Below are 144,179 nucleotides of genomic sequence, written 5' to 3'. Positions count from 1 at the left end.
ATTTTTTAGCTTATTGTTTGTTGCTGTCATTTAGATCTTCATTTCTTTTATGTTCGGTTTGAGGGACAGAGAGAAGATGAAGTTTGATGGGTAAGGATGAAGGAAAGATCTGTGAGACATTGAAGGAGGGGAAACGTCATTCAAATATAATATATACATTTTGTGCTCATAAAAATAAAAAAGACATTCTAAAAATATAATTCAAGTCAACTTAGCTAGTTATAGACATGAATCCAGGGCATGTTTGTGTTCTCTCTCTCTCTCTCTCTCTCTCTCTCTCTCTCTCTCTCTCTCTCTCTCTCTCTCTCTGTGTGTGTGTGTGTGTGTGTGTTACTATGGAATGAGGATACTCACTTACACATATATATGTTGATATCAGAGGTGAATGTCTGTTATCTCCTCATTTTAGTTTTGGAGAGTGTCTCTCATTGAACTTTTATTTACAGTTTTCAAAGGCTAGCTACTATCTTTGAAGACACAGCTTACTGCTGTGTCTGCTTCTTCTCCCAGTGTTGAGGTTACAGACACATGTCACCACTCTGAGCTGTTACATGGGTGACACTGTTTCCACTGAACCATTCCTCTGTGTCTGGCGTTATGTATGTTATTTAATAAAGCTCCATAGTATGATATATGTGTGAGTTTATAAAAAAGACCAAGTTTGGGGTTGGGGATTTAGCTCAGTGGTAGAGCGCTTGCCTAGCAAGCGCAAGGCCCTGGGTTCTGTCCTCAGCTCCAAAAAAAAAAAGAAAAAGAAAAAACACCAAGTTTAAAACAAAAATACAAGCTCGCAATCTTTGTAAATGTAATTTATATTTACTGAAACACTGGAGAATAACTCTTAAATATCTATAGGTATTAAAATACCAAATGCCTATGAAAGTGCCTATCTTTGTATCTAATAAGTCACTGGCACACTGGTGGGCATTTTTAAATTAATTAAAAAGTTCTTGGAATGACTTAGTGCAAGATATGTCCCTAAAAGTAAATTTCAACTGATCAAAATAGAATCAGAAAGAAAATACATCTGGAAACAATTTGATTTTCACACCTGACAACACCTGATAAATCTCTAGACACAACACGGCCACAGATCTGGGAATAATGAGTACACAGTAAGGGATCACCAGACTATTGGGAAGGAATACATTATGGAAAGTTGGCAGAACCAGTATTTAATTACTCTTTAAAATGTCTTAGTAACAGAACAGAGCCGGAAGTATATAATTACACAGACACAAATTCTTACAGTTTCTACATTTGTATGATGAATAGAGGTATCTTTAATAATGCTATCATTTGCCAAACCATGAATTTCATGGTGTTGTCATGATGTTCTTTTTTGTTTTCTGCTGATTGTGTCACATAAGACAAAACAAAAAAAATAGTTATGCAGCCTTCATGGTAGTTTGAGGTTGGCATTTATATAATAAGTATATTTTCAGACCTTTAATAAAATAACATGTTAGAAACATCTGCAAGGAGATGGTGTTTATTAGGCATGATTTCCCTATGTGGACAATGATGCCTTATTAGATATGCCTTTTCACTGTGAAAATGGCTATTAGGTATGGGAGAAGCCTTTAGTGATAACTTCAGCTAACAGACAGGAAAATTGTTATCTTTCAAGTGCTGTGAAAAGTGGCTCTCACTGGCTGTCAAGACCATCCATCCCCTCAAGTGGCATCAGCTAAAGTGCTAAAGGGATGGGCCAGGAGCTATCATTCTTCCATCTCAACTAACCGACTCAGCACTCAGAAAACATTATACCTTAAGGCTATTAAAATATTGATATAATTGAATTGTCAAGATATAATTGATAAAAGTAAGGGCTGATTTTTAAAAGTCAGTATCTTTATGCCTTCCCAGACTGGTGTTTCAGAACTCACAGTAGTGATGTCCTGGGACTCCACTGGGTGATAATTAGAATGAGGAAGATATTTTCTATGTTGCTTTTTCTCATTATCAGAGAGAAGGAACAGCATGTCCACACTTCTACAGACAGCCATATTGTTACCTTATGAAAACAGAAACATGTGGAAGAATGTGGATAGAATCCAAGTTTATCTACTTGTTTTTATAAAACACATTTTAACTTATTTTACTGAAATTTCAATAGAATATATCTAAACATGAAAGGTATCTATTAAAAATGAGCTGAGAGCTTTGAAGCTTAAATATTCTCTTATTTTAATTCTAGATCTTGGGGAAAACTTTGAAAAGTTATAATAAAATGTGATCTATAATCTCTCATCAAATTTTATGATTTGTACCTCATCTGTTATAAACACTATAAGGTTTTGATCATAGAAAATGAGTACATAAATTAATATTTTTATGACATATCCTAGATATGTTTTAATATTATTTTACTTTTGAGAAATTATATATGTATGTGATTAAAAAATCTATACGCCACTTCCCAACACTGTATCTTCTCATAACTCCCTCCTACATGAAGACCCAGTTACATTATTCCTCAGCATATATCCAAAAATGCTCCACAATTTCACCAGGACATGCTCCACTATGAGCCTTATTCATCACAAACTGGGAGCAGCCCAGATGTCCCAAAGTTGAAGAATAGATACAGAAAATATGGTTCATTTACACAATGGAATACTATTCAGCTATTACAAACAAGGACATCATGAACTTTGCAGGCAAATGGATAGAACAAAAAATATCATCATCTTGAGTGAGGTAACACTGACCCAAAAGAATATGCATGGTATGTGGATTGATAAATTGATATTACAATTACAGAATATCCACAATAATCCCACAGACCCTAAGAAATTAAACAAGAAGGAAGGCCTAAGTGAAGAAGCTTAAATCCTAACTAGAAGGGGGAACAAATAATCATGGAAGACAGGGGAAGGAGAGATCTGGTGGGAGAAGGAAGAGTGAGGGGAATGAGAGCAGGATCATTTATGGGGGGAGACGGGAGAGAGAGACTCAGGGGACAGGAGAATGAATGGAAATATACAACTACTGGAGTTGGGGGGTGGATGGAACCTCTAGAAAGTTCCAGAGACCTGGGATGGGAAAGACTCCAGGAACTCAATCTTAGCTGAAATGCCCAACCATGGAGATAGGGAACCTGAAAAGAGCAAATTGGGGCCACCAATTCACCTACCTTTCAACCCAAAATTGCTCCTGTCTAAACAGGGACAAAAATGGAGCTGATACTGACCAGTATCAGGCCCATCTTGGGATTTATCCCATGGAAGGACACCAGTTCCTGACACTATTACCTATGCTATGTTGTACTTGCCTACAGGAGCCTAGCATGGCTGTCCTCTGAGAGGCTCTACCAAGCAGCTAACTCAGACATATACAGATACTCACAGCACAGCCAAGCATTGCATGGAGGTCAAGGAACCCTGTGAAAGAGTTAGGGGAAAGATTGAAGGAACTAAAGGAGATGGTAACCCCAAAGGAAGACCAACAGTGTCAAATAACCTGGATCTCTGGGAGCTCCCAGTGACTGAACCACCAACCGAAGAGCATACATGAACTGGTCCAAGGCTCCCTGTTCATATGTAGCAGAGGACTCTGTGTGACCTCAGTGGGAGAAGATGCACCTAACCCTGTAGAGACTTGATACTCCAGCGTGGGGGGATACAGGAGGGAGCGCCTTCTCAGAGGCAAAGGAGATTGGGGGAAGAACTCTGAGATGGGGGTCGGAGGCAACATTTGGGATGTAAATAAATAAAATAATTAGTGAAAACAGTAATAAAAGTAACCATGATTTGTTTTTCTGTGTACCTACAATGTGCTAACAATAAATATCAGTTGTTTTTATTGAATGCTGAGTTAGGGCATAATACATGACAAAGACACATACTTTATAAAAGATTCCTATAATTCAAAGAAGACTCCAAGCTTATTCATTTTTAAATATCGTTTTTGAGCTCCTTTACAAATCCAAGGCTCAGAACACTATTCTCACACTAAAGCAGTTAGTTTAAAGCAACCATCCAAAGTTTTAATATCTCTTTACAAAAGCATTTGTTATTTTTTCTTAATTTCTCAGGTTTTGGAGTATTCAAAGCCATTCATGGTGTCCCATACCTGTAATCCAAGCACAAGGGAGGCTCCTTACAAATTCATAGCCTAAGCCTCACAGTGAGTTCGAACCAACTTCATATATAGAAAGACCTTGTCCTAAGATTAGCTGTTTAATTGCTAACACACCTGGTTAGTTAACAAATAAATTGTGCCCTTATACCAAACTGTCTTCATTGAGCCACCACTCCTGGGGATAGATGAAAATTTTTGCCAAGTCCAAGGGTCCTTCCATTCCACATGATCAAATGTACTCATTTGAACTTAATAAAATGAAATAAATCTAGGTTAGATTGTAGACTTGCATTGGTCAGTAAAATACACTGAATAGATGAATGTCTCTTGACTGCTAAGTGGGAGCAAGTTTCAACTGCATGGAGAATATAAGTGAAGAACATCTCTGCTGGGGACTGTCTCAGACAGCAGGGTTTCCTGGTGCTAGTGAAATTCGAAAGATGAGGAGTTGGACTCCTTATTGTCACATCCAACGAACAGAGCTGTGTGCCAAGCAGCCAAAGGTGAGAGCGCTCCTAGTGCACAAAGCTGAGGCTTTGGAACTCCATGCTTTCAGAAGTGCTTTCCGACACCGTGGGGGACCATCTCCACAGTCACACTGAGGGTGAACTCAGATAGAAACTTATTCTGTATGAAATGTACCTCAACCACAGGAGTTTAACACAGCCCCATCTCTCTCTCTCTCTCTCTCTCTCTCTCTCTCTCTCTCTCTCTCTCTCTCTCTCTCTCTGTCCTCATACCACATGACTTTCTCTCAGTATAAATATAACCTGCTCGTGTGCTGGCGCTGACCTGGAAACTGCACTGGTTCTAGGGACTGATTCAGAAACTGTCTCTCCTGCTCACTTAAACTCTGCTCAATTTAATGCATAAGGTATTTCATTGAATAAGGTGATTTGCAGACAATTTACTCAATCATCCCATGTGGATTTTTAAGAAGATTTAGTTCTTATCAGTGCCTAGTTGAATGGAAATTATTTTCAACCAAGAATGTATTTGATAAAACCACATGTGCAGTTTTAAATGTGCTGGACCAATCTCACCACACACACTCGTGGGAATCCTGATAAATATAGGGACTACATAATGTAAGGCTACATATGCTGATCATGACTATGAAAGTCAGGCATTTTTAGGGGCAAAATTAGATCATCCAGCAAGTGCTACCTAAGTGCCTGGGGTAAATCTTCACTGATACGCATTACATGCAAAGATCTATTCAGGAGGACAGATGACATCACAGAAGGTTCCTATTTCTCAAGAACTGAAGTCCTCCAGTGCATTCTTTAAGTATCTCATGTTCTGCTCATTGATGAGCTGCGCTTAGAGGGTATAAAATTTGAGTTTGAAAGGAGTCAATTGGGAGCCATGCTGCTTCCATGATACTATCAAGAAGGCCAAGCTCCTGCTTGGGCAATTGATGTTTTGTAATTTCCCCAGATAGTACCATAAAATTCTTACTGTTGTATTTATATCAAAATAGAAGAAACAGCCGAGTTCTGTTAATGGAAAGTGCTGTGAATGACCAGGGACTTATGCATGTGCAATCTTGGTTCCCAAATAGAATAACATTCAGAGCTTACTACTTAGAAGACGCCAACGTGAAAGCTCGCTCGCCCTCCCCATATCCCCCTCTTGATAGGGTATGGTGACAGCTCTACTGGCCCCATTTCCTTCTGCTTCACTGGGAAATCACTTCAGAAGCCTCAGAGTCCTCAACACCACAGTGTGTTCTGTTGTTTTCTCATCTTATAATATACACTTATGCTCTAGACTTCACTTTTGTTTTCTTTCTGCCTGAGATTTACTTCCTCCTATGCAAATGCTGCTCCCCTCCTCAGAGATGTTTTCTCTGGTGCCCTATTTACAGGAGCAGTCACTATTACTCACTACAACCTTAATTTGGTTATTTTTCAGGATATTCACACAGCATGACATTTTTATCAAGTGTGTAGATTATGTTTTCTCTTTCTCCCTGGTAAATTTCATGAGAGTAGCAAGTTTTTTCATTGTGACGCTCATTTTATCCCCAATATCTAAAACTGTAACATATAAAGAGGTGCTTAAGACTTAGTAAATGAATGAATATCACTGTGGTTTAGATGTTTTCCTCTGGTCAGGAAGCTTACGTCCAACCTGTCTATCCCAATGACACGCTACACTTCGAGAAACTGCAGCAAGGTCATCTTGAGTCAATAAAAAATTCCCGACAGTGTGTTTCACTGGAGAAGAAAGTAACTACTGGTTGCCAGGATAAATACCTCAAGTGATCTCAGATAGAGGTGCTCATTTTATGAGATTTCTCAAACAAAAGAGAATCCCACAAATGCATATTTATTCCTAGATAACATCTCAGTAATGAGGAAATCAAGAACATAATATGTGCATCGCAATATTAGGGATGCTTATTAAAACAAAAGCATAAATTACCATCCTTCTTGCCTGGGGTTGAACTGATAGTATCAAAAGAAGGAAAAATAAAGATGGCTTTTGCTTTGTGCATTTGCTTGCTTTGTTTTGTATGTCTTATTGTACAGTCTTCTGATTAAATTTTTAACCAATAATGTATTTACGGAAATAAAGAAGAAAAGTACAAACATCGAGGGCTATGAAAGTTTTATGAATACTGCAAATGAAATACAACCCACACTTTATTTTCCCAATGATTTATAAGGACTCTCCAATTATTTGGCAACTGAAATTAGATCGTGCAATGCAAGCGATTATAAAGAGGGAATTCTTTATTGTTTTTGCTGCCTTTATACAATAAAAGCTGCTCCTTCAGAGAAACTCAGCCGAACAATATCTTTAGCAGATGCCAGGGGTCAGTATTATATTTTATACCACTTGCTTTCTCTGATAAATGATGATAGGGATTAGATAGCCCTCTTCACCAATGCACTGCAAGAGAGGAGGCAGTTCTATCTACTTCACAGGAAGACATGAGAGTTATCATTTAAATGAATTAGAACAATAAACCAGAGCAAAGGGACTTGGGCTGCAATGTCATTATTTTCACTTTTATATCCAGCAGGTCATCTCGATGCACTCCTTTGATAAACACTGAGATGTGCATTAGTCACAAGACAAATCAATGCGACAAAAATATACTTGAATATCTCATAAAGAAGCACTGTGGAAGAGATAAAGAGGTCAGAGAAGAGGCTCCTAGATCTTAATCCTCCAGAAGCTGGAAATTGATTACAAGACACAGATGAAAGGCACAAGCCTATTTAAGTGACTAATACACAGGCCCGAAGATTAACGGTACAGATCCCTTGCTCCAAGTCAGAGCAACCAGAGAAGACTGACTTTAAGGATCAGATCTTCTGAGCGAGATGAGTAAGGAAAAGAAGTTAGGTCATCAAGCAAACAAGAATCCAACTAAACAGAAACATTGTGCATGTAGAGATGGCGTCAGATAGGAAGGAACTGTTGGAGAACATGCTTAACTGTGTGATGTATCTAAGAAGTTTCTCACCTATAGTATTTATGCAATTTAACTTCATTGTTAATAAGGTGTATTATGATAATACATTTACTCTGAAGTACATTTAAGAATAAAGCAAGAATTGTGAAAATATGTCATTAAATTAATTCTTAGTGAAATATTAAGTATTTTGTTCTGAGGCTGACAATAATTGACATTTGCGAGATAAATCTGAATAAAGTGTGTGTGTGTGTGTGTGTGTTTATGTGTGTGTGTGTGTGTCAGTATTTATTGCTTATGCCTTTGTGAATGCCAAAATGTAATGACAGTTAACAATGTAAAATGTTAACAAAGTGAAAAATGTTCACTTGTCTTTAAATTCTTACAAGCTAAGTAAATATGTTAGTGTACTAGAACTTTCATTTTGTATATGAAGTTATAAAAGTACTTCATAGTTTCTTATGAAATAAAAGAATGAATTTGAGACAGACTATACAGTATGGCTTCATCAAATAATAAAAGATCATGCAAAATGTCAGTAAATTCTTTGTACTGTGAGAAGGTCTCACCCCATGCAATCTATTAAACCCGATAGCAACACAAAACATTTGGCCATTAGTGCTCCCTAAATTACCCAAAAGGGCAAAATCTTGCCCTAAAATCCCAATCCAAATCACCAAAGTTAGTATTGCTGCCACAGAGAATACCTTTCATTTTAAAAAAAAGGAGTTTTAAAGTTAGTTTTAAAGTTTAAATCTCATCTTTATTCATAATGTATACATTATTGATGATCAGTATAGTAACAATTCTGGTGGGATGGATTAGAGATGTAAAATTGAAAATAGTAACAGGATGATATAAGGGAAAGCAAAAGTATGAGAAAATATACAGAGGTTGGATGATTCAATACAGAAAGTGAAGGCCAGGGAACCAGACAGGTGCTATTTTTGTTTTGCCACTTCTGTCTTTTTTTTTATCAGTCTTCTTTTTTTTGTTGTTTTTATTGTTTTGTTTTGTTTTTTATCTGTAAATCACCACTGGCTTTTATGGTTCCCGATTTCATAGTGATAACCACACTTTAGGCAGTTTTTCACTTATTACATCTTTAATTAAAGTAATGGAATGAATATGGTGGCCTGGACAGTGCCGTGTTGGGTGATACTTAATGGAATCTGGCAGATCCTGATATCACCCCCACTGTAACATGCAAGGCACCTGCCTCAGTTATGAATTCTCATTCCATTCCACCCACTGCCCCTGAAATCCCATAGGATGCTGCTCTAACAGATGTGTCCTAGGAATACCTGAAACCCGAAGCAATGGTTTACTTAAACACAGTACAGTCAACCTATTTCCCTCTTGATTAATAGTCAGAGTTTAGAGTAAGGATCATGTTGAAGAGGCAAAGGCAATAGAAAATAACCAGAAGAAGTAAAGGGTCATAGAACAATGAGGAAATAATAGGATTATTTATTGTAACACACAAGCTATATTGAAGTGGGCAATGTTTTGGAGTTCATGGGAGTATTTATAAATGAAAATTTTAATTAAAAGCTAATGAATTGTTTCAGTAAGTTTGCAAAGAAAAACAAGCCTTTTAAAGATTATGTCTCTAGGAACTGATTCAATTCTATATATATAGTAAGGATTTTCTTTTTGTTACATTTATGTGAAGGTCTCTTTTTATATTGTAAACATATTAGTTGTAATAGTTCTGGATAAACAAATGCTAACCCCTGAGAGAATCACACCACATAATATTTTGTATTTCATTATGTTATATATGCTTCTTACCTTAGCTGGAAACTATCATCATTAGTCCTTGTTGCTAATTACTTTTGGTTCTTATCTCTTCTTGGAAAGTATGGTGAATGCGGAGAATATTTAGGCATAATAGTGGCTGTACACAGTAGCCTGCAAATTGTAGTAGCACATAGCTTTGCTAGGCCAAGGTTTTGTTAGCAACATCAATTCCTCTGAGCTTTATTCTCCTTTCAGAAATTCTCCCAAAAGAGAGGTGGAGAACTTTAGGAATAGATTTTGTAAAATTGATTTAATACAAATAAAGTCTTGCTTCTGAATTGTATGGCTCAATTCTATTGTATTAGGTCTTTAAAGGTCTTATTTTTTAAAGGAAAACTTATATTCACAAGTGATGGGGATAAGATATTACAGATACCTACAGAGTAGGAACTAAGCACAGTACATTTCCTAGAAGTTCAAGAGTATTAAATGAAAATGGTATAAATTAAACAGTAAAGCATTGGATTATATTTTCCATAGTAATAAGAAGAAAGAAGATCTTCACATTTAGAACTTCACAATCAGTACAATTTGTTTTTCTAATAGAATCATCAGTAATGTATACCTTTAAGTTGGCAGGCTAGACTCAGAATTTTAGCGCATATAAGATAATAAATGAAAAAAATATATAATTGATATATATATTCTGATACTTCTGGTCTTCTACAGACCCTAACCCAGTAATTACTGTTTCTGTTTTCAATGTTCCTTTATTTTTATTTTATTTAAAAAATAGATTTTTTAAAAAATAAATAATAAATCCTGATTATAATTTTCCCTCACTCCCTTGCACCCAGTTTCCTCACATCTTCCCTCCTATCACATCCTTTCTGTGTCTCATTTAAAACAGATAGGCTACTAAGAGAAAAATAATAAAATATCATAGGATAAAGCATAAAAGAGCACATTAGAATAGGACAGAGCAAGCGAACAGAAAGAAAAGAGCCCAAGAAAAGATACACAAAGCAGACATAGACACAGAGACCCACTTTTTCACACACTCAGGAAACCCTTTGTAGACTAAAGGACTTCTGGCTGGGTTGATGTTTATGTTTTTCCCTTGGCAGAAAACAGAGTACCTTCCTGTACCAAACAATGCTAGCAGGTAGGGGTAAAAGGTCTATGTAGGCACCAGCTTGACTTCCCCATGTTCAGTGAGTTGTGCGGTGCTGTCTTCAGCAAATCTGCCTTGCTGTGATTTGTAGAGAGCAACCTATAGTCTTGGCAGCAATCTGTGTCACTTGGGTGCTCTCATAGGACCCCTTTGGCCTACAACTCAGTTAGATATAGCCCAATCCCAGCTTCCTTTGATGACAAGAGATCGCCGTTGTGGCTTTGTCTCTCCCATTATTTGGTGATCTCATTTAAATACTGCAAAAGTAACCTTTATTCATTCACCTGATGGAATTGCTGTCTCAAAGACTTGCTTCTGAAATATGCTTACCCTTTCCAGATCTTTCTGAATGCTGGCTGGCTGGTTCAACTCAGCTATTCTGGCCCAAACTCTTCCCCCCACCCCCAGCTGACTGATTCTAAATTACTTGTCTCAGCTTCTCACTAAAGTTCTCTGCTTGTTCTCAAATAAACTCTAGCAATCTGTTCTAATCTTCTGGTTTCTTCTTATTTGCTGGCTTGTTCTGTCTTCACCTGTGTCTAGCTTGTTCTCTTTCAAATCTGTCTGGAAAACTTCCCCTGCAGAAAACTGCCTCTGAACTCCAGGAATTGAACTGCCATGAACTCTTCTCCACTCCCTCTCAGTTCACTGCCTCAACCAGACTCAACAGAACTCAGAGACCTGCGTGCCTCTGTCTGAGGAGTGCTGAGATAAAACACATGTACCACTAAGCCTGGACCTAAGCTTCTCTTTACCTGAAACTTGCTGTATTCCAGGCTGGCTTTGAACTCAGAAATCTTCTTACCTCTATTCCTGGGACTAAAGGTGTGTCTGTATTTCAGCTAGATCACAAAGACCAAAAAGGTCTTTGGGTGTGCTCTCTTGCCAGAGAAGCCATGTTGCTGAATTAAAATCAATGCACAAAATAGTCTTTATGTAATTATATATTTTAGCAACCTTCTACTGCATTAATCTTTAATAGGACCCTTCAAATGGCCCTTAATTTTAGTTCCCTCTTCCCATATCTTCTCTTCTGTCTTCTTCTCCCCTATCCCTCTGCGCTTGACCCTTCTGTTCAGTCTCCCCAACCCACCCTTAACTATCTTCTACATTAACCTTTCCTAGGGTGATCCATCCCCACTTCCCACAACCCAGTTCCTTATTCTATAACTAACCTCTGTGGTTCTACAGAGAAAGTTGTTTATCATTGACTTCACACTGCTATCCACATATAAGTGAATATACAACATGTTTGTCTTTATGAGTTACTAGTTTATTACAAGAGTAATATGAGTGATATCTCAGTTTATTTATCCTTTGTCTAGCCAATGGCATCAAGTAGAGAAGTACCTAAACACAGCATAATTTTCTTTGCTAGCTCTAGGACTTGGCCCATCTTATCAAGCATTAAAAGGATTGGTTAAGTACACTTTTACTAATAAAAAATCTATATATTTAATCATTGACCAATAAGATAAAGTCTTACAGCTAGTTGTTTCTCTTTTTTCCTATTTTAATTCCAATAATGTTACTACAAAAATATAATTCCAATAAGGGTATTTTACCCTATTCCCCTAATTGCCTATTCTCCAATTAGCTTTATGTTTGTCTCATGCTAGAAAAAGTTGTTAAGAGAGCATGAATAGCCTGATGTACAGAGATCAGTAACTTTACCTCAGTAACTTTGCTACTTCAGTCTCTAAGTTTCATCATACAGCATGTTATGTGATTCTTTACATTGATTTCGATATCGCCTATTAATATAAAACAATGGGATAATCATGTATATCTTTTTTTTTCTGTAATTCCTTCTCTTACACTAGCTTTCTCTCAGACGATTTTGAGTGGACAAGTAATTGAAGGCTCTAAAGTAGGCCATGACACTTTTCTAGTCTGTTTGCACTCAGCACTGCTGACTGAACGACGCAGCTGTCAGTTTACTCCTAAGCTAAGTTTTGTCTGACTGTGCTTTATGAGACGTCCTCTGGATAGCATCAAACTCTTCAGGGCACAAATAAATATCTCTGAGAATTCTGAATCGCTTAAATTACAACCTGCTGTGAGGGGACATTTTCTGGATGAGCAATGTTATCAGACATCTATGAATCAATCTGTCTCCTTTTGTGTGAGAGCATTCTTTTAGATACTAGACATTTGTATCTTTTATTATTCATTACCTCTTCCATTTGTGACCTACTCAGAATTTCACTGAATACCACTTGTTTTTCTCAGGCCTGAGTTGCAATCATAAAAGTAGAAAAGATAATGAGAAAACAAGTTCCAAATAAAAAGTTTATGAGTGAACTCAAGGATCATATGGGGTATATGATATCCTCACATACTATAAAAAAAGTCAACTAGGTTAAGGATTACACAGGGGGCAGTCTTGTCTAGTCACTGCATTGGTTTACAAAGCATTAACTGGGCCTTGTCAAGTAAGAAAATAATAGGTAAGTTTTATGATAGAACTAAGTTAGAAGATATAAGTACTGTTGGGTCCTTCATTTGGGAGAAGTTTGATCTTAAAACTCATTATCATTAAATACTGTATCCTATTCAAGGTACAAGAACAGCAGAAAGTAGGGGTTAGAACAAGACTTACCTTCTGTGGATATAGAAAGCTTCAGAAACTAGAGAACTATAAATCCACTGTGTCTTCCTTTCAAGTAGGGTGACCTGAATTGCTCATCTAGAATTAAAATAATTACAAACACAAAGAACCAATGAGCAGCCTAGGCACAGGCAGATCATTTGGGATGGAAAAGCCTGTGCTCAGAACTGGATAAGAGAATAAAGCATTAGAATTTCATTCAAATTTGACTACGGGAAGAGGTAAGATATTCCCTGAGCACTAATGTAAAGTCAAGGAAATGATTCTTAATGATTTTCTGCAATAGTCAGAGAAGGGAGCCCAGCCTAATTCTTATCAGAGAGACTACATCCAACAACTGATGAGAACGGATGCAGATGAAGAGACTCACAGCCTAACATTATGCAGATCTCAAGAGAATCCTGAGAAAGAGGAGGAGAAAGGATTGTAGAAGACAGAGGGATCAGGACACTAAAAGAATAACAGCCCACAGAATCAACTAAGAAGGGATAATAGGGGGACACAGAGACTGAAACAACAATCAGAGAGCTTTTCTGGCTATGAGCTGGGTCCTTTGCAATAAATGACAATGTTGATTTTATTTCCTCAGAGGGAAGAAAGAGATGAGAGCTATACTCAAGTTTTGTAAACAGAGCTTGGGATGAACCAGAGTTTCTATCTAACTATTCCTAGGCCTAGGCCTGGAAGCTTTTAGCCTCAATACAATTTAATCTTCTGTAAGCCAGACCTTGAAGGCTTCAGCTTCCAGCCACCATCTACTAAACTAGGAATGAAATGTTTCAGCCTTTGATACCTACAGATGAATAAACCCACCCTTTCTAACACTTTCTGAACTCTGGCTCTCTGGTTCAACTCAGCTGTACTGGCTCAAACTCCTCTCCAACCTGACTGATACAAATTGCCTTCTCTCTGCTTATGACTGAAATATGCTGCTTGGATGACTGCCTATGAACTTCATGAACTGAATTGCCCTGACCTCAACTACTCTGCTCTGAACTGAGCACAGCTACTCTCAACTGAACTGAGCACAAATGGATTGAATTCACTTGACTCTCTCCCTTGCAGCTGCTTAAGTAGCGACTAATTCCTGTCTGTTCTCATGACAGTTGGGCAAATCCCATTCCTGACTCATTCTGTCAGATTTTTCTCTGATTCATCATATTGTCTGCCCTTCAATTAGATATAGTTTGTAAATATAGGTGTATCCTAAAGGTGTGTCTATATTCCAACCAGAGGGATTAAAGGTGTGTGGCTTATCTTGTTCCAACTGGATCATATCTTTGGACATGATCCCTTTCCAGAGCTGCCATGCTGCTAGATTAACATTTCTCTATACTCTTCATATATGCTCTGGTTACATAGTTTTACATTAATATGGGACTCCTGACATTGGGTGTGGGACTGTCTCTGACTCTTTTGCCTGCTCTTCGAACCTTGCCCTTCTACTTAGATGCCTTGATATGAGCTTATGTGCTTAGTTTAATTGTAACCTTTTAGTCCATATTTCATTGATGACCTCAGGAGTCATCCTGCTCTCTTCTGAAGGGGAAATGAGGAAGGCAGAGTGTTGGGGTCTGAGAGTCACTCCACAAATCACAGGAACACTAATCTCAGTAAGACAGGTGTGGTTTGTTGAAAGCACAGATCAGGGATACAGCTCCGAATTATCTGAGCTATGACAACACACACACACACACACACACACACACACACACACACACACAAACACACACACCACAAGCCACAGTGAGCTCATATGCAGGTGTAGGAAGTGTTGCCTCGGGCTGGGGATGGGGAGTCAGTTCTGACTCAAGCCATTTTAGACACAACAGTAGTTCTTTTTGACTTTAACTTGATGGGTCATGCTTACAGCTTTGTGGAACTTTTTTAAAATTAGCAAAACTCATAAGAACACAACAGGGTATGTGATCAGCATGACCTTGCTCTGATTCAAGTTATTTTTCTGTGTCAGTGACTGACAGGCATTGTACAGCAACAACATGCAATAGCTGGCAGACATGAAACAAAATAGGTACAGCTATTCTAGAGGAGGAAGACAAAACACGGAGTGGATCTGGAGGAAAGGGGAGGTGGAGGGAAAGGGAGTGGGAAGCATGGAAAGAGGGGAAACTGATGTCAGGATTAATATAGGAGAGAAGAATTAATTTATACATAAATAAATAAAAGCAACTAAATTAATAAATAAAACTAGAAAACAATTTATGCTTTTTGTTAAAGAATTGATTGTATTTTAAAAGGTGAGTTATAACTATAAAGTTATCTTTCCTATTATATGCTTATAGCTATTTTCTTATAGTTTGTAGAAAGTATATGAGTATAAGGGAATGAAAACTGAGCTTGGTAACAAGGTAACAAGATAAAAAGATAAACACAGTTAAGTATACCATTTTGAAAGGGTGGGTTTTACTTCAGGCAGGAGGAAGTGCTGAAATTGTTTTAATAGAGGACTCTAATAATCAGATTTGTGCGAAGAAAGAATCATTGGGTATAACTATAATATAAAGGCATTAGAAATGTATCTTGCAATTGAATTGAAGAATGGCAGGATTTCGACAGTGAGAGTATGAACTGAGACAGAGAGAACAATGTATTTAGTATAGAAAAGAATATTAAAAGGTTTTACCTATAATAGGACGGGTGATGAGGATGAAGAGAGAGGATACTTGGTGAGATCAAATTGAGATGAAAAGAGATAATGTAGATCCCCAGTAGGAAGACATCAGTAATGAAGCAAAATAAATGAAATATTAGTAGACCTAGGACTACTAAATAATCCACACCATCAATGTGACCTCTACTGCACATGTTAAGTCATGCATATATGTGCTACAAGATTGTGGTTACTTAAGGTACAAATGTGTGACATGAAAATAAGACCAAGGAAAAAGACGCTGAGGAATATTTGCTTTGTCTTATGGAATATTAGTCTCAGGAGCACATATTCTTGTCTGAATGCTGAGTGAAAAAACAAACATAGGTAGAACACAAGTTTTCTGGGAATGAAAGCCAAGCTACACTTTTGAAGCTGGCAAGGATGCAGAAGAACTAGGAAAAGGTAGAAAAGCTTCCCTTTATAATTGGCTGTTCTCTAGAAATAATAAAATGTGTAGCCGATGCAATATTGAATAAAATAAAATTAGTTTATCCACTAAGAAATTTGCCATATCATCTAAAATTATAATCCCCCCAAATTAATCATCAGTTATTTTTATACAGAACCACATTATACTGTCTTGATTTTTTATTTTCTTTCTAGTATATTAAATAAGCAAGCAAGCTCATAAATTCACATAGCAAAATTAACATCTATAACTATTTTGAAGGATGCTTTTAAGTGACAATATTATATATTTATTCTTCAAAAAATATAGATATAGGTTTGAAATCTTTGATCATAAAAAATGCTTCACAAAGGAGAGAATTTAATTGAAATAGTATATATTATATTATGATAAAATTTGTATATTAGTTCGTCAGCTTCTGCCTATTCTTCATGTCCACTTTACTAACGAGAAACAAGGACAGTTAAATGTAAAGTAACAGAACCTCTGCAGTAAGTCAAGCGATATGAACAATAAGCCCGATAATTGATAAATGGAACTTATGATATTAAAATATTTGGGTAACAGAAAGAACCTCACCTTTTGACTGAAGAGTCAAAAGTAGAACGAGAAAAATATCATTACCCGATATATCTGAAAGAGGATTAGTATACACATTATACATGATGTGTTTATATAAAGATAAAAAGAGGGGGATTATGTTCTATAGAGGTGTGGTTAGGTGTGGGGGAAGGGGGTGCCTCTGTGGGTTCATGTTGAGACATCCCTTCCCCCTGAAGGACCAGCCACATGATGGTATAGTATAAAATAGAGTTTATTCAGGGCATGGGGAGGGGAGTAAATAGGTAGTAGAGGCAGAGAAAGGGAGAGGGGCGGGAAGTAAGGGAGGGGAGGGAAGGGGAGGGAAGGGAGGGGAGGGGAGGAAGGAAGGGAGGGAGGGGAGGAGGAGGAAGGAGAGGGAGGGGGGGGAGGGAAAGGGAGGGGAAGGGAAGGGAAGGGAAAGGAAGGGAAGGGAAGGGAAGGAAGGAAGGGAAGGGGAAGGGAAGGGAAGGTGAGGGATGTAAAAGAGTAGAGGCCAGCCCAGAGCATATCAAGAGAGAGAGAGAGAGGAAGGTAATGGGGAGAGAATGGACAAAGGGTGAAGAGGGTAAGAGCAAGAGAGCAAGAGAGCAAGAGAGTGAGGAGAGGGCAAGCAGATCCTTTCATAGTGTCAGGCATACCAGGCTGTTGCCAGGTAACTATGGGGCGGGGCATACCTGGCTGTTGCCAGGTAACTGTGGAGGTGGAGTTTAGACAGAATGCTAATAATACAAAGCCTCAAAAAATTAGTATCTACATTATACTCAGACTCAAAAACTGTTTTTAATAGACTTAGAAATGTAGAAATGTATTGGTTTTGGTCAACACAGGGTATTTCACACTCATCTCAAGAGCCCTGTGAGTCAGAGCAGCACACTTGGGTGTGGAACAGGCCCAGCACACCTAACTAGTATGGTCCATAAAGGTATGGGCGGTCAGACTACGGAGGAACCAGTGAAGGCAGAGGTGTGGGCATTACATCTGGCTTGGCCTCATTCAGTTCCAGATCTTAGTTTGCACATTGGACGCCAAGAGACTGAGGACTGCAGAACTTACGAAAACAAAGTCCTTACGAATGCCTATAACATTTTATTAGGAAAAGAGTATACTTGAAAAACAGGATATGGCATTAAATAGAGAGTTCTCAGAAAAAGCAATACAAATGGCTGAGATAGAGCTTTTTAAAAAATATTAATGTTTTTAGCCATCAGGAAATAGGGGGAAACACTACTTTGAGATTTCATTTTACCCTATTCAGAATGACTGATTTTAAGAGCGACATGCAAATGCTGGCGTGGATGTGGGCAACGGAAGACCCTTATTCTCTGTTGGTGAGAGTGCAGGCTCAGGTAGCCACTGTGAAGATCGTTGTGGATATGTCGGTGATAGGTACATGTTAATATCCAGCTTTATTCCTCCTGGGCACATAGCCAACGGCATTTATATCCTACTAAAAGATGCTTGCTCATTCTTGTATATGGATGATCTATTCCAAATACCTAAGAAATAGAAAAAGCCTAGATTCTATCAGCTGCAGAATGTATAATGAAAATATTGTACCAGTTTGCAATCCCAACAACAATGGAACAATTGAGGAGTGTTCTTTCTCCACATCGTTGCCAACATGTGCTGTCACCTGAGTTTTTGATCTTAGCCATTCTGCTTGGAATAAGGTGGAATCTCAGGGTCATTTTGGTTTGTGTTTCCCTGATCACTAAGGGCTTTGAACATTTCTTTACGCGCTTCTCCCCCATTTGAGATTCCTCTGTTGTGAATTCTCTGTTTAGTTCAATACCCCATATTTTGATTAGGTTGTTTGGTTCTTTTTGATGGTTAATTTCTTGAGTTCTTTATATATTGCAGATATTAGCCCTCTATCAGATATGGAGTTAGTGAAAAAATTTCCTAATCTGTAGGTTGCCAATTTGTCCTATTAACTATGTCCTTTGCCTTACAGAAGCTTTCCAGTTTCATGAGATCCCATTTATCAAAGGGATTATTCTTAATGTTAGAGCATGAGCTATTGAAGTTCTGTTAAGAAAATTTCCCAATATGCCAACGAGTTCGAGATTCTTTCCCAATTTTTCTTCTATTAGATTGAGCGTATCTGGTTTTATGGTGAGGTTCTTGATCCACTTGAACTTGAGCTATATGCAAAGTGACAAATATGTATCTATTTTCATTTTCTACATACAGACTGCTAGTTAGATCAGCACCATTTATTGAAAATGCTTTTTCTATTTTCCATTCAATATTTTTGGCTTCTTTGTCAAAGATCAAGTGTGTGTAAGTGTGTGGTTTTATTTTTGAGTCTTCAATTCTATTCCATTGATCAACCACCTGTCTGACTGTACCAATACCATGGAAACAGATCTACCTGAAGACCCAGCTATAACAACTCTTGGGCATATACTCAAAACATGCTCCACCATGCCACAGGGACACCTGTTCCACTAAGTCCATAGTGGCCTTATCTGTGATAACCAGGAGCTGAAACAACCCAGATGTCCCACATTGAAAAAAATGAATACAGAAAATGTGATTCATTTATACAGTGTAATACTACGTAGCTTTTAAAAATGAAGACATCAGGAGATTTGCAAACAAATGGATGGAACTAGACTCTATCCTCCTGAGTGAGGTAACTTAGACCCAAAAGGACATGCATGGTATGTTCTCACTAATAAGTGAATCTTGGCCAACAAAGTACAGAACACCTAGGATACAACCCACAGAACTCAAGGAAGTTAACAAACCGAAGAACCCAAGTGAGGATGCCTCAATCCCACTTGGGAAGGAGACGAAAGCAGTCACATGGTGCATAGGGAGGGAGGCACCTGGGTGGAAGACAGGACAGGGAAAGGAAGGGGGAACTTGATCCCGGGTTGGGAGGACAGGACTGAAGCCCTGACAGCTAGCAGAAAGAATAGGAATAGGTAACCTTGGGAGGTAGGAGGTGGGAGGACCCTCTATAATGTACCAGAAACCTGGGAGGTTTCTCTCAGGACTCAAAGGGAGGGGCCTTGGAGGAAGTGCTCTACAGTGGGAAGGGGTAACTGGTAGAGTCCATCTCAAGTGAAGAAACATGACATCAGGTGGAGGGATGAGGTTGCCATTCCACAGCCAAAAGCTCTGTCATGGAATTGGACCTGTCTGAAGAAACCGCAGGGACTAAAATGGAGGAGAGCATGAAGGAGATCCAGTGACAGGACTAAATTGGGATCCAGCTCAAGGGGACACCCTTGGCCCTGACAGTATTACTGATGCTGTGGTGCGTTTGCAGACAGGAGCCTAGCATGGCTACACTCAGAGAGGCACAATAATCAGCTGACAGAGTCAGATGCAGATACTTTCACTCACCCAATAAGCAGAAGCTGGGGACCCCTGTGGCTGAGTTCAGGAAAAGCTGGAAGAAGCTGAGGAGGAGGCTGACCCCAAGGGAAGACCAGCAGTCTCAACTAACCTGGACCACCGAGACCTCTCACACACTGAGCCACCAACCAGGCAGCTCTCACCAGCTGATATGAGGCCTTCAATGTATATACAGCAGAGAACTGCCTGGTCTGGCCTCAGTAAGAGAAGATGCACCCAACCCTCAAGAGACATGAGGCCCCAGGAAGTAGGGAAGCCTGGTAGGGTGGGGAAGGTATCCTCTTGGAGACCTGGGGCAGGGAGGAGGTATGGGATAGGGAGTGGTCAGGAGAAGGCAGATGAAGTCTGGACTGTAAAAAAAAGGATTCAAGGATAAAAATAAATAAATTAAAAATAAAAATTTTAAAAAATGTTGATGCTACAGAAAAAATAAAATATTGTATATTTGCACAATAAAAAATAATTCAGCTGTTAAAAATGGAATTATGGAATTTATAGGCAAAAGGATATAAATGGAAATAATCTTTCTTAGTAAGTTAACTGAGACCCAAAATTAAAACACTGCCTGTTTTCTCATATAAGGACCCTGGCTTTGAAATATATAATAGATATTTACGTAAAAATAGCTGTAGATACACACACACACACACACACACACACACACACACATATACATACGCATGCATACATACATACATACATACATACATACATACATACACACACATAGAGGTCAGGAAACTAGTAAGGGGCCATGAAGAGAGGATTGTGAGGAAGAATAGATATAGTCTTACAGTAATATACAGGAAGAGAGGGAAAGCAGCATGATGGAATAAGAAGGGTCATCTGTGGAGAGTAGGAAGGTAGAATGGAAGGAGTATGCAGTTGGTGATACCTAACACAAAAATTCTTTAAAAGAGTCATATACAAACCTACTGTTATAGAAGCTTCTTTGAATATATGCATATATAGAGTTTTAATGAGGTTACCCTATAATGGAGGCATATCTCCCTAATATTATAAGCTATCAAAAATGTCCTCAATGGCTAGCTTTCAGAGTGCTGCAAAGTACACATGCCGTGAAAGAAAGGCAATGATCATTCTTACCAGCTCTGAATCCTAGCACCAAAATAATGCCTGTCAAAGCAAGATATGCCTACTTGTGTATTAGTAGCCAGAATGTCATGGGGGGCAATCAACTACTTTCTGATTGGATTTAAGAACCACTCCACAAGATGGAAACATGCCTGGTTACATTAATGGGGCCAGAAACCTGTGACTATGTATGTCATAGACTTCAGAAGAGTATCCACTGCTACTATTGTTTACTATAAGTTTAAACTTGCTCCTAATGAACTATCATTACACTCACAGATCAGTGCTTTTTTATGTAATAGATGAAAAAATAAAGCAGGGATCTTGGTCAACATGTATAGAATAAGCATTCTTCTCAGTCCTAAATAGGACATCTGCACTAGACACGCAGAGCCATAGAGAATTAGGGATGGTAGTCGAAGAGCAAATGCAAATAAAGTAAGAACCTGATACAGTGAGAGTACAATTAGATGTGCATGTGAGTTTACAGTGGTTGTAACATGTGCAAGACCTGAATCAAGCTCAAGCACAACAAAATCTGGCATGGAAGAGGGAGGTTATCATAAAGTTCTGACTTTACCCGGAAGCCATCACAATCAGTCACTGCTAGGAGAGGAAGAGTTAGTTTTCTTTAAGGGAGTGGAACTGCTGAGATAACCAGGCTAAAGGGGATGTCCCCACACTTAGGAGCAAATGAAATTTGGAGATATGGAGATGCAGACAGATCTTAGAGGATATATGGGAAGGAGATTGGGATGAATGTGATCAAAATATATAAAATTTTCAAATAATAATTTTAATGAATAAATGATGCTTAATTTCAATAATACTTAACATGCATTATTTGATAAATTCTGTTTTCAAACATTTGAATATAATTTTATTCTATAAAATTCAAAGTGTTCAATTTCATAATGTCATCATTATTTCATATTCATATATACATACATATACGAGTTTTTAATTAGTACCAGAAATATTCTAAGACCTTATTATCCAATGATTTGGAACATGGGCATAATGTAAACGTTTATTTAAAATGCAGATTTTCAGGCTCCATCCTGGACCAGCTAAGCTAGAATATTCACAGTATCAGGAGTATTGCATAATGTCATATGACACTTAAAGTTAAGAATACACTAATAAACAAAAATATTTAGTATTTATAAAAATATGTACTAACAATATAAAAACAAGTAAGGAAAGACAACAGAGTCTTTTATGGTTCTTTCTATTGATTCTTAGTAAACTCATAACAACTAAATTTACAATGTTCTTGCACTGTTTCATACTAATATACAAGTTACTTTGACCTTGACATAGAGTTTGCATTATTCTGTTTCAAAACATTGGGTACAGATTTCTGAAGCTACCAGCCAGTTGTTGGTGTTTCACTTTAAATTAAAATTTGAAATTACATCATGGTAAATGTTCAACTTTCCCTTTAACACTCAATATTTCTATAGCTTAATACATTTATTCGGAAAGCAGCTGAGCAGAGGAATGAGATTTGGTGTGAATAATAATCTGTCTCAGTGTACCACACATTATTTAAACTTGCACAGCATTCAGTTTGAACAAGCATAGCCAAACAACATCTCTATTCTTCCAACTCAACTCTACAGGACTCTGCAATTTTAATAGTAAAAAATGATTCTTGATAAAAAATATTTAAGAATTGTATCATTTGTTCTTGTGTTTTGCTGGAGAGCAATATCAAGATCTCAGTGGCTTATAGTAGCAAATATATAATCTTCCTCAGGTACAGATCTAGTTTGGCTCAGCTAGAGTTGTCTAAACTTTAAGGTTTCCTCTTGGGTTCAGGTCTCCTCCATCTGTTTTCGATTGGAACACAGGTTGAAATAGTTACTGTAAAATGGTATTTTAATTATGAGTAACACGAACACAGAGATATAAATGGAAGGAAGGGAATGCTTCCTAAAGCATCAACTGACAATGTGTACACTGCTTTCCCATCCACAGCCAATCCCCATAATAAATCTCTTCATATAGCAATATCTGATATGTGACTCTATTCCAAGGGAGATATGAAAACATGTCTACTCACCTCAGAGGGGGAAAAAAACCTAAAACCTAAGGGCAGACCAAAATATGGATACCACCTAAGTCTACTTTTATGAATCAATTAGTTTTCTTTGTGTTTATTTGAAGGGATATGGATGAGAGGTTACTCATAGGAGCAGAAATGACACAAAGACAGTTGTATTACGATGTCTACCCAGTATACAAGATAGCACATGGAAGCCAGAAGCCTGGAGCACACTGAGCATCCAACAAGATAACTTTGCAGTGTCTCAGTTGGGTTGACCCTTTTCTGGGCAGCTTTAAAGGTCTCTGCTTCTAGCAGGCTTTCAACAGGTCTGGACCACTTCTAGACAATTCAGCTTCTCTTTTCTGTGTAGGCTGAGTTCAGGGAACCTGGTTTGTGAGTTGGCAAAAGGAATGGAGGAGCTGAGGGGGATTGCAACTCTATAGGAAGAGCAACATCAGCTGGTCGGACAATCCAGGGAACAGACCATCAACAAAGAACTGCACAAGGAGGGATCCATGGCTCCAGATACACAGGTAGCAAAGGATGTCCTTGTCTGACATCAGTGGGAGGGGATGCCCTTGGTCCTGTGGAATTATGATGCCCAAGGGTAGGGGGATGCTCGAGGGGTGGGGCAGAAGAGGGTGGGTGGGTGGAGAAGCACCCTCATACAGTCAAAGGGAAAGGAGGAGAGGGAGGTTGTGGGATGGGGGTTTTGTGGATGGGTAACCAGGAAGTGGGATATCATTTGAGATGTAAATGAATGGAATGATTAATAATAAAAAATGTGTCTTTCAGCACTTTTTACTGCTTATATGTGTCAGAGAAGGAGGGACCTAATGAATCTGTTCAATTTCAGGGACTCTCTGAAGCTAGTTGAGCTTTTTGCTTGTTTGTTTTTTTGTTTTTATTTTGTTTTATTTGTTTTCACTTAAGCCTAAAGAGCTTCGTTACAAGATTAATAGTTAATGTCCACTTAGATCCACTTAGAGTAACCTCTTATTTCACTTCACTCTCCTAAGGGGCATCCCTCTAAGATCAAAGCTCTTAACTTGCAAGAAATTGCTACACAATGATCTGTCTCTCTGAAAATTTCCCACTGATATTGTCTCATTAAAGAACGATAACTAATACAGCATCTTTGTGAAAAAATAAAGGATATTATTCAACATTGGAAAAGATATAAGCAATAGTAGTAGGCCTACAGTTTAGCCATTTTTATTAGCACTCCAGGATATGCCATATACTTGGTTATATTGAAAATGAATTTGTGTGTTGTGATTGGATCCTTCAGTGTCCTCCAGAAGTCCATTTACTGAAGTTCTGGTGACTAGTAGGGCAGATACTGATCAATGCTAGGACTATTAAAAGATGGGATCTAGTGAGGAAATGATAAGCCACTGGGCACAGACTCTTGAAATGTATATCTCACACTTTTTCTATTTCTCACCTCTATCCATCTCTGTCTTTGGTTCTCTCATATCTGGATCTAACAATGTCTCCCTCATCTGCTTCTGTCTATATCTCATCTATTATTTTCTTCCCAGACCGCTAAGAATTAAATAGTCTTATTCCACTGCCTGCCCTCTGTACTGAACCCATCAGACACAAATAAAACCATGAATGGAAACCTCTGAAATCATGCAAAATAACTTGTATCCCCTTTAACTGATTGCCTTAGAAATTTCGTGATAGCGTGGGCAACATTTAGTAACATAATGTATGTGTCCACTAATCCATGCCTCATTCTCTAGATGCCTTTGGAGTAAACATAATTCTGTAGTAATCTCTCTTCTATTTTCCCAAATACATACCTAATGAAAATAAACCCATTTTGGGTCCGATTTCTATGATTAGTTGTTTCTTAGATAGTAGTGATTGAACCCAGAAATATTCTGACTGGAGTTTAAAAGTGTTAATGGAAATTTTCATAGCAACCTATGATCAAAGTCTAATGAAAGTCATACAGAGAGAGAGAGAGAGAGAGAGAGAGAGAGAGAGAGAGAGAGAGAGAGAGTAACAGATGTAAAGAAACAGAGGCAGAAGAGAGAGAGAGGAGGCAGACAGACAGACAGTAACAGATGTAAAGAAACAGGCAGAGGAGAGAGAGGAGGCAGACAGACAGACAGACAGACAGACAGACAGACAGACACACACACACACACACACACACACACACCCCTATTCTGGTTTCTTCATGAAAAGAAAATCTCAAAAGTCTTGGGCTACACCATAAGAGCAGTATATTTAACAGTGTAGTTCTCACCTATTGGTGTTTTAGTTAATTGTGGAGAAAAAATTGAGGAAAATTTTGCTGTTGGTAGCAGTTTAAGGAATAAGTGGGTTTTTTTTTTAAGTCGGTGAATTGAACTAAATAGGTATCTGCACCGTTTCTTACATTTGGTAGGCATATTTTTAGTCCATTTCTCTTAAGGGCTTGTTCAACTTGAAAATTCATGTGCCCCAAGGGATTTTTAATCATAAAATACCTATCCATAACTTAATATTTTTAAATTGCTGGTGGTTTTCAATCCTCTTAATGTTCATTTAATTCCCAGTTTTAGATACTCCAAATTATGACACTTGCTCATGTTTTAAGAACTACTACATAGACTTGGGATATTGCATACAAGACAAGCCTTTAACTCAAAGAAATCTCAGGATAAAAATCTATTTAAACTTATATTGGTGTAATGTAATGAAAAAAGGTATTTCTAATGTTTAAACCTCAAAATCTTTAAGATATTGCATGCAATTATTTGCAGAAACCAATGCTTAGGGGAATATTCGTGCCAGAATATTACTTTTATAAGGCTCATATAATTACATTTTTACAGCATCAGGTCCAATAAGTTTTAATTTTTAATACGACAGAAATATCCAAGTATGCTTTACAGCAGACTCTTTAAATTGAGGATACATTCCAAGAGGAGCCTTGAGCTCTATCACTGTATTGTCTCAGAAACAATTACAACTTACAAACTTTTCAAATATTTATGTTAGGAAGGCTAAGTTCATGGAATACACTTTTTACTTAGCCATCTTTATCCTATGTTAGAATAGATTTTGTGATTTGGCTTAAACTGGCTTTGTATCCTAGACAGTATACAAAATATTCTATATAAGCAGAAGAGGAACTTATTAAACAAATAGTTATATTGTGTGCCACAAGGACAAATGTGCTCAGTGCCTTGTACTTGTTATCCAAAAGGCTTCCTCTGGAAGCCGTTGGGAGTAGATGCAGAGACCCACAGCCAGATGTTATCCACAGAGTCTACATTGGAGATTTCCAAGAAGTCCTTGGAGCTCAGGAAAACTTGAAAAAGAGGGAGAGGAAAAATTATAGAAGTCAAAAAAGGGTGGAGAATACCAAGACAGTATGGCCAACTGAATCAACTAAGCAGGGATCATATGGGCTCACAGAGACTGAGTCAGAAAGCCTGGCATCTACAAGAGTCTGTACTAGGTCTTCTGGGTACACATTATAGCACTTAGCTTGGGTTTTGTGGGACTCTGAAGAGCGGGAGAGGTGTCTCTGACTCTATTGACTGCTCTTGGGACTGTCTTCCTTCTTTTTTTTTTTTTTTCTTTTTTTCGGAGCTGGGGACCGAACCCAGGGCCTTGCGCTTGCTAGGCAAGTGCTCTACCGCTGAGCTAAATCCCCAACCCTGACTGTCTTCCTTCTGTTGGGATGTCTTGTCCAGCCTTATTGACGAGGGCTTTTGCCTCCTCTTACTGTACCCTGTTTTATTGCTTTTGGAGAGACTATCCTTAGAAATCAACACCACTGAAGAACAATTTATATTACATAACACTTTTTTTTAAATTGAGCAAGATAAGATTGTGTGATGTTTATAACTTGATTTATCCTTGAAATTCTCACACCCACTTCATTAAAGTGTCAGGTCTTCACCATCTAGTCTATGGCAAAGAAGAAACAGCTTAATTTCTTCCTCATTTGAATAGGTGCAAATCAGATATTCATTTTCTAGTGTATATAAAATCTGATATCTTAAAAAAGCATGTCTGTGATTTGTAAATTAAATATTCAAGTTTGATATTTTTGGAAGATTTTTCTAGGCCCAAGTCTGCAATTTATATCAAACCTAATAAAACATGGAAATGAATCAAATATGAATACATGTTTATAATTTCACTTATTCAGTCAATGCAGGGTCGACATTCCAAAACACAACATAATGTAATTTTGCAAGTAAATAGATGATAAATTTGATATTTACTCAAATGAGAATTAGATCAAACTTCTTTAATGAATTTATGAAGCTCATTTTAATTATATTGCACTTGCAGACAGATTTTGATCATGAATAATTATTTTTCCTAGAGTCAGCTTCTGATTAGCCAACTTTTCTTTCTAACTAAAATCTCACCTTTCTAAAAGGAAAAACTTTATTAAATGGGTTTTTACTTAGGTATATTACCATCATTATTCTGCTAATAACATTACATATATTATCTGATTTCACACATAGATAACCCCTGAGGATAAGGTTTCATCTATTAAGAGTTCATGATTAGTCCTTATTGACACAATATTGGCATCAATCTTATTACTTCTCTTATTACACACACATACTTTTGAACACTGATATTATACCATTAAAAATGTCCTATGATATTCAAAGCCACACTCAGGAGACTAGTTGGCCAATATATAAATTCATTCTTTATGTCTTAACATTCATTTTCAGTGTGTGATTAAATCACAATGTTTAGAACATATTATAGATGACCATAACTTCATATTCCATATTTATCAAACAACAAATAATAAATAATGCCATTTGAATGTAACCATCCTGTTGTCAGCTTTCAAAAATTTAGAAGTGTCATTGATAGCATGTCAGGAATCTGTTTGGCTTAATCCTGAAGATTTAAAATGTTACCTGCCTCCTGACTTGAGTCAATGCATCTTTACTTAACAGGAATCTGATCTAACAGTTGTTATTCCTTAAGCTTTAGTGTTCTTTCAGAAACAACCTTTTGAGTAACTTGGATGGGAATTGGTATGTAGATATGTAAGTTGATGAATTACTGTGTTTAATTTATACTGCTGATATATGTGCTTCAGACCTTTCATTAGACATCCCACTGGTGGCCATGTCACTGCCAAAACCCACCTGATACTTACATTTATATACTCAGTGAATTGAAGAAAGCTAAGCCAAGGAACCAGCCTGCACAGGAGAACTGGAAGCAAGCATGTTGTCATTCCTTATCACATTTATTTAGTGTAAAAGCAGTTGCTACTCCTATCCAGGAAATTTCACCAATGAAACCTACCTTTGCAACAAATGGCTTGACTGAGTTTTGTTTTCAATTTCTCCCAATAAAATTTAGCCACATTTTATCACCCAGTTATTTTGTTTTTATCATGATGATTCTCATCAAAAATCCATGTTCATGCAGTCTATGTAAGTTTTTTGAAGGGCTATGAGCTAAAATTTGCATTGAAGAGACCAAAATAAATTTGGATATTACTTAAACTTAATTAGATATTGTTTCTTAATTTTCATTTTAATAAAGGTAGTAATCAAACCCACTGCAATAAAATAACTATAGACCTAGCATGCCTAGACTTCACTTACAATTAATGAATTGAATAATGCCAATTTTTGCTGTGTATAGAACTATATTTTAAGACAGAAATTAAAGATTATGAGTTCTATCTTCTTACAGAGAAGAGATTAATAAAACAAAACCAAAACTATAAACCAATAAATAATGAAATAAATAAATAAAAGGAAAAAACAACATATCTAAGAGCTGGTTCTTTGAGAAGGTATGGAACTAGAAAATATACATACTATAGGAATATAGGAAATATTTTTAAACAAAAGAATTTTTAAATTACAAATGCTAACTGCATTATTCGAATGGAAATCTTTGAAACTTCATATTAAAAAGGCATTTGATTTTGTAGCTTCTTTCCATTTGTCAACTATCCTGAGGCATTATTTATATCAGCCTCAGAATTGTGTGATAAAAGCAACATAATGCTAGTTAGTCAAATTCTCCTGTGATGAGAAATGTCAGTGAACCTGAACAAATCCCTCAGGACCATTCAGGGGATATCAGTCCCTGGAATCCCTCATCACGGTCACTTTCTCTTCCGTACTACTGCACACACATCTATAGGTACAAATTCATTCTGCAAGGCCTCACTGACAACAAGGAAATTAATAACAAATCCATTTTAGGAAGATGGAAATTTCTGAAACGTTTAAGCAAATAATCATGTATTTTTAAAACAAACATTTTAAGCATTAAATGAAAATTTCTCCATGCCTCTCACCTTACATATATAACTACCCATAATTGGAGGATGCAATTTGCCAAAAAATATAGTGCCTCACCTGGCCTCACTGCTATAAACTTGAACTTTATGTGATGCTGTCTTTGAAGCAAGCTCTAACTCATCATGCTTAAATAAATTCTGTGGAAATTCATAGACAGATGGGGCTCTGGTTCTTCAGCTTTATAAAAATCCAATTTAGAATTGATTTAATCCACTTGATTTGGACTTTTTCAAAACTTGGGTAATGGTCTTTTTAAACTTTAGAGATGTGGGAACTAAGATCTGTAGGCAGCTACTGTCTCCTGAAAGCTAAGTGTGTGTGATAAATGTGCATATAAACTGTTTTTTCTCTAAATAAGGTACCTCTTTCAGTCAATTTATAAATCACTCTAAGTACATTTGCACTACCGTTCCTCAAAAGATTTATGAGCAGTCAATGGCTGCTTTCACCAATAAGAAAACATTTAAAAAGTACACTTCCCTCTCCTTCACCCTAAAAACATACAAAAAGAATCTCAGGATGGAACCTTACTCCAACACAGATACACAAATATCAAACCTAGATGATTGTCTCAAAAGTTCTTGAAGCAGAATCTAATTTGCTATTGAAGGGACCCTAGGGGCTTTTATCAGCCTTACAGCCATCACCTCAGGTCATGATTAGGCCAAGTACCAGCTTCCTGCCTCAGGTCAAGGCTAGGCCAAGTTCTATTCTCCACCCACAGTTCTCAGGAAGAGCAGGACATTCTTGAAAAACCGCAGAATGTACTGACTGATCATCACCTGACCCTCTGGTCCCAGATAGAGTTAGAATGCATGTCAAATTCTTCCTAGTCAATAGATTCAAAGGTCAATATGCTTAACCAATAAATTTAAACTGTAACCTTGCTGGTGTAACCTGTACCCCTAAAAGTATAAAAACTGCTTGTTAAAGCCATTTGGGGTCACCTTCTTGTCACTCATCACAAGAAGCTGATTGAGGGTGGACCCCAACATGCCAGAAAAATAAACTTCTTGCATTTGCATCAAACTCCATTCTTGTCTCACTTGTGGGGGAAGGGGTCTCTTGATAGTTAAAGACTCACTTCAAAGGGGGTTGGGGATTTGGCTCAGTGGTAGAGCGCTTGCCTAGGAAGTGCAAGGCCCTGGGTTCGGTCCCCAGCTCCGAAAAAAAGAATTTAAAAAAAAAAAAAAGACTCACTTCAAGCCTTACACATATGTTATAAAACTGCCAGAAACAATCTGTTTTGAAGGACATTATTGAGTATATGATAATATAGAATTGCTGTAAGAAAATTATAAACTCTTAGTGATCCTGGAGGCTACCAAAACTATGCTTTTCATTATTCTATTTTTAATGAATGATACATATTTATGGACACAAAGATTATGTATACAGTGCCCTCCCATCCCAAATACTTTCATGCATCTTGGAATACAATCAGTATACAAAAATGTATCATATGCTATTCTATAATGTAGCTTTATAAGTTATAAACAAGGGTATGTCAACCATACCACAGAGCCAGCTTCGGTAGCTTACGTTTTGCTTAAATTGCCTCAAAATCTGTACAATGTGACACTATCCTGATGTTATACAACAGATGAGAGATGATTCTTTACCCATGTGTATGCTTTATGTATGTGATTCTGCATCAGTATTTGTCTTGTCAGGGACTGTCCTATTCACATGTGTTAGTTGATGTCTATATGCTGGTAAGGGTTGGCACAAGTTAAGTTGAGGCCTGTAATTGGACAGTAAAAAGTGAGGCAGGAACAAAGTTTTTGTAAAGCAGGAGAAAAGAGGAGAAAGAGAGAGGAACCAAGACGGAGGCAGAGAAGGACAACCCAGATTCATGTGCCCTTAAATGGCCACAGGTAGTTATGAATATTTCTTAAGGGATGGATTTTTATAGGTCGGTTTATCTTATTTAGGTGGGCAAATTATATCATTATCAATTAGTGTATGGATGTTTTGTGGATTAAGAATTTAGCATGTAAATCTGATTGTTAAATTACAAACATCTGCAGTTTTGATTTTACCAGGTTACAGGAATGTGAGCAGAGTTCGTGACAGAGAGCCAGCCCAGAGAGGGCATCCATGGTATGCAGCTAGCAACAGGAGTGGAGAGACCGACAGGGACAGAGAATAGCTGGGGGTAGCTTGGCATGGTGCTGGCTGCCACTGAGATGAATATACCCCGCTAATGCCAGGTGGCCCAATGGTGCCAGCAAGCAAGGCCCAGAGAACACATTAATATGTACAGCAACAGGTAGTGTCCAACATGGGGCTCAAACCCACGACCCTGAGATTAAGAGTCTCATGCTTTACCGACTGAGCTTGGGAGTTGATTCTATAACCACAGCCGGAGGGGGGGTGGGGGGCAGATGCTGGGAATGTAAACAGAACATCTACAGGGAGCTGCAAGAGGGTAGAGGCTAGGGATTGGAACCAGGGGTTGGTTGCTGGGAACGTGAGCGGAGTCCTCAGCAGAGAGCCAGCCAGGAGAGGGCAGCCATGGTATGGGGACAGAGGCAGAGAGACCATCGGGGACAAAAGAATAGCTGGAGGTAGCGTGGCATGGTGCCACCGGCTGCCACCGCTGAAATGAATGTACCTGGCCAATGCCATGTGACCCTATGGTGCCAGCAAGCGAGGGTATGAGGGAATTTTTAAAATTCACAGCAACACACATGGATATCTTTAATAACAGAAAATGTTAAAGACAATCTAATTAGTGCATTACTTAGGGATCTGTTCTGTAAGAATAACTGTTCTCAGGTCTAGGGAGCTAAAAGTGCTTCAGGAATAATTTGACAATCCTCCTGTTGGAACATGGTCAAAAGAATGACACATGGTGAACAATGCCTTGGGGAACTCTAGGAGAGGCTTTTGTGCTTCCCCATATATAATCTATAGAGTTAGAGTGCTTTCTGTGCAATTGTGTTTTAATTGCTGTTATGAGAAAGTTCTGGGAAAGGGCTGCTCTGTAAATATATATTATGTTTTTAGTGGCATATATTTACATGTTTTTCTGATCATGTGTTTTTTATTATGCTTTTCTAGACTCAGTTTTACTTGGATCACTGCTTCCTTTGTTCAAGTACACTGAAACTGAAGACAGGTGGTCAACAGCATTAGACTGTAGCTTGCCCCATTCTTTCAGGTCCTCAGGCCCAGTAGACAAAAATCTGCATAGATTGGTCAAAAAGGCAACAGCTTCCTTCATGTGAAAAAGAAGAAAGAAAAAAAAACCCTAAAGTTTGATTTGCCCTATTTTCCCATAAATACTTGTGAACCCATCTACCAGTATAGAATACAGGAATATAGAATACAGAACAGGACTTTAGCTAGATTTTTACCTGTTGGTTCATTGTTCAATTATGGTAGAATGATGTTAGTTATCTATGAAATTTATTCAAGGTTCCTTACGTTGTAGGACATTTTCAGGAGTGGCATAATCAAGTAACTGTTTACCCCAGACAGGGCTAAACAAATATTTACACTCAAACCTGTCTTTGTGGGCCAAAGAGTGTTTTGGAGTTACTTACATTAGCATGAATGACCTAAAAGCAACTGTATCATCAAATAAACCACCACAGCATGGGTGATAATTCAGGAGAGGAGCATAACTATGGCTCTCTCCACAGCTCTACAGCTGGGGTCTACTCTCCAGAGCGACCGTTTACTGATTTATAACCTGTGTCCCTGCCAATTCTGTGAGCTCTGTAAGTTGGTGTGTTTGTGTTGTATGATACCCCTTCTGTCCAGGAAGGAAAGTTTCGATGCAGAGGCTATACAACACACACAGAGAGGGGTGGAGAGAGAGAGAGAGAGAGAGAGAGAGAGAGAGAGAGAGAGAGAGAGAGAGAGAGAGAACACAAATGCTTCCATGGACCAAACTGCAAGATCTGAACTTAGAAGACATCTCTCTATTTTAATCATTTTAAATCCTCTATTTAAAATGCCGAATCTTATTTTCATATTCCACCTCTCCTGTGTGTTTTGCAACACTGAAAATAGACATGTTTGCTTGCTATACTGATTTTGATTTCAAGAAGACTGGAATAAATCTTTATCCTGGCTGAACTGGAATACGAGAACATGTTTTTCTGTCTCTAATTCTACCAGAGTATTTTCCAAGTAAGGCTCACTCATGCTCACCAGAACATTGCTAGGTCCATGGGCCTTCATTTAATGCCTCAGAAACACTAGATTAATTCAACTGAAAGTAAGATCCTTGTGTCTGTAATCTAAATCTGGAAGCTTCTTTCACCTCACTGCTTAATCCTAAAATCCTGTCTCCTGTTTGCTTGGTGTGTTCGCTAGTCCGTCCAATTTTGTTGGAGGCCAGATCACTCTGCATTCCATTTTAACTTCCACTGAAGTAAATGGCGAGGCTCCAAAGCTTCATCCGCTGCAATGGCAGGCTTGGCTTAAGATTAAAAACGGCTTCAAGCCTTCACTTACCCATTTGTTCTGCACACACTTTAGGTCCTACTAAGTTCATGATGGCAGTACAGCTATCTTGGTGGCACTTTTACTTCCCGGTTCTTTTCTCTGCCTCACATAAGCTTTAGAGTAATACTGAATAAGCACTTAGTAGAAGCCAAGTTTTCTCTTCGTGCTTTTTAATGTACGTATTGTTTGCATACTGTGTAACCTAACACAGAACTCTCCTAAATATTCACCGCATTCTTTCCGTGGGTGAATGCTGACTGACTTCCTCGAATTTCCTTACTTAGACTTAATTACCACAGCCCTGTAGGAATTAATAACTTTCTAGAGTACTAACTAAGGATATAGTTTGTAGTCTTAGGATGAATAAAAAATGCATATTTTTAAATTCTAACTTTAAAGTGAAATTATTTACCTTTGATGATTCTGGTATACTTGCATAATTCTCTATCTTAGCTGTACACCAGGCATTCTCAAATGACCGTAGATGTGGCAAACATGTCACTTCTCTTTCTGGTGTGTTAATAGCACCTCATCCAGAAAAAAGACTGTTGTTGCATAGTACCAAGAAACAAAAGTTTAAGAAAATAGTAGAACCAATCATATGGGATTCATAACCGAAAGAAATGAGTAGAAATTCATAGCACAAAGAAAGGAATAGAAGTTAATAGGTGTCATTTTATAACAAAGATAATATAAAATAATAGGCATATGTTTTGAAGATATATGGCATTTTATTTTTACTAGACAAATTTTCAGAGGAGAGAGTCAATTCAGCTCCTAATTCTCAGGCTTTTGTTCCTTCAATTTCCATTAAATAGTCATGATAGAGAAGAGAAATTTTAGATTATTTCCTATTTTACTTATGGCAAAAAAATATTTTCTTATTGCAGATTTGGTCAGCCATTCTTCATGCTCTAATAATTTCAAAAATGGCTAGTATTTTAGACTGACCAAGTGGATCATAGTGTCGTTTGGACTTTTTTCTTGGGTAACAGGCTGTCAGCCAGCTGGCTCTCTGAGGCCTGATTTCAAGGTCTTCTGATCAGCAGGGGAAATCCATCCTCACATGTTGCCACCAGTTCTGCCTTCCCATCTGGAATTATCCACAGATACTGTATTTCATCATGCATCAAGTGCTGCAAGATATGAAACCTCAGCACATATATAAACAGAAAGCCTCCCTGGAAATAAATTTAACCATATCTTCATTCAAACTACTTCAGTTTCAGTTTTTCTCAAAGATCTACATGAAAGAAAGGATGGAAACTAAACATCCCCGTTTTGGTTTGGCAAATCTTACCAAATAAAAGCTGTATTGAATCCTTTTGCCCGGCCTCTGTAGCATATCCTATCCACGTGAATCACCACAATCAGCCATGTGAGGTTCTCAACTTGCTTAGAATGGTTTGCTTCTGTATCCACTCCTCATGGAGAAGAACTTTCTGGACACTCAGAGGCAGCTTGATAAGACTGGTCACACTACTGCAGAATGGGAAATGAGCTTATCTCTTATTGCCCCAAAGACCATTTTTCTTTCTTTTTCGACACTTATTTTCTTTGAATTTTTCTTTTTCCAGGAATCCCTTTTAAAAACATGTATATATATATTTAATTTAAAGAGCACCCACAGTTTTAGTCAAGTTAAGATTTAATTGTCAAGAAAATTGTCTCAGCAGATTCCCTGCCCAGCCAGAGACCAGTGCACCTTGGCAACATCAGAACCCAGTTTTCCCACCACAGCAAGACCTGGATACCCAAATACACCTATAAAGCAAAATTCAGATCTAAATTCTCTTTTCATGAAGATGATAGGGGACTTTAAGAAGGACATTAAAAAAAAAAAACTCCCTTAAAGAAATACAGGAGAACACAACTAAACAAGTAGAAGCCCTTGAGCAGAAACACAAAAATCCCTTTAAAAAATACAGAACACAATCAAACAGGAGAAGGAATTGAGCAAAACAATCCAGAATCTAAAAATGGAAATAGAAACATTAAAGAAAACACAAAGGAAGACAACCCTGGAGATGGAAAACCTAGGAAAGAGAACAGGAGTCACAGATACAAGGATCACCAACAGAATACAAGAGATAGAAGACAGAATCTCAGCAGTAGAAGATACCATAGAAGACATCGACATGACAGTCAAGGAAAATACAAAAAGCAAAAAGCTCCTATCTCAAAACATTCAAGAAATCCAGAACAAAATGAAAAGACCAAATCTGAGAATGCTAGGTATAGAAGAGAGTGAAGATTCTCAACTCAAAGGGTCAGCAAGCATCATCAATAAAATTATAAAAGAAAACTTCCCTAACCTAAAAAAAGAAACGCCCATATACATACATGAAGCCTAGAGAACACCAAACAGATGGGACCAGAAAAGAAATTCCTCTTCTCACATAATAATTAAAACACCAAATGCACGGAACAAGAAAAGAATTTGAAAGCAATAAGAGAAAAAAGTCAAGTAACATATAAAGGCAAACCAATCGGAATTACACTAGATTTCATAACAGAGACTCTAAAAGCCATATGATCCTAGTTATATGTCATACAGACCCTAAGAGAGCACAAATACCAGCCCAATATATTATACCAAGCAAAACTCCCAATTACAATAGATGGAGAAATCAAGGCATTCAAAGGCAAAACCAAATTTAAACAATATCTTTCCAGTAATCCAGCCCTACAGAGGATAATAGAAGGAAAAGTACAAAACAAGGTGTGAAACCACACTCAGGAAAAAGCAAGAAACTAATCTTTTTACAACAAATCCAAAAGAAAAGAAACACAGAAACACAACCCCACCTCTAACAACAAAAATAATAGGAAACAATTGATCCCTAATATCTCTCAACATCAATGAACTCAATTACCCAATAAGAAGACCTAGGCTAACAGACTGTATACATAAACAGGATCCAACATTTCGCTGCATACAGGAAACACACCTCAGTAACAAAGACACACATAACTTCAAAGTAAAAGGCTGCGGAAAATTTTTCTAATAAAATAGTCCCAAGAAACAAGCTGGAGTAGCCATTCTAATATCCAACAATATAAACTTTCAACCAAAAGTTATCAAAACTTTTGATATCTTTTGATAGGGAAGAACACTACATACTCATCAAAGGAATAATCTGCCGAGATGAACTCTCAACTCTGAATATTCCCTAAGCGCAAGGGTAAACATATTTGTAAAAGAAATGTTACTTATTTACATTTCAGAATGAGAAAAAAAGATATTGCCAAGCTCTTGACTAGTTAGTAAACTGCATCTTACAAAATCAAGATGCATATCTGTTTAGAGTAAAGTCTTTTAAATTGGCATTTTATAAGCAATTTATAAGCATTTTATATTTTTATAAGCAGCAGCCATCTTAAATTTATTTTAGTACATTTAATATATATACTATGTTTATCAGTACCTATAAATGTACAATGTATGTCTAAACTTTGCATACTATACAAAGTTTACAAGATAAAAAGATGTAAATTTAATACATGCAAAGTGACCAATAAAAACTGTTTTATACAATATGCCTTATAATTGAAAAAAAAAAATAAAGTACCCAAAAAAAAAAAAAAAAAGAGAAATGTTACTGACACACAAAGCACATACTGAGCCTCACACAGTAATAGTAGAAGATGTCAAGACCCCACTCTCAACAATGGACAGCTCATGGAAACAGAAACTAAACAGAGACACAGTGAAACTAAAAGAAGTTGTAAACCAAATGGATTTAATAAATATCTACAGAACAATTTACCCTAAATCAAAAGAATATTCCTTTTACTCAGCACCTCATGTTACCGTCTCAAAATTTGACCATATACTCTGACACAAAACAACAGAAGTGAGAACACTGAATTAATCCCACATATTCTATCAGACCACTACAGAATAAGGCTGGTCTTAAATAGCAGCAAAAACAACAGAAAGCCCAGAGACACATGGAAGCTGAACAACACTGTACTTAATGATAACTTGGTCAGGGAAAAAATAATGAAAGAAATAAAAGACATTTTAGAACTCAATGAAAATGAAGGTACAACTTACGGAACACAATGAAAGCAATGCTAATAGGAAAACTAATAGCCCTGAGTGTCTCCAAAAAGAAACTGGAGTGATCATACACTAGTAGCTTAACAGCTCATCTGAATGCTCTAGAACAAAAAGAAGCAAATACACTCATGAGGAGTAGACAGCAGGAAATAATCAAACTCAGGCCTGAAATCAACCAAGTAGAAACAAAAAGAACTATACAAAGAATCAGCAAAACTAGGAGCTGGTTCTTTGAGAAAATCAACAGGACAGATAAACCCTTAGCCAGACTAACCAGAAGACACAGAGACAGTATTCAAATTAACAGAAATCAGGAACAAAAAGGGAACCATAACAACAGAAACTGAGGAAATTTAAAAAATAATCATATCCTACTACAAAAGTCTATATTCAACAAAACTGGAAAACCTGGATAAAGTAGATGATTTTCTAGATAGATACCAGGTACCAAAGTTAAATCAGGATCAGATAAGATAAACATTCTAAACAGCCTCATAACTTCCAATCAAATAGAAGCAGTCATTAGAAGTCTCCCAACCAAAAAGAACCCAGGGCAAGATGATTTTAGTGCAGAACTCTATCACAACTTCAAAGAAGATCTAATTCCAATACTTCTCAAAATGTTCCATAAAATAGAAACAGAAGGAATAATATCTCATTCTTTCTATGAAGCCACAGTTACACTGATACTTAAACCACAAAGGGACCCGTTAAAGAAAGAGGACTGCAGACCAGTTTCCCTTATGTATATGAATGCAAAAATTACACAGCAAAATTCTTGCAAACAGAATCTAAGAACACATCAAAACTATCATCCAACATAATCAAATAGACTTCATCGCAGGAATGCAGGGATGGTTCAAAGTACAGAAATCCATCAATGTAATCCACTATATAAACAAACTCAAAGAAAAAGTATATGATTATTTCACTAGATGCTAAAAAAGCCTTTGGTGAAATACAACACCTGTTCAAGCTCAAAGTATTGGAGATATAGGAATTCAAGGCTCACAGATACAGCAAACCAATAGCCAACATCGAACTAAATAGAGAAAAATTTAAAGCAGTCCCATTAAAATCCGGGACAAGGCTGCCGACTCTCTCCTGACCTATTCAATACAGTACTTGAAGTTTTGGCCAGAGCAATTAGACAACAAAAGGAAATCAAAAGGATAAAAATTGGGAGGGCGGATGTCAAGATATATCTATTTGCAGATGATGAGATGGTATACATAAGCAAACCCAAAAGTTCTACCAGAGATCTCCTAGAGCTGATAAACAACTTCTGCAAAATGGCTGGATATAAAATGAACTCTAACAAATCAGTAGCCTTCCACTACTCAAAGGATTAAAGGGCCGAGAAAGAAATTAAAAAACAACATTCTTTACAATAGTAACAAACAATATAAAATATCTTGGTGTGACTCTAAACCAGCCAGTGAAAGAACTGTATGAAAAGAACTTCAAATCCCTGAAGAAAGAAATCAAAGAAGACCTCAAAGATGGAAAGATCCTCCATGCTCGTGGCTTGGCAAGAATTAATATAGAAAAATGGCCATCTTACCAAAAGCAATCTACAAACTCAATGAAATCCCCATTAAAATTCCAACTCAACTTTTCATAAAGTTAGAAAGAGCAATTCTCAAATTCATTTGGAATAACAAAACAAACAAAACAAACAAACACACAAACAAAAAACAGAATAGTGAAAACTATTCTCAACAATAAAGAACTTCTGGAGGAATCGCCATTCCTGACGTCAAGCTATACTATAGAGAAACAGTTATTTTTTTTTAAAAAAAAAAATGCATGATATTGGTACAGAAACAGGCAAGTAGATAATAGAACAGAATTATAGATCCAGAAATGAACCCACATATCTATGATCACTTGATCTTTGACAAAGAAGCTAAAACCATCCAGTGGAATAAGGAGAGCATTTTTAACAAACGGCGCTGATTCACTGGCAGTCTGAATGTAGACGAATGCAAATTGACCCATTCTTATCATCCTGTACAAAGCTCAAGTCTAAGTGAACCAAGGACATTTACATAAAACCAGATATGCTGAATCTAAAAGAAAAAGAAATCAGGAAGAGCTTTGGATACTTGGGAACAGAGAAAACTTACTGAACAGAACACTAATGGCTTATGTTCTTGACAAATGAGACCTCGTAAAATTGCAAAGCTTCTTTCTGTAAGGCAAAGGGCATGGTCAATAGGACAAAATGGCAACTCACAGACTGGGGAAAGATCTTTACTAACCCTACTTCCGATAGAGTGCTAATATCCAAAATATACAAAGAACTCAAGAAATTAGACTCCAGAGAACCAAACAACCCTTTAAAAATGGAGTTCAGAGCTAAACAGAGAATTCTCAACTGAGGAATATCAAATGGCTGAGAAGCACTTAAGGATATGTTCAACATTCTAAGTCATCAGAGAAATGTGAATCAAAAAAACCCTGAGATTCTACCTCACACCAGTCAGAATGGCTAAGATCAAAAATTCAGGTGACATTAGAGGGTGGCAAGGATGTGGAGAAAGGTTAACACTCCTCTGTTGTGGTTTGCCCTGGAGTTATCTGTATTTTTATGCTAATTCCACTGCGGCAAGGACAGCTGCCCTGCCAGTACTCAGGAATCAGGTGACTTCACCAGAACCTTCTCGCCTTTGAATTTGTAAAGTACAAAGTAAAGGGGCAGGTACAGGATAGAAGGAGGCCTGTCATTGGAGGAGAAGGAAGGATGGGCGGGAGAGAAGTTTGAAGGAGGAGGAGGAGACAAGGAGAGAGAGGAGGAGACAGAAGAGAGAGGAGGAGACAGGAGAGAAAGAGGGTGAGGAGCCATGGTAGGTGATGTTAATATTCTGCTTTATGTATTTACAGGTTGTTATTAATGTTCTCAAGGGATGGATAGTACCGGGCTTTGTATGTTTAAGTGGACAATTATGTCTTACCAATTGGATCTAAGATTATTGTGTTGTGTGTTCTTTTATGTGAGGATTTGAGTGTAGGAAAGTGTGCGGCTGGGCTGTGTTTCCGCCAAGATATCTAGCAGATATCTTTGGGCACCGCTGTGTGGACCTAGTGGGATAAAAGTCAGCTTTACTCATTTATTTCTATATTTTTACAACAACACTCCTCCACTGTTGGTGGGATTGCAAACTGGTACAACCACTCTGGAAATCAGTCTGGAGTTTCCTCAGAAAATTGAACCTGAGGATCCAGCTATACTACTCCTAGCTATACCCAAAAGATGTTCCAACATATAACAGGGACACATGCTCCACTATGTTCACAGCAGCCTTATTGATAATATCCAGAAGCTGGAAAGAACCCAGATGTCCCTCAACAGAGGAATGGATACAGAAAATGTGGTACTTTTATACAATGGAGTATCACTCTGATATTAATAAGAATGACATCATGAAATTCTTAGGCAAATGGATGGAACTAGAAAGTATCATCCTGAGTGAGGTAACACAGTCACAAAAGAACACACATAGTATTTACTCAGTGATAAGTGGATATTAGGTAAAATGCTCAGAATACCCATGATAAAATGTACAGACCATATGAAGGTAATGACAGAGGATGAACAAAGTGTGTGCCTTAGTCCTACTTAGAAGGTGAAACAAAATAATCATGGGAGGTTGAGGGTGAGATGGACTTGGGAGGAAGAAAGTAAGGGAAGAGGAAAAAAGGGGGAGCAGGATTAGGTGTGGCATGAGACAGGTAAGATTTACAGAGGTCAGGAAATTGAACGTGGTGTGCAGCAATGGGGATAGAGAAATGGGGGTAGCTACCTGAAAGTTCCAGATGCCAGAAAAGCAAGATGCTGCTAGGACCCAAGAAGGATGACATTGGCTGAAATCCCCAACAGAGGGGAGAGAGGACCTGTGGAGACCACAGCCAGAAAGGTTAGGCACAGCTTCTGATTAAGGGATGGAACACCCACCCTTCACAAAAATTGAACCCAGAATTGCTCCTATCTAAAGGAAATACAGGGAGAAAAGTGGGGCAGAAACTGAAGGAAAGGCCATCCAGAGACTGCCCCACCTAGGGATCAGGGGCAACACCATAGGAAGAACAATATCAACCAACCAGAACCCCCAGAGCTCCCAGGGACTAAACCACCAACCAAAAATACACTTGGAGGGAACCGTGGCTCCAGCTGCATATGTAGCAGAGGATGGCCTTGTGTGGCATCAATGGGAGGGGAAATCCTGTGTCCTATGAAGGCTTGATGCTCCAGTGTAGGGGAATGTTAGGGAAGTGGGGCAGGATTGGGTGGGTGGGTGGAGAGCATCTTCCTGGAGACAGGGGGAGAGAGATGGATTGGAGGGGTTTTGGAGGGGAAACACAGAATTGGGGATAACATTTGAAATATAATGTAAATAAAGAAAATAAGCAAGAAGTGTGTGTGTGTGTGTATGTATGTATGTGTATGTGTGTATGTGTGTATGTGTATACGTGTTTACATGTATTTGTGTGTATATATGTATATGTGTATATATGTATATATTATGTATATGTGTATATATGTATAAATGTATACATGCACACATATATACATGCACTCATATATAAATATAAGAAGAGCATTGTTTCAATTTAGGTGTACATATATATGTGTATTGAACAAAATAATATTTTGATTAAAATATATTTTATACAGCAATCAAATTAAAATAATTAGGATAAATATCAGCCTATTTGGAAAGGATAATAGAATTTAAGATATACTCCCTTGACTACTTTCCAATATACATTACACTACATCTCCAGAACTTTTGTTATTGAAATATTGAAATATCTTTTATTATTGAAAAGTTATTTTACTTGAACTAATATCCCCTATTCCCATTTCCCTACCCCTGCATTGGCATGTATCATTTTTTCTGTTGACTTTTATGTCATGTGAGTAAATTAGAATGAGATTATATTCAGTATTTTCATGTGTTTAACTGATTTATTTCATAGAATCTCCCTAGCAATCACTGTAGTGTTGGAAAAATGATGAGATGGACTTCTTATTTCACTTAGGCTGTTTTACATGTCTTGATTGTAGATGCTGCAAAGAAGTGTTCTGGCTTCTCTTGATGTCTATGCTCTTTAGAAGTCTTCATCTCATCGACAATACGCTAGCCCTATGCTCTGCACAAATCCTCAGTATCCTAGCAAACTCCGGAATGTGTTGGGTGCTTTACAATGTTTTTCAACATCTCTGCTTCAATGGTGCATGACAGTTTACACTAAAATTCTCCCGTTGTTGAATCCTATTGCTTAACTTTGAACCTCACTCCAGCATTGACTGTGTGCACTGAACAAATTACACGCTATGCACATTGGATTCCTCCCATAGGAGATGGATATAATAATAACAAATTTATCTCATGGTTAATGTGAAAGTGAGTTAGTAATAAATAGCGCCTGGTACAAAGTAAATGTTCTGTGCATTTTCAAAGTTATTAAGCAAAGATGTGCCCTCTGTAGGTAACTGATATGTACTATGAAGTCACCTATGTCCTTTGCAGATTAAATCTCTTGCAATTTCCAAAGAAAATTAGATGAGAAATATATTACTCAGATTTTAAGGATGTGGGAGCTGATGATCAGAGTAATTAAAAAATAAAGGAGTGAAAGGAAGAATGTAGATATGAATCATAAGGGAGATAACAACCATAATAATATGGCAATTTATATACTTCTTTTCCATAATGTACACATAGGTATGAAAAGACAGTATTTACTTTCTCCATTTTGAGGCCTCTGCAACGTTTCCTTTGGATTTGAACACCTCCTCCTTTAGGACTATATTTCTTGGTACCAGAAGATACCATCAAAGTTTCCTGAGTAGAGAAACAGCAAACAACTCTCTGGCACCTATGAATCACATCAATGACCAGCAAGGTACTGTAACCCTGATGGTGCAGTAGAGTTACACATGCCCTATGGTAACCAACAGCTATTTACCTTGTCATAAGACCTCTGAACAAGAAGGAGACCATGCCTCCTAATGGTAACCTAGCCAACTACTCAGGGATAGTGAAGACAAGGGTAATGAAGATCTTCCAACCACTACTTGACTAAACAGAGATCCTCCCTAACAGCAATCCAAACGTTTGTCCTCATGCCACACACAAGTGTAGTACTCAGACCTTATCGTTAAGACTTTGCTTTGTAATAGATAGAGGTGACTACAGAAAACCACACCCAATCACAATGCAGCGTTGTGGATCCCAATTCCAATGACCTACAAAGTATTCTCACATCTAAAGTTCAAGGAACACTGTGGAGAGATTATAAGGTTCAGAAGAATCTCGCCAACATGACTGTGCAAATGTGATTGAACAAGGAAAACACCAATAGACATGCCACAGAGGGATGGGGAAAGGTCCACAAAACTTCAGCCCAATGCAGAGAACTACGAAAGTAAAAAATGCTGAGAATGAAAAACAAATCTTCCCAAGGAAAGGGTATATTAGTGGGTTACCTAATACCACATGGTCAGCGGTGAAAACATCCATAAGAGAAACACTATTCAGACTGAGAATATTTAGAGATATAAGTATACTATGGTGGTTTGAGTATGCTTGGCCCAGGGTGTGGTACTATTAGGTATGGAGGAAATGTGTCAATGTGGAGGTAAGTTTTTAAGATAATTTCCTACTAGCAGCCTGGAAGCCAGTGTTTTCCTGATTCATTCAGAACAAGATTTTAGACCTCTTAGCTCATTCTCCAGCACCAAGCCTGCCTGAATGCTACCATGCTTCCCTCCTTGGTGATAATGACTGAACCTCTGAACCTGTAAGCCAGCCCCAATTTTATAAGAGTTGTTTGGTGATGGTGTCTTTCACAGCAATGGAAACCTGACTAAGACTACATACATATACATACACATACATATACATACTTACATGTAATAATAATTAATAAAAAGAGGCTATGATTTTGAAAGGCAGTAAGAAAGGTTTAGAAGGATGAAAGGGAATTTAGAATGGTTCTAATTATACCCTAAAAGGTAAAATACTAACAAATAATAATAGTAAATACTACTGGAGCCTAGCTATTATTTCAACACATACACGCAGTACCAGGGATCTCCCTAGGTTAATTAACTTTTCACTCATTGTCATTTCCATTTATGTCCTTCAAGCTCCTCTCTGTCTTAGATCTTCATAAACTAGAAAAACATATATATAAAATGATTTTCACATTAACCATTGAACAGAGATATCATTCTTCTTCATTTTCCTTGTTAACAAGTTAATACTTGGAAAACAAGTCCCAGCACAGAAGTAAACAGTGTGCTGTTGTTTTAAAGAAAACCTCAACTTTTTGATTTAACTGGTGAAGACTCAAAAAGGCAGAGAATGTACCTATCTGACCTTCCTCCTCAGTCGATGTCCTAAAAGGAAAAAGGCTTTCCTTCTCTGTGCTGTCCCACAAACCCCTCAAACTAAATGTCCCTTCTTTCTACTTCCAGTGGTACTTTCTATCTGCCCACCTGTCTCCCTTACTTTCTGGTTTTTTTTTCCTATGTTTACTTCCTGTTAACTGGTTGCCTGCTCTGCCTTTTGACCTATGGTTGACTTTATTTAATCCTGTGCACAAGAAACAGAACGCTCTTGGATCAAAGGTTTGTGCTAGGACTAGAAATGTTTTTTGTTTGTTTGTTTGTTTGTTTCAGTAAATAACACAGTCTTGGGGTTCACAGTATGATCAAGTATCCTTCAACATGTTCCAATGACAAGACTTGAACCAAGTGTTTCAATCACAACCCAACACTCTGTACTACATCATGTAAGGCCTGAAAAGGCATAGCTCAGATGAACAGTGTTCTCCTCTTTCCTTAGCTTGAACAACCTGACTTTCCTTGGAGACTGTCTCTATCTTCCCTGAGCAGTGAAGTGTTTCCAAAGGCAAGCAATTCCCTTCTGTTAAGTCAAGCAAAGGAAATGATCTACTCGGTATTTTCATTGACATGCCCTCAGATGATTTTCATTGCTGCCCATAGCCTCATCCATCACAATTTTTAAAAGCTGTCATTTGTGAATCATTGAAAAATCTCACTCCTTTGTGCAAGAATGATTACCTAGTTCCTTTACCTGCATACATTCCTGGTTTAACAGCCAATATACCTTGTCAGAAGCTGTAGTTACTGCCTGTATCAGGTATACCTATGTCTCATTTGCAGAATTATTACATATATAAAGACATATATATAAAATTAGCAAAGTTATATTTCTAATAAAATTATTTAAATTACAAGAGGCATGTGATGAAATTCATGTTAGATTATTAAGAGATTGTCTTTAGACTCTAAAGATAGTATATATCTCTATTTTGTACCAGAAATTCTATTTTAAGTAAATATTAAATCCTATTTTTAGGCAATAACATACATTATATTAATTGAAATCTTCCAATATTATACTCCCATATTTTTCTTTCAATAAAAGTAAATTGGAAAAGCACTATTTAACTTATCGGTAATTTCTTTCTTTTTCTTATCATCATAATAACTAAGTATCTACAATATTCAGTGATGTATTTTCTGTCTTATGCCAAGTCAACTAAAATTTAATTATCTGGTTAGTGATTGAAATTTGAAACAATATGTGTGTTGCAAAAATCAATAAAAATTATAATTTTCTCTCATTTCTGTCATAGTAGATATATACATATGACATTAAAGAAATATCACAAAATGAGAATGTATGATGACAGCTGACCAAAGAGAAATGATTGAATTTCTTCCACTTAGATAGATTTAATTTTAAAATTCTTTCAAGAATTCCTATTCCAAATGGCATGTACTTCTTTAAGTTTTTTTTAGCTAATTTTGTACATGATGTTTAGATTTGTTTCTTTTTTATGCAAAGCAAAAATAATGACTAAGGAACTAATTCAAAGAGAAGATCCCTGGATGAAGTAACCGCACATTCACGTCCAGCAATGCTTTTTTTTTTTTTTTGGCAAAACTTCTCTGATACTATTAGCATTGTGTATTAAGAGATCAGAAACTATCTAGAATCTTTGCCTCAAGCCCAGTTTTCTTTATTCAATTAACCTTTCCATCTCCCATGAAAGTACAGATATCCATGAGTTGAATAATAAAATAGAATAAATATCAAATGCTATTACGCAAAATGTGTGGCATCTTAAATTGGACTGAAAATAAGTGTTCTGTAATCTGCTCTGATAGAGTTGGCTAATCAAACACCAAATATTTACATACCCATCCACTTGAAGCTTAGCCAGCATTGCACACATTGTTTTCTCTCACAGACAGACTGGAAAGTGCTGAAGCTACTCAGCCTTTTTCTTCACCTGGAAATTCTCAGTGAAGGAAAACATGACTGCCACTCTAGCTCTACTAAGGCCTGTTGTTTGCATTTATTGTCAAAGGAAACTAAGCCCAGAGAGTAGCAAATCTACAATAGTCATGACAATAAAATAAGATCACTCAGGAACTAGTCACATTTAGGAAAGGTGCAATTCCTAGCAGTAAAGGCATGGACAGTTAGTTATCTGAATGCAGAAAACTTTAATCTAGCTAGAAATACTTTCTCTAGGCAGTCCTCTCTGGGTAACTCTTGCAGACCAAAGACTAGTCTTTCATTTACATATCAATTCTGGGACTCCTTCTGCCTGGGGCTGACCTTAAGCTCAGGACTTCTCTGCCTTTGTAAGAATAAAGAATAAACTTACCTGGGTGGGATCTTTCCCCGTGATCACCACTCCCTAAAACTCCTTCTATCCTTCCTCAATATCTTTGTGTCAAGCTGGCTCATAGTGCAGCTGCCTCTGTTCTTTTAGGTGTGTGAAGCCCCTCATATAATTCATATTGCATTCTCATGTTTGCATAGTTGAGGAATTATATATTCTTGAACTGGTATTTTCAGAGTTCTTTCCCAAGCCTTAGGGGCTGTCCTGAAGGTCACAGTTTACCATTTTGCTGAGACACAGACACACCCTTGGCTCCCAGACTCCTGCTGTTTCAGATTATCATGGAGTCATTGACCTTGGCAAAGAGGACATTCTCCCAAAGGAGGACCGTAAAGTAAATTATGTACATTATACAAACACGCTGCAGGTCCCCAGCAACCATCAGCATTCAGGAAGGCCCACATCCTTCGGGCTCTGCTCCAGATGTGGGAATCCATGTCAAGCAATCCCTTCTAGGTGAGGTAAGAGTCAGCATTTAAATTAGAAAGTGTGTTTGTCTCTCATGTTCCTTCTTGTTGACTTTAGGTGAATTTTTAAGTAGGAAGACACTCAAATGCATAGTTATGTCTTTAGCAACTATTTTATTTTGATAAATGACACGGCTATTTGTACCTTAAAATATATGCAACACAATATTCGAAATATTTGACAAACCCTCATGATAAAGGCATAAAATAATCAAATAACAAGAGTTCTTTTTTTTTTCCCAGGTTTATTTAATACCCACTGTTCTGTTTTCTACTCTCTAGGTGTAGTTTCAACGAACTGCCATAAACTGACCAATAACTCTAATTAAATGTTAATTTAATAAGACTCATATATATCCCTCGCCATTTATGAACATTGCATTTTCCCTATGTAAGGAATTCACTTTCCTCTGAACAAATAAACCACATATGCTAAAACCTGAGTCCATTTCCAGCCCTTTCATATGACTTCTAAAGAGAAATGATTTCAACTTTTTTTCTAAAATTTCCTAACATAGTCATCATTCTCAATGTTGTTTATAAATAAAATTTGTAATTTATAAATAAAATTTGTAGTTTACAAATAAAATTACATTATTGAGAAAAACGGCAGAAGATACGCCTGAGTTTAAGGGCTATGCCTAGACGAGCTGGTTATAAAACAGGAAGCTTTCTCCACATAAATGTCGGACGTCTGCAGGCCTGATCGCCAACGTAAAGATTGAATCTCAGTACGCATTTGCATTGATTCTGCTCTAAGGTTTGGTCTCTGTGGCTCTTGGCATTTGATGATAGAAAGAGGAAAGTGGGAATATGTTAAAGATCTAGGCAACACTCACTTGGGTGCTTGAAATGAAAGCGCAGTAATGTTCTTGTCTATAGAAGCGCCATCCAAGTTAAGATTCCACAGAGAAAAAACATATACATGTTTAAAGTATGCTTTGAAATGTTTTGAAAACATTTTAAAAGTATTATTTAATTATATCATTTCTCCCATTCGTTGCCTCCCTCCAAGTCTTCCCGTAACACCTACCTGTTGACCTTCAAATAATAGCCTCTTTTATTTCATCGATTGTTATAACATGCATATATGTATCATGTTGCCTATTCCTAAATATGACCTGTTCAGTCCTAAGGTGTTTGTTTGTTTTCAGGGCTGTTCACTTGTCACTGACCACTACCTAGTATGTGCTCCTCTGAGGAAGACCACCTCTCTCACACCCAGATTTTCTCAGTCATGGTTCTTTCTGTGGTAATGAGCCCTCTTGGGCTTTTTCTGATTCTGTGTGGCTTGTTCTTTGGTGTTGTCGCTGTTTGGCTCCCATTGTGGCTGTCGTGTCACTGAGACTTCACGTGTGTAGCTTCTGATACGAATCAAAACCGATAAAAGCTCTAAACTGCAGGCTGAGGGTTAAAATGTTGCTGTTTCCCACATGGAAAACCTTCAGTAGCATGTTCTGGGATGAAAAATGGAAATGAATTATTTATCTGACCTTAGCTTAAATGGAGAAAATCAAATGCAATTTATCTATTTTCTAATTCCCCAGGTGTTTTATTAAAATATTGCTTCTATTTTAGTCTTGAATAATTAATGGATACTCCTCTCCAACCTCTGTTGGCCCTCTAACATGCTTTACAAAGATACTGTTGACAGGTCGTTTATAGTATTCTCTCAGAGATCAGAGATGTGAACTACATAGGTCTGTAGACTTCCTCAGTAGTCAAAATATTTCCCTTAGGAAAATATCTAATTCAAGAAATAATTAAATATGTATACATACAGGAAGACTATACAAACTCTCTCTCTCTCTCTTTCTCTCTCTCTCACACACACACTCACACGCACACACACATAAATTAAATAAATGTGTAAAAAAAACAAAAGCAATTCATAGAAAAAGAATGGAAATCAGGACATTAAAAACCTTTACTTTTCAGTTTATGTAAAACATGTTTACTGTCATAGAGTCATGATTTAAAATCTAATGTATATAATACCACAATATCAGATTTTATAATAAATAGAAGAGAGGGCTGTGGTCATTTTTAATGTTCATTAAAATTGAAACAATACAGGACAAAGAAGTGGAGGTTCCTGGCTAACCTCTAAATAAATGCTGCCATGAGAAATGAGTTAAACAACAAATATTTCTACCACTTATCATTTGCCTAACTTGGACAAGCTCATTCCCTCCGTGAAGCCATTAGCCTCTGCCCAAACATGCCCATATTTATAAATGGGCTGAAAAGATGAGGTGGCAATTCAGTCAATAACCTTTGACACAAATTCAGACAAATCTTGTGCTCCTCACAATGACAAATTACTCGAGAAAATTAGGTGTCGCAAGCACCACAACATGAGGATGATTGATCATTTGATTCTTGTAAGTCTGCTTTGCATTAGAGTAACAGCCTCCTTTGGACACAGATAGTACTCTCGGGAAAGGAAGGTCGGGTTCTCTCTGAAAGCAGCAGATGAATTCTTATAGGATAACAGAAGTCATGACTCTTTTTACCTAGGGAAAATGCTCCTATTTAGCTGGTACCTATTTAAATGCTCTCCTGAAGTGTCAGTGGAGAAAAAGATCACAGTTTTAAACATCACACTGCCACGTCTAAATGAGCCAACCAAAGTCAACGTGTTCCCCTAGCCCAATCTTTTAAAGCAAGCTTGACTGAGAAACGTTCCTTTGACTTTTATATATTTTACTGACCTGACGATTTTAAATCTTCTTATATTGTAGATATGTAACAAAAAATGTTATATGCTAGATTTAAATGTTGTGCAAAAACAGAAAAATAGTTTATAAGCTAAATTACACTAGAAAATTAAGTTTATTTGAAATTCAAGTAAGGAAGTGAAAGCAGACATTAATTATTTCAGACAAAAGTAACTACAAAATCGTCCTTTTGGAGTTTCTCCAATTTATTATTTGTTTGGTTTTACGTAAATACTTTCAAGTGCCAAATTTCTTATCAAATTAGTCATTCATGAAATGATTTTTTTTTCCATTTTGTACTGTAGAGGATTTTGTATTGCTGTTTTCTCTAAATAAAGGTCCCCAAAGTGAAGTAAACCAGCACATTGGCAGGTTTGATGTTACCTGTCCATGTACACTGGAAAAGAAGAGAAGGAACAGAGTGCAGAGAAAAGTCTACAAGTTCCTTTTTGCTGAGGGTTTCCTGGAAGTCCGTATGAGAACAGTGCTGGGAGAACAGAAGGTATGGAAAAACAGCAGTTCTGCAATGCATTTGCCAAGATGCTGGATGTTGGACAGGACAGAGAAGACCTTCCAGAAGTGTCACAGAGGTGAGCACCAAGTCATGAAAGAAAATCTCTTTCAGTAAAAAGTTAAGACATAATCGTTGTCATGTATGACAACTCTTAACAAAAAGAATGAGTTCATTATTGCAATCTTTCAAAGATGCAGAGGGATTTAGATTTAGATATCCTACGTATTACTAGGATACATAGAGTCATTTTTGGCACTTGACTATCTCCATCAGATTCGGCAGGTTGGTGGCCATACTGTTCTGACAGGATGGTAATAGCAGGTGCTAATGGAAACATCTGTTCCCTTAGGCACTTAGTTCTCACTTTGCAATATAGTCAAAATCAAAATGGATGTTTTATTATGAAAGTAGACACATATAGTAACATTGAAGCTTTAAGATGGGTTAGATCAAGGAGGAGACGTGGGATGATGTGTATTGTGGCCTCCAGCCTAAAGTCTGATACTTACCCACTTCACTGTCTCTTGGTCTTAATCACCAGGGAAACCTTGGGTATCATAACCCTACATTAGCAAATGATTCTTTTTGTCTATATATACAAGTGATATACCAAAGGATCATATTAGAGGTATAAAAATCATTATATTTCAAAAATAATTGATCAAGAAAGTCTTAAGAAAAATTCTCATAGGCTATAAAAATATTTACTCATAAAAACTAAACATAGATATTTTTCTATTATACAAAGTTCTTGTAAATGAGTCACCCAGAAGATTATTAAGATATATGTTCATAATTACAATCTAGTTAGCTAGTGACCATTATTGACATCTTTTTATCTAATTCCTATTATCACACATAACTACAAGAATAGGCAAAATTGATATTTCATATAATCCTAGAGATGAATGGTAGGAAATTCTGAACCTGAAGGTTTACATCTTAAACCAAGAATGGATATCAAAATTAAAATATTAAATAAAATAATAAATGTAAAGAAAATGTTATAGGTTTAGATATACAAGAATTGCAATCATTTAAAAATAATGCCCTGCTGGATAAATATTGGCAATTTTGTAAAACAAACAATAGAGGCCTGGGAAGATAGTTCAGTCAGTAAAGCACAAAGACCTGAGTTAAAGTCTCAGAATCCAACCTCCAGAACACATGGGGAAAAATTCAAGCATTTATAGCAAGCTTTTGTAATCCCAGTGCTACACAGGGAAGGTGGAGATCAACAGATCCCTGCACTTTCTGGGCAACCAATGTAGTATTCCTGGTGGTTTCCAGTCAAATGACTCCTTGATTAAAAATGAGATAGATAACACCTGAGTGTTTTCCTGTAACCTGCATGCTACAAATGTGTGTGCTTGCTACACACATACACACACACACATACACACACACACACACATACACACACACACACACACACACACACATGCACACAAACATGCACACGCACACGCACACACACAGAGGCACGCATACATATGCAAGTGCATATACACAGTGGGGAAAGTAATTGAGATTTTTTTTTTTAAAGAGACAGTCTGGAAATATCCATGTAATACCCAGGTGTTTTTCTCTTAAACCTTTCTGAAAGAAAGTATTAGATTATTTATTAAGGGAAGAAAACACAATTTTCCAAGTCAAAGAAAATGAGATGGGAGATGTCTAATATTTTAGATCCAAAGTAGACATTATGTGATAACTGACTAGTTAGACATGTAAAGGATGATGAATTATTAAATATCCAAGAAACATGTAGACTTACATTTGAAAAGGACAGAGTTTTCATATATTCATCAGAATAGGGCACAAAAGTTTGTCTCACAGCAGGAAACTGATGGAAAAATAGTATAAAGCTTATTAGTCACTATAGTGTCTATATAATGTCATCAAAAATGTTTGAAAATCCATGGCTACTTTAACTAGAGTGAATTATAGTAATATATAAAGCTATCCAGTTCTCATCTTGTCAACTAGGACATCCCTCTTTGTGGCTAAGTAAGACTAGTCATACCCCTGAGTCCTTGAAGTTAAGAAAGTATCCTTCTTGATAGCTTCATCTAAGCAAACTTTCATGTACTCCTAGGGTCCTTCTGCAGAAAGAATTTTGAAAAAGATGGTCCAGCTATAGTTGTGCAGTCCTTTGGTGATTTGAGGTGATTCGGCCTTGCCACCAATGCTATCTCTGAAATGTCACAGAAGCAGAAGAATCAACAATGACTCATTCCTAACTTCTTTATCCACAAAGTCTTAGCGGTTGAAAAATCAAATGTTAAATGGGGCTGCAGAGGTGGCTCTGTGCTTAAAAGTACAGGCTATCTTTGCAGAGGAACCAAGTTCATTTCCCAGTACCCACCTAAGGTACAGCCACCTTTAAGTCAACCTTCAGAGGGCCTGCTGGCTTATCTGGGTTCTAAGGACACCCACATTTACATGTAAACACGTGCACGTGTGTACACACATACATACACAGACACGCACACACATAGACACACACACACACACACACACACACACACACACACACACCAAAATCTCTTTTAAAATATGCAGATTATCAACTTCCAAAGACATAAAATTAAAATGAAATCACTAAGACAATTTCCAAATTAAATATATTTGGAATATATTTAACATATATATAACATATATATATATATAACATATATATAATAACATATATTTAGCATATATATAATAACAGTCCAATATATATTCAACATATAGATGAACACATGCTTCAATATCAGTAGATAATTAATAACGTTAAAAACAAAACAAGATCTCCCAAATAGTCAGAGAAAATACAAAATATCCGGAAAACGCTTTTATGTAAATGATACTGAATCAAAATAACAAAATAAATAAAACTGTCTTGCCTAAAAGGCTGAGAGTCGGGTATGCTTCTTACTCTATTCTAGGATTAGGAAATTCATTCATTTCTCTTAGTTCAGAAGTCATGGATCCCTAATATCACTGGACATGTATGTTGGTGGGAGTGTTTGGGCTGTGGGAGCACCACAAGGAATGTGAGAGCCTATAAATCCATCTGAGGGGATTGACAGGAGGCAAGGAATGGAATTCAAAGCCACGGCTCTTTTTATAGTTGCTGACTATGCGTTTGTGATGACAGAGCCTGCTGCGTTAAGTATCTCTCCGAGACGACACCTCCCAAGATCTCTGTTCAGGGGATTAATGTTTCAGCATGGTCTTCACACATCATAGTCACGTGTTACTAATTAGGAGTTGTCATTAACCAGCCGCTGTTGCCACACAGCTTCTGCAGATGAGGAATCTGGCAATGATGGAGGAGGACTCTTCTGACTTATTGCAGGGATAACTAAAGCTTCAGTCACCTCAAGGATCCGGCGGTGGGTGGAAGAGAAGCCTCTTGCCTCATTCTTGGGATGCCTGTCTGGATTTTAGTCCTTACTACTGTAACCTGGAGAAATCAATTTCTTCAATTTTGTCCCTCTTAAAACACAGTCGCAATTGTCGCAGCTGATTGCTAGCCAAGAGAAAGAACAGCTGAAACCATCAGAAGTCAGTTTTTGTTTAGTGTCAGGAATACTATTGCACCTTTTTGCCATATTGCATCCACTAGAAATTAATAATGAGATCCGACCCACTTTTCAGGAGGCAGCAACACCATAAACATTCCAAGAGGTCAGGATTAGTTAGAGTTTTTTCAGGGGCTGCATTCTTGTAGTTAGAATGCATATAATTTGGCAGCGTTTTACAATACAGAGGCAGTAAGTACATCTACAGTAGCATTTTATAGCCAAATCAAATCTATTCTATGTGAACACAGAATAGTAATATTTTCATTCTTCCAAAGTATCAAAATTTCTCTTATATTTATCTTTCCTCTGAGTAGTGATGGATGTATCAAACATTCATATCCTCTATATACAAAGCAAACTTAAAGGCAAGTTTGAGGGTTCTTTGTCTCATAATGTTTTGTCAGGGCTGTGTTTTTTCCCTTACAGGCCCAGTGCATGTATATATTATGATTTCTGTTTTTATGGTTTGCATCTTTTATATATATATATATATATATATATATATATATATATATATATATAGAGAGAGAGAGAGAGAGAGAGAGAGAGAGAACTTTTTTGTTTGTTTGGGTCTTTTCTTTTGTCTGTTTTATCCTATTCTAGTTTTAAACTATTAAACTAGTTGTTTCAAACCATTCTAGTTTGCTTGTTTTATCTCATAATTTTATCATCATCATCAATCATAATAAACCTGCTTGTGTCCTAATGAGAGAGATAAACAGGTGTGAATTCAGGTGGATGGGGAGGTGAAGTTTAGTTGAAGGAGGGAATAAATTTTATCTTCAATTAAAATAAATAAATACATAAAAAAATCATTTATGACATGGGACAACTGCTCTGAGTTTCCATGGTACCATTGCAAAGCCTGGTGGAGCCCAACACTAACTGAGCAAGAAGAAGTCACGTAAGCGTCAGCACCCATGTCACTGCTTCCTAATTCTGGACGTAGCATCATCAACAACCTCTCCATTCTTCCACTGCCTCCCTACTATGATAACTACAGCTTAAACTGTGAGCTGGGTAAGCCCTCCTCCCTTAACTGATTGATGCCAGTTATGTCTGGAAAGTACCTACTGTAGTCATCCCAACTCTACAGCTTCTCCTCATGGCACCTAAAAGGAATGCTACATCCTGAAGATTAGCTTCTTATTCTGCCTGATTCTCACTCACCCTCTCATCACTGTTGCTTTCTATGATCACTATTGAATAACCTTCCCAAATCCTAATTTTCTTGTCTATATCCCCAGGCACCCAGTACAACCATGGGTACCAGGCACATTGAGGAAGCAGAATCTAAAATTAAGTCTGGATCTAGATCCACCAGCTGTGTGACCTGGACCCAAACTGCCTTTTCTGGATGGTAACTTGAGTACTTACAACTGGCACATTATAGCATTGAAGGTTTTCATGTTAATTGATTGTCAAGAGGGATGAGAAATCAATGGAAGAAAATTCAGTAGCAGATACACTATCTCAGATGTCAGAAGTCTTGGAGAAATTTAAGTTAAAGAAATAATGGAATATAATGACAAATTCTTATGCTATTGATATGATACATTGAAGACTGACTGATGAAAAGGGGGGATTCTATACTTTTTTATTTCAGAGTCCAAAAATTATAAAAATATTCTGTAGCATTAGTTATCTGTAAGAAAAACAGAGGTCCAGAGAAAGCACACCTCTCAACTCAGACTATTGTGTAAAACTGAAATTAGGACTCAGATTTAGAAAAGTTGAAACTCTGTGACTTTGGATAGAAGTGTCAGAGGAAGGAATGATGAACCCTGATATATGTGAGTATCCTAAAATGACTACACATTCCAAGCTGGTCCACTTCTCTCTATTAAAAGCCACTACTCGGGTTTTTAGTTGATAGAGACGTCCTCTCCATATGGAATCTCAAACCCTCTGCCTGGAATTTTGTTATTCATTTTCTGTTTTCCAATTAACTATGAAGGGCAACACATAAAGTAACCCACCACATCACATACTCCGGTAAGACTTGACCTACTAGAAAAAGCATACCATGTCTGGAAAAGAACAATAGGTTTTCCTTAAGGAAGTGATCACTGGTGGGTTTTCATACTCCAGTCGATCACAATACCCCTAGGAGTCTGTGGTAAACACTAACTGAACTATCTGGATTTTTTTAAAAAAAGACATGAAATTAGAAAGCACGTATACTGATGGTTGTCTGAGGGGAGTGGAGCAGAGATGTGGGAGATTGACTTAATCAAAATACAATGAATAAAATACACACAATGAAAGGAATCTGAGAAAACAGAATAATGTACATTAGGCACAAAACTAGACACTAATAAGAGCATTCTTCCCTGTTGTGAAAAAAAATATTTCTGAAGAGAAAAGTCAAGCTAGGTTTCTGAAAGGGTCAGTTCAGTAAATGTATAAAATAGCTCATTTAAACCTCATATAATGACTGATAATTTGATAACCTACTCTGTTGCAAATGTAGGACAGTGCCACTTGAGATGGGCCTAAAATAAAATAGGTCATAGACTATCCCAGTACACCTTGTCTTTAAAAGAAGATGGGAGCTAACACAGAACTACATAATATATAATATAGTATATATTATATTTCAATAGTGCTTAAATTTACACTCAGACTTGAAAATATTTGTAAATAAAGTGAAGTTCTGTGAGAAGCACGTGAATGTATTATGAGCCCAAAGACATATGTTCACATGTCAATGCCTACCAAATGGCCAAGTATACTCAGTGGTCTAGCCAGCTGCCTTCTTGTATCATTCATCTCTTGTCCTTGGACATTCCACTCGCTTAGCAATAGATTATTGACCCAGATAGTCTTGATGACAGGGCTAAGATTTACAGTTGGGCTGAAGTGCAAAGGACTCTTAGTCACTCAGACTAATCTATTTACTAGTAAATCAAAAAATGTAGTTTTTGTTTAAACCACTCGAATTTGGTGACAGGTTATTTTCACAGGATTCCCTACCCTAAAGGGGCAGCTGTTCATCTTGATAGTATAAAAACTCAGGCTAAATATGCATTTGCCTCTCTTTTTTCTAGGACCCCGGCCTTGCTCCCGTGATCATACATTAGGGCAGCCATGAAATCTTGATCTTCACCTTGCACATGATATACAAACTGAAAAATTATGTCAATAAAGACACACTCATTGATTCAATCCCTGAAGGTTTCACAGCAAAACAAGTGATGAACATTGGGAAATTGTAGGGTAACAGTTATAAAAACCTGGAAATGATCCTTAGGCAGCTGTCCTAAGGTGCTGTCCTTTCAGAATGGAGCCAAATAAAATCCTCAAAGGAGAAAGTTTCTTCAGGAACACAAAAAAGACACAAAGAGTACATATAATATGCCTAGTGTTTATGATAAAATATTATTGGGAAGATAGGCTACAAATTATGTATTTGTTATATAAAATGGATAGACAACATTTATTAAATGTCTTGGCAATTAATACATTGGCACTAATAATTCTTTACACAAATGTGTTACAATTACTTTACATTTATAAACTGCCTTTCTCTTGGTAGATTTGGTAAGTTTACCCCAGTAAGTGTTTTTCTATATTACTTCCATTTTACTGTAATCCAGCAAATTTGGAATTCACTTTATTTTTCTTGTTTTGGAGCATAATTAACATTTCTTAGTGCTAAAGGTATCTATTAGCCTTGGTCACGTTCCAAAATAGAAGGATGGTTTTTCCAGATGATGGGAAGTAATTCCTTTTCCATTTCTATTTTTCATTCTTCCTGAAATATAGTCACATTGCTTTTATAGTGAAAATGAGTTAGAAAAGATAAGAGCACACCCACTCAGTAGATATTCATTTTCAAGTGAAACAGAAGTCAGAAAAATTGCCATTGAAGATCCTTGGGTTTTATTTTCAAGATACCAGGTTAAATCTCATACAGCAGGAAATTGAATCCTCAGCCTAAATTGTCCACCCAATTTTAAGTAAGCATGTCATTTCCCTCCTTGATCTAGTTTGTAGGAATTACTGTGTTTAACAACTTAGATATCTATGCTTTTAGAGGTGACTAAAGTAATCCTTACCTAGTATTTTAGTTCTTGTGTGACAAATATACCTTTAGAATGGAAGAAAAATATCTTTTCAAGGACAAGAGGGAAATAGTGTCCTGATAAAAATGTCACATCTGTCATTAGCATTGGTAACTTTTAGGTCTTTTCCCTCTTTTATATAAAGTGCATTGAGGACATTTTAAATATAAAAGAAAATTTAAAGAGATGGTTTTAAAGTCTCTGTGTAAGTAGCCTCATTCCAACTAATAGAGAAGATTGAGAAATACAAGAATGAAACTGAAGATATACAGTATTGGTGGACCTCATCCCTCCCACTCCAAAACTACAGATGAATTGCAAAGAAAGTGTTGCAAGTCCAGGCAAGAGATTCCATTTAGCCATGAAGCATAAAATGGTGCCATTAGAAAAATAGATAAAACTAGATTTGATGATATTAAACAAAATAAGCCTAGCTTTGAAAATAAGCCTAGCTTTGAACAATCTAGAATCCAGGAATATAGATAGATAGATAGATAGATAGATAGATAGATAGATAGATAGATAGATAGATAGATAGACAGATAGATAGATATAAATGATAGATAGATAGTGCATGTGTATGTGTTTGCATATTATGTTTTTGTGTATATGGAGAATGTATTATGTTTCTGATAATATTAGTAAATTAAGTGATCGGTAAAAATAAATATCAATCCAATGTTATCCATGAATTACATGGTAAAATCAAAAAGTTAAAGCATTTTCCTTCCAGATACTAAGGACTTAAGGATAATAAAAACCAACAATGTAATGCTATCTTGTGAGACTCATTTAAGTGACACAAGTCGGGAAAAATCGTGATTGTCCACTAACTGATCAATTATCTTGTTTTTTATCTTCACTAATAGAATCCATAGATTGGGAAGGAGTTTTGTGTTGATAGAAGATATCTAGCTTTTAAGGTGTTTAAGAGAAAAGTTTTGATATAAATATAGTGTTTTAGAAGGTACTAACTGATTCAAAAGAAAATTAAACTTGAGAGTCACATTTGAAAGGTGGCTTGATTAGGGCGCAGTCCTCAACCGTGATCACAGATGTTTCCTTTTGAAGTGGAAGCCGCTTAGTACAGAAATTCATAACTGGTCAAAGTGTAGAGAAACAAGTGCCTGTGGGTTGCTAATTCCCAAATGGGACCTCTTTATCATATATTGTCCCTCTAAGACTTAGGTAACATCTTGCCTTTCTGTTACTTCTTAGAAAACAAACAGGCATATAAAAGAAAAGAATAAATTAATTATAATAAGATAAAACTAAGTAAACACATTGGAAAAGAACAAAAGAAACAAAAGGAAAAGAGCCCAAGAATGCGTACGAGAAATGACTACAGACAGATAAAGAGACACACTTCTTCTCACACTCAGGAATTCCATTAAAACACTAAACTAGAATCCATATGTATGATATATATGTATATGTGTATGTATGGATATATGTTGTATATGAATATGTATACATATAGGTATAAGTATATGATGTATGTGTATAAGAATATGTATGTATATATGTATAGGAATAGGTATATGATGTATATGTATATGACATATATGCATGTATATATATTTGTGCATGTGTGTATATGTGTATGTCTATGTCTATGATGTATGAGGGTATGAGGTATATGTATGTATATGGTGTATGACATATGGTGTATGTGTGTGTATATGTGTATGATGTATATGTGTGTATGTGTGTGTGAATATGTATGTGTATATGTAAAATGGATTCCATAGGGTTAGAAAATCACATGAAAGTAAAGAAGAAAAAGATAAAACAAAAAAGTCTGACACTCCATTATGAGCCACTGAGTTAGTTTTCTGTTGACTATACACTGCTGGGCATGCAACCTATACTTAAAAGTAGTTTCTTTCCCCCAGTGAGTCTCTCTTATAGAAAACTAAACTTTCATTTGCAAAATTTCAAGTGGTTTTCAATTGTAGATTGCTTCTGGTTTGGGGACAAGATAAATGTCTGCTTCTTTCAGATCTAGGACCCCATCTTCTGTAGACCTGCACAGCAGGCTCTGTGCATCTTTCCTCAGGTTTGTGAATTCATATGTATGTCAGTCCTGTTATGTTCAGACAGCCTTGTTTCCTAGATGTGTTCCAGCTCCACTGGCTTTTACAGCCTTTCCACTTCCACATACACCAGACTCCCTGAGCCCTGAGAGAGGGATTTGATGGGGACATCCCACTTAGGGCTGAGAGTTCCTAGGTCTCTCACTCTGGGCAGAATGTCTGCCGGTGGGTCTATGTATTTTTTCCCTTTTGCTCCAGGAGGGAGCTTCATTAAGGATGACTAGGCAAGGCACTGATCTATGAGTCTACCCAAATGTTATTAAGAAGCATTTTACTGCTAATCTCCTTCAGTAGAACAGTACTGTTTGGTTTTACACTTGGTCCTTGAACTAGCTAGTCTTGGGTTTTTGGTCACCCAAGCAGCATTGGTTAGTAGGTGTCCTATTACCACTCACATGGAACTTAATGTTAGCTGACTTTCCTCATATTACCTTTTTCATCCCTCTATTCCCTCTCCTTTCCTGATTTATCCTGTCCAGAGCTCCAACCCTCATCAATGGATAGCTGTCTATTCTATTTCCCCATCCTAGAGAGATCTAGCTGTCCCCCACAGTTTCTTCTGAAGATATACAGATTATAGCTTGCTTACCATTGCCTTAACAGACAATATATGCATATAAACAGATATATCTTACATGGCAAGGATACCATATCTGTCTTTCTGGATCTGGATTACTTCACTCAGCATGATTTTTTTCTTTACAGCTCCATTCATTTACCTGTGAATTTCGTTATTTCATTTTTAAACAGCCTGAGTGATTTTCTGTTGTGCAAATTTGCCACCACATTTACTTTTACCCATTTATAGGTCCTATTCTGGGTATTATGAATGCAGCAGAATGAATATGGTTCACTGCAAGTTTCTCTGTAGTAAAATGAGGTGTCCATTGGGTATATTCCCAAGAGTGCTGTAGATGGATCTAGGGGTAGACTGATTGGGAGCTTGCTCAGAAACTGATCTCTACAGGGTCTGTACAAGTTAGCACTCTCATCAGCAGTGGATTAGCATTCATTATGCCATTATCCCTCCAGCATGAACTGTCACTTAGTTTATAGATCATAGCCATTCTCATAAGAGTAAGATTAAATCTCAAAGTATTTTTATTTTTCAGAGGAGTTATCTTAATGAAAAATTGTGTGTATTCGATGCTCATTTAATGGCAAAGAAAATGATAAAGATAAGGAGGGCTGGTTATGGATCATTCTCTTATTTTTTCTTTTTTATTGGCTATTATTTACATTTCAAATGTTATCCCCCCTTCCCAGTTTCCCCTCCATAAGTCTTCTATCCCCTTTTCCCTCCCCCTACCTCTATGAGGGTGCCCTCCACCTACCCATCCACTAGGCCTCAGCAGCCTAGCATTACCCTATCCTAGGTCATCAAGCCTCCACAGGACCAAAGGGCTCCCCTCCCAGTGATGCTAGATAAGAAAATCCTCTGCTACATATCCAACTAGAGCCATGGGTACCTCCTGTGTACTCTTTGGTTAGTGGTTTAGTTCCTAGGACTTTAGGGGCTTTGGTTGGTTGATATTGTTGTTCTTCCTATGAGTTTGCAAAACCCTTCAGCTCCTCCAGTCCTTGCCCTAACTTCCTCTTTGGAGTCCCCATGCTCAGTCCAATGTTTGGCTGTGTACATCCATATCTGTATTGGTCCAGCTCTGACAGAGCCTCTCTGGGGATAGTTATACTGGGCTGTCAGTAAGCACTTCTGGGCATCAGCAATAGTGTCTGGGTTTGGCGTCAGCAGATGGATGTAACCCTAGGTGGGACAGTCTCTGGATGACCTTTCCTTTAGTTTCTGCTCCACTCTTTGTCTCTGAATTCCTTTTGACTGAAGGAATTCTGAATAAATATTTTTGAGGTGGGCCATACTTATCCACTGGATATAGTCTCAACAAGTTCTCTCTCCCCTTTGTTAGGTATTTAGACTAAGTCTTCCCTGTTGGGTCCTGAGAACATCTTGGGTCCCTGGCATCTGGGACTTTCTAATGGCTACCCCCAGTTCCTCCTCCCCCACTGCTACACATCTACTTTCAAATTCCTCACCCTCTGTACTTCTCCCTAATCCCCTCCCTTATCTGAACTGCCCCCCCTTTTCCATCCTCCTCCTCTCTCACGCCCAGATCCCTCTCTCCCTCTACTTCCCAGAGATTATTCTCTTCCTCCTATTGAGTAGTACTGTAACATCTACGCTTTGATGTGATCTTCTTTCTTCTCGGATTCCATATGGTCTGTGAGTTGTATCCTGAGTATTCTGAGCTTCTTTTTGTCTAATATCCACTTATCAATGGGTGCACACCATGTGTGTTCTTTTGTGACTGGTTTACCTCAAGCTCCACCCATTTGCCTGCAAATTTCATGAAATGATTGTTTTTAAGAGCTGAGCAGTACACAATTATGTAAATATACCACATTTTCTGTATCCATTCCTCTGCTGAAGGGCATCTGGATTCTGTTCAGCTACTGGCTATTATAAATAAGGCTGCTATGAACATAATGGAGCATGTGTTCTCGTTATATGTTGGAGCATCTTTTGAGTATATGCCTACGAGTGGAATACCTGAATCTTCTGGTAGCACCAGCTTGATTTCCACAGTGCTTGTATGTTGCAGTAACCTCTCCAACCCGAATGGGCCCACACGAACAAGACGCAACTCAATTAATATGAAAACAAGCTGGCGCCTAGATTGGGCGGATCCACCTCTACACTGTCCTATTCCCAGCTCTCAAATCCCTCATCACTTGCACCTTTCCTATGCCATGTCTCCAGTTTCTCATCTCCTGGGACTCCACTCTCCTCTCTCTCTCTCTCTCCACCTCTTCCTCCCTTCCAACTTCCCTTCCCCCTGCCCAAATCACCTGCTCTTGCCTTTATTTTACAAATTAAATGGGAGTTTCTGACAAGGTCACCTGAGTCCTTAGGCGGCCATCCTTGGGGGAGCGGAATTAGCATCAAAATAGAGAGAACTCCGGGGCAAACCACAATATGGGTACCAGCTTGCAATCCCACCAGCAATGGAGGAGTCTTCTCTTTTCTCCACATCCTCACCTCACCTGTATTTGCTGTCACCTGAGTTTTTGATCTTAGCCATTCTGACTGGTGTAAAGTGGAATCTCAGGTTGGTTGGTGGTTTAGTCCCTGGGAGCTCTGGGGGATCTGGTTGGTTGATATTGATGTTCTTCCTATGAGATTGCAAACCCCTTCAGCACCTACAGTCCTTGCTCTAACATCCTCATTGGGATCCCCATGCTCAATCCAGTGTTTTGATTTGCATTTCCCTGTTGACTAAGGATGTTGAACATTTCTTTAAGTGCTTCTCAGCCATGTGAGATTTCTCAATTGAGATTCTCTGTTTAGCTCTGTACCCCATTTTAAACAGGGTTATTTGGTTCTCTAAAATCTAACTTCTTGAATCTGTTGTACATTTTGGATATTACCCCTATACCATATGTAGAGTGGGTAAAGATGTTTGCCCAATCTGTGGATTGCCATTTTTCCTATTAACAGTATCCTTCACCTTACAGAAGCTTTTCAATTTTATGAGGTCCCATTTGTTAGTTTGTGATCTTAGAGAATAAGCCATTGGTGTTCTGTTCAGGATATTTTCCCCTATGACAATGTGTTTGAGATTCTTTCCCATTTTCTCTTCTATTAGATTCAATGTATCTGGTTTTATGTGGACGTCCTTGATTCACTTGGACTTGAGCTTTGTACAAGGAGATAAGAATGGGTCAATTTGCATTATTCTACATGCTGACCACCAGTTGAATCAGCACCATTTGTTGAAAATGCTGTCTTTTCCCCACTGGATGGTTTTAGCTCTTTTATCAAAGATCAAGTGACCACAGGTGTGTGGGTTCATTTCTGGGTCTTCAATTCTATTCTATTGATCTACTTGCCTGTCTCTATATCAATACCATTCAGTTTTTATCACTATTGCTCTGTAATACAGCTTGAGGTCAGGGATGGTGATTCCCACAGAAGTTTTTTAATTGTTGAGGATAGTTTTTTGCTATTCTGAGGTTTTTTTTGTTTGTTTGGTTGGTTTTTTTGGATACTCCAGATAAATTTGAGAATTGTTGTTTCTATCTCTGTGAAGAATAGATTTGGAAGTTTGATGGGGATTGCATTGAATCTGTTGCTTTAGGTAAGATGGTCATTTTTACTATGTTAATCCTTCTGATCCATGAGCAGTGGAAAACTTTCCGTCTTCTGAGGTCTTCTTCAATCTCTTTCTTCAAAGTTTTATGTGGCAAATTAGTGGCATGTTTAGAAATACAGGTGGTATTACCCAGGTATGTGTGTGTGTTTGTGTGTGTGTGTGTGTGTGTGTGTGTGTGTGTGTGTGTATGTGTGTGTGTATGTGTGTGTGTGTCTTCTATTTTAAGCAAAGGAGACCAAAAGTATGATTCATAAAAGAATACAATAGAGATATTTGTATAAAATATGTACTGTATATTCATAAATTTTGATTTGCACTTCTCTGATGACTGGATTTTTAATATTCTTTAAGTGTTTCTCAGCAAGTTTTTTATATTGATAATTCTTTGTTTATAACCCTATATTTTAATTGGGTTATTTGTTTCCTTGGTATCCAGGTTTTTTTTTTCTTTTTTAGTTCTTTAAACCATGTATCCATATGTATGAGGACTTATCTGTGGACCTTCAATTTGACTGCATTGACTAGTGTATAGTTTGTAAAAGTGTTCTTCCATTTTGTAAGCTCCCTCCTTGTCCAAATGATTCTGTTCTTTGCCATGCAGAAACTTCTATTTTTTTTTTTTTTTAATTCTTTTTTTTTTTTTATTAACTTGAGTATTTCTTATATACATTTCAATGTTATTCCCTTTCCCGGGTTCCGCAAACATCCCCTCCCCTCCTCTTCCTTATGGGTGTTCCCCTCCCAACCCTCCCCCCATTGCTGCCCTCTCCCCAACAGTCTAGTTCACTAGGGGTTCAGTCTTAGCAGGACCCAGGGCTTCCCCTTCCACTGGTGCTCTTACTAGGATATTCATTGCAACCCTCGAGGTCAGAGTCCAGGGTCAGTCCATGTATAGTCTTTGGGTAGTGGCTTAGTCCCTGGAAGCTCTGGTTGGTTGGCATTGCTGTACATATGGGGTCTCGAGCTCCTTCAAGCTCTTCCAGTTCTTTCTCTGATTCCTTCAACAGGGGTCCCGTTCTCAGTTCAGTGGTTTCCTGCTGGCATACGCCTCTGTATTTGCTGTATTCTGGCTGTGTCTCTCATGAGCGATCTGCACTCACATTTTGATCATCCGTCTTGAGTTTCATTTGTTCTAGGCATCTAGGGTAACTCAAGCATTTGGGCTAATAGCCACTTATCAATGAGTACATACCATGTATGTCTTTCTGTGATTGGGTTAGCTCACTCAGGATGATATTTTCCAGTTCCAACCATTTGCCTACGAATTTCATAAAGTCATTGTTTTTGTTAGCTGAGTAATATTCCATTGTGTAGATGTACCACATTTTCTGTATCCATTCCTCTGTTGAAGGGCATCTGGGTTCTTTCCAGCTTCTGGCTATTATAAATAAGGCTGCGATGAACATAGTGGAGCACGTGTCTTTTTTATATGTTGGGGCATCTTTTGGGTATATGCCCAGGAGAGGTATAGCTGGATCCTCAGGCAGTTCAATGTCCAATTTTCTGAGGAACCTCCAGACTGATTTCCAGAATGGTTGTACCAGTCTGCAACCCCACCAACAATGGAGGAGTGTTCCTCTTTCTCCGCATCCTCGCCAGCATTTGCTGTCACCTGAGTTTTTGATCTTAGCCATTCTCACTGGTGTGAGGTGAAATCTCAGGGTTGTTTTGATTTGCATTTCCCTTATGACTAACGATGTTGAACATTTCTTTAGGTGTTTCTCAGCCATTCGGCATTCCTCAGCTGTGAATTCTCTGTTTAGCTCTGAACCCCATTTTTTAATAGGGTTATTTGTCTCCTTGCTGTCTAACTTCTTCAGTTCTTTGTATATTTTGGATATAAGCCCTCTATCTGTTGTAGGATTGGTAAAGATCTTTTCCCAATCTGTTGGTTGCCGTTTTGTCCTAACCACAGTGTCCTTTGCCTTACAGAAGCTTTGCAGTTTTATGAGATCCCATTTGTCGATTCTTGTTCTTAGAGCATAAGCCATTGGTGTTTTGTTCAGGAAATTTTTTCCAGTGCCCATGTGTTCCAGATGCTTCCCTAGTTTTCTTCTATTAGTTTGAGTGTGTCTGGTTTGATGTGGAGGTCCTTGATCCACTTGGACTTAAGCTTTGTACAGGGTGATAAGCATGGATCGATCTGCATTCTTCTACATGTTGACCTCCAGTTGAACCAGCACCATTTGCTGAAAATGCTATCTTTTTTCCATTGGATGGATTTGGCTCCTTTGTCAAAAATCAAGTGACCATAGGTGTGTGGATTCATTTCTGGGTCTTCAATTCTGTTCCATTGGTCTATCTGTCTGTCTCTGTACCAATACCATGCAGTTTTTATCACTATTGCTCTGTAATACTGCTTGAGTTCAGGGATAGTGATTCCCCTGAAGTCCTTTTTTATTGTTGAGGATAGTTTTAGCTATCCTGGGTTTTTTGTTATTCCAGATGAATTTGCAAATTGTTCTGTCTAACTCTTTGAAGAATTGGATTGGTATTTTGATGGGGATTGCATTGAATCTGTAGATCGCTTTTTGGTAAAATGGCCATTTTTACTATATTAATCCTGCCAATCCATGAGCATGGGAGATCTTTCCACCTTCTGAGGTCTTCTTCAATTTCTTTCTTCAGTGTCTTGAAGTTCTTATTGTACAGATATTTTACTTGCTTGGTTAAAGTCACACCGAGGTATTTTATATTATTTGGGTCTATTATGAAGGGTGTCGTTTCCCTAATTTCTTTCTCGGCTTGTTTCTCTTTTGTGTAGAGGAAGGCTACTGATTTATTTGAGTTAATTTTATACCCAGCCACTTTGCTGAAGTTGTTTATCAGCTTTAGTAGTTCTCTGGTGGAACTTTTGGCATCACTTAAATATACTATCATATCATCTGCAAATAGTGATATTTTGACTTCTTCTTTTCCGATCTGTATCCCCTTGATCTCCTTTTGTTGTCTGATTGCTCTGGCTAGAACTTCAAGAACTATATTGAATAAGTAGGGAGAGAGTGGGCAGCCTTGTCTAGTCCCTGATTTTAGTGGGATTGCTTCAAGTTTCTCTCCATTTAGTTTAATGTTAGCAACTGGTTTGCTGTATATGGCTTTTACTATGTTTAGGTATGGGCCTTGTATTCCTATTCTTTCCAGGACTTTTATCATGAAGGGGTGTTGAATTTTGTCAAATGCTTTCTCAGCATCTAATGAAATGATCATGTGGTTTTGTTCTTTCAGTTTGTTTATATAATGTATCACGTTGATGGTTTTCCGTATATAAACCATCCCTGCATGCCTGGGATGAAGCCTACTTGATCATGGTGGATGATTGTTTTGATGTGCTCTTGGATTCGGTTTGCCAGAATTTTGTTGAGTATTTTTAAGTCCAATGTTCATAAGGGAAATTGGTCTGAAGTTCTCTTTCTTTGTTGGGTCTTTGTGTGGTTTAGGTATAAGAGTAATTGTGGCTTCATAGAAGGAATTCGGTAGTGCTCCATCTGTTTCAATTTTGTGGAATAGTTTGGATAATATTGGTATGAGGTCTTCTATGAAGGTCTGATAGAATTCTGCACTAAACCCGTCTGGACCTGGGCTCTTTTTGGTTGGGAGACCTTTAATGACTGCTTCTATTTCCTTAGGGAGTTATGGGGTTGTTTAACTGGTTTATCTGTTCCTGATTTAACTTCGGTACCTGGTATCTGTCTAGAAATTGTCCATTTCCTGTAGATTTTCAAGTTTTGTTGAATATAGGCTTTTATAGTAAGATCTAATGATTTTTTGAATTTCCTCTGAATCTGTAGTTATGTCTCCCTTTTCATTTCTGATTTTGTTAATTTGGACACACTCTCTGTGTCCTCTCGTTAGTCTGGCTAGGGGTTTATCTATCTTGTTGATTTTCTCAAAGAACCAACTTTTGGTTCTGTTGATTCTTTCTATGGTCCTTTTTGTTTCTACTTGGTTGATTTCAGCTCTGAGTTTGATTATCTCCTGCCTTCTACTCCTCCTGGGTGTATTTGCTTCTTTTTGTTCTAGAGCTTTTAGGTGTGCTGTCAAGCTGCTGACATATGCTCTTTCCTCTTTCTTTCTGCAGGCACTCAGCGCTATGAGTTTTCCTCTTAGCACAGCTTTCATTGTGTCCCATAAGTTTGGGTATGTTGTACCTTCATTTTCATTAAATTCTAAAAAGTTTTTAATTTCTTTCTTTATTTCTTCCTTGACCAGGTTATCATTGAGTAGAGCATTGTTCAGTTTCCACGTATATGTGGGCATTCTTCCCTTATTGTTCTTGAAGACCAGCTTTAGGCCGTGGTGGTCCGATAGCACGCATGGGATTATTTCTATCTTTCTGTATCTGTTGAGGCCTGTTTTTTGACCAATTATATGGTCAATTTTGGAGAAAGTACCATGAGGAGCTGAGAAGAAGGTATATCCTTTTTTTAGGGTAGAACGTTCTATAAATATCCGTTAAGTCCATTTGGCTCATGACTTCTCTTAGTCTGTCTACGCTCTGTTTAATTTCTGTTTCCATGATCTGTCCATTGATGAGAGGGGTGTTGAAATCTCCTACTATTATTGTGTGAGGTGCAATGTGTGTTTTGAGCTTTAGTAAGGTTTCTTTTTTTATGTAGGTGCCCTTGTATTTGGGGGCATAGATATTTAGGATTGAGAGTTCATCTTGATGGATTTTTCCTTTGATGAATATAAAGTGTCCTTCCTTATCTTTTTTGATGACTTTTAGTTGAAATTGATTTTATTTGATATTAGAATGGCTACTCCAGCTTGCTTCTTCAGACCATTTGCTTGGAAAGTTGTTTCCCAGCCTTTCACTCTGAGGTAGTGTCTGTCTTTGTCTCTGAGGTGTGTTTCCTGTAGGCAGCGGAATGCAGGGTCCTCGTTGCGTATCCAGTTTGTTAATCTATGTCTTTTATTGGGGAGTTGAGGCCATTGATGTTGAGAGATATTAAGGAATAGTGATTATTGCTTCCTGTTATATTCATATTTGGATGTGAGGTTGTGTTTGTGTGCTTTTCTTCTCTTTGTTTTGTTGCCAAGACGATTAGTTTCTTGCCTCTTCTTGGGTATAGCTTGCCTCCTTATGTTGGGCTTTACCATTTATTATCCTTTGTAGTACTGGATTTGTAGAAAGATATTGTGTAAATTTGGTTTTGTCATGGAATATCTTGGTTTCTCCATCTATGTTAATTGAGAGTTTTGCAGGATACAGTAGCCTGGGCTGGCATTTGTGTTCTCTTAGGGTCTGTATGACATCAGTCCAGGATCTTCTGGCCTTCATAGTTTCTGGCGAGAAGTCTGGTGTGATTCTGATAGGTCTGCCTTTATATGTTACTTGACCTTTTTCCCTTACTGCTTTTAATATTCTTTCTTTATTTTGAGCGTTTAGTGTTTTGACTATTATGTGACGGGAGGTGTTTCTTTTCTGGTCAAATCTATTTGGAGTTCTGTAGGCTTCGTGTATGCCTATGGGTATCTCTTTTTAGGTTAGGAAGTTTTCTTCTATGATTTTGTTGAAGATATTTACTGGTCCTTTGAGCTGGGAGTCTTCACTCTCTTCTATACCTATTATCCTTAGGTTTGATCTTCTCATTGAGTCCTGGATTTCCTGTATGTTTTGGACCAGTAGCTTTTTTCCGCTTTACATTATCTTTGACAGTTGAGTCAATGATTTCTATGGAATCTTCTGCTCCTGAGATTCTCTCTTCCATCTCTTTGTATTCTGTTGGTGAAGCTTGTATCTACAGCTCTTGTCTCTTCTTTTGGTTTTCTATATCCAGGGTTATTTCCATGTGTTCTTTCTTGATTGCTTCTATTTCCATTTTTAATTCCTTCAACTGTTTGATTGTGTTTTCCTGGAATTCTTTCAGGGATTTTTGCGATTCCTCTCTGTAGGCTTCTACTTGTTCTCTAAGGGAGTTCTTCACGTCTTTCTTGAAGTCCTCCAGCATCATGATCAAATCTGATTTTGAAACTAGATCTTGCTTTTCTGGTGTGTTTGGATATTCCATGTTTGTTTTGGTGGGAGAATTGGGCTCCGATGATGCCATGTAGTCTTAGTTTCTGTTGCTTGTGTTCCTGCGCTTGCCTCTACGCCATCAGATTATCTCTAGTGTTACTTTGTTCTGCTATTTCTGACAGTGGCTAGACTGTCCTATAAGCCTGTGTGTCAGGAGTGCTGTAGACCTGTTTTACTGTTTTCTTTCAGCCAGTTATGGGGACAGAGTGTTCTGCTTTTTGTGTGTGTAGTTTGTCCCTCTACAGGTCTTCAGCTGTTCCTGTGGGCCTGTGTCTTGAGTTCACCAGGCAGGTCACTTGCAGCAGAAAAGTTGGTCTTACCTGTGGTCCCGAGGCTCAAGTTCGTTCGCGGGGTGCTGCCCACGGGCTCTCTGAGGTGGCAGCAACCGGGAAGATCTGCGCTGCCTCTTCCGGGAGCCTCCGTGCACCAGGGTTCCAGATGGCCTCCGGTGTTTTCCTCTGGAATCAGCAATGTGTGTAGAGAGCAGTCTCTTCTGGTTTCGCAGGCGTGTCTGCCTCTCTGAAGGTTTAGCTCTCCTTCCCACGGGATTTGGGTGCAGAGAACTGTTTATCCGGTCTGTTTCCTTCAGGTTCCGGCGGTGTCTCAGGCAGGGCTCCTGCCTCACCTGGGCCCTCTCCCACGGGAGCCCAGAGGCCTTATACAGTTTCCTCCTGGGCCAGGGATGTGGGCAGGGGTGGGCAGTGTTGGTGGTCTCTTCTGCTCTGCAGCCTCAGGAGTGCCCACCTGACCAGGCGGTAAGGTATCTCTCCCACGGGTTCTGGGAGCAGAGAGCTGCTGCGGGCCGGGATCTGCCCTATTTTTTTTATTGGATTTTTTTATTTACATTTCAAATGTTATCCCCTTTCCCGATTTCCTGTCCATAACCCCCCTATCCCATCCCCCTCCCCTTCTTCTATAAGGGTGTTCCCCCTCCTCAACCATCCCCTTTCCTGCCATTCCCCTACACTAGGGGTCCAGCCTTGGCAGGACCAAGAGCTTCTCCTCCCATTGGTGCTCAACAAGACCATCCTATGCTACATGTGCAGCTGGAGCCATGAGTCTGTCCGTGTGTTTTCTTTGGGTAACGGTTTAGTCTATTTCTTAAGGTCCTATTTATTAATTGTTGATTTTAGTGCCTGTGTTAGAGGTACTCTGTTCAGGAAGTCTTTTCTTGTGACAATGTCCAAGGCAATTTTTCACTTTCTCTTCTAACAGGTTCAGGATACCTGGTTTTATGTTGAGATCTTTGATCCACTTAGGGTTGAGTTTTATGCAGGGCAATATGTCTGGATGATCTACCTGGATTTTCTAAATGCAGCCATCCAATTTGACAAGCACCATTTTTTAAAATATGTTGTCTGTTTTACAATGTGTATTTCTAGAATCTTTATAAAAATCATGTATCCGTAGGTGTAAGGACTTACCTGTGGATCTTCAATTTGGTTCCATTTATTAATGTGTCTGTTTTGTGCCAGTACCATGCTGTTTTTAATACTAAAATATAATTTTAGTATAATTTGAATTCAAGAAATATGATACCTCCAGGAAGTCTTTTATTATTCAGGACTGTTTTAGTTATGCTGACTTTTCTGCATTTTCATGTGAAGCTGAAAATTGTTCTCTTAATACCTATAAATAATACTGTTGGAATTTCGATGGAGATAACATCGAATCTATATAGATAGCTCTTGCTAAAATGACCACCTTTGCTATATTAATCCTATTGATCCATGATCACGTGCCACATAGCTCAGGCAAAAGAGAATTTAGCATTTTCTTAACTGGTAAGTTTATGTTCAACATTTGAAATTATCTTCTGAAAATATCAAGTAGTAAAATGCTAAAAAGTCTCCTATTATTATTTTGTATATCTTGTTTCGTTTTTGCAAAATCTTTGAAAACATTCTTAGCATGAAGAATGTGATTAGATAGCTTATTCTCTACCACATTGAGACTGTACCATGGTGAAATTGCTTCTGTTGGATGCTGAGCAAGTGATCAAAGGAGGTAAATTGTCCCTAGGAGAAAGCAAAATACAGGTAAGAATGATGGCAGTGGGGTTCTTATTGAAATATGGATTCCTTTGAGTAGAACTCAGACACAAAGCAATAAACAAAACAGGAATGCAAAGCAGAGGAGGGGACAAGTGTCTTAAACACAGCTGTCCTTAAGTAAGTTCATTGCAGGGGTAAGAAAGATTATAGGCAAATGAAGTAGAAGTTTCTGGTTACAACATGTGATGGATGCAGACTCACAGGCTGCCTTGCTGAGGAAAGACCCATGGGAGGACACCTGATGCTTGGCGAGAGTAAATAGGACTCAGTAGACAGAGTCAGAGTGCTAGCATGGAACACTTTGTTGGTCTCTGCTCTTCTCTGATCTTTATTTCATTGAGAGAGGCACTGCAGAGAACTTCTGGTATCCCAGCTGGTCCTGGTCACTCCCACTGACTCATGCCAATTTGGCAGAGGCCTTGCTATTTCTGCTGGATTATTCCAACTGACACTACTGAACTGGACTGTTGGTATCCTAAAAACAGAGATTAGAATTGCCCTAAAGAAATGGTTCTAAATAGGTTCAAATCCCCTTGTTCTGTTTACCATCTTTTCTCTCTTACCTTTGGAAGGTGGGCTAGAAGTGTGTGTGTGTGGGGGGGTATATGAAGCATTTGAGAACCCTTATTAAAACTAGGTTTTGAAAAAATGTAAGCCTACAGACAAAGAACATCACAACTCAAGACCAATATGAGTATATGATATTTGAGGCTTTGGATTAACACTGAAAAATCTATGAGTCCATGTTATTAAGCAATGGTGTTGGAAAGTGTGGATGTGTTTAATGCATTTCTACCTTAATTATTTCAATGTCTGGGACTTTAGTAACATAATTCCATCATCAGTCAGATACATCTGTATCTCTTTACCCCATAAATTTTATAACCTAACCCCAAAGTGCTGCCATTAAGAGAGGGAAGCTTTGGGATGTTGACTCCAGGGAGGCTTCTTCTTGCCACATTAAGTTAATGTAAAAAAGTGAAAAATTCTAAGGAGCAGGAACCTACCCCACGCAGATTCCCTGTAGAAATTTTTTCTTTTCCCACCAGCTCCAAGAGTTGTGATTTCACTCTACTAAGGCTAACACTGTCATAGTCACTTGTCTATTGCTGTGAAGAGACACCATGACCAAAGCAACTCTTATAAAAGAAAACATTTGATTGGGGGCTTGCATACAATTTTAGGGAGTTCGTCTGTTATGATCACGGTAGAGTGTGTGACAGGAGCAGCATGGCGCACACAGTGCTGGAGCAGTAACTAGAGCTGCAGCCTGACCTGTAGGCAGCAGACAGAAAAATAGAGAACTCGGACCAGGCTGGCCTATTGAAACCTCAAAATCCTGCCCTAGTGACACACTTCTTCCAACAAAGCTACACTTACTCCAATAAAACCACACCTCCTCGTCTTTTTAATCCTTCTTAAATAGGGCTACACCCCAGAGATCAAGCATTCAAATATATGGGCTTATGGTGGCATTTTTATTCAAACCACTACAAATACTAAAGATCATTTGGCTTTGTGGGTTTGTGTTGTTGATGTTGGTATGTACTGTATTAGGGTTCTCTAGAGTCACAGAACTTATAGAATATCTCTATTCAGGGAACTTGTTTAAATGACTTACAGTCTGCAGTCCAACTAACCCAACAATGGGCAACTGTGAATGGGAAGTCCAAGAATCTTATAGTTGCTTAGTCCCACAAGGCTGGGTTTTTCAGCTGGTCTTCTGTATAAACTGGAATCCTGAATAGGTAGGTTCCAACAGATGTGCTGGTAAATAAGTGCAAGAAGGCAGAGAAGTGGAAGTCTTCCTTTTTCCATTGCTCTTATGCAGTCCTCCAGCAGAACTTATGGCCCAGATTAAAATTATGTCCCACCATGACTAGACCTTTACTTGGAAATTGTTCTGTCCAGGATGGCTTGGAACTCAGAGATCTGCTTGCCCCTGTCTTGTGGGATTAAAGGTATCTACCACATTGCCTTGGTGTTAGTTTTTATGACTACCATGTCTCAAGATCAAGATCCAAAGCATGTGTCTTCCAGTCTCAAGATTTGGATCTGAGATGTACACTCCATTTCTGGATTATAGTTCATTCTGGATATAGTCAAGTTGACAACTAGAAACTGCCATCACACCTACCTTTCCAGAAGTTTCACAGAGAGGGACCACCATTTTCAACTACATGATTTGTTATGCAGCCTGCTCAGCAGCAGATACTCAGTACATATTGAGGAATAAATCAGAAAAAATTGAGATGAACATTACAGCTCACATGTACAACCTCAGCATTTAGGGACGTGAGACAGGAGGATGGCAAAGAGGTCCTGGCCAGAATGGGTTAGAAAGTAATGATCTGTATCAACGTAACTGAAAAAAGTTTCTGCTCTGCTATTTATGATAAAAATGGCTTACCATCTTTCTATATAAATACTAGAAATAATTCTTCTCTTTTCCCTATACTCTCTGCCACAATTTTCTGTCATCATCTCCTTCTTTTTTGTCCTTACTTATTCTGACTGTTATGAGATGAGATCTCAATGTTTTAATTTGCATTTACCTCATGGCTAAGAATACTGAATATTTTTTAAAGGTTTTTACAGCTTTGTATTTCAAAGAAAAATCTGTACTAGTAATATGACAAAAATATTAATTTTATCTAAAGAAGAGTCAGTACGATTAAAATGAGAGAACTTACTTGTTTGAAAAATTATCATAAGAATGGCCCATAATGAAGATAAACAAAGAAGAAAAAAGAAAGAGACCAACAATAGCAGAGCACCAGAGAGAGAGAGAGAGAGAGAGAGAGAGAGAGAGAGAGAGAGAGAGAGAGAGAGAGAGGGAGAGTTGATGCCTGGAGTAAAGGGAATGTCCGAACAAAAACCTGCAAATGGATGGCTGGCCCCAAGGGTGCAAAGCATGGGACAGAAGGTTTCATTATCTACCAAGGTTGAGTGAAAAGTGACAAAAATATACAAAAACCATAATGAAATGAACTGGGGCAGGAAAATATAGACATAAAATGGGCCATGGAAATATTATTATATGTAGTGCTGAGGAGTAAATGAGCATCAAGTGACCAAAGAGATAAAAGGAATCCATCTCTCTCTCTCTCTCTCTCTCTCTCTCTCTCTCTCTCTCTCTCTCTCTCTCTGTGTGTGTGTGTGTGTGTGTGTGTCTGTGCACTGAAATATCTTCTCCTTTCCAGGAACATCATCCAGATATTTTCTCATTAGCATTCTCTTATTACTGCTACTTGCCCAATGTCACACAGTTTATCACTTATTACGAAAAATGTTTTAAAATCATGTGGAATAGTATTCTCTTCTTATGTTTACTTCCATTCTGATAATTTCAGTGTGCACGTGAAGATATTATATATATTTGTTCTTTTCATTCATAGCCTCTATTATAACGATGTCAATCTTAAGCTGGCGAGGACAAGTATTTATTCCCCTAGAAATTGAGACTTTTTTCTAATATTAGAAATACCACAGCAGGGAAAGTCATGTGTTAATTATCAGTAGAAACCAGACAAAGTTTTTTACAGAAATGTGCAGTTTTAATAATGTTAACTCAGGAGAGAGTATCGTTGGGACATTTTGTTATCCAACAAATAATAAAGTAAGTGAGTGGAAAGTTGGACTTTCTTAGAAATAAGTTAAGCTTGGATGATGGTTTCCGCATCACCAATGTTTACTGTCAGTTAAAAGGAAACTAAACTGAGGAGACTGGACGGCTCACTTGTTACTCTGGCAGGTGACCTTGATTCAGTTCCTAGTAAACACAGGGTGGCTCACAACTACCTATAATTTTATTTCCTGTGGGTCTGATGCCCTCTTCTCATTTCCAAAGGCACCAAACACTCACTCAGTACACAAACATATGTAGGCAGAAACCAATGCATATAAAACAAGTAAAATTGAAACTTTTAATCAAAGAATTAAAATTTGAGTGTATGCAGGGGAATTTCATTCATTCTAGAAAGCTGCTTGGTCCACTCATGCCCATTTTCAAAGACTACAAATAAAATAAAGATGTACTTTATCCATGCACCTTCCTGATATTAATAGTGTATTTACACGTCTCTCGACGAGGAAAGAGAGGGAGAGTCATACTTCAAGTGAAATGTGCCTACTTGATTTTCACAATGGGCCTGTGAGCTCAGTTTTCCTCTTCATAGAAAATGAGTTACGTTTACAAAAGAAAGAAATGCTATAATTTAGCCTTCAAAGGAAAAGAAGGTGAGTTTTTACATGGACATCCTAATTTAGTACAACTAAAGTACAAAATTGCTAGGGAACTAACTAAGGAATGTTGTAAACTATGTGCAGAAAAATATTGCTCACTATTTACTGGACATTCAGCTTCCTTATTACTAGAGACACCAAAATTGTCAACTGATGCATAAACAAACCAATACAAATTTAAATGTTTCATGTATGAAACAAGTTCCTTGATTCAAGTTCCTAGTAAACACATGGTGACTCACAACTATCTATAATTTTATTTCCAGTGGATCTGATGCCCTCTTCTCATTTTCAGAGACACCAAACACTCACAGAGTACACACACACATGTAGGCAGAAACATAGGTAGAGTTCAGAGCAGTCATCCTTTGAGCCTAGCCCTTGAAGCAGAATCAAAACATGGCTAGATATCTTGAAGAGTTTTCTTCTGTCTTCTGCATGTATCTCATTTTTCCCATCTTCTTGAAATGTAGGACATGAGCCTGCAGTAGAAGTGACCTCAAATATGTCATTTGACAGTACCCGTCACACTAATGACATAAGAGTTTCTAGCTTGATTTAAATTCATGTGATGTGAAATGAATGAACTCAAATTGGAGTCATCTACTACGCTGATCTTTTTTATAGTTATCCAAATTGTTGTTCACTGTTAAAGACTTTTATAAGTGGAAAACGAACACATTTCTTTGTAAGCAAAAGAAAGCTCTTTAGCAAGATATAAAATTAAAGAATGTTATTGTATATAAGAGAATTATGGTTCAGTCTTCGCTTGCCCTGGGCAGGGCATTTGAAGGCCACAGGCTTCAGGAAACTGTAGGGAACCCAAAAGGCTGCAGTGAACCTGTCTCTCATTACATTAGCAAGGCCCTGCCTGACAAAGTAAAGTGAGCACCAGAAGCTCAACCCGTAAGCAATGATGGCAAAGCTGCTCTGTTAGGGAAAAACGAGAGCCTGGAAACCCTGCTGGGTGAAAGTCCATTTAACTAGGAGTGTTCAGAGGTAAAGAGAGGCAGTATTGCTAAATGGGCTGCTTGTAAAATAAGGCTATAGAAAAATAAGGCTGTGGCAAAAATAAGGGAAGGTGTCCACCCCTTTTCTAAAAGATCCTCTGAGTAATTCGTGGTGCAGAAATGCCATTGATGTATTGTACCATTCAGAAACCATTCTACTGGCTTCAGGACAACAATCCAATATCTAAGTACTAAGGGTTTGAGCATCGTACAAGAGCACAGGATTAGCAGAAGTTTATCTGAAGGATCTTGACAAAATTCTGTGGAATTGATCACACTAGACAAAAAGCCTAAGGAGAAAACTAGTCAGCCATAGATTTACAGGTCTGATTGGAGACAGACAGGAATAGTCAAAATTTCAAACTATACTTGAAAAACCAAGAATTGACTCAGAAAGCTATGATCGCCAGGGATTACGCTGTCCAATGCCTTTGTCATGTTTGTTCTCATCAGGCAACCGACAAAGGAATTCTCAAAAGAGAAAACCAACATCTCTGAATTGACCAGTTAGAAATACAATTAACTACACATAGTGTTAGTCTCCTAATTAATGCTAGAAGGATTTGATATTTTCAACTAATCCACATTTACTGACGTTTTATTCGGTTTTCATTATTGTATTAGCTATTTCTCTGTTACTGTAATAGAACATGAGGGGCAATGACACAAGTTATGGAAAGAAGGTTTTACCGTTCCAGAAGGTTAAAAGTTCACCATGGCAGGGAGACAAGGCATCAGCAAGATGTGACACATATAAGGGGAGGCTGAGTTCTGGTATCCTCAACCACAATCATGAAACATGGTGAACAGACAGGACTGGGGTGAGACTATAAGCACTCAAAGCTTGTCCAAAAGGCGTATTACTCCTGCAAGGGTCTGTCCCCACAAAGGTTATTTCCCCAAACAGCAACATCTACTATGACCCATATGTTCAACTATCTATCTATAGTGTACATTTCTCATTTAAATCCAGTTATTGTTTTTATTGTGGAGTAGTATGTAGAAGTTAATGAACAACTTTGTAAGGTCAGATTTTCCCCCTTAGTTGTATCTTGTTTCTTAGTTGACTTCAGTTCACATGACTTGGAATAGCAAAGATGGCTTCTTCTTTTGAGTTTTGAGGGAAATTTTGTATTGTCAATCCATTCTGTCATTGATGTCGTTTCCTAGATTTGTTAAGAGATTTCTTAAATTGCTCAGGTCACTATAAAATAAAAACCACATAAGACTGGGTAAACTAGAAAAAAATATTTCTTTACAAGTCTAAAGGCCAGCCAATTCAAAATCAAGGTCCTGGCAGATAACTGAATAACCATTCCTTATTGATTGTGTTTATATCTCCTCCCAGGATGGAAGAACAAAGGAATGCCTAAGCTCCTTTCATCAGTATGGAGTCCCCTCCTCAAGGACTGGCTTTTAATACTTCGCAGCACAGAAATGCTGAGGGAACCCTAGGACTTTGAGCATAGCAGATAGCAGCTTCTATTTTAATGTATAAGATGGTGGATTATAAGAAACCTATTTTGTTAAGTCCTAGAGGCACGTTTTCAAAGCATGTAGCTGAATATAATCCTGACTCATAAAGGTTGAAAGTACTAAAGTTGTACATAGCAGTGGTGAGCTTGAATTTGTCACAAGGTGAAGACAGACCATTCCAGAGTAGAACAGGGATTCTTAGAAGATATTAGATTGGCAAGGTCACTGCATTGATAAGGGTGCTATTAGGGTTGCTTATATGTACAAGCTATGAAAAAATGGAATATTTCAGGCACAATAAATATAATGAGGACATTAAGTGTAAGGATACCAGAGTTCTACAAAATAAGAGAAATGAAGGTATAAACACAGAAAGCAATTTTATTCTATGGTGAACCAACAATGCATGGAGAATTGCAGGTACTTGAAAAGCAGCATTCCAAATAGTTATACTATTATATAGAATAAAAATAAATAATAAAGGCTGAGTTTGGGGGTCCTACCTTTAATCCTGAGACTCCCAAGGCAGAGGTAAGCAAATGTCTATCAGTGTAGCCATCCTAGTCTACATAGTGAGCTCCAAGTCAGCCAGAGTTACGGAGTGGGATCATGTCTCAAAACAAAAACAAAAAAATATAAATTGGGAAGAGTAAAGTAAATGATACCCACCAAGTCTGATTCCCTGTGTGTGTAATGAGGCACTTCTTGGATATCTTGCTTGATGAACATGATTATCACTAGCACTAGTAAGTTATTCCCCTTTTCCTCAATTAAGGGTCTTAAAGGCAGTCTCTATATAAAACAAAAAGATAAACAGAAAAGAGAAGTGAGTTCACAGGTTAAAACTAAAATATCGGTCAACAATGAAAGTGCCAATGTTATTTCATTTTGGGAAACTTTTAACAAGGAGAAGGAATTAGAGGGAGCCCATGTATTTTAAAAGATCATAGAGGGATGTCAATCATTTTTTGGCACTATAAGTAAAACAGCGATTTCTGAGCATGTGAAGAGGTCAGTAATGAAGACCTCTTGTGCAATTTTAAGCTTTGATATTTAAAATTTTGAGGACAGCTCTTTACTCTGTGTGAGTGCTGTGCGTGGATGCTATGTGTGAGTGTGTGTGTGTGTGTGTGTGTGTGTGTGTGTGTGTGTTTGCATAATTCATGTATTTTCAAATAGCTTCCTAGGAACCCATTTCATTTAGTGCTATCTTAATGTTACAGATATAATCTCTATGTATGTTTTTAATAAAATTCAGGTTACACACAAGCCCTCAACAATTGAAGCCTCTAATTCATATTTTATTTTGCAACCAGTTTTCTCCCAATTTTGATAGGGAAAGGAGGTGAAGTCCACACGTGAGGAGGGAACGCGATGTGTTGAGATACTGAAATAAATGTGCAGGGCATAATGAGAAGTGAGAATGAAGCCGAAAGCTGTCAAGAAGACAAAGATATGAAAGCCGGTTAGGCTTAACTTGTCAAACTCAATTTTATCTACTATACGTAAAAATCGTTTGGAAAATAATTATATTCAGGAGGCATTCAGGTATCAAATGATTTCTGGGGTTACCAAAACTTATAATAAATTTCAAAGTGACTCTGTCTATCCACACTGTGTCTGAGTTCTGTAAGTTTTGTATCTGAATTAACAAAGAAGTCAAAGAAGGAGGACAGACCTCTGTCAACTCTACCACAACCTGTGTCAAAGAACAAGTTAAACTGCTAACATTTTATAAAGCTGTGGTGATGCAGGGACAGGTTAAGAGGGCAGTTTAAAGCCAATACTCTTATCTTGTAGTTGTATTAAGAGATGAGCTTATAATACTTCATTCCTGATTTGGTAAACCTTGGTGGCATCTTGGTGTTCCCATTTGCTACAGAAACCTCTGCCCACAGCTACTCAACACTTCCCGACAACAGTCGTTAGCAGGTCAGAGAGTAGAAAGGACATCCTGTATACCCAGCCCTTCAATTAAGCTTAAATCATTTAATTAAGGAAACATGTAGATGGTGTTATATGAAGCCAGTGACTGGTCCTTATGTGATGCCTGTAATTAGAGGAGCTAAGAGTTGCATTGTGGTATATAGAATTAGAATCTAAGGACAAGTTAGATTATTTTTCCAAAAGCATATTATTTTTCCAGAGACCTTAGGATTTTCTGGAAAGCTTTAGCCTATGAACTGAACCCTTCATGTTACAATATGAAAGCTCAATAAAGACGCATCAGGAATGATCTTTTTTGTACCTGTTCTTGTTAGCATGTGAAAGATGGGGCATATATCCTTGGCCCGTGGTTTTACAGGTATAGAAGCAAGAAGATGACTAAAGAATTCCAGAGAGTCATCGGAATATAAAAGTCCCCGTGCTCTAAGCTCAGAACTTCAAGGGTAAAGGGGCCACCTAGAGATAAGGACTCATAAACAGGAATCTTGGAATGGTAACTCTGGAGGCTAAAGAAATTTCAGAGAGTCATTAAAACCACAATCATTAAGCTTTAAGAAGGCCAGTGTGAATATTAATAAGCCTAGAGATGGTACAAAATTGAGACTTTGCAGAACCTAAGACCATGAAGCCCAAAGAAACTGTAATTTCTGTTCTCTAGAAGAAAACTGCCAAAGAACCGAGCACAGATTGCTCATATCCAATGTCAACTGGCACGATATGCCATGTCTCAGAACCCTCTGCCTTGAGCGGTCCCCGGCACAGTGAAAGCTGCAGTCATAACCTGACTGTCAGAATTTGAACCCAGAGGTCTCTGGTTTTAGAATCCCATTCTTTAAGCTTCAACTAAGGGACCTCAGTACTTAGGAAGTTTACCTGTGATTTCTATGCATATGGAATGTAGCGCCCATCTCAGCCAGCAAGGAAGACGCAACACTGCCGGATTCTTCTCAACAGCCTTTATCGCAGGAACACCTCATTATTGATACGGGGACCCCGAGGAACAAAGGCACTAGTCTTATATACAAAACAGGCTATGGCTATATACTTGTCCTCTAGGGATTGGTGGAGCATGAAATACCTCATTAGCATGAATATCACTCCAGTCTGATAGCTGCCAGAGAAATGCCAACACATGTGCATTGTGGGTGTTTATCACAAACGACCACCGGATGTCGGCGCCATCTTTAGCCGCTCCCTACAATGGAACATAAGAATTCTTAGCAGGCCATAAGTGGCAACATTAACTTGTTGAATATTTAAATACTTAACTCTGAGTGGTACATTTGCCTCATTTACTCTATCCTGAAAATAAAGTCTCACTCTTCTGGCGTCACTGGAGGAGTTGAGTCAGCTCAACCACAAAACATGGGCTTTTCTCGCATGAATTTAATTCCTGTGTGGGAATTGCTCACCGTGTTCCCATGGTGTCTTCTTGAATCCCCTCTTGAATTTTCCTCGTGGTGAATCCCCTCTGCCTTTTTCTCTTTCCCTCTTCCCTGGCTGGGTTTGGATGTCTGCCATATTCATATCTATGTATGAATGAGTGTGGGAATTGAGTGTGTGTGTGTGTGTGTGTACATGAGCGTGCATGCGTGTGTGTGTGTGTGTGTGTGTGTGTGCATGCATGAGTGTGTACGTGTGTTACATTCTGGTATTTTCTTTTTTCTGTAACTTGTACAAAGTAACTAAAGATTAATGATTTACTATAAGATAGAATAATGTGATTTTCTTTCTAGATAGCATCTTCTTAGCAATTCCAGATCCACGCCTCCCTGAGACTGTCTGACTTCCATTGATTCACACCTGAGCAACAGAATTTGACCATCCTTCTCGGATTTGCTGTATTTAAGATTGGATTGTGCTCAATAATTACCTGCTCAAATGAGAGTATCCGATTTCATATACATTGGCCAATAAGTTTGGCTGCCAGTAGGTAGCCATCCTATCCTGTGGAATGTTTCTTGTGACAATAAACACAAAACTCATGTGCTCAATCTAACAGATGTGATTTGGCAGGAGATAGATTTCACACTGAAAGGTTTTACTTAAAGAAGATTTAATTGAAATAAGGAGAATATGAAGACATGAGTATGCATTTGGGAATAGGGAAAGCTAGAACATGTTACTGTTTCCACCCACCAACCACATGGGGAATAGGGAGGTGATATTAGCAAAACAATGGTAAAACGAGTGAATTATGGTCTGGATTATGACTGGCAGGTAAGGGATAGGAAAACAATCCCTCCTGTCTGAATTTCTCATAGCCTGCTACTGCAGTATTCTCTCTGTATTCAATCAGTGGGAATCACGTTTGAAATCAAAAGGCAAGGGCATAGGTAGCACAGACTGTGATGTCTTCTCAGCTCTAGAGAAAGGTGATACAGAACAGAGGATGACCCTTATGGAGTAGCTGTGTGAAGTGTGAAGCTGTCTGTGCATTTGCATCTCTTTCATTATCTGCCCTTTCTGTGGGCTGGCTTCGAGGAAGAGAAAGGGATTTCTTAGATTTTCTTGTGTGATGGTTCTTTATACTTAAGTTGTTTCTAAGTGACACATAAAAACATAAAAACATTTAATGGGGTATGCTATGCTAATTGAATGGATGTTTTCCAGAAATGTTAAAATGACCTTTTGTTTGGTTTTTAGAAACTGGGTTATCTTTGATCCAGGATTTTACGTTCCTTTCATATTCTGCTCTGCAATCCATTCTCAGAGGCACAGTTTGTAACCACTTTCTATGAATCTATAGATTGTATTTTTATTTTACATTTCTCCCCTCTACTTTTGGAGTTATTTTCATAAATTCCAAAACTTCAATAGTCTCAGAATTAAGTCTTTGATCTACTTTGAGTTGATTGGTGTAAACAGGGGGAATGATAAAAGTCAATTTACATTTTTACATGTCTTGTTTTTCAACACAATTTATATTGTGAATATTGTTCTTCCCACATTGTGTGTTCCTAATGTTTTAACTGAAAAATTAGTGTAGGCATAATGTCATTGTGCATTGTGTAAAGATTATCCCTTAAAAGATTTCACTCTCCCCATATCTGGCTGCAATCTAGACATGACATCGTAATGCTTATTCTAAGTATTTCTTGACCTAACGTTATGTAAATATTGCTCTGAACTTGTTCCCTATAAAAGCAGATCTTCCAATGGCTGAGCAGAGGAGGGAATAGGGCAGACATCCAAACCCAGCCAGGGAAGAGGGAAAGAGAAAAAGGCCGAGGGGATTCACCACGAGGAAAATTCAAGAGGGAATTCAAGAAGACACCATGGGAACACGGTGAGCAGACAGAGATAGATCAATACTAAAATGCAAGTATCACAGCGGTTTTGGCTTGGAGGTAGCCAGATTAGTTTAGAGGATTAAAATAGATTTATACTGTTCAGCTACTGTGTCATAAAGCTTCATTAAATAAATCTTATAGTCTCTGTCTTATTTAATTTGGAGCCAGTCAGGATAGAGAAAAAACTATCACTTTTAAAATTACACTAACAATTCAGTTGCCTATAGACCAGTGTATCTACTCTTAGTCTCTCTTCTGTTTCATTACTTCACACATTATTTATACATAATGTATCTATGTATGTATATTTCTAAGTGTACCGTGCTCAGTCTATATGTTACATGTATGCATGTTTTGCATTTAGAATCAGTGTGATGTCACATCACATGCTTTATTCTTTGTCCAAGATATTAATCATTCAGAATTAACTATTGGAGATTGAAGAGGTGAAGCAAACCAAGTCATGCTACCTCCTCCATCTCTGTTCACTTTAGGTTCTATCTCTTGTTGTGTCTGCATATCCCACATATTGTTACTTAGAGACATATAATTTTGGCTCTACTTAATATAGTGTATTATTTATCTCTCTTCCAACCCTTATTCTGCCCATCCCTTCTAACCCCCTAATACTAGGTAGGAGAATAAAAACGTTAGAAAGGGAAGCAGGCATAGACCTCTTTAGACTACCTCTTGATGATTTGGGGCATGAAGTTCTTTAAGGCAAGTCCAGTCTGTCATCAGAAAATTTCCAATCAGCAAACCAGCAAAACATCAAACCAATAATCCAGCAATCTTGCAATCCTGCAATCCTGCAATTCTGCAATCCTGCAATCCTGCAATCCTGCAATAACAAAAGCAGCAGCATGGACCAGCAGCAGGGGATCAGGAGCCACCACAGGCCCTCTTGAGGCTCTCACATTTCCCAGAATTCCAAACACAAACTAACTACAGAAGGCAGACATTATAACCCCCCTAGAGCGTGGCAGGTGCCTGTGGACAATCTGAAGCAGTCCCATATCCATACCTGGGATGAAAACAGAAACATGTTTACATAACAGAACTGTGTTTTTAAAGGAACCAAAGTTTTCCCTACAGTTAATTTATTTTAGGGATTGAAATTTGATTACAACATTCCTCCCTTCCTTTTCTCCTTTCCGTAGTTTGTTTTTACATGCATACATGTGCTGCATACATATGCCTACACGAAACCCATGGAGTCTGTGGATGTCAATTTTATGTAAGCTTTCAGGTCTGACCATTTGACACAGGATCACCAACTTGTGTGCTCTTCCTTGTGGAAGGTCACCTCTCTTAGATTTATTTAGTTACCTATGCTTGAATGTATAGGGTTGAGGCCCCATGGTCCCCATTGCCACAGGACAAGATAGATGAGGACATGAAAAATATTCTGTCACCTTTGACAGCTGTGCAAAATATCGCGACAAAGAAAATGACCTCTGCCACCCTTCTTATCTCTGTCTAGGATCATCTACACCGCATATCTGCTGCCCATTATTGTATATTTCTCTATGTAGATCCTGGCATCTTTAGTCATCGGTGACCACACACTGGTATTTGCTATAGTAAGGGTCATTTACGATTCTCCAAGAATTTTGATAAAAAACTGGCTTAATTGCAATTAAGAAACATTTTTGTGGGCTTAGATTTTCTTGTTAATTTCACAGTGATAGGTATGCATTGAATCTAGGGATTTACATGAAGGCAATTAATCTGCCGCTGAGCTGTATTCCAGATAGTTAACAAACTGGAAGGCCTCATGTGAGAACAAATATGCAGGGTATGACAAATAATGGGTTCTACTGATTGCTTCTCAGTTTTAGAAGAAGGGAGTAAGAATGCGAGGGAATAACTGAACAAAACAACGGCATATGAAAATATACACATGTATACAAAATGTAAACTCTGAAACAATCCTCTGAGTGGCTACGTGTGGTGGGGTAACTGAGTTGTCTGTGACACAAATGGCAAAAAAAGAATATGGTAAACTGAGAGTTCCTCTTGATATTGTGTTTTCCTTTTGAATAGGTTTAGTCTTGAGAATCCACTTTTTTCATGCCTTCTTTCATTCATATAAGAAAAGTTAAGGATGACAGTAAATGATCTGTGAAGAAAAAGTTTAGAAAGCAAGAACTGATGCCCCACTGTCAAAACAAATGCACTCATTGCTGTCCTTCACGTCTCATAATAATAGCATTTATCAGAGAGTGATTGGAAAGTAAGTTATAGTGCTTGAATTTTGTAACATGTAAAATGAGAAAAAATGTTATAATGCTGACACTATAACATTTAATTTGCAATTGTGTAGAACTATCAAATATGTGTGTGTGTGTGTGTGTGTGTGTGTGTGTGTGTGTGTGTGTGATCAACAAATGTACCTTCTGGTATATAACTAAAAGCCTTGTTCAGCAAAGATATTTGGGGGATATGAAGTTGTGTAATTTTCCCCTTTATTCTTTTCATTCCCTCTGAGTTGCAAGTGTGATATCTGGCTTTTTCGTGTGTGAGAGATAGCAGAGTGTAGAATCACTGTGTTTTAACCCCAAGGCTATCTTACAACAGAAGGTACTCACCAATACTATTAGAATAAATGAAAAATCAAAATATAGAGCATTGACAATAACAGGAGTTCTCAGTAGCACTCTTGAATCAGTGAAACCCAAGTCTAATTACAGAGAGAAAGCATGTTTCTTATATTTCAACCAGCTGTCTTCAGTCTCTTTGTTTATCTCTGACTAACACAGTTGTTGTTACTAATTGCTCCTATCTACAACATTGTCAACATGTTATAAATATCATTATATCATTACAAAAGTACAAGGCTATTATAAACACTAAAAACCAAGTATTTTTAAAATCATTAATAGAAGTGAACTAATGATTACAAAATTATCAGTTATTCTCCCAAATGTCTTACAAATAAGACCAAATACTAATCAAAGCATGAGATATTTTAACTTGAGGATTGTTTCTAATAATATTAATCTTGAAAGAGTCATAAAAATGAAATAGCTCAGAAAAACACTAGAGGCAGTACAATAAATTTAAAGTGATTGACATGCAATAATATGAGCACATAATAATGCAGATAAGGAAACACTGATAAACACACATGTTATCAAATGGAATGTTCTTGAAACAGAGTTAAAGATGTCTTTAATTGTTTATAGAGACTCCTTTCTCTTCTCCATGAGAAATAAGCTAAAATGAGAATTTTATAATCTTCTATTACGAGTATGGAGTGTCTCAGTTTCTTAACCTGAATGAATTTCACAGTAGTGACAATTTGAATACCATACTAAATATAATGGCAAATCAAGATCACCAAAGAAAGAGGCAAACTGGCTCGGTTTAGTGGTTTGTTAACATTAATTGTTTCCCTTCTCTAAAGATAATAAAAGTCATCTTGGTGAATATTTTTTTAAATAATGCAGTCTATTTTAATTTTAAATTTAATTAAAATTTAATTTAGGAAAGTGACATATTTGTGATGTATACCATGTTTTCAAATATGTATGTATTTGTAAAATGGCCAAACTGGGCTCATTAACTTTTCTTTATATGCTTATGTTTTGTGGTCAAAACCTTAAAATTCACTCTATTTTTTTAAGTCTGCCATACATGATTAAGGATAGTCACTATTTTGTACAACAGAGCTCTTGAAATTATTTCTCCAATCTATCAAATTATGTAGCCTTTAATAAAAATCTCAACTCCTATGTATTTTCCCATTATTATAAGTATTCTGAATGAAGTTTATTCTCTGTTCTCACCCTTACTCCCAATTACCTAGTAAATGTCCTCTTGCCATGAACTTTATCTTTCTGTTTTCTTTAATTGCGTATTTTGTTTATTTACGTTTCCCCTTTCCCAAATTCCCCTCCGGAAACCTCCTATGCCATCCTCCTTACCCCTGCTCCTATAACGGTGCTCCCCAACTCACCCACCTACCTACTCCCACCTCCCTATACTGGCATTTCCCTACACTAGGGCAATGAGCCCTGCCATGATCAAGGGCCTCTCCTCCCACTGATGTCCTACAAGGCCATCCTCTGCTACAGACATGGATCCCTCCATGTGTATGTATTCTTTGGTTGGTGGTTTAGTGCCTGGGAGCTCTGGGGTGTCTGGTTGATTGATATTATTGTTCTTTTTATGGGTTGCAAACCCCTTCAACTCCTTCAGTCCTTTCTCTAAATCCTCCACTGGGGACTCCGTTCTCAGTCTAATGGTTGGCTATAAGCATCTGCCTCTATATTTGTCAGACTCTGGCAGAGCCTCTCAGGAGACAGCTATATCAGGCTACTGTCAGTAAGCACTTCTTGGCCTCCGTCATAGTGTCTGTATTCGGTGACTGCATATGGATGAATCCCCAGGTGGGGCAATCTCTGGATGGCCTTCCCTTCAATCCCTGCTCCACACTTTGTCTCCATATTTCCTCCCTTGAGTATCTTGTTCCCCCTTCTAAGAAGGACTGAAGCATCCACACTTTGGTCTTTCTTCTTCTTGAGTTTTATGTGGTCTGTATTGTATCTTGGGTATTCTGAGCTTTTGGGCTAATATCCACGTATCAGTGAGTGCATACTATGTGTGTCCTTTTGTGACTGGGTTACCTCACTCGGGATCATATTTTCTAGTTCCATCCATTTGCCTAAGAATTTCATGAAGTCATTGTTTTTAATAGCTGAGTAGTATTCCATTGTGTAGATGCACCACATTTTCTGTATCCATTCCTCTGTTGAAGGGCATCTGGGTTCTTTCCAGCTTCTGTCTATTATAATTAAGGCGGCTATGAACACAGTGGAGCATGTGTCCTTGTTATATGTTGGAGCATCTTTTGAGTGTATGCCCAGGAGTGGTATAGCTGGGTCCTCATGTAGTACTATGTCCAATTTTCTTAGGAACCGCCAGACTGATTTCCAGAGTGGTTGTACCAGATTGCAATCACACCAACAACAGAGGAGTGTTTGGGGGGTATTTCTAGATCAAGAATATTGTCACTGTCACTGAAACAAAAACAGCCCCAGAGAATGAAACCTTTTCCTGCTGGCTTGCACATATGGATATAGAACATTATCTCTTTTCAACCAGTACCACTAAGCAATCTCTTCATTCAGAACTGGGTCAAGGAGAGCCGCTTTTACGGGATATGTTCTACTATCACTCTCTATGGAGACATAATTTGAATCAGCCCAACCAAGAAGATACTAAAAATTCATGGTATGCACTGCTTATAAGACCTATAGCTTTGCTGGTAATCTATCAATTGTGGGTTACAAATGTACTAAATGCACCAGGAAAGCTCATTTTTTAAAGATTATCTCATACCTGAGGACAGCTCCTGTGGTACCAAGGGCTATTCACAAGGATTAATGTGTCTGTACTACCTTAATTTAGAGCGCTACATTTTGGGAGGAAAAAACTTTGACCTATGAGATTTTTACAAACATTTCAAAGTCCAAATACCAGGAATGACATGGACAAGCACAATCACCCTGTGAAAAGAAGAACAAAGAAAACAAGCCTTGTCAAACACAGAAACATTTATTAATAATAATATTTGGATAGATTAAAAGGCTTAACAAAATAGCAACAAGCTCCAATTAGGTGCCTTATCACAATATATATTGTAATATATACATTATACAAATTTATTTTATATAGCATATAATTTTTAGAGTTTATTATACATTTTTTATTTTAGAATTTATTTCATTTTCAAAAAATTACTATTGATTATTTTAAAATTGGTTATTTACCATTTATAGTATCAATGCCATTTTAAATAAAAATTGGCCTTTATCTCTTATAGCAATTTTAAGCTAAGAGATAAGAGCCAAGTCTCTGAATATCAATAACTACTGATATTCTTTTTTTCTTCCATTTTTATTAAATTGGGTATTTCTTATTTACATTTCAAATGTTATTCCCTTTCCCGGTTTCCTGTACATCAGCCCCCTTACCCGTCCCCCTCCCCTTCTGTATGGGTGTTCCCCTCCCCATTTACTTCCCATTACTGCCCCCCCCAACAATCCCCTAAACTGGGGTCCAACCTGGGCAGGACCAAGGGCTTCCCCTTCCACTGGTGCCCCAACAAAGCTATTCACTGCTACATATGCAGTTAGAGTCCAGAGTCAGTCTTCAGAACTATAGATATTCTTATGAAAATCCGTTGGTTGGAAACTCATTGACTATTTTCTTCTGCCCCCGTGAGACTGAAATGATTGCTCCTGAGTTGCAGAGAGTTTTCTTAAGGGTTTCGTGTATGGAAACTGAGAATAATGAACTAGACTGCCATGGAGTACCAAGGAAGAAAAGCACAGCATTGTAATACCAACAGACTGTTCATGTTTTAAGATTTTCATATAAGAATAATCAAATTTGGGTGCTTACAAGAACAAAAATTGATTCTCTCTTCCTTCCAAATGCTGGAAATAATAATCTAAGTGTCACCTTGGTCTATTCTAGTCATCTGTTGCAGGCCACAATCTTATCCCTTACTTTGCCAACTTCTATTCATTGCTTGAAAGTGGGGCATCCTCTGACTTGCCCTGCCTTGCTTCCAGACACATTACCACCGCCCTGCATTCCTTCACATCATCTTCATACAGAGAATGCACATCTCTGTAGCCACTTTTTCCATATTCTAACATGATACGAAACATACTGAGTTTTAACCTGGGTCACCTCATTTTAATTCCATTACCTCTGTAACTAGATGCTAATCTTACTTAAACACAGGAATGAGCACTTCAATATTGTTTTGGACAGAGACAGTTGATTTACAAACAAGTGCGGTATGATGAGTATGTCTCTTACTTTTATGTAATATCTGTATTAATTTTTTAATCATTTTATATGTGGATATCATATTTTAACTATACTATGCTCTTCATTCCTCACATTAACTTCTCTATAACCCCTCTCAACCTGTGTCCTGTTTTGTTTGTTTGTTTGTTTGTTTTGAGCCTTTGGCTTTAATCACTGCCTGTTTATATACTAATAGGTATGGAGCAATCCACAGAAGCATGGAATGCCTACCAGGAGCCACGCCCTCAAAACCAGAAGCAAAAACCTAACTCTCCCACCTCCCAAAGCCACCAATTCTCAATAAAACCTTGAAGCTAGCAGCGAGGACTCCTGATTGTCCCCCAACCCCCAACACACACACACACACACACACACACACACACACACACACACACACACACACACTCACACTCCATGCTGCAATACCGACTGATTTGATTTTGTGAAAGTTGGGCATAGGCCACCACAGCTGTTGTGAGTATGAGTCCAATGGTCTTGCTTTTTTCAGATGATATTTTTCCTGAATACTGACTTTTAAAATCTTCCCCTTCCTCTTCTGTGGTGATTCCTGAGTTGAACTCATCTGTAAACCCCGTGAATCTTAAGAACCAGCATGACAAGATACACCATGGGTGCAAGGCTGTCACAGATAGAATGGGGTAAGCCACTGCTTCCCAATTTGTGATTTAAGGCTTACTGCATAAGGGGAAAGCCATGCCTGATGTGTTTATTTTGAAAGGAAATTAAATGTCACGTAAGGGAAGATCAGCATACACAGTAGTTTTGACATCAAGACTCTGCATTTTATTTGAGATGGACCAATGGATATACTTGATTCTCACTACTAGGTAGATCTTTCCATTGTACAATGTGCTGAAGTTCAGTGTCAATATCTATACATTGCTTTCATATTTACAAACTACCTGTCAAGTAATAGTTGTATTTCTTAAAAGAGACAACAGTCATTAGAGTGTAGAGTGAAGAAAAGAAAAGTATGTATTGAATACAACTTAAGTAAAAAAAAAAAAGCAAAACAAAAACCAACAAAACATAGACTTGGGGAAAGTCTATGTTCTATGATCAAAATGTCACATGAATTTAGAAGAGTATATCAACACAATAGTATTTTAGTAATATTGAAAGAAATATTATATAAAATTTGCTTAAAAATCACTTCTAAAATGGCTTCTTTAACCCCAGATTACCCTCCTTCTTAATCTTATTTCAAAATATTATAGATAGATTGAGAGATTGAGAGATCAATAGATTGAAGAAGAGATAGATAAAATATCTTGGTCATTTATAAGCAAATCCTATTCAAATTCTCAGTAGTTTCCAAGATATACATGCTGTGATCAAAATAGTATTTAACATAATAGAAACATATCTTCATTAAAGCGGTGTTAAGCAAAGGAAGATGTTCTTTGACTGATGAGTTGGCCTAAGCCAATGTGCTGTCCTCAACAGCTCTTTATTCACCTGGTGACCTGTGTGACAGGAGCTTGCCCCTTACTGCCCGTATCCCACACATTATTAAGGTTAAGAAATGTCAGACATCATAGTTTAAATTGTATGCATTATTACTTTCACACAACTGAAAAATTAAATTACCGAAATATGAAGATCCTAAACAAGAAAGTCTGGGTTAACAATTGGGATAAATAAATGAATGACATTATGGGAAAACAAACATGAAGGTCTCATGTAGCAGAAGAAAACAAGAACTTCCACAAGAAAGTTATTTGGATATTCACAGAATTTGGTTTTTACTGGTGAGCACATGTCAAGATGTTTGATCACCAACAGCAACCTGGATTATATTTTTATCTTGATATGATAGATTTTTCTTTGACAAGTATATATATATATATATATATATATGCATGTGTGTATATCTGTGTCTATACATATATTTATACATGAATATTTGCATGTGTGTATATCTGCCTATACATATATTTATACATGAATATATGCATGAATACATGTATGTATATATAATGCATACATATATATGTGCATATAAGTGCATTATATTATTCCAAATTCTCCTCCAGTCTCTATCTTTTTGGTTCAAACCCTTTCAACCTCCTTTTCTCTCTACAGGCCAGGACCACTTTACTTCACAGAGAAACTTAATAGAAAGTTGGAATATCTTCCAGTTGGAGATATTAAATATCAGAATACAGGCAAACAATAAAAACCATCTGGAAAGTGCTAAACAATTAACTGAGTGGAAAAAAATAGATCAGGTCTTTTGGCTGACTTTGCACAGTATATATGATGTAAAAGTCATGCTCCTGCTTTCTAAGCTGATGATATTTTGTGTTAGTTGTTATGTTCCACAGCCTATTTCATGCCAAGTATGTAGGTTAATAATTTTCTCAATTATTGTTCATTATTGATTTTAGAAATAAATTTTATTGTGTCAAAGGATTTACGGTTCTTACCTTTATAGTTTAATGTCTGTTGTCTTCTACTTGTTTAAATTCTCTGGGTTCATCTTACATTGGAAAGTACTTTGTTATTTATAAAAATATTTGTTCTTCTTCACATATTGTTAGTTGATATAATTTATTATGGTTGAAATTTGTAGAGATGCTGAAAGGGTTTTGAATTGAGAAGTTATGCTACAAATGGAATGAAATGGCAAGATACTGAGAAGCTCAATAAATATGTTCTAGTTGAAGCCTGATGGCTTTATGAGGAGGAATGATGTCATTTACTGTCTATTTTTATTAGTTGATGCACTGAGTGCTTTATTGATAATATTTTATTTTATATTCATAGAAGTCTTGACGAACAAACATGCACCAAAGCTGTGAAAGTTTATTTGAATTCTCCAATACAATATAGTTAAGTGGCTGGGCCCTGAATTCAGTCCCTAAATGGGTGATACCATAGCACATGATAGTCCAGATAATGAAAGTTGGGGCTAAAGGTCCATTTTTACCATTGACACTAACAGGATTATCATTATAGGACACCACCATTTAGGTTTTTAGCTGGTCAACCTAGACACCAGCTAAAAAAACAAAAGAGACCCAAGTGTCATATAATAATATTTATTCTAATATTGGTATTTCAAGGTCTTTTCTTTAGAGAAAGAATTTAACAAGGGTTTTTATATCACATAAAGTACAATGATTATTTTTTAATAGTCAGAAATTATATTGATTATACTACTGCTCCCTGTGAATTTGAGTGATTTAAAAATCTCACCACGGCTGTCTCTGAAATGAGACAAACTGCCTGCAGCTAATTATGAAGCCCTGTTGAAATAATTCTAAAAACTGAATGATATACACAATATTGGAAGCCACTGTATGCCAGATAATTTTCTCTTTTTTTCCTCTCTAATGAATAGTTTTAACTTTTTATGTAAGGAGAGAAAATAATAAAAGCAAGCAACATGTAGTATCTTGAAATTCCCCATATGGAACCCAGAGTGATCACTCTGACAATGATATCCACCGGGTGACAAACGTTTCCTTTGTACAATGTTGTGCGTGCTGCTTTTGTTAGAAAATCATTTCTTCTGCCACACAGAGAACAAATCAATCACTTCACCTGGGTAGTGAGAGCTTATAACCATCAAATGTACAGGTAAATTCAAACTTTTAAAAGTTAATGACTGAATCTTTTTTTCTGACTGCTCCAGGGGTTCAAATGGAGCCCAGGGAGCAGCAACAGCAGCAGTAAGCAGGTATTACCAAAACTCCCGAGCACTGGATTCATAAAATGGCGCCGTGGAATTAAACCTCCAGCTGTAAAATGCTATGACTTAAATTCCAACAAAGAGCTAAGTTTGAGAAACACTCACACTTTTAGCGATGGCTTTTCCTAATCTTCTGCCCCCTGCCCTTTGGAAATGGTGGTAATTACAGTGGCTAAAGAATAACCCACAAGTTTTTCTGCTACATTATTGATGTTCAGACCCTGCCCAGACAGAGGGTCACAGCACTTCTCATATGAACCCAATAACCAGTATGATCTGAGAAGCACAGATCAATGGCACCACACTAACAAATGGGGAGAGATTGAGTATACTTATAGTCAGTCTGCATCCACAGCTCTGATCCAACATTTCATTCGTGGTATAAATTTAGACAAATGAGGAAAGTTGTGTATGTCTTCTTTACAAAATATTGCAAATTCACAATTAATTAAGTTATGTAGAATTACATTTTTTAATTTATAAAATCTCATCACTCAAGGGTGGTCTTAGACAAGTGACAAACGATCTTGGCTAGAGTTGGGGAGCCACTCTTGCCACCAGTTTCCAGAAAACAGAATTTAGAGTGGTCTGTTATGCATGACGTAAGCTCTCTTCTAAATCGTGAGGACAGTATAAGCACACACAAGATAGCATGGGTATTTTAGATTCTCTTTAAATTGTGACTCAGTGAATCTTTTTGTCCATCAGTGACACACATGAGCTCTGCTAACCTTGGGGCTTAATGAGTTACCAAGAACTTTTGGAAAACATTAATTTTGTCTCATAGAATTAGGAGACTGCTGCTGCAAGTTTGGTCACCATAAAGGTAACTTAAGGGTGAGATGATTGAAAATCCTGGATGGAAAATTTACCACAAAAAAAAAAATCATTGTGAGAAACAGACATAAAGATTCAAAACCACAAACCTTTTTTTATTGACTACTTTATATATTTACATTTTTAATGTTTTTCCCTTTCCCAGTTTTCCCCCCACTCCCATAACCCCTTCCCCTGCTTCTATGAGGATGCTTCACCTCCTACTCACCCCCTCTCACCCACTCACTTCCTCCCACCCACTCCCCTCTCACACACTCACTTCCTCCCACCCACTCCCAACTCACCAACCTGCGTTCCCCTATACTGGTAAAAAGGAGCCTTCACAGGACCAAGAGCTTCTCTTCCTATTGATGCCAGACAATGCCATCCTCTACTACATAGGCAGCTGGAGCCATGGGTCCCTCCATGTGTACTCTTTGGTTGGTGGTTTAGTCCCTGAGAACTCTGGAGGGGGTCTGGTTGGTTGATATTGCTGCTCTTCTTATGGGGTTGCAAACCCCTTCAGCTCCTTCAGTCTGAGAAAGAAATTAGGGGAATGACACCCTTCACAATAGTCACAAATACTATAAATACCTTGGTGTGACTCTAACCAAGCAAGTGAAAGATCTCTATGACAAGAACTTCAAATCTCTGAAGAAGAAAATTGAAGATCTCAGAAGATGGAAAGACCTCCCATGCTCATGGATTGGCAGGATTAATATAGTAAAAATGGACATCTTGCCAAAAGCAATCTACAGATTTAATGCAATCCCCATCCAAATTCCAGCTCTATTTTTCAGGAAGTGAGAAAGAACAATATGCAAATTTCATCAGAATAACAAAAATCAAGGATAGCGAAAACTATTCTCAACAATAAAATAACTTGTGGGGGAACTCAAGCAGTATTACAGAGCAATCGTGATAAAAACTGCATGGTATTCATACAGAGACAGGCAGGTAGTTCAACAGGATAGAATTGAAGACCCAGAAATGAACCTCCACACCTACAGTCACTTGAACTTTGACAAAGGAGCTAAAACCACAGCATTTTCAACAAATGGTGCTGATTCAACTGGCAGTCAACATGTTGAAGAATGCAAATCAATCCATTCTAATCCCTTTACTAAGTTCAAGTCCAAGTGGATCGAGGACCTCCACATAAAACCAGATACACTAAAACTAATAGAAAAAATAGTGGGGAAGAGCCTTGAACACATATAGGCACAGGGGAAAATTTCCTGAACAGAACACAAATGGCTTATGCTCTAAGATCAGAATCAACAAATGGGACCTCATAAAATTGTAAAGCTTCTGTAAGGCAAATGACATTGTCAATAGGACAAACTGGGAAACAACAGATTGGGGAAAGATCTCCACCGATCCTACATCTTGTAGAGGACTAGTATCTAATATATACAATGAACTCAAGAAGTTAGACTCTGGAAAATCAAATAACCCTATTAAAAAGTAGGGTACAGAGCTAAACAGGGAATTCTCAACTGAGGAATATCGAATGGCCAAGAAGCACCTGGCAGAACAGCTAAAAATGCAGAGCCATTGATCAACTTGGACGTAAATAATCCTGGTTTTAAGGTGGGTGCCCTGGCTTTGGCTAACCTCCTTCAGATTCATCTTCAAGATGACTACTTGGTAATGCTTAAGGCAATTCGCATTTTGGTTCAGGAACGTCAAACACAGGATGCTGTTGCTAAAGCAAATCAAACAAAAGAGAGCTTACCTGTCGCTTTAGACAAACATATTCTTGGCATTGACACAGGCGATGCAGTTCTTAATGAAGCTGCTCGGATCCTGCGGATGCTACACATGGAAAAGCTCAGAGAGCTACAGATGAAAATTAATGAAGCCATTGCCATTCAGGCCATCATTGCTGATCCAAAGACAGACCATAGATGGGGAAAAATTGTAAGGTGTGCACATGAGGGTGTCAGCTTCTCACCTGCTTAGTGATGAGAACTGTTAACACTGGCATGGACTTGGAAATCAAATGTCATACTTTAAACAGAGGAATCTGAGGAGATTGACCATGTTCTAGAGATTTATCACCACTGCTGTTTTTTTAAATAAAGTTGGGAAGGTAAAAACCATAAAAAGAAATGTTCAACATCCTTAGTCATCAGAAAAGTACAAATCAAAACCCCCCTGAGATTCCACATCACACCAATCAGAATGGCTAAGATCAAAAACTCAGGTGACAGCAGGTACTGGCAAGGACGTGGAGAAAGAGCAACACTTCTCCATTGTTGGTGGAACTGCAAGCTGGTACAACCACTCTGGAAATCAGTCTGGTGGTTTCTAAGAAAATTGGACACAGTACTACCCTACTTGAGGACCCAGCTATACCACTCCTTGGCATATACCCAAAAGATGTTCCAACATATAACCAGGACACATGCTCCACTATGTTCATTGCAGCCTTATTTATAATAGACAGAAGCTGGAAAGAACAAAGATGTCCTTAAATAGAGGAATGGGTGTAGAAAATGTGGTACATCTACACAATGGAGTACTACTCAGCTATTTAAAACAATGACTTCATGAAATTCTTAGGCAAATGGATGGAACTAGAAAATATGATCCTGAGTGAGGTAAGTCAGTCACAAAAGAACATACATGGTATGCACTCACTGACAAGTGGATATTAGCCCAAAAGCTCGGAATGCACAATATATAATTCACAGACCACCTGAAGCTCAAGAAGAAGAAAGACCAAAATGTGGATGTTTCAGTCCTTCTTAGAAGGGGGAACAAAATACTCAAGGGAGGAAATATGGAGACAAAAAGTGGAGCAGAGACTGAAGAAAATGTCATCAAGGGTCTGTTCCACCTGGGGATTCATCCCATGTTCAGCCACCGAATCCAGTAACTATTGTTAATCCCTAGAAGAGCTTGCTGACAGGAGCCTGATATGAATGTCTCCTGTGAGGCTTTGGCAGAGCCTTACTGATACAGATGAGGATGCTTGCAGCTAACCATAGGATGAAGCCACAAATCTTAAGCAAATGCTATGGTAATACCCTATCACAAAGAGTAAACCAAAAGCAACCTGAAAATAGTACCTTGTACAGATAGCTTGACTTACAGAGTTGGCCTTCCTTCAACAGTTACCTCTAGCTATTTATTCAACTGTGATTGTTAAAGCACATGTAGGACATTTTTCTCCAAGAATATGGTTTCTGCCTTCTTCTGTTCTTCAAAGAAAGTAATAAAGTGTCAAGAGAACAGCGTTTTCAATAAATACCCCATATACTTCAGCTCATCAGTTGTGTAAATTATATTGACTTTCCAGGATCATATTGTTTGGATTTATTGTCTGTAAGGATGAAAAGCTGTAATAAAGGTGAATAGATGGATCCCATTGGCCTATAAATAATTGCTCAACCAACAGAGCTATTGAAAAGTGACTTTTCCCCACCATCTGGTGCATCAGAGAATATTATCAAAGCAGCAAAAGCTGGTGGTGGGGAAACATTCTTTTCCTTTCCATCCTTGAGAAAACAGTGATATTTGGAAAATATATACATCCATTTTTCTGGGCCAACAAGTTAAAGAGTATGTAGTCCAAAGGGATTTATTTTTCTATTATCTTTCTACTTTAGTAATTCCAAACATATTATAGATAAGAAAAGTATTAAACCTGACATCTAAAATGTCCTGTCTCTCTTACTACCAGGCAGAGAAGCATTTTATGAATAATGCAGAATTCCAAAGCCTGGGTGTTCGTGGGCAGAAAGTTCATGAGGACACATGAACAAATAATCCTGTATAACCCTCACAAAAGAGTGAGGAATGCACCCCAAAATCACCTTAACTTCCACATTGATTAAAACGTTTCACATTAGTCTTTTAAAGATCAATCCACTGATTAATTGACCATCTTTCTCTTACAACCTCTTCATTCACACACAGTGCTCTAGTGTCTAACTCTCAGCCCTGGGTAATCTCAGTGCTAACCAGACTTGGAAGCCTTCAATCAATCAATCAATCAATCAATAAAAGGACATAAAATGGGAGATAGTGTGTATTGGGGATACGTATGCATAGTGACAGGGGTCAACTGAAGTGATTTTTAAAAAAATTTCACTGCACTTTTTTTTTTTTTTTTTTTTTTTTTTTTTATTAACTTGAGTATTTCTTATGTACATTTTTTGTGTTATTCCCTTTCCCGGTTTCCGGGCAAACATCCCCTTCCCTCCTCCCCTTCCTTATGGGTGTTCCCCTCCCTACCCTCCCCCCATTGCCCCCTCCCCCCAACAGTCCAGTTCACTGGGGGTTCAGTCTTAGCAGGACCCAGGGCTTCCCTTCCACTGGTGCTCTTACTAGGATATTCATTGCTACCTCGAGGTCAGAGTCCAGGGTCAGTCCATGTATAGTCTTTAGGTAGTGGCTTAGTCCCCTGAAGCTCTGGTTGCTTTGGCATTGTTGTACATATGGGGTCTCAAGCCCCTTCAAGCTCTTCCAGTTCATTCTCTGATTCCTTCAACGGGGTCCCGCTCAGTTCAGTGGTTTGCTGCTGGCATTCGCCTCTGTATTTGCTGTATTCTGGCTGTGTCTCTCAGGATCGATCACATCCGCTCCTGTCGGTCTGCACTTCTTTGCTTCATCCATCTTGTCTAATTGGGTGGCTCTATACGTATGGGCCACATGTGGGCAGGCTCTGAATGGGTGTTCCTTCAGTCTCTGTTTTAATCTTTGCCTCTCTCTTCCCTGCCAAGGGTATTCTTGTTCCCCTTTTAAAGAAGGAGTGAAGCCTTCACATTTTGATCATCCGTCTTGAGTTTCATTTGTTCTAGGCAACTAGGGTAATTCAAGCATTTGGGCTAATAGCCACTTATCAGTGAGTGCATACCATGTATGTCTTTCTGTGATTGGGTTAGCTCACTCAGGATGATATTTTCCAGGTCCAACCATTTGCCTACGAATTTCATAATTCACTGCACTTTTATGTCCACACATTCAGATTCTTTCATCACACCTGTTTAGATCTATGATCCTGTTAATATATAAAATATTGTGAGTATCCACAGTATTTCTATAGACTGAAAGGTTCTTGCATGTTCTCATTAGCATGACCACCTCTATGACCAAACTAAAAGCACACTGACTATATTCCAATCATTCTCTTTAGCACCTAGAAACATTTGTTGTAAACAATATCTAGTCATTAATTAGTTAATTAGTTAGTTGAGTAATTAATTAATGGTATGTTCTATTACCTCACTGCCCAACCTTATTCACAGAAATTATATGTATCATAAACCTTGCCTTTTATTTAGTAGAGTTCCCAAAGCTCTGAACTTTTAAAGTTAAGTAAAGGGTTTTACAAGTGTTTCAGGTACACATTTTACAAGCTCTGTGCTATTAGTCAACATATTTAACCTGTGAAAGCATTTTATTGCAATGCCTATAAATAGTGCTGTTAGAAGTGAGATTCAAGTGAGAGTAAAGACTGTAAACTGATAAGCACTATGCTCGTGTTGAATTACTCAACTTTCTTAAGAGAAAACTTAAGATAAAACCTTTCTTTAGTAAGATAAAATGTAATAATATGATTACTTCACTAGGCAACATGTAGATCCTGGTGAGAGAATCTTAGCCTGGGTAGAAAGATATGTTATTATAGTGCATATGTGACAATATTTTCTGAGCCTGTTTTCTTTTATTTTGAAGTCATCATGTAATACCTTTATGAAAAATATTTAAATTTATCATATTTAGAGGTTGTTGTTCTTGGACACAGCTGAATGCTTCTCAAAAACTGGAAACTTTTGATCTTGAATTCAGAAACCCATTGGTCTCTATATTTTGTCCCATCGTGGATTTCTAATTCAGAAACTATTGGTCTCTGCTCAATATCCCAGTGTGGTTTTATGTGATAGGTTTCATCTGCTGTAAGAAGAAGTTTATTTGATAAGGGACAGGGGCTACATATGACTGGGTATTAGCCTTTGGTTGCCTCCCAAGAATGAATGTTGCACCTCTGTTGTGTAAGACACTATACACTCAGAATACAGGGGTCCAATGACAAGAGCTGGATCTGACCTGAGAGTCTATTTCCTGGGACCTGATTTCTATAGTTCCTCAAATATCTTTCTAAGTTTCTCACAAACTATATCAATATACCATAGTAACAAGAAAAGGTGTATCTTGCTGTTTCCCATACTGGCTGTCTTAGTCTTTTTAACAGTTACTATCCTAAATCAAACATTTTCCCCCAACAGACAAGTGTCCTCAAAAATCAAATATACATATAACAGATTAAATTACATTCATTATTAGACAAAAGCATTATCAAAAGGATATATATATATATATATATATATATATATATATATATATATAACTTTATTTTAAGCATGACCCTCTCTAAGCTCTAGTTCATACTTTGGCTTTAGAAATGGAGGAATTGGGGTTGGGGATTTAGCTCAGTGGTAGAGCGCTTGCCTAGCAAGCACAAGGCCCTGGGTTCAGTCCTCAGTTCTGGAAAAAAAAAAGAAATGGAGGAATTGTTTATTGTTTATATGTTACCATAGCCATACCTAAGAATGTACCCTGAACATTCAAATAAAGGCCTTGCATTCCAGGTTTGAAAAGCAGGACAGAGCTTAGTCTTGCTTTCATAGATTAGAGACTGGTTCGGGTATTACTAAGTCTTTGTGACTTGTTCAAGATAAAATAAAAGTGCCCGCATTTTAAAATATACAAGGTAGTTTTTGGCTAAGCAAAGCAATAGAACAGGTCAGATTCAAGGTCAAGAGTGCCAAGAGATCTCATAAATGAAAGAACACTCAGGATTCCAGCTTATCGCCATTGGCTTCTTTAATGGGCTCTAAAGGAAGAAAAGGTTTCAGGCTTGATTGCTAGGGGAATAATTTAGGTGGCACTTTTTTTTACTGACAGGTTTAAGCTATAAAACTATTGCTTTTTTGTGCACATCACTTGTCATTACCTATTGGATTTTAATCGTATGCTTATCCAGTTACATGTAAGATTTTAAACGATAGGTTATCCTTAAGGGATCATTCAGAGGACATAATTGCCTCATTGAGCATGTACCCCCAAAGAGTGTAGACCAGAATGCCACCTCTTGTGTATCAGGTATACGTGGAGTATCATTGAAGAAAATCGGTGTTTGATAGTCATTGAGAGGCAGAGAAACATATTCTGTTATTCAGAGAGGGATATGTGTATATCACTGTGAATCTAGGGCCCCAAATCAACAGCACTGTTGTTAGTTGTATCTTCAGAGTGGGGTATGTGTGCATAGTACATGCATTAATGATCTCAACCTGTCATGTACAATGTTGGAAGAAAAGTGTGGAACTATGCCAAACGAAGGGGCATCTCAGGTTGCTAACCTATGCTTACCTGCCTCTGATTTTGGGTTTAGAATTACTGAGAAATATCATGTTTTGTTTTGTTTTCTCATTTTTGTTTTCTTTTTTCTTTATTTATTTGGTATCTGTACAATTGGGGAAAATTATTTAATGAAGTTTTCCTCTGTTCATTTATCAAAACTTTCATTAATAATGTTGTCCCAAATTCAGCATTTGGGAAATTTGGTATGAAATCAGAAAACCCATTCCTTCAAATCTCAAAAGACAAAGAAACTGTAAAGTTCTAATAGGAGGCAAGCTGCACACAAACAAAATTTCTTACCTCTTCTGTTTAGCACTAAATCCCCAGTGTCTATCACAAGGTTGGAATTAAAAGTTTGCACTCAGTTCTAACCTATAGCATGTCTTAATTAAATATTGCTTTCATTAATATACTTATGACAGGAGATAATAAAAATAATAGAAGCGATAATCTCCTCTCCACTATAAATCTGTAACTAGGCCCTGAAACCAGGAAAACGTGGCATCTCTTCATCTGAAAAAGATTTATTTTGTCAGATTAATCAATATTTAATTGTGGCACTAAATCAATGAAGTCAAAATGAAATTTTTTCTCTATAATATTGAAAAATGTGTTGCTACTGCAGATTAAGCAACAGGAAGGCCAGGTTTTGGTAATATTTAATGTGGGTATATTTGTGTGTGTGTGTGTGTGTGTGCATGCACACACGTGCACACATGCACACACATGCATATGTGTTTACAGAAAGCTTTGGAGACTATCCCTAAGCCTGTTTAATTCAGTATTTATATGTAAGTTGTCTTTTTCAGGGTCTTCTCAATAGGACCTGTGTTTAACGTCATCATGGACTAGTCAAGGCAGTTGAGTGAAATCTGTGTCATGAAATGTTTTACTTCTCCTTGTATTCCTACAAGTACCAAACTTATAGTGCAATTTAGTTCCTGGCCCAAAATGAATTATGAGGCCTTAAGCATCTGTCTTCTTTCTTATAATATAAACATTAGCTTTCCTAATTTTCTGAAACCACTTTACTTAAGAATATTCTCAGTGAGCCACAGTAAAAGGTTAATTCTCAATATTAGTTTCCAGATTCTATTCAATACTCACTATAAATGCATTAAGCAAAAAAAAAAATCTGTGGCTAAAATACTTCTTTTATAAAGATATATTGTGTCTCTCTATGTGTATGTAAATTTGTACGAAGAATAATTCGTAGAGAAAGCCCTACCCTTGTTATGATGATATAGGTACACTAAGAGCAATGATTATTAGGACTCCAATGAATGGCGAGGTATCAATCTCTGATAGAAAAAGTCCAGACAATATGTGACATTGTATGAATTATTTATCACTCATAAGGTTATTATTTTAGCATGCACTGTCAGGTACAGCATTGTTAGATGGACATGCTAGGCTGGAAGTATTATACTTATTTCCTCAACAAGCTAGTTTGCCAAGAGTCTTTATTACAAGTCAAGGATAGAAACAAGGGACAGGATGAGGACATAGATCTCAAGGCTTCAAAGTTTAATATTCTAGTTCCTTCTGCTCCAAGCCCATCTGGTTTGATGTCTTGAATGATTCATAGTTAAGATAGATGTGAGCAAAGAGTCACATCTGTCTATATGTCTATATGTCACTATATGTCTAGTTTGGTTATTTGCTTATTTTGTTTAGTTAAAAGACAAGGTTATCTCTAGGATAAGACAAGGATGCTACTCTATTCTATCAATAATCAAGAAATTCTTATAATTTAGGTAGACTGAAGCTGACTTGAGCTATTGGAGCCTTAGTAGAGTGATTCATATGAATTATGATTTATGAATTGACTTGGTGTAGAGAAGAGCAACTACTATAAAACATACATTCTCTGCTGAAGTGCACTAGAAAGCACTACATCTGTATGCAAAAATGCCAGAAATATATTTCCTGGGTACAGTAACTAATAAATACCATGAATTAAGGAATGATTATACTCATATTACCCAAATTAGTCAGAAACCTAAACTTACCATAGTCACAAATGTACTTGATTAATGTGAATGACTCCATCTATCTGTGCTTCTCCCCCTGTTAAAGAGCAAAAGAAGATAATGAAAAAGAACTGATCTTGGGCCAGAAAATAAAGCAAGGCTTAAGCAGAATTGAATTGCTTTGAAAGGCACAAACAATTTTTATAACTCATATGTTCTCCCAGATTTGGCACATTGTAGCCATATTTATTGAAGGTTGTTAGAAAAAAATCACTAAGTCAGTCCTAGTAATAAAATCACATACAACATTCACTCATCAAGAAATTGCTCATTTTAGAAAAAAAAGTCCTTAGAATTTTCATCACCTGAATCAATTTGATTCCCTCTAGATACAGATTAGATTTTTCCATGAAACATACTGTTATGGAATTATACCATATTTTGGTATTCTGAAGGCAAAGAATGATTCAATAAAGAAAGCCCAAAATGGCATCTTTGTATTCCTTAGTACTTAAAAAAAATTGACAAAATATCAGGTAGAATGTGCATATATTCTAAATGACCCAATAAATCTGTTTGTATTAATCAAACTCACGTGGCATGGAAACTATCACTTGACTATATATAAGGAAGGTATTCTCCATCCAATCCCAATATAGGAACTTCCATATATTACTGTAAAATTTCTGTACTAAAATGTGAAATTAAGTTTTCTGGGTGAATAGAGTTTTGGAAATGAAATCTGTTATTACTTTGAAGTCCTATGATGTGAAGCACATAAAGATAAAGAAATATGTATGGTTTTATCTGCTTCCAGGTAAATGATCAGTAGATAAGTCACATATCTAAACATTAATTAGCCTTAGCATCTAGAAAGAAATTTTTCTTCAAAGTGCTTTGAGTTAAAGTCAGTCTGGGTCAGCAAATAATTGTGTAACATGAACAAATAACTAAAAACTACAGACAGACATGTGTATTTTTCCTTCACTGGTCTCAGTAGAGTTTCTATTTCATTATGAGGTCATTTAAAAATGCCTCCCACGCTCAGTCAGTACGACCAGTCAGGTAGGTACTTCCTCATTTTGTTCATCTCTGCATTGCATTACCCAGCACACTGAAGCAATGGAAGGAAACAAAGAAATCTCAACAATACCCTTACTAAAACAAACAAACAAACAAAAAACTCCTGAGTGAGGTAACCCAATCACAAAAAAAACCACACATGGTATGCACTCAGTGATAAGTGAATATTAGCCCAAGAGCTCAAATTACCCAAGATACAATCCACAGACCACATGAAGCTCAAGAAGGATGATCGAAGAGCAGATGCTTCAGTCCTTCTTAAAAGGGGAAACAAAAAATTCATAGGAGAAGTTATGGAGACAAAATTTGGAGCAGAGACTGAAGGAATGGCCATTCAGTGCCTGCCCCACCTGTGGATCTAACCCATATATATATACAGCCACAAAACCTAGAATATATTGATGAAGTCAAGAAGTGCATGCTGACAGGAGCCTGATAGAGCTGTCTCCTGAGAGAAGACATGACAAATACACAGGTGAATGCTAGCAGCAAGTCATTGAACTGATAACGGGGTCCCCATTGGAGAAGCTAGAGAAAGAATTGAAGGAGCTGAAGGGGCTTGCAACCCCATAAGATCAACAATACCAACCAATCAAAGCTCCCAGGACTAAACCAAAGACTACACATGAATAGACTCATAGCTCCAGCTGCATATGTAACAGAGAATGGCCTGGTTGGGCACCAATGGGAAGAGAAGCCAAGGCTGGAGCTCCCCAGTGTAGGGGAATGTCACTGCAGGGAGGCAGGCAGGGAGGGGGTAGCTTAGGAGGGGGAACACCTTTATAGAACAAGGGAGAGGTGGATGGGCTAGGGGGCTTATGGACAGGAAACCAGGAAAGGGAATAACATTTGAAATGTAAGTAGAGAAATATATCTAATAAAAAAGCCCAAAAAACAAAAAATAAAATAAAATAAAAATAGAAAGAAAAAGAGAGAAAGAAAAAAAGAAAGAAAGAAAAGAAAGAAAGAAAGAAAGAAAGAAAACAAGGAGAACAATAAAATCCTATGTCCACCCTGTAAAAATAAATAAACTATTTCTTGGATATAATTAATTGTATCAAAGTCCAAAAAATATATTCAGATTTGCATGGTGCAAATTCAACAAAAATGAAAAAAGTGTGACCTTTTTTTCAGTTTCATAATCACAATCCCATGTAGGACTTTGGTATCACTTTCATTTCTCAGTGACATGTTCTCATCTGTTACCTACATAAACATTCCTGTGTAATATTTGAAAACGGAAAGGAGCTCCTGGAGCTTTGGTGGGAAAAACGGAAATAACAGCTGCAACACCTAATATAAGCTGGTGCCAATGCTACCAGCTTTATCCTTCAGGCTCTCTACTCTCGAAATAAACAGCTTCCCTTATGAGAGACCCACTTGTGCCGAAACTAAAACAGGTCCCATCTTGTTTACTGCCTTATCTCCAGGTAACGGTCACAAGATCTACAACAAAGCATACACTCAGAAACGTTTGTTAGTGGGAAATGATGATTGCTGAAGTCATTACCATTGATTCAGCTCTTTTTCCTCTTTGAAGTCCCTGAGATATTGCCCTTCTATTTTCTCATCTCTCCTAAAGTCTTCCTTGGTAATGGTACCTGTCAGATCATACCACCTTTGTTTAATTCTCCCCTCTCCCTTCCCATCCAGTTCCATCCCTGTATCCCCTTTGGTAGGATTTCAATTTGTGTGCGCCATCTCTTCACTCATTAGAGCCAGGGACTGCCTGGTAACATGTGTAAGAAAAAGAAGAAACGGTGGAGCTTAAGTGAGTAAACCTGGGAAAGATAATTGGAAGGAGTTTGTAGTAACTCACTCCGATGGCTGCTGCTAGAAGCATTGGCCAGGGTTCTTCTGCATCCACATTACTCCAGACCCTATGCCACCATCTAATGTGCAGACACAGTTTAAAAGAGACTCGTGGCTACTTCTAGTTGTTAGTATTCCAACATCTTTGATTCAGATGAGCACAACTTATTATTTCATTTTTTTTCTGCCAAAATTCTTTCTACCTTATGAATTTCTCTCCTGCTCATGACCCTTCCATAAACTGTCACAGAATAGTAATTACAAAATCCCATCTAATCACTTCTTTGTGTATCTTTGTTATTTTTATCTGAGAGTCACCGTCAAGTTCAGCTTACATTTATGCGGCTTTGACTATTATAGTACAACTTTCATTAGTGTCACGTCTTAAGGCTCTCCCTGTGGGCCAACAACACCATAAAGGGGAAGGAAGAATGAGATTAGCATAATGTGTATTAAAATTACCATTGCTTAGGGAATGCAAATATGAGTACGTTTTTGACTTCAAGAATTTTTAATGGGAAAAGTTCCATATTTTTTTTTAAAAAGTACAGCAAACAAAATATATAACTGCGTAGCATGACACAGGTGAGTCATCAAGTGACAGACACCTTCCCCTTTGTGTGGGGATCCAAGTACTGTCTCCACTCACACCCTAGCTACTGAAGAGAGAAAAGGGTATGTGTATGGATCAAGTTCAAAGGCAAAAGTGAGGGAATGCTCCTGAGCCTCAACAATCAAAGGGGTAGCCCATATGAGTGTCTTCCTGAGGTGGGAATCAGGAAAGTTGGAGAATGAAGGGGGCATTTCTATACTATAACTGGAGGCTGTGATGCTGGCACAGTATGCCACCAGACACCTAACAGAAATGTCATCAAAAAAATCATGTTCTTATATACTGTGAGTACTACCAAAGTTGTGAATCTCTGTGTCACCTCCCTCATCTCAAGAAAATTACATTGTCCATGGTCATGCTTCCTTCACATGATCTATAGATCAACGGTTGATCAACGCAGGTATGTAAAGTTCTAATTCTCTCACTCCAATGTAGGCAATGATAAGAATGATGGAATTGGTTAGCTATTGCTAAGCTCAACATACAGCTTTGAGAGGACTGAACAGCTGATAACAGACTATTGTGAGCAACTGTGAAAGCTCAAAGCTTAGCTCACCTGGGCCTCTTGAGAGGATTGGCTTAGAGATCAGCTTCTCTTTTGCCCAGTCTTTCAGTTCTGCCCTCCCACTCCATTTCATGTAATGCCTTCAAGAGAACACAACATAGAACAATGCTAGGAGGCTTCAAGAAACTTCTCGATAACTGCCTCCCTCCCACAATCTCTCCCCCACCACACTCCCATTCACCTCTGAAAGGGACCTTAGGAACCACCTCCCACCCACCCACTCCACACCACCGTCGAGTCTTTGGAAGCTAGGTGCATCCTTCCCCACTGAGGTCAGAAAAGGCAGCCAAGCTAGAAGAACATAGACCACAGACAGGCAACAGCTATAGAGATAGCCCCCGCTCCAGAATGGGATTCACATGAAGACAGAGCTGCCTATAAGTTACATATGGGTGGGGGAAGGGAAATAAGTCCAGTTGTGCATTCTCTTTGGTTGGCAGTTCAGTCTCTGAGAGCCTCAAGGTTCCAGGTTAGTTGAGTCTATTGGTTTTTCTATGGATTTGTTGTCCCCTTTGGGGCCTCCCAATCCTTCTAACTCTTACATAACAGTTCTCAAGTTCCATCCATTGTTTTAGCTGTGGCTCTCTGCATTCCTCTGAGTAAGCTCAAGCTGGGTGGAGCCTCTCAGAAGACAGCTAATGTAGACTCCTGTCTGCAAGCGTAACAGTCTCACTAATAGTGTCAGGAATTGGTACTAGCTCATGGGATGGTTCTTTAGTTGGGACAGTCATTGCTTTGTTATTCCCTCAGTCTCTGCTCCATTCCCTGTCCCTGCAGTTCTTGTAGATGGATAAATTTTGGGTTGAAGGTTTTGTGGGTGGGTTGGTGTCCTTATCACACTACTGGGGTTCCTGCCTGGCTATAAGAGGAAGCCTCCTAGAGTTCCATATTCCCCAGGCTATGAGCCACAGTTAAGGTCACCTCCATTGATTTTTCAGTGCCTCTGCTATCCCATGTCTCTGGCACATTCTCAAGATTCCCCAGCCTTTCCAGCCCCAGTCAGTTGCAGATTTCAATTTATTCTCATGCCTATCTGGCCATCTCTCCTGTCTGTCCCCACACCTGATCCTGAAGCCCACCCTCCTCCATTCTTCTCTGTATCCCCTCTCCCTCCAAGTTCCCTTGCTCCACCTTCCTCTTATGAATATTTAATTCTTGCTTCTAAGTAAGATTCAAACATCCTTGCTTGGACCTTCCTTCTTATTTAGCTTCTTTGGGTCTGGAGAGTGTAGCGTAGCTATCCTGTATTTTATGGATAATATCCACTTAGAAGTGAATACATACCATACAGGTCCTTTTGGATCTGGGTTACCTCACTCAGGCTGATATTGCATCCATTTGCCTGCTAAATTCATGATATCTTTGTTTCCATTAACTAACAGTCCATTGTGTAGGTATACCATTATTTTCTTTATCCACTTTTCAGTTGAAGGACATCTAGATTGTTTCCAGCTTCTGTCTATTATGAATAAAGAAAGCTGCTATGAACATAGTTGAGCAGGTGCCCTTCTGGGACAGTGGAGCATCTTTTGACTATATGCCCAGGGGTGATATGGCTAGGTCTTGAGGTAGAAATATTCCTGGTGTTCTAAGAAATTGCCAAATTGGTTTCCAAAGTAGCTGTGCCAGTTTGAAATCCCCCCATAAATGCAGGAGAGTTCCCCTTGCTCCACATCCTGCACAGCAGGATGACTGGTCTAAGTTGAAATCTCAGAGCGATTTGCTTTTCCATGATGACTGAGGACTTTAAGCATTTAAGTGCTTCTCAGTCATTCGAGATTCCTCTGTTGAGAGTTCTCTGTTTAACTCTGTGCCCCATTTTTAATTATGTTATTTGGTTTGTTGGTTTCTAACTTCTTGAGTTCTTTATAAATTTGGATAACAGCCCTCTGTCAGCTGTAGGGTTTGCAAAGATCCTTTCCCAATCTGTAGGCTGCAGTCGACATTGTCCTTTGCCTTACAGAAAATATTCAATTTCATGAGACCCCACTTATCAATTGCTGATCTTAGAGCCTGAGCCATTAGTATTTTTTCCAGGAAGTTGATTCCTGTACCAATGAGTTCAAGGCTATTGAGCACCAATGAGTTTACGGCTATATTAGATTTAGTGTATCTGGTTTTACACTGAGGTCTTTGAAACACTTAGACTTGAGTTTTGCGCAGGTTGATAAATATGGATCTGTTTGCATTCTTCTACATGCAGACATCCTGGTAGATCAGCACCATTTGTTGAAGATGCTTTCTTTTTTGCATTGAATGTTTTGCTTCTTTGTCAAAACTTAAGTGTCCATAGGTGTGTGGGTTTATTTTACAGGGTCTTTGATTATTTTCCATTGATTAACCTGCGTGTTCCTATATCTGTACCATGGAGTTTTATTACCATTTCTCCATATTACAGATTGAAATCAAGGATGGTGATGTCTCCAGAAGTTCTTTTATTGTTTAGGAATCTTTTAGCTATCCTGAGATTTTATTTTTCCATATGAAGTTAGAAATTGCTCTGTCAAGGTCTGTAAATAATTACGTTGGAATTTTGACGGTAACCATATTGAATCTGTGTATTGCTTGGTAGAATGGCCATTTTCAGAATGTTAATCCTACGGATCCATAAGCTGGCATATAATTCCATCTTCTGATATAATCTTCAACTTCTTTCTTCAGTGACTTGAAATTCTTTTCATATAGGTCTTTCCCTTGTTTAGTTAGAGTTATACCAAGATATTTAATATAGTACATGGTTAGGGTAAAGAGTGATATTTCCCTAATTTCTTACTTAGGACCCTTTATTATTTGTAAAAGAAAGCTACTGATTTTATTTTAAGTTTATTTTGTATCCAGCCACTTTGCTGAAGTTGTTGATCAGCTATAGTTCTCTGGAAATTTTGTAGTTGCTTATATACTGTCATATCATCCACCAATGTCAATACTTTGACTTCTTCCTTTCCAATTTGTATCCCCTTAATCTCTTTTAGCTGTCTTGTTGCTCTGGCTAGAACTTCTAGTATTATATTGAATAGATAGGGAGAGAGTGGGCAACCTTATCTTTTCCCTGAATTTATTGGAACTCCTTTAAGTTTCCCTCTGTTTAGTTTAATGTTGGCTATTTGCTTGTTGTCCACTTGCTTTTGTTATGTGCCTTATATCCCTGATCTCTCTAAGACTTTTAACCTTAAGGGGTGTTGAATTTTGTCAAAGGCTTTTCAGCATCTAATGAAACAATCAATATGATTTTTTTAAGTTTGTTTACATGGTGGAATAGGTTGATAGATTTTCAAATATTGAACCATGCCTGAATTCCTGGGACAAAGTCTACTTGATCATGGTGGATGATGTTTTTTTAATATGTTTCTGGATTTGGTCTAAAAATATTTTATTAAGTATTTTTTGCATCAATTTCTTTGTGTGGTTTGGGTGACTATGAATTCATAGAAAGAGTTTGGCAATGTTCCTTCTGTTATCTTGTGGAATAGTTTGAGAAGTATTAGTGTTAGCTTTTCTCTGAAGGTCTGGTAGAATTTTGCACTAAAACCACCTGGCCCTGGTTGTTTTTTGTGTTTTTGGTTTTTTTAGGTTTTTTGGGGGGGTTGTTTTTTTGGGGGGGTGGTTTTTGGTTGGGAGACTCTTGAGTACTGCTTCTATTTCTTTGGGGGTTGTAGGGTTGTTTAAATAGTTTGCCTGATCTTGATTTAGCTTTGGTCAATAGGATCTCCCTAGAAAAAATTGTCAATTTTATTAAGATTTTCCAATTGTTTAAAGTACCAGTTTTTGAACTAAGATCCCATGATTCTTTGAATTTCCTCAATATCTGTTGTTATATCTCCCTTTTCATTTCTGATTTGCTTTTTTGGATACTGTCCCTCTGTCTTTTGCATAATTTGGCTAAGGGCTTATCTATCTTGTTGATTTTCTCAAAGAACCAGTTCTTGGTTTCATTGATTCTTTGCATTATTTTTTGTTTTGTTTTGTTTTGTTTTGTTTTTGTTGTTTTTTGTTGTTGTTATTGCTGTTGTTTTTAATTGATTGACTTGAGCCCTGATTTTCATTATTTCCTGCCTTCTACTCCTCTTTGGTGTGCTTGCTTCTTTCTGTTCTAGAGCTTTCAGGTGTACTTTTAAATTACTGTTATGAGAATTTCTAATTTCTTTATGGAGTACTTAGTACTATAAACATTTCCCCTAGCACTGCTTTCATGGTGTCCCATAAATTTGAATAAGTTGTGCCTTCATTTTCATTAATTTCTAAAATTTAATTCCTCTCTTTATTTCTTTCCTGACCCAGAAATTATTGAATTGAGAGTTGTTTAATTTCCATGCATGTGTAGGCTTTCTGGTATTTCTGTTGTTGTTGAAGTCCAATTATAATCCATGGTAGTCTGATAAGATACAAGTCATTATTTCAGTTTTCTTGCATCTGTTGAAGCTTGATTTGTGACTGACTATATGGTCAATTCTGGAGAAGGATCCATGAGATACTGAGAAGAAGGTATATTCTTTTGTGTTTGGGTGAAATATTCTGTGGATGTCTGTTAAGTCCATTTGATTCATAATATCTTTTCATTTCAATATTTCTCTGTTGTATTTTTGTCCAGATGACCTGTCAATTGGTGAGAGTGGGGTGTTTAAATCCCCCACTATTTATGTGTGAGGTTCAATGTGCAATTTAAGCTTCAGTAATGATTCTTTTACAAATGTGGGTGACCTTGTGTTTGGGGAATAGATTTCAGAATTGAGATATCATCTTGGTAGAATTTTCCTTTGATGAGTATGTGAAGTGTCAGCTCCTATATGGTTGGATTTGTGGATAATTATTGAATTGAAATTGAATTTGTCTGAAAATGTATTGTTTTCTCTCCCTATGGAGATTGAGAGCTTTCCTTGGTATATTTGTCCAAGGTTGGTGTCTGTGATTTTCTTAAAGCTTGCAAGGACTATCGAGGCCCTTCTTGCTTTTAGAGCCCTTGTTGAGGTGTCTTGTGTGATTCTGCCTGTGTATATTACCTGCCCCTTTCCCTTTCAGCATTTAGTTTTTAATGTAAGTATCCCATACATTAGATAGGCATGACATAGAACAGGTTTTGAATATCATTGCATGGTAACTATTACAGTTCTCTGAGCGAGGTATATGGTTTAGTCAGCAATGCACTGGGCTCACAAACAGGAAAACCTGAGTTTGATTCCCAGAACTGATAAGAAAATGCTGAATAAGACAGTATGAGTCTTTGATTCAAGTGCTAAAGACACACAGCCAGGCAGATCCCCAAAGCTCACTGGCCACCTAGACTAATGGGTTATTTCCAGGAGAGTAAGAGATTTTGTCTCAAAGAAGTTGAATTCCATTCCAAAGAATTTTGCCAAAGGTTATCTTATGTCCACCACCAGCACATGCACACAAGTACATGCTCATGCATTGCTACACACAGACACACAGACACACACACACACACACACACACACACACAAACACAAATATTTAAAAAGTGAATAGATATCATCACAATGAAAGGAAACACATCATTAGCTGGCATAATCAATTTTGGGGAAAATATGTAGTAATAACACATTACTAACCTCAATGTATACTCTTAAGAGAAATTAATGTAAAACCTATAGTTATTAAGAGATTATTAGGGCAGAGAGGCAGACACGCCTGCGAAACCAGAAGAGACTGCTCTCTGCACACATTACTGATTCCAGAGGAAAACACCGGAGGCCATCTGAAACCCTGGTGCACGGAGGCTCCCCGGAAGAGGCGCGCAGATCTTCCTGGTTACTGCCACCATGAGAGCCCGTGGGCAGAACCCATGAGCAACTTGAGCCTTGGGACCACAGGTAAGACTAACTTATCTGCTGCAAGTGACCTGCCTGGTGAACTCAACGCACAGGTCCACAAGAACAGCTGAAAACCTGTAGAAAGGAAAAACTACAGGCCCGAAAGCAGAACACTCTGTCCCCATAACTGACTGAAAGAGAGGAAAACAGGTCTACAGCACTCCTGACACACAGGCCTATAGGACAGTTTAGCCACTGTCAGAAATAGCAGAACAAAGTAACACTAGAGATAATTTGATGGCGAGGCAAGCGAGGAACCCAAGCAACAGAAACCAAGACTACATGGCACCATCGAGCCCAATTCTCCCATCAAAACAAACATGGAATATCCAAACACACCAGAAAAGCAAGATCTAGATTCAAAATCATATTTGACCATGATGCTGGAGAACTTCAAGAAAGACATGATGAACTCCCTTAGAGAACAAGTAGAAGCCTACAGAGAGGAATCGCAAAAATGCCTGAAAGAATTCCAGGAAAACATAAATAAACAAGTAGAAGCCCATAGAGAGGAGACACAAAAATCCCTGAAAGAATTCCAGGAAAACACAATCAAACAGTGGAAGGAATTAAAAATGGAAATAGAAGCAATCAAGAAAGAACACATGGAAACAACCCTGGAAATAGAAAACAAAAAGAAGAGACAAGGAGCTGTAGATACAAGCTTTTACCAACAGAATACAAGAGATGGAAGAGAGAATCTCAGGAGCAGAAGATTCCATAGAAATCATTGACTCAACTGTCAAAGATAATGTAAAGCGGAAAAGCTACTGGTCCAAAACATACAGGAAATCCAGGACTCAATGAGAAGATCAAACCTAAGGATAATAGGTATAGAAGAGAGAAGACTCCCAGCTCAAAGGACCAGTACATATCTTCAACAAAATCATAGAAGAAAACTTCCCAACCTAAAAAAAAAAAAAAAAAAAGAGATACCCATAGGCATACAAGAAGCCTACAGAACTCCAAATAGATTGGACCAGAAAAGAAACACCTCCCCGTCACATAATAGTCAAAACACCAAATGCACAAAATAAAGAAAGAATATTAAAAGCAGTAAGGGAAAAAGGTCAAGTAACATATAAAGGCAGACCTATCAGAATCACACCAGACTTTTCGCCAGAAACTATGAAGGCCAGAAGATCCTGGACTGATGTCATTCAGACCCTAAGAGAACACAAATGCCAGCCCAGGCTACAGTATCCTGCAAAACTCTCAATTAATATAGATGGAGAAACCAAGATATTCCATGACAAAAAACCAAATTTACACAATATCTTTCTACAAATCCAGCTACAAAGGATAATAAATGGTAAAGCCCAACATAAGGAGGCAAGCTATACCCAAGAAGAGGCAAGAAACTAATCGCCTTTGGCAACAAAAAAAACAAAGAGAAGAAAAGCACACAAACATAACACATCCAAGTATGAATATAACAGGAAGCAATAATCACTATTCCTTAATATCTCTCAACATCAATGGCCTCAACTCCCCAATAAAAAGACATAGATTAACAAACTGGATACGCAACGAGGACCCTGCATTCTGCTGCCTACAGGAAACACACCTCAGAGACAAAGACAGACACTACCTCAGAGTGAAAGGCTGGAAAACAACTTTCCAGGCAAATGGTCGGAAGAAGCAAGCTGGAGTAGCCATTCTAATATCAAATAAAGTCAATTTTCAACTAAAAGTCATCAAAAAAGATAAGGAAGGACACTTTATATTTATCAAAGGAAAAATCCACCAAGATGAACTCTCAATCCTAAATATCTATGCCCCAAATACAAGGGCAACTACATACGTAAAAGAAACCTTACTAAAGCTCAAAACACACATTGCACCTCACACAATAATAGTAGGAGACTTCAACACCCCACTCTCATCAATGGACAGATCATGGAAACAGAAATTAAACAGAGACGTAGACAGACTAAGAGAAGTCATGAGCCAAATGGACTTAACGGATATTTATAGAACGTTCTACCCTAATGCAAAAGGATATACCTTCTTCTCAGCTCCTCATGGTACTTTTTCCAAAATTGACCATATAATTGGTCAAAAAACGGGCCTCAACAGGTACAGAAAGATAGAAATAATCCCATGCGTGCTATCGGACCACCACGGCCTAAAGCTGGTCTTCAATAACAATAAGGGAAGAATGCCCACATACGTGGAAATTGAACAATGCCTACTCAATGATAACCTGGTCAAGGAAGAAATAAAGAAAGAAATTAAAAACTTTTTAGAATTTAATGAAAATGAAGGTACAACATACCCAAACTTATGGAACACGATGAAAGCTGTGCTAAGAGGAAAACTCATAGCGCTGAGTGCCTGCAGAAAGAAACAGGAAAGAGCATATGTCAGCAGCTTGACAGCACACCTAAAAGCTCTAGAACAAAAAGAAGCAAATACACCCAGGAGGAGGAGAAGGCAGGAAATAATCAAACTCAGAGCTGAAATCAACCAAGTAGAAACAAAAAGGACCATAGAAAGAATCAACAGAACCAAAAGTTGGTTCTTTGAGATAATCAACAAGATAGATAAACCCTTAGCCAGACTAACGAGAGGACACAGAGAGTGTGTCCAAATTAACAAAATCAGAAATGAAAAGGGAGACAGAACTACAGATTCAGAGGAAATTCAAAAAATCATCAGATCTTACTATAAAAGCCTATACTCAACAAAACTTGAAAATCTGCAGGAAATGGACAATTTCCTAGACAGATACCAGGTACCGAAGTTCAATCAGGAACAGATAAACCAGTTAAACAACCCCATAACTCCTAAGGAAATAGAAGCAGTCATTAAAGGTCTCCCAACCAAAAAGAGCCCAGGTCCAGACGGGTTTAGTGCAGAATTTTTTCAGACCTTCATAGAAGACCTCATATCAATATTATTCAAACTATTCCACAAAATTGAAACAGATGGAGCACTACCGAATTCCTTCTATGAAGCCACAATTACTCTTATACCTAAACCACACAAAGACCCAACAAAGAAAGAGAACTTCAGACCAATTTCCCTTATGAACATCGACGCAAAAATACTCAACAAAATTCTGGCAAACCGAATCCAAGAGCACATCAAAACAATCATCCACCATGATCAAGTAGGCTTCATCCCAGGCATGCAGGGATGGTTTAATATACGGAAAACCATCAACGTGATCCATTATATAAACAAACTGAAAGAACAAAACCACATGATCATTTCATTAGATGCTGAGAAAGCATTTGACAAAATTCAACACCCCTTCATGATAAAAGTCCTGGAAAGAATAGGAATCCAAGGCCCATACCTAAACATAGTAAAAGCCATATACAGCAAACCAGTGGCTAACATTAAACTAAATGGAGAGAAACTTGAAGCAATCCCACTAAAATCAGGGACTAGACAAGGCTGCCCACTCTCTCCCTACTTATTCAATATAGTTCTTGAAGTTCTAGCCAGAGCAATCAGACAACAAAAGGAGGTCAAGGGGATACAGATCGAAAAGAAGAAGTCAAAATATCACTATTTGCAGATGATATGATAGTATATTTAAGTGATCCCAAAAGTTCCACCAGAGAACTACTAAAGCTGATAAACAACTTCAGCAAAGTGGCTGGGTATAAAATTAACTCAAATAAATCAGTAGCCTTCTCACACAAAAAAGAGAAACAAGCCGAGAAAGAAATTAGGGAAACGACACCCTTCATAATAGACCCAAATAATATAAAGTACCTCGGTGTGACTTTAACCAAGCAAGTAAAAGATTTGTACAACAAGAACTTCAAGACTCTGAAGAAAGAAATTGAAGAAGACCTCAGAAGATGGAAAGATCTCCCATGCTCATGGATTGGCAGGATTAATATAGTAAAAATGGCCATTTTACCAAAAGCGATCTACAGATTCAATGCAATCCCCATCAAAATACCAATCCAATTCTTCAAAGAGTTAGACAGAACAATTTGCAAATTCATCTGGAATAACAAAAAACCCAGGATAGCTAAAACTATCCTCAACAATAAAAGGACTTCAGGGGAATCGCTATCCCTGAACTCAAGCAGTATTACAGAGCAATAGTGATAAAAACTGCATGGTATTGGTACAGAGACAGACAGATAGACCAATGGAATAGAATTGAAGACCCAGAAATGAACCCACACACCTATGGTCACTTGATTTTTGACAAAGGAGCCCAAACCATCCAATGGAAAAAAGATAGCATTTTCAGCAAATGGTGCTGGTTCAACTGGAGGTCAACATGTAGAAGAATGCAGATCGATCCATGCTTATCACCCTGTACAAAGCTTAAGTCCAAGTGGATCAAGGACCTCCACATCAAACCAGACACACTCAAACTAATAGAAGAAAAACTAGGGAAGCATCTGGAACACATGGACACTGGAAAAAATTTCCTGAACAAAACACCAATGGCTTATGCTCTAAGATCAAGAATCGACAAATGGGATCTCATAAAACTGCAAAGCTTCTGTAAGGCAGCAAACTGTAAGGCAAAGGACACTGTGGTTAGGACAAAATGGCAACCAACAGATTGGGAAAAAGATCTTTACCAATCCTACAACAGATAGAGGCCTTATATCCAAAATATACAAAGAACTCAAAAAAGTTAGACCAAGAGGGGAGACAAATAACCCTATTAAAAAATGGGGTTCAGAGCTAAACAAAGAATTCACAGCTGAGGAATGCCGAATGGCTGAGAAACACCTAAAGAAATGTTCAACATCTTTAGTCATCAGGGAAATGCAAATCAAAACAACCCTGAGATTTCACCTCACACCAGTGAGAATGGCTAAGATCAAAAACTCAGGTGACAGCAAATGCTGTCGAGGATGCGGAGAAAGAGGAACACTCCTCCATTGTTGGTGGGGTTGCAGACTGGTACAACCATTCTGGAAATCAGTCTGGAGGTTTCTCAGAAAATTGGACATTGAACTGCCTGAGGATCCAGCTATACCTCTCTTGGTCATATACCCAAAAGATGCCCCAACATATAAAAAAGACACGTGCTCCACTATGTTCATCGTAGCCTTATTTATAATAGCCAGAAGCTGAAAGAACCCAGATGCCCTTCAACAGAGGAATGGATACAGAAAATGTGGTACATCTACACAATGGAATATTACTCAGCTATCAAAAACAACGAAGTTTATGAAATTCAGAGGCAAATGGTTGGAACTGGAAAATATCATCCTGAGTGAGCTAACCAATCACAGAAAGACATACATGGTATGCACTCACTGATAAGTGGCTATTAGCCCAAATGCTTGAATTACCCTAGATGCCTAGAACAAATGAAACTCAAGACGGATGATCAAAATGTGAATGCTTCACTCCTTCTTTAAAAGGGGAACAAGAATACCCTTGGCAGGGAAGAGAGAGGCAAAGATTAAAACAGAGACTGAAGGAACACCCATTCAGAGCCTGCCCCACATGTGGCCCATACATATACAGCCACCCAATTAGACAAGATGGATGAAGCAAAGAAGTGCAGACCGACAGGAGCCGGATGTAGATCGATCCTGAGAGACACAGCCAGAATACAGCAAATACAGAGGCGTAATGCCAGCAGCAAACCACTGAACTGAGAACGGGACCTGCTGAGGAATCAGAGAATGAACTGAAGAGCTTGAAGGGGCTTGAGACCCCATATGTACAACAATGCCAAGCAACCAGAGCTTCCAGGACTAAGCCACTACCTAAAGACTATACATGGACTGACCCTGACTCTGACCCTCATAGGTAGCAATGAATATCCTAGTAAGAGCACCAGTGGAAGGGGAAGCCCTGGGTCCTGCTAAGACTGAACCCCCAGTGAACTAGACTGTTGGGGGGAGGGCGGCAATGGGGGGAGGAACACCCATAAGGAAGGGGAGGAAGGGATGCTTTTCCGAAACCGAAAGGAATAACACTAAAATGTACATAAGAAATACTCAAGTTAATAAAAAAAAAAAAAAAAGAGAGATTATTAGGAACTACCTTTGAAACTGCAAAGGATGATTATTATTATTACTATTATTATCATTTTATCATCTCTTGTATCAGGTTGTCAAAGAAAGACAAAGCCTGCCCAAAAACATGACAGTAAGCATTGGCAAGCACTAAAGAAAACTAAAACTCCTGTATCCAGCAAAACATATTGATATAGGAGCTGTCTCCTGTGACACAAGATTTAACACACAAATAAATAATCTAGAGATAGTGCTTCCTGAAATATTGCTTTTAAAAGTGTGAACAAAGCATTGGGCCACAAGAAATAAAATAAAAAACTCCAACTTCCACGAAGGGTGATGGAATAGAAAGATAAATGACTCAGAAAAATCTTAATGTCCATGTTAAAGTGAATGCCATAGTTTGAATGTTGAATTTCCCAACAGAATACTACTGGAAGGTGGTAGAAAGTATGAGGGAGAATAGAACACCTATTCCTTCTTATCTTTTTTGGTTCTTGACCTTTAATTGAGAGGTTTTGTTCTGTCATATGCTCCAACCACCAAATGTAAGGAAACTGATCATGGAATGAACTTTCAACAGTGAGAACATACAGATATGCTCTCCGTTCATTATATACGGACTTTTATCATATAAACTTTGTTACAGTAGCAGAAAGTTACTGACATAACAAAAGACCAGAGAACATACAAGATGACAGTGTACAGTGAGAAGTCCAAGAGGAGACATTATGGACATAAGCAATAATATTGGAGTGTGAAGGGGCAGTCTCACGTCCATAACCAATGTCAATGATGTCTCTCCTCTATGGCTCAAGAATCATAGTTGAAGGAATAGTTGATTATGTGTCATAATCAGGTCCCACCTAATGACAAATATAGAAAGGCTTCCAAAAACAATTAAGATTGGTACAAGTACTTAATTCTCAGAAAAATGAATGAGTTATTTGTCAAGATGGAGATGACCATTGAGAAGGCCAGGACCACTGAGGAATATCAAACAGATCATAAGAACAGGAAAACAAAGAGGAAGGTATCTCTGTAGTGTCTAGGGTGAGCCAAGAAATAACTTGCCTCTAAATAAATATTATAATCATTTTTACTTTCTGCCCTTCTATTCCTCAAATGACACCTAGGCCAGCTTTGGGATCTAATGTGCAAAATAAAACTTGCTAAGACCCAAAGAGGAAGGACAATTCAATAAACATGGTAATAGTTTTATCAGTGCTTTCTTTGAGGAAGTCATATGACATTTATAGCATTAATTTCATTTTTTAAAATGTTTAATAAAGAATATATTGGTCTTTCAAGGTTATTGATCCCAGGACATGGAGTGATATTGTTATGCATGTAGGCTTCCAGCTCCAACACATGAACATCGAAGTTGGCTTTTTATTCCAACAGGATTGAGTTCAATTCTTCCTCCTACTTAATCGTCTCTCTCAGCTCCATAAATATTGCTGTTAAGTTCCTTCATATATATCTATATCTCAGCGTCTAATGCTCAGAGAGCCTGACACAAAGTCTACTGAGTTATACCAACATCTAAATCCTTTATTTTTAAAATTCATGAGGTATTTATTCTTTCTTGACCTCCATCTCCTAAGTATCAACTACACATAATTTCAACTATACAGGGTTACAATGTACTTAGGGAAGTGTATCCCTAAAATTAAAAACCTAGAAATTTATCAATTTCATGTGAGCCCCCATCCTCTCTTTAAATTCATTGAGTTTCCTTTCCCTTTAAAATTACTTATAATAGAAAACAATTGAAATGAATCCAAAATACCACAGAAAACCAGTGTTCAAGAGATGAAAGTCACAGTAATCATTGCACTGTCGTGTCATAGGACCAACTAAGTACTCCACATTGCTACTAGAAAAGGAGCAGATACAGCCTCCCTCCCAGGAGCCAGACACATGCCATGATGTCTCTGCTGGTGTCAATTATTCCTTCTTCCTTTCTTGCTTTTCCTCTTTTCCTTCTCACTCTACCATTTTCTATTTGCTTCCCTTCTCATTTTTCATTACTATAAAGTCTCAGTCTTTCAAAGCCAACATATTTTGCTATTTTGGAATGAATTGTTGAAAAAACTCAATGTAGTATGTATACTTAGATGATAACCTTTTATAAGTTTGGGATTAAAAATTATTGAATTAAAATCAGTTAACAAAGGTACCATTATTTAGTAAAATTAGTATGTAAAATGCAAGACAGAAGATAAACAACTAATGGCCTTCTATAATGAACTGGCTCATAAGATCTAGAAAAATGTTAAAAAGAAATATTATTAACCTTTTACCTGAAGAATGGGGAAAGAGGCTGTGTGTCTCTGTCTATTCATTTGAAATAACTTTTTATGCAAGAAAATGCCATCTTTGAAATCCAAGGCGAAATCACTTTCTGACATCATGCTCGGTGGATGTTCAGAGCAGGAAAACAAACTTTCTGAGAAATGAGTGCATTGAGTCAAATGTGAATTGTATTTGAAAGTTTAAAGCTCTAAAAAGGTAAACAGCAGGAAGAAAAAATTGCTGAATAAGCACAGCTTAAAAATTGGCCATGTCAGTGATTGAAGGGTAAACGGAGAGGGGAAATAGAAAGATTGAAAATCTAATGCCATACGATATCAATAATTCACTGAAGGCTAACTCTTTTTCTAGAGAAAAATGAACTCTCGGTTCATGTTAGTCCTTCTTGTCAATACATTAAAACTTGGAATTATAAAGAGCTTAATGAAATTTAAAAATCAGTATCATGTAAAGAAATAGCACAAATAGCCCTTCAAACATGTCATTGTCATACTTGCCTGTCCCTTGATTTCCTAGAAACTGTGTGATGAATTAGAAATATTGAGAATGGGAGACTAATATCCCTACCCATACACAGGGACAAAACAGAGGGATTCCCAGTGTTCTTGGTGTCCAAAGTGCTGAAACGGAAAGGAAAATACAAAACAGGTTCATTCCTAGAGTCTATATTTCATATAAGAAATAGGAAGCAATGTAATAACTCAGAATTAATTTTTGAGAAATTGTATCTAATTGTTCTATTTTCACCACAGCTGTCAGCAAAACTCTGAATTCTTAATACAGGGAGCAAAATATGGTACAGAATAACACCTGCCTAAACACTAAACTATGTTCGTTCTCCAAAATCCGGCAAATGTCATACTTGGTACTTGAGAATGAAGAAAACACAATTTGTTCAAGAGTTCTGTTTACAAATTCAGATACAGATAAACAGGAGAATAACTTAGAGTCTTGTGCTCAGGATCCTCCTGAGAATAAAAGTTGGCCAAACAGCCCTCCCCCCAAATAAAACAAAACAAGCAAACAAACACCCACCCAGTAGATTTCTAAATACACAAATTTGAGTGGTTTCCTTCTGTTGTTATTTCTTAAAGTTTTCTTTCATTTTTACTAACTTCTTATTCATTTTATAGTCTGATCACAGCTTCCCTGTCAGTCCCCACCTCTCTCCTCACATCTCTACCATCCACAACTCCTCCCCATCTCCTCAGAAAAGGGAGTCCTCCCATGGATATCCACCAGCCGTGGCTTATCATCTTCTAATAAGACTAGGCGTACCTACTCTTACTGAGGCTAAAAGAGGCAGTCCAGTTAGGGGAAAGAGATACAATGGCAGACAATATAGTCAGAAATGGGTGCTGCCTCTGATGTAGGAGTCCCAAAAGAAGACCCAGCTGCACAACTGTAACATCTGTGCAAAGATCCTAGGTTCATCCCATGAACGCTCTTAGGTAGCAGTTCAGTCTCCATGAGCCCCTATGGGCCCAGTGTAGTTGATTCCGTATGTTGTCTGTGTCTTTGACTCCTCTAGGTCCTACAATCCTTTCTTCCCCTCTTCCACAAGATTCCCCAAGCTCCACGTAATATCTGGCTGTGGGTCTCTGCATCAGTTTCCATCAGTTACTGGGTGAAAACTCTCTGATGAAAGTTATGCCAGATTCAGTCGGCAAGGGTAGCAGAATAGTGATAATAGCATCAGGGATGGACTCCCTCTCAGGACATGGATCTCAAATATGGTCAATCTTTGCTTGGCCCTTCCTTCAAAATTCTGCTCCAAATTTGTGGCTGGGTTTGTATCCCAGTGTCTTCATTGGAAGTTTTCTCAGTTTCAGGAGATGGCCTGTTCAGGCTCCATGTCCCCCATTACTAGGAGTCTTAGCTATGCCACTGTGCATTTACATTTTTTAAAACCTGCTTTTAATAAGGGTTCTCAAATGCTTCAAGTCCACTGTCGAAAGGTAGAAGGAAAAAGAGTTGAAGAGGACAAAGGGATGTGGACCTATTTAGAAGTTGCTCCTTGGGGGCACTTCCAATCTCTGTAAGGATACCAGAAGTCCAGTTCCATAGTGTTTTGTTATAAAACAGGAATCAGCAGTGATGGCATGATCCAGCAGAAGCTGCCAGGCTGCCAGGAAGTTTTTGCCCTGCCTCTCTCAATGAAGCAAAGATCAGTGAGGATGGAGACTCAAGAACAATGAGGCATTGCGAAGGTAGCTATGGAAGAGCACCATCAGTGTCCTTTGAGTCATATTTATACTCTCTCCAAGATATCACCCATCCTCCCATGGGTCTTGCCTTAGCAAAACACCACATGAGTCTGTATCACCTGATAGAGGAACATTCATGTCAGGTCACCCTCATAGATTCCTGGTAGCTTCCATTGCCCTCAGTTTCTAGCTCATCACAGAAATGCCCCCTAATTCAGTTGTCCCTCCCACCTTCCTTTCCCCCACTTCATCCCTCCTGTTCTATCCCTCTTCACCCCCCTGCCATGGAGTCCCATCTCCACATCCACCCCTGATCTCTGATCTACTTTCCTTTCTCAGTGATAATCAGGCATCACCACAATATGGGGAACTATATTAAAGAGTACCATTATCAGGAAGGCTAAGAACTACTGGCTTAGAAAAGGACATCAGTGAATGTTAGGAATGAAGGGGATCTTAGAGTTTATTAAAACACATCACTTTAACTGCTAAAGAAGCAACTTAAAGACACAAATGTAAAGGCAGAACACATCCAGCTTCCTTCATCACCTGCTACTATGCAAATCTGGGTAAATCATCTAAGCTCTCTGCACCTCAGGTTTCTCAGTTCAAGGATTGCCTTTCTGTCTTGATGGATTTCTTTGAGAGCTGATTAGTATGTTCATAGCAAGGCCAGGAACAAAATACCCAATAAAATAAATTTCTTTTGTAAACTTGTTTTTTTTTATTTCATGTGTATTGCATTTATATCATTTATATCTTAAGAAACATAATCTGTTAAAAATTTGACTATTGTAGGCTGCATGGCTCAGGTAGTAAAGGTGTTTGCCACCAAGCCTGATGAACTGAGTCGACTCCCTGGGACCCAAGTGGTAAAAAGGAAGAAGTGACTCCTACAATTTGTTCTCTGATGGGCATATGGGTGTGTTGGCATGTGCTGTTCCTGCCAAAAATAAGAATAAAAAAAGCAAAAAATAAAAACACACACAAGGAAAATAAATGCATGAATTTTAAAATCAACTATTGTAACTTTGAAAAACAAAATCCCATTCTGTTTAAAATCATCAGCTATATTAAACATTATCATTATCATTTTCATTATATTATATTATATTTAACTCACATTTAGGCATAATGAACATTGGTAAGCTTAGCATGTGCTCTTCTTTGTAAGATTCTGTATCTTAATTCTCCACGCTTTTGTGCTGAGGATGATGTCATTGTTAACCTCACTTTATATATAATAGTTTATGTTCCCAGATGGCTCAACTGACCCTAAATATCTTCTCAGTTTTTCCCGCATACTATACATGTGATAATCTGCTGATATACTGATATCGTTATAGTGTAACATAAAATAAATCCTCAGAGAAGCGTGTAAGACAGACGGGATGGAAGCAGCAGTAACAAGCACTAAAAAGAAGAGAACAGAAAACTCACAGGTAAGAGAGTCAAAGTCTTGAGTTAATAAAATGGCTCAGTAAGTACAGGCATTGAATCCAAACCTAAGAATCCTACATCAACTTCTGAATCCATAAAGTGGCAAAAAGGAACCTACTCGTGAAAGTCAATATACAAGTCATGAAAGCAGGTACTCACAGTCATAATATACACACACAATTAATTAATTAATTTTTAATTGGGAGAGAGAAGCAAAAAATATCTTCATCTAGAATATTTCACTCAGAAAGAAAAACCTAAACCCAAAGAAACAAGTTGATGTGTAAGGAAAGGAGAAAGACATGGATATCTTTAACCTTAAAACAGCAGTAACAACAGCAAGCGAACAAACAAGCAACCTAGTATTTCCTTAAAGCTCTCTAAATGTGCTACTGGATTGTCATCTGTAGGAAGAGGATCATTTTATGGAAATGTAACTTTGCTGTAGATATTCTATACAGCCCATTATTTTTAAAGCAGTAACAGACAGGCAGGCAGACACCCTCTAATCATCCTAAATGCAGCAGACCAACAAAGACATCCACTTTAGGCTCTGAGCAGACAGCTTCACTCAGCAAACACATCTCCAACATGACTGTCCCTGGGTCTCCCACCATGGGAAGAAGCAGTAATATTGCCCATGGCTCTTAAGGAAAAAGAAAATAATTTGAATTTGTGACATGTGAGACTAGATCCAAAAGTCTGTCTTCAGAAAAATAAAAGAATAAAACAAACACAAAAGCAAAGATGTGGGAACAAGATATGAACTGTCTCTTTTGGTAAATTTTTAAACCACATTATGCTCATCCATGATTGTTTGAAAGTATGTGCTCTTTACATAGGAGCTTCAAATCAACTTTCCTCTGGAGACCCCAAAACCTCAATTCGTATTTGTGAAAATATAGTAGCAAGAAATCCTTGATAATCCTTCCTGATACAGTTTGTGATACTTTTCAAAAGTTGATTTAATGTAGGGATTAGTTAAGAGGTCACTATTCTACTGTCTTCCTAAAGGTCAGGGACCTCACACAGTTTTAGTCTATTCATGTAGATGCTTCAATTCTACTTAGAAGGGGAAACAATTATCATGAGATATAGAGGGAGGGAGATATTGGGAAGGGAGAGAGGAGGGGGAGGGAAGAAAGGGGAACAGGATCAGGTATGGAAAGAGACAGGAGAGAAGGACAGAAAATTGAACAGAAATATGTAGCAGTGGGGGATGGAAAATTAGGGGAACCACTAGAAAGTTTCAGATACCAGAGAAGCAAGAGGTTATCAGGACCCAGTGGGGATGACATTAGCTGAAATACTCAACAATGAGGATAAAACCTTTAGAGACCACCTCCAGTGGATAGGCCTCAGCTCTGTCAGCACCTGACCAACACAGATTCAGATGCTTTCAACCAACCATAAGGCTAAGCACAGTGTCCCCAATGGAAGAATTAGGGGAAGGACTGAAGGAGCTGAAGGGGATTGCAACCCCATAGGAAAAACAACAATATCAACCAACCAGACCACCCAGAACTGCCAGGGACTAAACCACCAATCGAAGAGTATACATGGATGGACTCATTGCTCCAGAAACATACAGAGGATTGCCTTATATGGCATCAGTGGGAGGGGAGACCCTTGGTCCTGTGGAAGCTTGATTCCCCAACATAAGGGCATGCTAGCACAGTGAGACAGGAGTGAGTGGGGGGGGGGATACCCTCATAGAGACAAAAGAGATGGGTAGAATGAAAGGTTTGCAGAGGGGAAACTGGGAAGGGGGGACAATATTTGAAATGTAAATAAATAAAATACCCAATAAACAATTTAAAAATAAAATAAATTCTTACATTACCATTGACAATGCCAATGTTTCCCACAGATTCTCAGCCCTATGGAAAAATCTTAGTTCCTTAAATCCTACTTTTAATAAGCTTCCGTGTATATTATTAAGCAAAAGAGAGGCGTCACGGATACTTCCAAACTGTAGTGATGTCCTTGAGGAAGAGCAGATGCATGGAGAACCCCAACGAGAGTTAAAAGTACTGTTAACTTTCAGTGCAAATGAAGCAGAACTACAGGGACAAGCCGAAAATGTGCATTGGTGTCTTAGCCAGCCAACCTCCCAAGGAATTCTGTGAGTAAGTGGACAAATTTGACCAAAGCAGCTGCAGAACTTTATAGCTGACAATTAAGAAGTGCTGAGACGTACCAGTGTGAAATTGCAGTATTAAGGACCTGAAGCTGCAGTAGCAGCTGGGCTGATCTCCTGCCTCAGCACTTTTCTATCCAGTTCCCTCCAAGCCAGGAGATGAGCCCAGGGGAGGGGCTGGCAAAGCCAGAGTAGCAGTCTGTGTGGCAAAGGACAGAAACCTACAGGAGGGTCTTCATTGCTTTAGATGCACTCTTGGGGTACAGGAAAGAAGAATCTAATTTTAATCTATAGATTAGATGACATTGTGTATGTGAACAACAGAAGACCCTCTAAAACTTTGTAAATCCCTGATCAGAAGAATCAGCAAGAAGAGCTTAGTCTTCTAAGCCATGGAATTTATGAGACTTTGCACATTATGTTAATGTTCTAAACATGTGGCTTTTACAGTAATGTGTGAGGATTTGCTTAAAATTACTAATCAGAGAAATTAAAATAAAATTACCAACGAGACACAATCATTCCAGTTAAGATGACCATGACCAAAAGAACACAACACTTTTAGCAGGTTATCAATATCTTTCCGGTACTTATATTATTCCTGGTGCTTTTTTAAATGTAACTATGGTTTCTCTCACTCAAGGGTTTCATAATGAGAAGGTACTTGTAGCTCTGTAATAATTAGAAAGTATAGAGAGTCATAACTTATTATCCACAGGAGATGGATTTCAGTATGTTTCTCCCCTTGATGAGGATACCAAAGTCAGCTGATACACAAATCTATTGTATGACATGACATGTGCCACTGTATTTGTATTAACCATGTAATCCCTTCAATAAGACACCCAGTACCCCATGAATGACTATTACTGCACTGGGTAGGAGAGAGGATGACAAAGGACAAAGTCTGCTAATCATCACTACAGATGGGACAGCTTTCTTCTGAATGTTTTTAACGAGCCGATATCATGCATGAGGAATGCACATGCACTATGCATTTACATGCATAAGTACAATGTACATGTCCAGATAGCTTTATACATATTATTGTGTGTGTGTACTTGTATGTAGTACTAAACTTTACTTACTCTCTACCTACTTACTCCATGACTAACAGATATATGTTTAAAATGCCACGTTTCTATTTAATGGGAGTTCATTGACTCATACCTACTTGCCCTCCCTTGAATTTTTAATCCCAGTCTGACTTAAGGTAAAGCAAAGCAACACAAACCCCACAAGGCAAGGGATATCACCTGTTTTGAATGATTAGAATCAAATGACACAGTAGATATATATGACACGACTGTGATGTGATAAATACATATCCTATATTTATGTAATTCTCCCCTTTATGCAATGTGAGTTTAAGGAAAATATGTTAAAATACTAATTACTGATATGGCATAAATTGAGATTGAGTGTCCCCCAAAGATTATGCATTAAAGTTTAATCTCACTTCTGAAATATTGAATACTGAATATTCATTTTGCCATGGTATTTGGATAAAAGAGCTTTTAGAAGTGATTAAGATGAGATAATGTTACCTATATAAAATTTGAATATTAATGATTTTATAAAAACAAGTAAAGAGACCTGGACACACACATATCTGCCCTCTTTCCTATTGTACAACGACTTGTGCCCCTTTGGAAGAAAATAATATAGCCTTTTAGATCAAAACCTTCTAGAAGACATACTAAATAGCCTCTTTTCCATAGGAGAGCCTCACACATTTCTTTTTTTTTTTTTTTTTGGTTCTTTTTTTAGGAGGTGGGGACCGAACCCAGGGCCTTGCGCTTCCTAGGCAAGCGCTCTACCACTGAGCTAAATCCCCAACCCCACCTCACACATTTCATTAAACTATGTATAATAAGGCAAACAGACCAACACAGAAACATACTTTGAAATAAGAAAGAACATTGTGTGCATGTGCATGTGCATGTGCATGAGGGTGTCGATATGCTTGGGTGTGTGTGTGTGAGTGTGTGTGTGTGTGTGTGTGTGTGTGTGTGTGTGTATCTGTGTAGCTTATAACATTGATTAAGTACAACTGTGATTGTAAAGTGTTTGGAAAGTGACTGACATAGACTAAGTTCGTTAACGTAATTGGACACCTTCTCTTCTCTAACCTAAAAGCACCATGCCCACCCTTTAGATCCTCTACTCACAGTTCTGTCTTCCTGCTTATATTAGTTCTTTGATGATCCATACAATGTATTTTGACAATAACCATCCCCTCAACTCTTTTTAGTAAATCCTTAACACTTTTTTCTTTTAGTAGCATGATGAGAAGACAGAATACTTATTTCCTAAAGCATGAAATGCAATGACCTCAATACCAGAGAGAACAGGAAGAACGGCAGCAGTTAGATACGACCATTGTGTACTTCAGACCTGGGGCCCAGATGCCGCTGAGTCTGAGCTAGGACTGCATGAAGGCCTCCTCTGTGAGGATAAACTCTCGTGGTACCAGAAAGTGCCATAAAAGCTCTCAAAGGAGGGAAGCAACCAAGAGTCCTACCCAGCTATGATGCCTGTGAACCACAATAATTACCATTATGGCCTAATAAGCCGAAGGATGCAATAGTCACCTTGGTGGTAACCAAGGCTTTATAAATGGACTTAAGATCATTTATAAACACAACAAGAACCCACAACAATCATTGCTGGCATTGGAAACCTAGACCACTACCTAGGCCTAGTGAGTAATGGATCATAGAAGAGAATCTATATATTCCCCACTTTGCTAAACAGCCTAACACCTAGCTATATTTTAAATATTTGTTCTTATACACAGATAAATGTAATCCTCACCCCTCACCAATGAATCTTCTGTTTGAAACCTACAAAACAATTACCGAGAAATTATCTGATCAAAATGCAGAGTTGTGCAGCCACGTCAATTGATACATTTGTAATATAGCTCTTAGAGCTATTGCTCAAGGATAATCACAGAAAGGATGGCAGGAAGATTCCAAAAGTCAGAGGGAATTTGATGTGAGATTGTGTCTGCCCTAGTAACGTCAGGAGCTACGCCCATAAAATTTCAACAATATGACTGCTTAACATGAGCTGGATAACACCAACAGGCATGCTAACATGGATGAGAAAAAGGTCATGAAGCCTCAATACTACAGGAAGAACTACAGGCAACTAAGGAATACATGAACAGGAGGCAGAGAAAATACTGGGACTGGCATCTTTGGAACCCGACAGCCTATCCTGAATGATATACCTCTCCCAACAAAACCACATTTCCTAACTCTAAGCAGTTCCACTGACTGAGGACCAAGTACTCAAACACACAAGCCTTTGGGGACTGTTTTCATTCACCATCTCACCCTATATGTACAGAAGAAAGCAGTGATATTTAAATACACCTTTAAACAAGATGAAAATTAACCCAAAGCTTCGAATAATGCTTTTTCTTTGTTTGTTTCACTGTGTTATGCATTGTTCTGCAGAACTCTCAGCGTGTATAAACATGTGTTGAATTCAGTAAGGCAGGCTGTTCCACGAGACTCTCCTCTTAAAATCTGGCAATTTTCTCTAGCACTAATTGTCATGTTAACTCTGTGTACATGTTTTTTTTTTCTTTTTTTCGGAGCTGGGGACCGAACCCAGGGCCTTGCGTTTGCTAGGCAAGCGCTCTACCACTGAGCTAAATCCCCAACCCCCTGTGTACATGTTTTAAATATAACTATCCTACTATACTGCCTAATATTTTTACAGGGAGAAGTATGAGTATGGTGACATAGAAGAAAAAGGCAAAATCATGGGATACAGGCAGCAGTAGAATCCTGCAAACAATGATGGCATCTAGACATCATCAGGTGAATAATGCATGAAGTTATAACCCAGCATGAAATTCAGGACTTGTTCTTTCTCCCAGGATACTTACTGTCTGCTTAACCATTGCCCCTTAGTGTTGCACATCTTCCTTTTAACTATTCTTTTGCCACATTGCTGTACATAGTGATTTTATGACATCCTGAGTTCTAGGATATTAGGAAAGGGTCATTCAAATATTATGGACTTAGGCTGCCTCAGCCTATGGCTAGACTTTTTCTGAATCATAGAATTAAGTGGTAACTTACAGAGAACCGGGATTTTAGCCTGAATATCAAGACTCTTAATCATATTTTCCTGAGGTCATGTCTTCAGTGGCAGAATTGGCTGGCCCAATTCCTATCAAATTCTTTGAAGTATGTGTACCTTTTTACACTGTTGTCTAAGCTTCAGATCATGTAGTTATAGACCTATATAAAGATGTGCTATCATCTGTCAATCAACATGCTTGAAATTGCTTGTTGGTTGGTTGGTTTGTATGTTGTAAAAATAATTTTAGTTGTTTGCTCTCCAGGAAAGTTCCTCATTTTAATGGTAGATCATAAATCCGTCTCTCAGAAATCTGTGAAGTTCTACTGGCAGAGTACATTGGACCGTTAATTTCTGTTTTCACTACTCAGTTGCTGGAACAAAGACAATGTAAGCTCAAGATGTGGTGTTGTCTCAATAAATTCATAATACAAAGTGAGCAATATCTTTCAATCACAGGACTGGAATAATGGCTCATATAACCAGCTAAGTTAGAGAGAAGAATGGACTTTACAAATGGATTCACATACTTAGACAATAAAATATTCAGAATTTACCCATCTGAAAGCTGGCTGTGGAACTAGGTTATGCACACTGGAATAATCACACATAGCTAGGCTCTGGTCTAGCATTTTCTTCAGGATCCTGCTGTGAATAGTAAAATAAGATAGCTGGACTTCTTCCGGTAGCTTCTTTAGCATGATGCCAGTGAACTTTACTGAAAGCAAACACTGACTGCAGAGTTCACATGGGCTACAAGGCAAGGACCATGTGTTCTGCAGACCGCAAAAGACTTGTGTGTCAGGATGAGTGGAACTCTACTTTCTTCCTTACATTCTTTTCATTTTGTGAGAAAAACAAAACTTAGTAACAAAATTTTAAAAAAAGCAATTAAACAGAGAAAACAAAAGAAATGAAGGGAAGCTGAAGGTGAAACCACAATGTCTTGGTTTTCAGTGCATGGTGATATATATATATATATATATATATATATATATATATATATATATATATATATATGCACACACATATACATTGTTGAGCTCTAAATATCAATGACAAATGACCATTTCTTCTTGTGTATGCTTACTTGCTATTTTCTATATATAACATTGAAGTTAGTGATTATTTTAAGACATTGTAGAGGACAACAATTTAAGCTTATCCATGACTAGCCTACAAAAAATGAGACTCAGACTATGGTTATTTGGAGGGGGGCTTTGACAATTCCTGGGGTCACCCCAATCTAATCTTCTAAATGCAGGCCTGGCTACCTCCCCAGTGGTGTACCCCATTTATTTCCTGTTTCTCCTGGTTTGCTTTCCCCTCCTTTTTCATTCCTCCCCTTTCTTTTTGGTGTCTCCTCCTCTAACCAGGTCACTCCAAACCCACCTACCTCTAATCCCTCCAGTAATTGGCTGTAGCTAATTTTATTTAACCAATAGTTTTAAATCAAGGAACAAAGTTTACACAATAAAAGCTTGTAAACATGAGAAGTCACTCATAGATCTAGACCTGCAGGTATAGAATTTAGCATGACAATACATAGTAACAGACCAAACCTCCACAACTTTGAAATATGTCCTCAAAATAAATTTCAAAGGATGTTTTTAATATATATTCTAAATACATTATTGTATAGGCATATGATTTCCTATAGACGAGTAAATACACACACACCATGCAACCAAACATATAGCATGTATCTGTGTGTGTGCATGCATGTGTGTGTGTGTGTGTGTGTAAATTTGTGCTTGTATGTGTATCAACATGTATATACCATGATGCATATCTACTAAGCCTATCTACCAAAACAATAGCACATTGATTGCAGAAAGAATTCTTACTTATCAGTGTAGATGCCCTTGGAAAGAACTAGAAGCCATAACCCATTACACTCAGCTTCTTACAAATGGAAGAGATGGGTGCAGAATTACTGATGGAATATTGAGCTTAAAGCAATCTTCAGGCAGAAAAACTTGACTACTCATGAAATAATTTATTCTGAAAGTTCCTGGCTCTCTCCTGTTGGCACAGCCTATTACCATGCTAAATGGATTCCCTGAGGTTGGCATTGTGTCCCGCGTATGAACAGTAATGCAAAGGTTAATCAGAGCTCACCAGGGTTTATGACTGTTGGAGGCTATTAATGATTTAAGTGGAGTCCAGGTACTTCAAACCCTCTAGAATATTGACAGAAACCAGTCATTAACTGGGGCCATGCCCTGCATCCTCAGGAGTACATAGTAATTTCTACTCTGAACCAATCCTGATATAAAGAGGAAGCAGCAAAAGTCAGGGGAGTCTTTTCTCGCATCTGTTTACTGCAGGCTGCTTAAGTCCAATTTACCATTGTAAAAAGTGTTCTGCAATTTGCCAGATAACTTCTATTACGGTACTAAGAGCACTGACTCTAGAGTCAAAAATTGGATGAAAAAAATACCGGTTTGAACATGAGCCCATTATTAATCTCAAGAGTCATAGTTTAGCTTCTTTACTCATAAAATGAGGATCAATTAATGTAATTAATCTTCATAATTATAAGCCTCAAATAAGAGTACCTGTTAAAAGGACTATATACACTGCATAACACGTCAGCACAGTGAAAGTCAGCACTCCTACTGTTGTGCACGCTGCCATCAGTATCAAGTTACTCTCCTACTAGAGTGAAAATCAGTGATATTTTTAAAGACCATAAAACCTAAAGACAAATTACATCTTCAGAATAATGACATATAAACAAAATGCACTTTAGAAATATGTTCCTAATCTTATATGTCACTAATCTTTAGAATTCTGAAATAAACTTGCTGCCTCTTGTAATAAACTTATTGCTGTTGGCCCAACTGCCCTCCAATTTAAAAGAAGCCACCAGGTGTAGGCTTGTTCTGTGAGTCGTGCACACCTTTATCTCAGTAACTGATGACACACATAGTGGCTCTTGCGTGAATTATATCATAGCAATTATCTGGTAAACATAATGCTTAAAATAGATCACAAAACAACAGTAGGCTCAACTGTGGCCTATTTGGTTATGATTTGAAAATGAAAGTGTTTTCCACAGGTTCACAGATGGAAACCTCGATTCATCAGTAGTTATAAGATTCTGGGAGGTGATGGAAACTTTTCAATGTGTGGATTCATTGGAACAAGTTGGTCACTGCTACTGTCTTTGAAGCGTGCCTTGTCTTTGATTTCATCCTGTCTCTCTCTCTGCTCCCTGGTGTCAGGAGACACACGCAACTACTGAAATGTTATTTTGTTATTTCTTAGGCCCACAGAATTGATTTATATAACCACTGACTTAAACATCTGAAACTGAATCAAAAGAGTTCCTTCTTCTTGGTTGATTCTTTCAGCATTGAGTCACAGCAATGAGCATTTAACAAACTAATTCTGTGTGTTTCCTGTGTGGTCTTTAGAATAAAGCCAGGGTACACTCTAGGATGCCATGCATCAAGGCTAGTTAATCCATTGTGAGTCTGGGCAAATTTTAGGGCCAGATCTTGATCACAAAGTGATTCTCCTTTTCTTTACCTAAGTTCCGATTCAAAATTTGCCACCTCTCCATGTCAAAGAGGACACTCGAGTAGTAATAAAAAAAGACAGGCTTATTTATTCTGCCTAAGGCAGGAAGAAAGGCACAGCAAGGGAAGGCAGAAGGCGTGCTTGTGTGGGGTAGTAAATGATATGGAAGATGCATAGAGTAGGAGGAGAAAAATTATAATGTGCAAAAGCAAGCAGAAGGGACCACAAGAAGATGTCTGGGATAAAGCAATGAGCTCAAAGCTGAGGAAGAGCTGAACAGAGAGAGGATGAGCCAGAGGATTAACTCCACTTTATGCTTAGACTCTGCTGGACCTCCAAATAGGATCTGCCCTAAGAGTAATAATATTAAAATGGGGCCTAATCTATTCTAACATGTATCTTTATAAGGACAGAAATTTATACACAGACATAATCAGGACAGGTGACAAAGCTTGAAGTCAATAGGGACAAGACACCTGTCCTGTGGGGCTCTGTTATTTCAGCCTTAACAAATCAATTCACCAGATTTCTGATGTGTTTTTATCTATATAACTAGAGTGCTTAGTGAAGGTCTGGAGAGATAGATCAGCAATTATGGTACTAACTGAGAACCCTGGTTTAGTTCCCATCCCCCACATGGTGGCTGATATCCTTCTGGAGCTCCAGTTCAGGTGACACAACACCACTTCTGATTTCCTGGGTACCAGGCACACACATGCTGCATATGTGTACAAGGAGGCAAACATTCAAACACAAAAATGAAAAATAAAATATCCTTTTAAAAATTGATGATGGATGTTGTCACTACTTTGATTAGGTCAGATAATTAAAACTTAGCAGATTTGATGCAATCATGTTCAGTAGAATCTGTCATAGATACAGACAGACAAATGTTCACATGACATTATCTATACTTCACTGGAATACCAGGTAGAAATTAATAATTCAGATCAAGTCAGGTCAAGACTTAATAAACAGTGTTTAAGAAACCAATGAAGTAATGATGGAAGACCTTGTGAAGTTTATATGGAAACGGAATATGACAGAAAAACCATCTTACTAAAGTACTCTTAAAACACTAACATGGTTTTCCTTTGCTAAATGCAATGAGTCAAAACTTAAAAGCCTAGAGATATTAAAGCTCTCTTATTATTTAAATGCAAGGCCTCCTGATTAGGTTCCCTTTAACACTGGAACATTCTGAACTATGTTGCTTCTAAATCTCCTATGGCAGTTATTAAAGCTTAGGTAAAATGAACTCTTGTCAAGATGTGAAGGCGCTCAACTCAAACTTGTTTAAATATATTTGACATAAGTCTGTATGTGTGTTCATTCTGGATACTCGTCTGCTTACACAAATATGCCCTCTTCCTTTGGCCCACCACCCTCCTCACACTTTCTTTTGCCCACCCTGTAGCATTGTTTTCCTCAGTTCTACTTCATGACTGTGCAAACCATATCTTTACTGAAGTCCTAGAACTCATGGCTGACGTCATAAATAAAATTAGGGATTGCAACAATGAGCTTCTCCAATCAGAAAACTCAGCAAACCCTACAGTATTCTCTCAATGTGCACTCATTTTCTTAACTGTAATCCCTAGGCTGTGTTCTAACTGCTCCCCCAGACCTGGAGCAGTGTCAGGGGCTAGTAGGATCACAGGAAAAACAAAAGGTCAAATACCGTTTGAATGTCATGGATTAAGTTTCATGGCTGACTTGTGTCTGTGTGAAAGTGGGAAAGCAGACAATGTCTACACATGAAGATATAATAATAAAATCCAGGGGTTGGGGATTTAGCTCAGTGGTAGAGTGCTTGCCTAGCAAGCGCAAGGCCCTGGGTTCGGTCCTCAGCTCCGGAAAAAAAAAATCCAGCATTCTGATCGGTGCATTATACTACTATCAATAATCTTGTTTAAAGTTGCAGTGATGCCCAAAAAGATGATAATGATAATAAATAGAAAAATAGCTGGTAGATATTCAATGTAATGTGTTGCTTCAAGGTCATTATATGTATATGTTTTATCTCTTCAACTTTGACTCCTAATTGGACATTTTCTTTTTTAATATTTTATGTGCCAAGCCTAGTTGTGCATTTCTTTAATCCCAGAACTTGAGAGACAGATGCAGGAAGATGTCTCTGTGTTGACAGCAGGAATGGTCTACATAGCATATTCCAGGCCAGCCCAGCTTACATAGTGAGATCTTGTCTCAAAAATAAAATAAAATAAATGTCGTGTGTGATGAGTATGCATGCTTATGTGTGACTGCAACTGTGTGTGTGTGTGTGTGTGTGTGTGTGTGTGTGTGTAAGTCTTTACTTTTCACATATTTGAAAGAATCTGTCTTTTGCTTCTGCTCATGTCGAGCTGTCTGGCCGTTGAGCCTCCTGTATAGAGCTTCTATACCTCCCAGGAGCACTGGACTTACAGAAGTGTTCCTGTCCCGTGTTTAATATGGGTTTGGCACATTCAAATCCAGGTGCTTGCGTGCCAAACCCTTTCCCACTAAGCCCATTTCTAAAAATAGACTCTGGTGTCTATCCAAAGAACAAAGCGTATTTTATGCATTGTGTGTGTCAAGTAGTTTTTAAAATCAGAAATTTTATTTAATAAACAGAAGAGGTACCTTTAGCATCCTTATTTTATATCTTAGGATTATGTGTGAATCCCCACAGTAAAGGGAGGCTGATGCATCAAATGCAGCTTTGTTCTACATTGTATCTTCTTATTGATTATTCCAGCACTTACTATCGGTGGCATTGGATGGATAGGTCTGAGAAACCAAATATCTGGGTATCTGAGTCATGCGACTTTAGCAGTAGGACAATAGGCTGAAGCTAATGTTCCACTCAGCTGTCAAATTTTTATTTATAAGAATTCAAGCCAATGGAATGTGTTACTTCTAGACCATAATTTATTTTTTTAATTTTTTGATTTAAGAATATTTTTAATACCTAAAAATCCATTTCTATCTTCAAATGAGAAAAGACTGTCCTTTAGCAAGAGTTCCATTTACTTATTTTATATCATTAATCTCATGATATTTTTCTTTTTTTAAATCTTTATGTTCCTTTCTTATTGTTCTGAGAGTTACAGAGGTGTGAATTGGGTTGCTTATTTTTAAAGTTCATTTTATCAAATATTAACAGCCCTTTTATAAAGATCTGACTTAATACACCATTAGAAACATGTTGCAAGCAGAACATCATTATGATAAAGCTCACATTTAAGAAGAAAAACCAGTGTATGTGAACATGTTTACTTCATGCTTTTAGTGTGAATTTCATCACATTTGCTATTCAATTTCAAGTTTGAATCAAATCTTTTTATTCATAGATTTACTTGGTCTACAGTGAAAATAAATTTTGTGTTATTCACTTAGAGTCGATATATTTAGATATCACAAACACATTCACTCACTCATACACATTTATACACAAACACACACTCTTAAAAATACAAGTTTTTCAAAGACACACCTAAAATCATTTACACATGATCAAACACACAAACTCACATACACTCATCCTTACTGAGCTGTATTCTCACAAACACTCAAACTCACTCATACACACAATCATCCATACTCACATACATGTACTCATATTCAACCATGCACACTCATATATACACCTTCACATGTATGCACACTCACGCATGCACACCTACAAACACGTTGACATATACACTCACTCATGAACACACTCACATGTTCTTTTATATGCTCAAGAACTGTTAACTTACAAAAAACACAACAATGCTATGAAAAGGGAAAAACTATTATTATATAACACTTCAAATTTTAAATGTACACAATAAATGCAAGAACAAAGAAGAAAAATTCAAGGTTAAATTATTAAAATTCAATTATAATTAACATGTAGAGCTGTTTAAAATACTAATATTATCAAATTCTTTGTAATTAAGACTAAGTATAATTATGCATATATTACAAATATGGTACATAATCTACTCCATACATTACAAGAATCAAGGATAAATAAATATTTATCTATAAGTCTAGGGATAATTAACCCTGTACTACGGTGAAGTGATTTTTCAAGAACCTATAAACATGTCTATTTGAATGTTGTTCTTTTGCCCTTCCAACTCATAGAAGCTGGTTGTGCTGACAGACTCCTGTAGTCTCAGCTAAGGCAAGAGGATAAGTTGTAGTTTAGTCAGGGATACAAAGTAAAACCTTGACCACCCCACTCCCCAAAAATGGGGGAAAGAATCCTTAACAGTTTTCATTGCTTGCACCAAATATTCTCTCATATATCCTCTTGATTATTCCTAGTATAATCTCACTGCTCTCATCTTTCCTTTCTAACCACAGTTAAGCAGGTATTTATAGAATCTCCTTGGGTTCAAATATCCTCCTGAGCTGACATCAATGTGCAGAAATGAACATGGAGACACCAGTTATCAGGTTCCTGTCTTTCACATTGTCAGGTACATTCATCTTCTTCTGAGCAAGTCCATGGGAAATAGCATAGAGCTATCAAAGATAAATGAGGGCGTAGAGCCTCTCATTGTTTTCTACCTTATTACAGTGATTATAAGTTCATCTGCTGCACAGACTTGATATTCTGGGTTTGGAGGGAAAGTATGTGCAATTATTACCATAGACTGTGTCAATTATTCATGACACTATCATTTGAGAAATGGTAATAGCTATCTGTAAGTCTAAAGGAATTGGTGCGATGTTCCAATTTTCAAGAAAAATAACAATTACTGCCTGCACTTGGTCCTTAATTGCTTGTATTTGAAAAGAAAAAAATAGAATAAATATATACCTTCTTATAATTGAAAGAAAGACTGTGAAAACTGAAGAGACATAAAAATCAACATTACGCAGCCAGAGAAAGTGTGGTATCAAAAGTCTTTTAACAAACAACATAAGTAAAAGACTGATATATATGCCCTGGCAATGGGCAAAGAGACACCTTGGTGGTGGTGGTGTTCTTAGATCAGTCAGAGGCAGAGAGATTCCAGTCCTTTGTTCATCCTAGTGTGATGTCTGACTTGGTGGCCAAAGGTGTTTTATGCCTAGGACTTATAAAAAATCAAATCAAATCAAATCCAGGCAACACAGTGTGGAAGAATGAAGACAGACAGATACTGGTGGACCACCATGTGACCCACAGAGCTGCCATCCAGTGCAGGGCGCAGGTGGGCCACAGACACGTGCTTGCCAACAGCCCACCAGCATGAATGGATGACATCACCCAGTGGCCTGTGAGCTGTCATACCGGCCACCACAGTGTATGAGAATTTGGTGGTCAAATGGGAGAGAAGAGGTGAGACAACTTGTCCATTATGAAGAAAGATGAAACTAGAGACTCGAGGATACAGAAAAGTAGTCTGTTGTGTGTAGCCAACCCTGCCACCTAAGGCCATGGTGACCTCCTCACCCAAGCTATCACTGTAGGCCATGGCTGCGTCTGTGGCTACACATTGTCAGGGTTCAATATTGATATCTGTGGGCTCACAATACCATTAGAGAACATGAGGATGTACCTGATCAGGTTATCAGGTTACCTGGATGTCCAGAGGCTGTGCAGAACAGGTCCTGCCCACACTGGATGCAGCACTCTGGAGAGCTAGCCTCGTCTCTCACTACTGACAACACTTGGGTTAGTAGGCTATGCCTCACCCAGTCAGCACAGTGGAGTTGGCCCTGAGAGTATGGGGCTGAGGGGCTGAGCTGCTCCAAGGTTATGAGGGTGGGAGAGCTAACCTGCTATAGGATGGCATGATGGCATGTGTGCAGAGGTGATGCCCCACTACTGCCCCTATCTATGTCTGGCAGTCAGTAAAGCTGTCCACAGGGTCATTAGCTTGGGAGAGATGACCTGAGTGAGAGGCGATGCCCCTCTTGCCCCTTGCCACCCACAGCAGTCAAGAGAGCCGACCCCAGGGCATAAGCTGGAGAGCTATCCCTGTCCTGTCACTGGCTATATCACTCAAAAGACTGAGCTCTGGACCTCACCTAGGCAACACGGTGAAGCTGGCACGGATGGCAAAAGTGCAGGTGAGCCAGCTCCAGGGGTGTGAGAGCAAGCGGGAGAGCTGGCCCAGCTCCTCACAGGCTGCAGTAGTTAGGAGTAGAGCTACCTCTGAAGGAGTGTGTACAGGTGAACAGGCTCCTAGGGAATGAGAGCTGGGGAGCTGACCCTGCCTCCTGCTGACAGATGCATTGGGCAGCCCAGCCAGAGCAAGGCTGGAGAGCTCACCTGGTGGTGCTAACCAGCTCTGCTATCACTCAGACCCAGACCCAGGCTGAGATGGCCCACTCCCAAATCTACATCATGTGATTGGTTGGCATGTGTGAAGGGCCAGACCTGCTGACCAAAAGTAAAGGATCTCCATGACACAAGGCAACTGGGATAACTGGGAGGAGACCTGATGAGAATTC

The 144,179-nt window shown here is 37.9% G+C and overlaps 1 protein-coding gene and 1 non-coding gene across 2 annotated transcripts; both read left to right on the top strand.

Moving 5' to 3' along the window:
• Positions 1-79,388: 79,388 nt before the first annotated feature.
• LOC116911939 lies at positions 79,389-133,929 on the top strand. The gene is made up of 6 exons (XM_032915834.1): positions 79,389-79,489; positions 96,982-97,044; positions 97,079-97,295; positions 98,443-98,744; positions 129,861-130,115; positions 133,866-133,929. The coding sequence occupies exons 1-6, from the start codon at positions 79,389-79,391 to the stop codon at positions 133,927-133,929; spliced, it is 1,002 nt and encodes a 333-aa protein (XP_032771725.1).
• An 8,752-nt stretch (positions 133,930-142,681) lies between these two features.
• LOC116912968 lies at positions 142,682-142,823 on the top strand. The gene has a single exon (XR_004389534.1). It is a non-coding gene; the product is annotated as a small nucleolar RNA SNORA48 (small nucleolar RNA).
• The last annotated feature ends 1,356 nt before the right edge of the window (positions 142,824-144,179 follow it).

This window comes from Rattus rattus, chromosome 11 (assembly GCF_011064425.1).
Source record: "Rattus rattus isolate New Zealand chromosome 11, Rrattus_CSIRO_v1, whole genome shotgun sequence".
In the NCBI taxonomy this organism is placed as follows: Eukaryota; Metazoa; Chordata; class Mammalia; order Rodentia; family Muridae; genus Rattus; species Rattus rattus.
Note: the sequence above shows the minus strand (reverse complement) of the source record. Positions and strands in the feature narration are given on the sequence as shown.

Bases quoted from the DNA above. Each gene is read 5' to 3' on its own strand.
- LOC116911939 (XM_032915834.1), top strand. From the start codon at position 79,389: ATGAGGGGCAATGACACAAGTTATGGAAAGAAGGTTTTACCGTTCCAG. The intron at 97,296-98,442 runs GTTGGTTGATAT...AACCTCCTTCAG, and splicing joins AGAACTCTGGAGGGGGTCTG to ATTCATCTTCAAGATGACTA. The intron at 98,745-129,860 runs GTGTGCACATGA...TGTTTCCCACAG, and splicing joins AGATGGGGAAAAATTGTAAG to ATTCTCAGCCCTATGGAAAA.